This window comes from Capricornis sumatraensis, chromosome 15 (genome assembly GCF_032405125.1).
Source record: "Capricornis sumatraensis isolate serow.1 chromosome 15, serow.2, whole genome shotgun sequence".
Lineage (NCBI taxonomy): Eukaryota > Metazoa > Chordata > Mammalia > Artiodactyla > Bovidae > Capricornis > Capricornis sumatraensis.
This window is the reverse complement of record NC_091083.1, coordinates 26,521,517-26,665,695: the sequence shown is the minus strand read 5'-3', so window position 1 is coordinate 26,665,695 and position 144,179 is coordinate 26,521,517. Positions and strand designations below refer to the sequence as shown.

The 144,179-nt window shown below is 39.5% G+C and overlaps 4 protein-coding genes across 4 annotated transcripts; all 4 read right to left on the bottom strand.

The window, feature by feature from the left end:
* Positions 1–35,321: 35,321 nt before the first annotated feature.
* SPAG6 (sperm associated antigen 6) lies at positions 35,322–93,629 on the bottom strand. Its single transcript, XM_068987611.1, has 11 exons — positions 93,605–93,629; positions 93,421–93,516; positions 80,543–80,709; positions 77,116–77,299; positions 58,028–58,233; positions 56,980–57,153; positions 53,683–53,835; positions 50,965–51,156; positions 43,986–44,102; positions 40,825–40,970; positions 35,322–35,391 (listed from the first exon to the last, which is right to left on the bottom strand). Exons 1-11 carry the CDS (start codon positions 93,627–93,629, stop codon positions 35,322–35,324), a joined length of 1,530 nt encoding a protein of 509 aa, XP_068843712.1.
* Positions 93,630–107,866: 14,237 nt separating this feature from the next.
* Positions 107,867–117,776, bottom strand: BMI1 (BMI1 proto-oncogene, polycomb ring finger). Its single transcript, XM_068986708.1, has 10 exons — positions 117,612–117,776; positions 112,673–112,803; positions 112,248–112,344; positions 111,582–111,637; positions 111,443–111,493; positions 111,234–111,342; positions 111,108–111,153; positions 110,594–110,692; positions 110,132–110,212; positions 107,867–110,040 (listed from the first exon to the last, which is right to left on the bottom strand). The coding sequence occupies exons 2-10, from the start codon at positions 112,782–112,784 to the stop codon at positions 109,711–109,713; spliced, it is 981 nt and encodes a 326-aa protein (XP_068842809.1). The 5' UTR covers positions 112,785–112,803; positions 117,612–117,776; the 3' UTR covers positions 107,867–109,710.
* Positions 117,120–118,495, bottom strand: LOC138091648 (myristoylated alanine-rich C-kinase substrate-like). Its single transcript, XM_068987563.1, has 3 exons — positions 118,302–118,495; positions 117,700–117,945; positions 117,120–117,603 (listed from the first exon to the last, which is right to left on the bottom strand). Exons 1-3 carry the CDS (start codon positions 118,493–118,495, stop codon positions 117,120–117,122), a joined length of 924 nt encoding a protein of 307 aa, XP_068843664.1.
* Positions 118,496–119,105: 610 nt separating this feature from the next.
* On the bottom strand, positions 119,106–122,919 carry COMMD3 (COMM domain containing 3). Its single transcript, XM_068986709.1, has 8 exons — positions 122,774–122,919; positions 121,377–121,488; positions 121,208–121,271; positions 121,084–121,118; positions 120,661–120,721; positions 120,512–120,568; positions 120,360–120,419; positions 119,106–119,455 (listed from the first exon to the last, which is right to left on the bottom strand). The coding sequence occupies exons 1-8, from the start codon at positions 122,910–122,912 to the stop codon at positions 119,396–119,398; spliced, it is 588 nt and encodes a 195-aa protein (XP_068842810.1). The 5' UTR covers positions 122,913–122,919; the 3' UTR covers positions 119,106–119,395.
* Between the last annotated feature and the right edge of the window lie 21,260 nt (positions 122,920–144,179).

Here is a 144,179-nt window from a genome sequence, read left to right as displayed (position 1 = left end):
CAACCATGGCCACTCACTAGAACTACCCAAAGAATATACATATATTTAATTCCTTGACCAATTAAATTAGAATCTGGAATTGGGGCTGGGCATGGCATGGGGGCATTGCAGCTGAGACCCAGGCATGAGAGTTTAAAAAGGTCTTTAGGCGAATCCACTGTGCAGTCAAGGTTGAGAATCACTGCCCAGAGCCAGAATCCTGACCCCTTTCCCTACTAGCTACAGGCTGCTGCTGCTGCTAGGTCGCTTCAGTCGTGTCCGACTCTGCGACCCCAAAGACGGCAGCCCACCAGGCTCCACTGTCCTTGGGATTCTCCAGGCAAGAACACTGGAGTGGATTGCCATTTCCTTCACCAATGCATGAAAGTGAAAAGTGAAAGTGAAGTCGCTCAGTAATGTCCGACTCTTAGTGACCCCATGGACTGCAGCCAACCAGGATCCTCCATCCATGGGTGCCGTTGCCTTCTCCTACAAATCCTCTCCAGTGGGATTTCCCTGATGATCCAGCAGTTAAGACTTCACATTCTCAATGCAGGGAATCCTGATGCAAATCTCAATGCATTTGATCCCTGGTCAGGGAACTAGATCCCACATGCTGCAACTATAGAACCCACACACCACAACGAAGACTGACGATTCTATGTGCTGCAACTAAGACATGGTGCAGCAAAATAAATAAATATTTTTTAAAAAAACCCTTTCCCTTTCTGTGCCCCATTTTTTCCCTCCAAAATGGAATGACAAGGATGATAGTTTAGTAGTTGCCTTACTGAGTTGTTGGCAGGATTAAATGGTTTAATATACAGAAAACACCTAGAACAGTTCTGTTATGAACTAAACGTTTGCAGCTCCCCTAGAATTTATATGCTGGAGTTCTAACTTCTAATGTGATTATATTAGAAGGGGGGTATTATAAGAGAGTGTGCTTTCTCTCTGTCTGCTCCCCTGCGTATGAGGATACAAGGAGAAGCCAGCCATCTGCACACTAGGAAGTGGCATCTCCCCAGATCTTGATATTGGACTTCTAAGACTCCAGAACTGTGAGAAATAAATGCTTGTTGCTTAAGCCACCCACACTATGGTCTTCTGTTACAGCAGCCCTAACTAACTGAAACATGTTTGCAGTACACACAAATCACTATATAAATGTTAGCTGTTACTGTTGTTCTCATTACTGCCACCACTACTACTGTTACTATTATATGAGGCCCTGAACAAGAAGGAACATGCTAGGGTACTTCTGAAAACACTGGGCTTTAAAAGATATTCCTGAAATGTTGGCTTGGGATCTTGAGATTAAGGGGGACTTCTTTACTCAACAAAATATCCAAGGAGAGGCATGTAAGTGCAAGATCTGGGAAAAATAAATTAGCTTCTGAAAACACATTTGTCTTCAACTTGCAGGAAAGGAAGAGCATTTTGATGAGCTGGATTTGAGAGCTATCTCTGTTTTTGTTTTGTTTTAAATTACTGCAGCATTTGGTTGTTTTTCACTTAACACTATTATTGTGTCGATGTTCATCACATGCAACAGAATACTGTCAGAGTCTGAATTGAAAGCATTACGGAGGGAATTCCCTGGTGGTCCAGTGGCTAAGACTCTGCACTCCTAGTGTAGAAGGCTCAGGTTTGATCCCTGGTCAGGGAACTAGATTGCAGATGCTGCAAGTATGAGTTCTCATGCTGCAATTAAAGATCTCAGATGCCACAGCTAAGACCCAGTGCAGCCAAATAAGTAAATACTGGCATATTTTTAAAAATAATAATAAATAAATAAAGCATTACTGAATCTATACCACATTGTAGTCACAGCTTCCTTTGAGTCCCTGTGAGGTATATTACACTGAAATGAATGTCAAAATATGTATTTGCTTCCCTAGGCCCAGAGTGTCAGGGAGCACTTTTGATATCAGTGTACTGGGGATTTTCAGAAGTTTTATATTATAATTTCACTCTATGCAAGGAGTTTTTTTGATTTCCTGTGTTTTATTTTGTCAGCAAACTGATGAGTTAGGAATTATCAGCTACTGACCTTCGGAAATTGGCTTATTTACTGCTCCATAATAAAGTGGCAGTCAGTTTTATTCTATGGAAGCAGATGATGTAAAAGCAGTTTCAAGCTAGATGAAATTCACATGCTTCTCATTAAATGATTCCTATAAAAGTGCTAGCAAATGGGCTTCTTCCTAAATAGAAAACTATTATTTTACAGAACATTTTTCTAGTAACACATAAACCATGATGATATTTGTACATGATAAATGCTACAAGAGTTCAGAATTTAGTTCACTTCTTGTGAAGAAACAATGTCAGAGTAAACCCACGATTTAAAAGACTTCTTTTAGTAGAGAAGTTTCAAAGAATTCACTGCACAATTTTTTTGGGGGGTGTAAATCATACTGATATATTACCTACATACAGAAAAGTGGACCAATCATAAGTGCACAGCCTGATGAATTTTCACCAACTGTATAAACCTGTGTAACGAGTAACTTTATCAAGAAGCAGAATGTGACCAGCACCCCAGAACCCTGCCCCCCATGCCCAGTACCCTCCCTCACACACCACATAACTATGATCCTGATTTATAAGGCCACAGACTAGTTTATCTTTAAAAAATGTTTTTGTATTTTAATATAAACACCTTACTGTTTCAGAAATGGGATCATAGAGAGTGGATTCTCTTGCACCTGGCTTTTGTCTAACATGAGAGATTCACACATACAGTCGCACATGATTGTAGTTTGTTCCTGTCGTGGCTGTGTAGTATCCCCTTTTATAAATACACCACGATGTACTCAGCCATTCTACTAGAGACTGCCACTCTGTTTCCAGTTTGAGGCTACTGTGAGCAGCGCTGCCATGAGGATTCTAGTACTTGTATACACCCTTCTATTGGGCTACACATCTAGGAATTGAACTGTCAGGCCTTAGAGTAGAGAGTATATGTGTGTTTAGCTTTACTAGGTACTTTCTGTTTTCCAAAGCGGTTGTACTAGTTTACACTCCCACCAGCAGAGTATGATCATTCCAGTTGTCCCACATCCTCACCAATCCTTGATATCATATGTGTGTGTGTGTGCACATGCTCAGTCGTTCAGTCACGTCCAGGTCTTTGGAACTCTTTGGACTGTAGTCTGCCAGGCTCCTTTGTCCATGGGATTCTTCAGGCAAGAACACTGGAGTGGGTGGCCATTTCCTCCTCCAGGGAATCTTCCCAACCCAGAGATTGAACCCACATCTGTGTCTCCTGCATTGCAGGCAGATTCTTTACTCTCTGAGCCATTGGGGAAGCCCATATACCTTTTTCATTTTAGCCATTCTCCCATTGGACGTTTTTTGAAAAAAGTAAAGAACCTTATGAAATATGATATTGAGGAAAGCTAAGTGTGCCTTCATACCAGGCCAGGTCTGTCCATCTGCAGTAGGGGTGAGAAAGGGGCTGCAGAGTATGATGGCAGACCCTGTCGCCACACATTCCATGGTGAAGGGAAAAAGAGAAGACAATGAAGGTGGCCCTAATTCTCACTTAGCATGCTCTGATCCCTGGAACAATCCACAGATATTTGCTGAGCTCCTCCCAGATTGCAGTCTCATCAGAACCCCAGAACCTGCCCTCAAAGAGCCCACGGTAACCTTGATGCTTTGGAAGCATGACTCTGGGCACAGCAAACAGGTCAGGGAGGAACTGAGGCAGGAAGTCCAGACACAGAGGAGCAGGTGCTAGAAACAGTGAGGCAAGTTTTCTAATAGCTTCATCTCCTCAGTTTGGTCCTTTCTTGAAAATGAAGACTCCACCTCAGCTTACTTTTGAGCTTTGTATTCTGAACATTAAATACTGAGTTTCAGCTTAAGAGCTCCTAGGGGGTCTTGGACCAGGCCCCCATTTTTGGGTCTGTCAGTCACCTTCATAGTTTTCTCTACATCTTTCTAGGGCACAGCTCCCCAGGAACTTTGAAAGTGAAAGTCGCTCAGTCGTGTCCGACTCTTTGTGACCCCATGGACTATACAGTTCATGGAATTCTCCAGGCCAGAATACTGGAGTGGGTAGCCTTTCCCTCCTCCAGGGGATCTTCTCAACCCAGGGATCGAACTGAGGTCTTCAGGAACTCTAAATGCTTACAGACTTTTGCCACAAGAGCTCGTTAAACACAGATCCGCTCTCATGACACTGCTGGCCATCCTGCATCACACCTCTGAGAACAGTGCTTGGCTCTGGAGTTCAAGACTTCTAGCTGCAAAATCACAACTCCCTGAACCTTAGTTCCTTCATTTGGTTCTCTAAGGATTACATGAGATAACTTGTGTAAAATGTTTAGTATGGCCCCTGCTAGATAATGGCAAGCAACAAATGGTAGATAATATTATTAGCTACTATTTAACATCTCACTTGCTGTATTTATCCAAAGAGAGATAAAGAAAAAGAGATGGAGATTTATTGTAACTAACCAGCTCACACAATTATAGAGGTTAAAATGTCTGAAGGTGTGCAGTCTGCAAGCTGGACAACCAGGAGAGACCATGGTATAGTTTCAGACTGAGTCCAAGTCCAAACACAGAAGACCAATGTCCCAACTCAAAGACAACCAAAGAGAGAGAAAGTTCTCTCCACTCCCTCCACCTTTGTGTTCTATTCAGTCTTCAATGGAGGATGAGGCCCCCTCATACTGGAAAGGCCATCTGTTTACTCAGTCTACTAATTCAAATGCCAATCCCATCCAGAAACACCTTCACAGACATACCCAGAATGATCTTTAACCAAATATCTGGGCACCCCATGGCCAGTGAAGTTGACACATAAAATTAATCATCACACTTGTCAAAGCACAGGTCAGTTTGAGTCAAGCGTCTCAACTCTGATGAGGCTGCACTGGTACCACAGATAAAGCCACATCAGGGAAATACTCCTCCTTGGCCAAGGCAACTCAGGCAGATACACCCATGGGTTGAGGACGGGAGTTCGAGGAGTGATCTATTGTATTTTTATCTCTGAAAATTCTGTCTTCCAGAACCATCAGGTGTATTGACTTGATCCCAGTGTTCTAGGAATTTTCTTCCACAGTTTGTTAATTTGTCTACTTCTTCTAAACCAAGAATATAGAGTGAAGACCAACAGCATCAACCTTTCTGGTTGATTTGTCTTTTTCCAAATTTAAACCTCAATTTTTCTCAACCTTGATCCTATTCTTTGACATCATTACTTTTCCCACTTCTTCTTTATATAGTTTAAGTCTCCAGATGTATTCTTAAACACTTTTCTTAAGTGGTTATTGTATAATCATGAAGTGAAATGTTAGTTGCTCAGTCATGTCTGACTCTTTGCGACCCCATGGACTGCAGCCTGTCAGGCTCCTCTATCCAAGGGATTCACTGGGCAAGAATACTGGAGTGGATAGCCATGCCCTTCTCCAGGGGATCTTCCCAATCCAGGAATTGAACCCAGGTCTTCTGCATTGCAGGCAGATTCTTTACCATTTAAGCCACAGGGAAGTCCTATTGTATAATTCTACATACTCCCAAAGGTAAGCTTGGAATTTTCCAAGAAGCCCAACTCCTGGCCTAAGGTGGTTACAGCTGGATGTTGACACTTGGATGACTTGCTGAGATTATCTAACAAATATTTATTAATATGGGGATTCCCTGGTGGCTGAGTCAGTAAAGAATCTACCTGCAATGCAGGAGACCTGGGTTGAATTCCTGGGAAGATCCCCTGGAGAAAGGCATGGCTACCCACTCCAGTAATCTTGGTTGGAGAATCCCTTGGATAGAAGAGCCTGGTGGACTGTAGTCCATGGGGTCACAAAGAGTCGGACACGACTGAGCAAATTTCACTTTTGTTTATTAATATTCACTTGGATTAAGGAACCATGAAGGCCCCAAAGACCTGAAAGACTGCTCTTGAGGGGCTCACAACCATGAGGAGAAAATAATTAAACAGGGCACAAGAGCAGAAGAGTAAAACCAGGGTAACCAACACTTGTCTTCCCCAACTGCTTACAGGCTGTGTGAACTTAGACAAGCCTTTTATCTTCTCTGAGCCTTACTTTCCCGATTTGCAAGGTGGAAACAGTAAAACTCTTCTTTATTGCACACTGGGAGGATTAAATGAAACAACATTGGAAAAGCAACCAAGCATGTTAGATGGCATAGCGGACACTCAATAAACATCCCAATCATAGAGTAATACTTGCACACACCTTAAAAATCTCAAGATATGTTTAAAACTGAGGAATATTTTCAATTAATTTAAAAATTGAACTTTCACACATATCATTGCCATGTTAACTAAATACACACTTAATGGCAATCATTAGTTCCAAGGACCAACTGACTAAGTGTTGGTAATTTGCAGGGTGAGAGTTATAGGCCGGGCAGGAAAATAGCCTACCTTCACAGATTACTTTGAGCAAATCTGACCCCAAAAGTCCAAGTTTTGATATGCAATATTTAAGTTTCATAAGATATTTATCATATAAAAACACTGAAGACAATATTATGTTGAAGATACAGGTAATAGAATGTTCTAAGTAACCAATATTGTGCAAACTAATTCAATGAAGTTTTCTTTCTTTCAAAAACTGCCCATGTGAGTATTACCACACCTTGTTTATTCACACCGATAAGCACTCTTGGAAACTCATAGAACTTTGGACTTTGTGGAAGTGAACAAACTTTAAAATCTACTCATTGCTAATGCTGTTGGTAATTGTGCTTAGAAACTGTTTTTCCAAATTTGCTTTGCACCTGAGAACTGTCTGCAATTGGCAATAAATACTATCAATAAAATACTAAAGTTTAGTAGTTGTAGATTCAACTATCAGTTCAGTTGCTCAGTCATGTCCGACTCTTTACAACCCCATGGACTGCAGCACGCCAGGCCTCCCTGTCCATCACCAACTCCTGGAGCTTGTTCATACTCATGTTCATCAAGTTGGTGATGACATACAACCATCTCATCCTCTGCCATTCCCTTCTCCTCCTGCCTTCAATCTTTCCCAGAATCGGGGTCTTTTCCAATGACTCAGTTCTTTGCATCAAGTGGCCAAAGTAGTGGAGTTTCAGCTTCAGTATCAGTCCTTCCAATGAATATTCAGGACTGATTTCCTTTAGGATGGACTGGTTGGATCTCTTTGCAGTCCAAGGGACTCTCAAGAGTCTTCTCCAACACCACAGTTCAAAAGCATCAACTCTTCGGCGTTCACCTTTCTTTATACTCCAACTCTCACATCCATACGTGACTGCTAGAAAAACCATAGCTTTGACTAGACAGACCTTTGTCAGCAAAATGATATCTTTGCTTTTTAATATGCTGTCTAGGTTGGTCATAGCTTTTCTTCAAAGGAGCAAGAGACTTTTAATTTCATGGCTGCAGTCACCATCTGCAGTGATTTTGGAGCCCCCCAAAATAAAATCTGTCACTGTTTCCATTGTTTCCTCATCTATTTGCCATGAAGTAATGGGACCAGATGCTATGATCTTCATTTTTGGAACGCTGAATTTTAAGCCAGCTTTTTCACTCTCCTCTTTTACCTTCATCAAGAGGCTCTTTAGTTCCTCTTTGCTTTCTGCTATAAGGGTGGTATCATCTGCATATCTGAGGTTATTGATATTTCTCTCTGCAATCTTGATTCCAGCTTGTGCGTCATCCAGTCTGTCATTTTGCATGATGTACTCTGCATGTAAGTTAAATAAGCAAGGTGACAATATACAGCCTTGACGTACTCCTTTCCCAATTTAGAACAAGTCTGTTGTTCCATGTCCAGTTCTAACTGTTGCTTCTTGACCTGCATACAGATTTCTCAAGGGGCAGGTAAGGTGGTCTCATAGTCTCATCTCTTTCAGAATTTTCCAGTTTGTTGTGATCCACACAGTCAAAGGCTTTAGTGTAGCCAATGAAACAGACTTGGGAGGCTCAGTGTGTGGCATAAGTCCTCTTGGAGAAGGTCACCATTAGCCCCACCACAGAGCCACCAAGCAGACGACCCACAGACTGGAGAATAATTATACCAAAGAAGTTCTCGCACTGTTGCAAAAATTCTAGGGCTCACCACAGATTCCCCAACCTGGGGATCTGGCAGAGGGACTGAGAACCCCCAAGGAATTTGACTTTGAAGACCAGTGGGATTTGATTACAGAACTTCCACAGGACTGAGGAAATAGACTCTTGGAGGGAACAAACAAAACCTTGTGTGCACCAGGACCCAGGAGAAAGGAACAATGACCCCATAAGCAACTGAGCCAGACTTGACTGTGAGTGTTCAGGAGTCTCTGGCGGAGGCGTGGGTCGACAGTGGCCTGCTGCGCAGTCAAGAGTACTGAATACAGCAGTCCTGGGAGCTGCAGCATGCTGGCATAAGTCCTTTTGGCCTTAGGCCAAACTACTGGCAGGAAACACTGCCCCACCCATCAACAGCAAATTGGATTAAAGATTACTGAGCATGGTCCCATCCCGTCCCATCACTCCATGGGAAATAGATAGGGAAACAGTGGAAACAGTGTCAGACTTTATCTTTTTGGGCTCCAAAATCACTGCAGATGGTGACTGCAGCCATGAAATTAAAAGACGCTTACTCCTTAGAAGGAAAGTTATGAGCAACCTAGATAGCATATTCAAAAGCAGAGACATTACTTTGCCGACTAAGGTCCACCTAGTCAAGGCTATGGTTTTTCCAGTAGTCATGTATGGATGTGAGAGCTGGACTGTGAAGAAGGCTGAGCACCGAAGAATTGATGCTTTTGAACTGTGGTGTTGGAGAAGACTCTTGAGAGTCCCTTGGACTGCAAGGAGATCCAACCAGTCCATTCTGAAGGAGATCAACCCTGGGATTTCTTTGGAAGGAATGATGCTAAAGCTGAAGCTCCAGTACTCTGGCCACCTCATGCAAAGAGCTGACTCATTGGAGAAGACTTTAATGCTGGGAGGGATTGGGGGCAGGAGGAGAAGGGGACGACCGAGGATGAGATGGCTGGATGGCATCACTGACTCAATGGATGTGACTCTGAGTAAACTCCGGGAGTTGGTGATGGACAGGGAGGCCTGGCGTGCTGCGATTCATGGGGTCACAAAGAGTCAGACACGACTGAGCAACTGAACTGAATTAAACTGAACTGAGCATGGTCCCACCCGTCAGAGCAAGACCCAGATTTCCCCACAGCCAGTCCCTCCCATCAGAAAGCTTCCACAAGCCTCTTATCCTAATCCATCAGAGGGCAGACAGAATGAAAACCACAGCACAGAAAGCTAAATAAACTGATCACATGGATCATAGCGTTATCTAACTCAATGAAACTGAGCCATGACATGTAGCACCACCCCAGACAGACGGTCATGCTGGAGAGTTCTGACAAAACATGGTCCACTGGAGAAGGAAATGCAAGCCATTTCAGCATTCTTGCCTTGAGAACCCCATGAACAGTATGAAAAGGCAAAAAGATTCAACTATCCATATGGAAAAAACAGATGTGTTCCTAAAAATTGACTAAGAAAGTGAATTTTTAAAGGGAATCCTCCTACATAGTTGGAATGTAAATTGGTACAGCCACTATGGAAAACAGTATGGAGGTTCCTCAGAAAACTAAAAATAGAATTACCAGATGATCTGGCAATCCTACTCCTGGGCATATATTCAGACAAAACTATAATGCAAAAAGATACATGTAGCATTCTGTTCATAGCAGCACTATTCATAATAGCCAAGAAAAGGAAACAACCTAAACGTCCACCAGCAGGTGCATAAAGAAGATGTGGTACATGTATGATGGAATACTACTCAGTCATAAAAAAGAATGGAACAATGCCATTTGCAGCAACACCTAGAGATTATCTAAGTGAAGAAATTCAGAAAGAGACAAACACCACACAATATCACTTATATGTGGAATCTAATATACCACACAAATGAACTTAGCTACAAAACAGACTCACAGACATTGAGACTTGTGATTGCTAAGGACAAGGGGATGTGGAAGAGTGATAGACTGGGAGTTTGGGGATTAGTAGATGCAAACCATTATATATAGAATGGATAAACAAGGTCTTGCATATAACACAGGGAACTATGTTCATTATTCTGTGATAAACCATACGAAAAGGAATATGAAAAAGATTGTATATATGTATATATATACACATATGTATATATGTATATATACATATGTATATATGTACATATGTATGCATGTATGTATATGTATATATGTGTGTGATGTGTATTGTGTATATACGTATGTAAATACATATATATTATGTATGTAAATCACTTTGCTGTATAGCAGAAAATTAACATAAGATTGTAAATCAACTATACTTGAATAAAATAAATTTTAGAAAAAAGAAAGTGAATTTCTAAATATAAGCTCCCTATTTTCTAATTGGCTTTACCTATTTTTTTTAATAAAGATGTTCCTTTGGAAAATATTCTAGCATAAACATGTAACAAAACATACATGCATACATTAAACAAAATTTTTTTCACATTGAGGTGAGGAGTAATCGTTTCAATTCTGTTGTTTAAAATAGCTATTGTACAGACTTCCCTGGTGGTCCCATGGCTAAGACTCCACACTCCCAATGCAGGGGGCCCACGTTCAATCCCTACTCAGGGAACTAGATTCCATATGCTGCAACTAAAAGAACCTGCATGCCACAACAAAGACTGAAGACCCTGCATGCTGCAACTATGACCCCTTTGCAGCCAAACAAATATATTTTTAAAAATAATTATTGTACTGCGAAGTGTAAATGCAAAACATTCAAGCTTTTAAAAGACTTTTTGTTGCTTTTAAACATTGCAGTAGCAATTTCAGATATACATAAAAATATCTAGAGGATGATTCTTTCTGTGCCCACCTATCACTCAGCCCCAACAACCGTCAACCCCATGGCCAAACCTACTTCATTTACACTGTCATCCACTTCCTCCCTCCCATATTATTTTGAAGCCAATTCCAGACATATACTTTCACTTATAAACATTTCAGGACTCATCTCTTAAAAATAATGATTACTTTCTTTTCAAAGTAAACATAACACAATTATCACATCTAAAATGATTAACAATAAGGCCTTAAAGTCATCAAACGTTCTATGTTCAAATTTCCAAGGTCTCATACATGTCGTAATCTAAAATTTTTTAAAAATCAAAATCCAAGTCAAGTCCATGCTTTGCAATTGTTTGACGGGTCTTCTAAGTCTCTCTCAAATTACCAGTCCTCCTCCAATTCTCTTTTTCCCCCTTGCAATTTATTTTCCAAGAAACTAGGATGTTTGTCCTAATGAGTTTCCTCTCTCAGGATTCTGCTGATATTTCCTGGGGTGGCAGGAAAAGAAATTTTCCTCTCTATTTTCTGTAAATTAGTAGTTGGAAGTTTGATCCACATGTGTGATTTTTAAAAAGTTTTCTTTGGCTTTCCTCCTCTTTTATTCATTTAAGTTTACTGAATACCTACTATGTGTCTGTTACTGATGATTGCTATGGAAACAAAGATGCCTCAGGGATTTAGATGAGTGAAGAAAACAGAATTCTGTATGCAAACAGAATTATAATCAATGTGTTCAGTGTTTAAAAAAAAAATGTAAAAGAGCCGCTAAAGGAATGTCAGAAGGAAGCAACTGGCTTGCCCAAGGGAGGCTTCTTAAGGTGGTGACTTTTGAACTAGGTTTTGAAAGATGAGTAGGAGTTTTCCAGATGAGAACATAGAAATGAAGGGAAGGCAATTTCCAATCCAAGATAGCAGCACATCTGAAAGTAGAAAATTGTATAAGGAAATAAACACAGCTCAGAGATCTATCTGCTAAGGTAGGACTGCTGACAGCAGAGTTCCTGACCTGGATTCAAATACCTTGAACTACCCCTCCCCTATTTCTGCTCTAGGAAAATTAGTCTCTAGAGGAGTCTTTTACAGAATTGGTCATCGCAGCCAGGGAGAGCAGGAGCTGAACATGGAAAAGATTCCAAAAGCAGCAGAAGGAGAGAGAGCTCAGGAGATCTGAGCACTCATGACAAAGCTTGGGCAGCACCCAGCTGGCCTGGCCTGTGCCTGGGACCTTTGACATGCTGAAACTGGCACAATATTTTACACATGTATTCAGAGGCAGCCTTTGGTGAGATGGTCAGGGAAGTACAGTTTATTCTGGTCCCTTTGGCACATTCCTCTCATCTCCTCTCATCTTGCTCCTATCTGCCCTGGCTCCCAATAAGGGCAGAATCTGATTCTGCAATATGAGAAGATGCCTGCAGGAGAAAGAGAACTGGAGGGAAATGTGGGGGAAGGAATATGAAAGAAGCAGAAAGCTAGGGCAGCCCTCTAGGTACAGTGCTCCTGGTTTCTCCCAGGCTGCCCCTCTGAGACTGTGTCAATACCACTCTAATCACTAACAACATCCCCTCCACCCCCGACTGCTGGACTATTTGTCACTTATTTTTAACGTGTCATGATCATTTACTCCTTTGATTCCTCTGCTACGAAGCTCCCATCTCTCCCTTCTCCAACTGGCAAACTCCTCCTCATCTTCAAGGCCAGCTCACTGGCCCTCATCCCTGGATGACCTGCCCTCAACACTGTGCTCTCACAGCACATGTACACATTTTGGCTCCTACTTCTTTCACTCTGTTATGACCACCTGTTGAAGTCCTGTTTCTCCATTTGACTTTTCCAAAATAGGACTGTGTTCCATTCACCTTTAAGCCTTAGGGCCGGGAGTGCTGGCACAGAAAGATATTCAGTGAGCATTTACAATGTGACTACCTGAAAGGATTAACTAGAAAAGCTTGGTCTGCATCCTTTGTGTCACTTCACCTTTCCCCATCCACCACCACCCCCCGGCCCAGTTATAAGAGGGCACTGTAGGTGGTGGTCTAGATATAATATCCTACATGGCTATTGTGGCATTAAGCCCTGAAACTAAGGCCCAATATCAGGTATGTCTTGACATCCAGGGAAAAATTGAGAGACTTCTAATGGCTAACCACAAGTTCCCTTCCCCACTCTGCTCCAAAAGACAAGGTCCCCCAGCCCAACAACCCTCATTAACTGGACCAGGTGCTAATCCCTAAACAGTAGATTTCAGTTCCCTGCCTCCCAGCCCTGAGAATTCAAATAAGCTAGTCACATCCTCTCATGGAAATCAGAGGGCACTTTGCCCTCTTGATACTACAAAAAAGCCTGCTCCCCACCCTATGCACAGCTCCATCCCCAGGTGCAACCTTTATGTGGCCCTGTGTGGTGTCCTCCTGCCCATGGCTGTGAGTGTAGATGACCAATAAACTGCTGTCAATCTCATCTGCCCAGAGTCAGGAGTTGTGTGTCTGGCCATCCCCGTAACTCTAGGGTGAAACTCTCTCTCACCAATGGCATTGAATAGGAGGTGATTAAAACAACCATTGATTCCAGAGGAATAGCTGTGATGGGGGGAAGTAGAAGCCAGGTTGGCAGGGATGTAGAAAACCCAGAAGTCTTGGTTCACCTTCCTCATGAGTTTCCTATCATGCTGGATTCCTGAGCTCTTAAGGTAGTACTGATGATCTGTACACCGTTCCTGTGCTATAAAAAAAGTCCTTACCAAAGTGCGCATAGTAGTAGAAGTAGTGTTAGTCACTCAGTTGTCCAACTCTTTGTGACCTGGACTGTAGCCCACCAGGGTCCTCTGTCCATGGGATTCTCCAGGCAAGAGAATCCATGCCCTCCACCAGGAGATCTTCCTGACCCAGGGACTGAACCCACAGGCAGGTTCTTTACCACTAACACTACCTAGGAAAAAATGTGTGTGGACCTGGGTAAAAGTTTATGAATAACACTACATGTTAGGTAATCCAGATATTTCAAAACATGGCAGCCATGGAGTGAAAGTATAACTTTTCAAAAGGTCTTTGGCTGGGAATGTCTGTCTGGCTTAGACCAAGCTAAGTTTTGTGAGATTGCCGGGTTAGACTCCAAGAGAGCTCGGGGCTGATTTCCTTATATCCCATACTGCTCTGCCCTCTTTAACCCAAATTAACCCAAGGGGAATCCATTCAGGAGCAGAGCACTGCCCAGCTGGGGTAATCCAAACAAGAGTAGATTTCTTTGGCTTGAATTATTTCCATAAATGCATCACTTCCCACCTGGCATTAGTGTTAGGCCAGTAGAGTTATACTGCAACTGGCCTTCAAGTCAGTGAAATAACAAGCTCCTCCCAAACAGCAGCTTTGAGACAGAAACCACAAGTTCAAGATGCAAATTAGCATCCCCTCACTTAATAAGATGCTTACTATATAATAATTCTTATTATACAGTAATAGAAAAATGGGGAAATGACAACAACCTAAAACTAAAATGAAGAAAACTCCAAGCTTCAGGAATCTATCAGAGTGATGTTCTCTCTTTAAAAAGGTTTCCTTGCTGAATTACTCATGTTTAGTGCTATGGTAACTAATTTCAAAAGAGACTTAGTGTTAGCAAAAAGTTCAGATACCCTCCACAGTTCAAGTCTGTAATTCTCTAGGTAATTGCTCAAGATCAGCATGGTGTTGCTCTTTGATGTATCAGCCACAAATAATTTCAGCCCAATGTGTTCTGTCGTCTCTTGTAGATAATTTTTAAAAGGTTCTTTGGCATCCAGAGAAGTTGGATACATCTGACAAATGTCTGAGACACTTTGGATGAGGTTTGAAATCATTTTTTTTCTGAGTAAGGATAGTATATTAAAGGTAGAGAATGAGCTGTACTCATTTTTTCAAATTCCCTACATATGTCCTAACATTTGCATGTTACTATGAGTGGAAACACTATTTTTCACTATTTCAACTTATCTTACTCTATGGAGCACTTCATGAAAGCTAGCAATAACTCTTATGAGCCTGAAAGGTGGATTTATTAATTTAAGTAAAACCTAAGTGAATAATGTTGCTTCTCTAGTTCCACGGCCCTCTTTACTCTTTACCAGCACCCTTGTAGGAAACTCAGAGACAGCACTGTAGACAAAAGTGGCGTGGCATAGCTGCTCTTCTCTTATTTCTTTACACATGGTGTTCGAATCTATGTATAAATATTGCTCCATTCACCTTTATTACAGGTACTGACTTAACAGAGGAGTTATAGGAATTTGTCTACAGTCCCTCAGAACTAGAAAGAGAGCACAGAAATCTGAGCACTGGCGATCCCTGGAAAATTCTAGAATGCAAAGGGACACTGATAGCTCTCATAGTCCATCCTTCACTCCCAGACATGCTTACATCTAAGTGAGTCAGTGAAACCCAGGCTTGGGGCATCCTTTTCCCCAATCTTCTCAGAGGAAGACTGTGGTTAGAAGCCTGGATTGCAATCCTGGTTTTATCACTAACAGAGTATCCTTTGGCAGAAAGGATACAGAAAGTTCCTCTTTCTGGGCCTCACTTTGTCTGTAAAGACACCGGACCAGATGATCTTCAAAGGTTAAGATGGTTCCACAGTTCCTCCTATATCCTACTTTTTTTGGATATACCTCATAGTTATAATAAAATGCATACATTTTGACAAATGTCCCCTGTGTATACTGTTGTTCTAGTCACTAAGTCATGTCCGACTCTTTTGTGACCCCATCGACTGTAGCCCACCAGGCTCTTCTGTCCATGGAATTCGCCAGGCAAGAATACTGGAGTGGGATGCCATTTCCTTCTCCAGGATATCTTCCTTACCCAGGGCTTGAACCCATGTCTCCTACATTGGCAGGTGGGATTCTTTAACACTGAGCCACCTGGGAAGCCCATATACCACCGCAATCAAGGTACAGAATATTTCTATTGTCCCCCAATGTTTGCTCATACTTTTTGGCAATGATATGCTTTTTTCCACCCCCTAGATAAGTTTACCTTTTCCAGAAATTCACACAAATAGAATCACAAATAATATACTCTTTTGTATCTGGCTTCTTTCAAAAAGCAGAACCATATACCCTTTGCAATGTGCCTGGACCATTCTCCCATCAAGAGTAAAATCTAGGGCTTACCTGGTGGTTCAGTGGTAAGGAATCCACATGCCAATGCAGGAGACATGAGCTCAATCCTCTGTCTGGGAGGATCCCACATGCCACAGGGCAAGTAAGCCTGAGGGTCACAAGCCTCAGGCTGTGCTCTAGAGCCTACAAGCTACTGAAGCCCGAATGCCCTAGAGCCTGTGCTCTGCAACAAGAGAAGTCACCGCAATGAGAAGCCCAAGCACTGCAATCAGAGAGCAGCCCCGGCTTCCCATAACTAGAGAAACACCTAGCACAGCCAAAAATAAAGAAAATTATCTTTACAAAAAGAGTGAAATCTATTTTCCGATCCTTTGACTCCATGTTGGCCCTTGGACTTGCTTTGACAAGCAGAATACAGTGAAACTGATGGTACGTAATCCCTTTTACTCCTTGGAAGACAGCCACCAACTAAAAATGCTAGACAACTGAATGATGTGTGACCACATGGAAAGAGAGCGAGGGAACACTTGGAGGCGAACAAAGGTGCCTCACCCAGCTGACAGCACCAAGGCCCGGAAGTACATGAGGTCACTTTGGGTCATCCAGCTGAGGCACCCCTGTCAAGACGACATGGAACAGAGAAGAGGCATCCTCAGTGAGCCCTGCCTGAATTCCTAACCCAAAGAATCATGAGAACATAAAACAGTCTTTGTTTAAGCCACAAAATTTGGAGGTGGCTTATAACACAGCAGTAGTTAACTGAAAAGGTGAGTCTTCTGCCTGTTTTCTTTTAAAGTCCAGTGGGATTTCTTTCAGGCCAAGACTATTAGCTAACTATATAAGTGTTTTACCTTAAATCTCTTCTACTCTCTTACTCCCTTCTTTCTTTTTTCTTTTTAACTGTGGTATATTTGGCATGCAACATTAGTTTCAAGTGTTAATTAAAATGATCCTATATTTGTATATATTGTAGAATGATTCTATATATTGTAGATTCTATATCTGTATTCTATATATTGTAGAATGATCACCACAGTAAGTCTAGTTGACATCCATCACCACACAGTTAGAATTTTTTTCTTTTGATGAGAATTTCTAAGACTTACTCTTTAGCATCTAATAAATACACAATACAGTACTATTAACTATAATCACCATGCTGTACATTGCATCCCCTGACAAATTATTTTATAACTGGAAGTTAGTACCTTTGATCCCCTTAACCCATTTCTTATAAGTCCCATCCTTCACCTCTCGCAGCCATCAGTTTGTTCTCTCCATGAGCTTGGTGTTTGTTTCTTTGTTTTTTAAAAATTCCAAATTATAAGTGAAATCATATGGTATTTGTTTAACTTATTTCACTTAATACATTGCCCTCAAGGTCCATCCATGTTGTGGTCTTACTCCCTTTTCAGACTGTTATTCCCTAAGGTGTCATAAATTGCATCTAACCACACATTAACCCTGTTACTTAGATGGACTTGAAAAATGTAGCATGTTTTTCTTAGATTTCACTTCTACAGGATTAAAAAAAAGTTCAAATTCTTTCCCTCTTCCCTTCAGATCCAGTGGTCTGGCATTTGAATTATAGCATATTCTACAGAAAAGGAGGCAGAGTTTGGGGGCCAACAGCTCTCACTTCAGACCTAATGAGCTGTATGGCTCTGGACAAGTTTGAAAGCTTCCTGCACCTGATTTTCTAAATATAAAGTAGAAAATCTCATGTGCTGCTAGGGAAAAGATAAACTGCAAAAACATATGGAAAAGTTATTCAAGAGCAAAAGTACCTTTCATTTCCATAACTCTGACAGGTCTTCTTGCAGTCTTATTTGTATGCCCTCCATGGGTCAAGTTCTCTGTCACAGGGCCCAACACGCAAGATACATTCACCGATCACCTAGAAGACAAGATAAACACTATTTCTGCCTTAGAGCTTTTTATTGGGAGATGTGAGCAATATATGTGTATTAATATTTTACTTTGCTACTCTCCATAAATATTCTGCGGTGGGCTACTATGACCCGTTATGGTCAGGGAAAATCTAGTGAAGGGAACATTCTAACAGAAAGGTGAAAGCTGCAGTTTACATGAAGAGATGCATTGGCCTGTGGGATACTTAACCATAGGGCTTAAGACTTTTAAAAATCACCTTTAGCAGTAAAAGAATTATGGGAGTCCTATCTCCCTAAACACAAGGCTAAAACAAGAATCAAACTAGCCATAAAATAAAGGTTCAGTTCAGTCGCTCAGTCGTGTCCGACTCTGCGACCCCAAGGACTGCAGCATGCCAGGCCTCCCTGTCCATCACCAACTCCCAGAGCCTACCCAAACTCATGTCCATTGAGTCGGTGATGACATCCAACCGTCTCATCCTCTGTCATCCCCTTCTCTTCCTGCCTTCAATCTTTCCCAGTATCAGGGTCTTTTCAAGTGAGTCAGCTCTTCGCATGAGGTGGCCAAAGTATTGGAGTTTCAGCTTCAACATCAGTCCTTCCAATAAATATTCAGGACTAATTTCCTTTAGGATGGACTGGTTGGATCTCCTTGCAGTCCAAGGGACTCTCAAGAGTCTTCTCCCAACACTACAGTTCAAAAGCATCAATTCTCTGGTGCTCAGCTTCCTTTATAGTCCAACTCTCACATCCATACATGACTACTGGAAAAATCATAGCCTTGACTAGATACACCTTTGTTGGCAAAGGTAAGGAAGATCAAAGTTTCTGATTTGCACCATGAGAGTTACTTAGAAGCTTTGTTTGAAATATGAATCTTTCTGGGTTCCCCCCAACCCCTCTCATTTTTTTCTTGGTGTCCATTTATCCGGGTGTCCTAGGACAGTGGCTCCCAAAGTGTAATCCTAAACCAGCAGCAGCACCATCCTCCGAGAACTTGTCAGAAATGCTAATTCTCTGGTCCCACCCCTAATTTACTGAATCAGAACCTCTGATTGCTAGAACCTAGCAATCTGTATTATAATAAGCCCTTTCAGGTGATTCTGAAGCCCTGAAGTTTGAGAATCACTGCCCTAAACAGATACTTGAGCTGCCCACTGCACTGTTTCTCAAACTACCTTTCATTAGAATCTCCTGAAAGCTTTACAAAAACACCAATGCTGGAACTCTAAATCCACAGATTCTAAGGTCAGGGGTAGGCCCATGAAACCAGTATTTTTTTAAAAGTCCCCCCGGGTGATTCTAATATGCCAACCAAGGTTGAGAATCACTAGCATGTTGGGAAATTCATCTCTAATTCCTAGGTTTGAGCAACTGGGGGTTGGGAGTAGGGCTGGAGGAGGGGAGGGGAGGGAGGACAGAGAGGCTGTCTGCTTCCTCGGTTCAGGCTGAAGGGAATCAGCAGGAATACAGGGATTATTCAGAAGAATGTGTAAGCAAGTTTGAAACATAACATATTTAAATAGGGAAAGGGGAGTGCTGTAGTTAAGCCATAATCTTCAGGGAACATTTGGGCCAGTGAGCAATTTTGGACTGAATGAAAGGGAAAAAATTTAGAGAAAAATGGTGAAAGACTAGGTAGTACAACTAAGAAAATTCCTTCTGCTACTGTGTTGTGCACTAGAATCTTCTTGTACATTTCTCTTCCAAATCTCTAAGCCAACATTCAGTTTATTCCTTTTTTAAAAATCTGGAAAAGGAACACCTCTACTTTAAAAAATTTAATATTGGTACAGTGGCACAGTGGTAAAGAATATGCCTGCCAATGCAAGAGGCAGGAGATACAGGCTTGATCCCTGGGTCAGGAAGATCTCCTAGAACAGCAACTCACTGAAGTATTCTTACCTGGAGAATCCCATGGACAGAGGAGCCCAGCAGGCTACAGTCCAAAGAGTCAGACATGACTGAGCACACATGCATCCTATTCTCCACATAATACTTCATTGTGTTTTCTTGTAAGATTGGTATCCTTAGGCAAAGTCTGGGTGAAGGAAATATTCTCATGGAAGGGTGAAAGCTGACTGAACAGTAATTATCTTCACTTATACAACAGCGAAATGAAGGAAACAGCAAAATCATTTTTAAACTTGCAAAAATTATAGCCATAAACGCACATTTTAGAAATGGATTCTTTTTGGCAAAAAGCTATGTTTTAAAAAGGACTTGATTTTTAAAACGGATTTCATCATGTATTTTTGTATGTTCATATTTTGGATGAAGTGAGGGGCAGAACAAAGATATGTTTTGAAAAAAGTGGTAAAGTAGATGGCAGATGAAAGGTGAAAATAAGAAAAAAAAAGGTAGTAAAAAGATGAAAGGGTCTAGAAGTAGAACAATATAAAATAGGAGAGGAATTTTTTTTTTCACTGCTTTATCTGCAACACCTAGAACAAGGAATAATGTCAATAAATACAGTATATTTGTTGAATGATCTTACATGATACCTCCAGTTCTGCATACCAGAATGAGATGATTACTGGTTCGCTGAGAAATTAATATATGACATCTTAAACTTATTTTTTTGTGAAGGACTTTTCAACCTTTGACAGGTATTATAAACTTTCCTGGCCAAAGTGTGGCCGTTTCCTAAACAAAAGTTTCAAAGAAACAGATGTTTTACAAGGGTAATTCTTTAGAGAAGCTGGCTGTTCACTCTCAAAGCACCCCACTTTCATTTCCTTCAAAATTAATCCATCATTTATGAATCAGCACCCCCTGGGGTCCAATAGGAAAGGGCTTTCAAGTAGTAGAATTTAGCAAACTAATTTTCATGTGAAAACACTCCCTAGATGTGTCTCCAACATGATACATGATACAGAGGGTCCAGCGCAGAAAAGTATTTCTGTGGCTCATTGGTGTCCATCTTGTGTTCTGAATGTCCCAAAGACCCATGTCTTGCTCATCAGACAAGCCGCCCAAACCCCCAGATGGGGCTGAGCATGTGTCTGAGGGGCACATAGGACTATTGAAAAAGGGTTTCAATTTTCTTCAAAGATTTTTAGTGGGTTCACCTCAGAGAATTAATCCCGAGTGAAGTGGAGAGCACCCTAGACGTAAAGCTCATTCTTTTCACTATTCTCCTTTGCAAAATGTGGAGTATCACTGTCTCTTGGCCATTCCTTACCGATCACTGCTCTGAACACTGCTCTGAAATAAAAAGAGCGGGTTTGAGATCAATTTCCCGGTGTCACATGGCTTTCGGTTTTGTGCTTCTCACGATTCCTTTAAAGAATTTGCCATGTGTTTTCCATTCAGTCAGTAAATATTTACGAAGCCCCCAGTACTTCACCAGGCACTGTGCTAGGCGCCAGGCAACCACAGTGAACAAACCTTTCCCTGCTCACTTAGGGTTAGATCAAGTGGGGGAAGAGAAGTCAAACAATAAATATATAGAATATGCAACATCTAGCAGGTGGTAAGAAATGCTACGAAGGGAAACAGGAGATCAGCAATGCTCTCAAAAAACACCCTCCTCCCCTCTTTTGTCACCGAGGCCGTCGTGTAACAAACCAACAGACGCCTTCGCAGCGGACTGGAAGCCCCTTTCTGAGGTTTGGCAGCCTCCACCTTCTCTGATCGGGCAGGTTCTCTGGATATCCACTAAGAAGTCATAGAATAATGGGGTCCCCAAAGAACCTTAAACCCCCTCCTCACGCCTACGTCTGAGGCATCAGCGTGGACTCAGCCAAACAAATCTCAGGGCTGAGTCTGTGTGAGCCTCGCCCACCTCCACGGTTTTCCAATTCAACTCTTTCTGAGGGAGGAAAAGATGTGCTAAAGGTCCGAAGAGAACTCGGCCCCTCAAATTTCGGATTCGCTAAAGGAGATAGAGGGTAGTCCTCTACGACTCAGACGCCAAGACTCCAATTAGAATGAAAACGTCAGGAGAGGAAAAGCAGATTTTCCCGAGTTTAAATGACAAGAAAAACATCGCCAGCGGAGCCCGCAGAGAGCGCCCCGGTGGCCATTCAGTAAGAGCCACTTCGCCACAGCTCTTCTCCCGCAGACAAAGGCTCCTCGTCAGTCCCTCCGCAGCCGCGAAGCACCAAGTTCGGCAAAAGAAAAATAGAGCTGCTGCTTCCCGTCAGGCAGCCAGACAATAGCTGCGACCAGGCCGCGCCTGGCCGGAGGGCACAGCACCGGCATCTTTGTTTCCACCGGGTCCATCAAATCAGGCCTCCGCGGACTACCATAGAGAGGCGGCCGCGGAGGAGGTGAAAGCGACTTGGCCCCACTCTTCTCGCTAGTTCCTCTGCAGCGGCAACGCCGCCGCAGCCAATTGCACGCTCCCCTCACCGACGACTGGCGTCCTCGGGCCCCGCGGGAAGTAGCGCCGTCCGCGCGGAGGGAAACGGCGCGCGGTGAAACGCCCGGTGAAACGCCCGGCAACGTGACGCGTCCGCGGAAACCCGCCTCCTCCGCGCCCTTGCGCGCAGCCAGTCCGCGGCTCCGCCCCTACTCGTGGCCAGAGCAGGCAGCCCTGGAGGCCGGCGGCCCGGGTACGGTAGGATGGAGTACCCTCCATGGCTCTGGCCTCGCGGGCGGCCCGGCAAGGCCTCCGTCCCTGGGCGTTTGTCTGGCCCGCGGCTGTACACGGCCAGACCCACTGTTCCCCTCTCCAGCCGCAGGTGCTGCAGATCGGGCTCCCGCCCGGGGCAAGCGTAATAATCTGCCTAGACGGTGTCGGCCCCGCGCCTCCTTCCCAAGCTCCCCAGCCGGGCGCCCTTAGCCTCGGGTTACTCTGCTGTAAAGCAGGGTAGTTGTGAGGGTTCCAAACGGCGAAAGCAGGTAAAGTACCCGACGTTTAGCACACAGAGGAAGTTCTCCAAAACAGCGAAGCGTAAAAATGCATCCAGTTATCAATACGGGCAGCAACAAGGATGGATCTAAAAAAATAATAATAATTGCTTGGTACAGGTAGGGATAGGGGAGTAAACCTGAAAGACCTCAGTCTGTCCGATTGCGTTTATCTGAAATTCTAGAAGAAGCAAAACTGGTGTGGAAAGCCGTTGCGTGGCGAGAGATGAAAGAGGCGAGAGGATGGGAGGCAGGGGAGCAGGAGGGAACTTTGGGGGCGATGGTACGATTCCACGCCTTGATAGAACTGGATGTTACAGGATGTGTGCAGTTGCCAAAATCTAAGGCTTTGTAGTCTTCAAACGGGAGGGTTTTGTTATATTCAAATTGGGCTTCCCTGGTAGCTCAGCTGGTAAAGAATCCGCCTGCGATTCAGGAGACCCCCGTTCGATTTGGGGGTCGGGAAGATGTCCTGGAGGAGGGATAGGCTACCCACTCCAGTATTCTTGGGCTTCCGTAGTGGCTCAGACGGTAAAGAATCGGATTTAAATTACACCTCAAAAACTCTTGGGAGGGGAAGAGTTAAAGCAGTGGGTAAGCGTAGTGAGGAACATGAGACAGTTTGATGGAAAATAATTACATTTACACAATCTGAGCGCTATCTGTGCGATCTCTGAATTGAGTGGCTCCTCCTCCCCTATGGATCAGTGAACACCAGCACTAAGAATAGCTCAGGTCCTAAAAGGATGCGCTGTGCCAGACCCAGCTTGTGCACCTCCCGGGTCTGCTCAGTTGCACCCCCTCTCTCATCTTAGCCTCTAGCTTAGTGCCGAGGGGCCCTGGCTCCTCCCACCAGCCCCAGACTCGGCGGAAAAAAATAGAAGTTCAGCCTATTCTTGTCTCTGGCAATTGCCTGGACCTGTGAGACAAACTTACAACAGAGGGCAGAGAGCAAGAAATAAGTACCTCTCCTGTTTTCTCCATAGGCAGCAGGTCCCAGTGTGGCTGTCTGGAAGCTGTACTTTCTCCTCAAGTTGTTTTCAGCTTAGTGAAGCACTGCTTTTCATTGCCTTTCCCCTCACCCTTGCTGCCCTGGGGTCTTACCTCCTAATAAAATCTTAGCACTTAAACTTGGCTTGAGGCTCTGCTTTCTAGATAATCCTTTAGCATCCTTTGGGCTTTCAGTCTGTACTTGACTGAACTTTTCACAGCCATAATAGCAAACAACATTAGGATTATTTTTGACTCTGACGTACTCTCCTGTTAGCCCTGAACTGCTTTACAAGGCAGTCGGTTGAAACCAATACTAAATACATAAATTTATGTATACTTGCTTTTGTGTTAGTAGAGATTAAAAAAATTTTTTTTCCACTTACTAGTTCCTAGTGGTGTTTTCTCTCGAGTAAATTCCTAGAGCACAGGCGCTTCTATGTTTTAAACATTTGGAAGCTTAAAAACTTGAGATGCAAATAAGTGCAAAAGGAAAAAACTGCTGTTCAATCATCATCATAAAGCTGTCAGTTGGGAAGGGTGGTCTAATTATATGTTTTTCAGTTCATTCATAAAACTATGTTCTCTCTTTCCTAAAACCTAATTATTAGGGAAGGATATGTTAAACCTATTTACAGCAACGTCTTCTGGTCCAGAATGCTGTGCAAGACTATTTTTTTTCTTTGCACTGCTTTAAATATGGAAGACTTGAGGCCACTGGCTTTGTGGCCTTCTGTTAACTGTAGGTTTGTCAGCCCTTTCTCTTCCCTCCCACTTGGCTTGCTAACCATCTGTAACTTAAGCAACAGTAATTTGAGATGAGACTGGCCAGGGTCAAATGTTAAATAGGACATTTCCACTTTCTTGACCACAAAATCCTCCCTTTCCTGGCCACTTAAACACTGTTACATAATTCTACAAACACGTGGATCTGATGATGATCTACATATGATGGCAAAGGTCACACCTGCAAATCTACCTTTCTATCAGCAAATTTTTTTTTTACTAAAGACATTTTTATTGTGTATAATCTGGTGTTTCATAGCATGTAAAAATTATTTTTAAAAACATGTTCTCTCTTATTTGTATCATTGATTTTTGCAGGGAAAACTTTGTCATCCTATCAAATGAACAATTTCTCATCTTTGCCTTTGAAAAATGTTTTATCTAGGGTTAATTTCAATCACAAGCCATCATGAAGCCAGGCTGTGTTCAAAATGTATTTAAATGCATTTTCACATAAAGAAAAAGCATTTTAAAATATCTTGATTTATAGACATGTGATATTAGAGGACATCCCATTAGGCAAATGTGAGACTTTAACTCCTAGCCCTTGATTCTTTCCAAATACATGAAGGCAGATAACATTCTAGAAAATGTATAGGTTTTATAGATTTTGGCCCTCAGAATAGGTCATAAGCTTGCTGCACTTGTCACTAAACATTTGTAGAATTCTTTAGAGTTCTATAAGACACTGAGTCACATTCTTTTAAACGACATCATCAGGAATAGCAAATCTTTCTCTTTTGAGAGTGTATTTAATTTTTAGAAATACCCCAGAGTCATTTGAAACCAGACCAAGTTTAGGAACATTGATTAGCAGGAGAACAATGAATGTGAAAGAATAAAAATAAGTGAAGTAATACTTAAAAATTAAACTCTGAGAAAAGAATTAAGGAAAGATTGAAGCAGAAATTAATAAATGAAAAAACAAACCACAATTATTGATCAATTCCAAAAGTAAATATTTGGAAAAACTAGGAAGAAAGTAGAGAAATATCTGGCAACTCTAATTAAATAAAGAAAATATAAATAAAATTATAAAGGGGAACAGAGACAATAGATACAGAGAAGTTTGAGTTTTTAAAAAAAATTATCTGAGAATGCTATGTATATAGTTAGCTATATTCCAATACTTTTTTTCAGAAAAAATATGTCACCCAAATTTTATCAGTAAGTTAGAAAATGTAAGTAGATCAAAACCAGAGAAGTCAGAAAAGGCTCATCTTAGAGATTTTATAAGCAAATTCTTGCAAATTTTGAAAGACATATAATTCCCTTTCTGAATATATAAATATATAAAAATGTAATTCATTTTATGAAGCAAATATAACTATAAAACCTATCAAGGGTACAAAAAGAATAGTCAAAAATATAAACTCACATAAGAAATCAAATGCCAGAGTTCCCCCCAGAAACATCAGCAAGTTATTTTCAATGAAACAAGTAATTTTTAATAAGATCAGGAAGATTTTGTCCTAGAAATGCCAGAATATTTTAATAATAGGAAAATATTTGAAATAACAAATCATACATTTAGGCCATATAAGACAAAACCTTATCTCAATAGATGATAAAAATCTAACATCTACACCTCATTAAAACAACTAAATTTTTAGAAATCTCTTAGTAAATATTAAACCAATAGCCAACATCATATCGTTAATAAGATTTTATAAAAATAATGGGGCTTCTCAGGTGGCTCAGTGGTAAAGAACCTGCCTGCCAATGCAGGAAACGCAGGTTCAGTCCCTGGGTTTGGAAGATCCCCTGGAGAAGGAAATGGCAACCAACCAGTATTCTTGCCATAAAAGCATATGACTAAGACTTCCCTGCTGGTCCAGTGGTTAAGCCTCCGAGCTTTAAATACAGGGGAAGCAAGTTGGCACCCCACTCCAGTACTCTTGCCTGGAAAATCTCATGGACGGGGAAGCCTGGTAGGCTGTAGTCCATGGGGTTGCAAACAGTCGGACACGACTGAGTGACTTCACTTTCACTTTTCACTTTCATGCATTGGAGAAGGAAATGGCAACCCACTCCAGTGTTCTTCCCTGGAGAATCCCAGGGATTGGGAAGCCTGATTGGGCTGCCATCTCTGGGGTAGCACAGAGTCAAACATGACTGAAGTGACTTAGCAGCAGCAGCAGTAGGGAACTAAGATCCCACATGCTGCACAAGATAGCCAAAAAAAAAAAAAATGTTTTTAAAGTATGTGACTACTGCCTTTTGAAAAAAAATATTAATAGAATACAGATTATTCAGCACTTGATTTTTTCATTGTATACGGTATCTTGGACATCCTCCCATATCAGCACATAGATGTGCAAAATTTTTTCATAGTTTATTATTTGAATATACATGAATTAAAGAACAGTTTACGTATATGAATGTGCCATTATTTTTCATTCACCTATTGGGAAATATTTTCTAGTTTTCTGCAATTCTATACAGTTACATTAGCATCCTTGCATATCTTTGCCTATTGGTACTGGTGTACTAGGATTAATGCCTAGCAATGTAATTGGTGGATCCATTTCTGAATAGATATTTTCAAATTAGCATCTAAAAAGTCTGGATTAATTTATAATCTTAAATATTTGCCAAAATATTGATAATTGTTGAAGCTAGGTAATGGGCAATGAGAGTTCTTTTTACTATTCAATCTTCTTTGGGGTGTTTTTTCAAATTTCCATATCCAGTGATATGACAGGAGAGGCATTCTCCCTTAAAATCAGGTATAAAGATGCTCACTATCAACTCTATCCTTTAAAGTTATGCCGAAATAATTCTGACAAGAAACAAATAACAGGTAAAATATTGAAGGCAGAAGAAAATTTACCTTTATTTGCGGATGTTTTGCCTAGAAAACTCAAGAGACATGATTAAAAAGCTATTTAAAATGACTATTAAAAACCAGTAACCTTTCCAGATCCAGTAATAACCTGTTGGGAAATATATATTTTTAAAAGATTCTATTAACATATAAATATATTGGCAGCACCTGGAAGGGACTGACTGATGCAAAGAAAGAAACAAACAAGCATGAAAGCAAAAGATGTAAATAGATTGAGAAATCTGATATGCTTCTAGGTAAATGTATCTATTCCTTTATTTGTGACTTTAACCAAATTCCAGTAAGATTGTTTTTTAATGAAAAAAAATTGCTATTTGGAAGAAAAAACAGAATCAAAGCCAGAATACTTTTGAAAAGAAAGAATAATAATAGGAGATTCACTGTACCAGATGTTAATGCAAATTATAAAGCCAAAGTAATTACAGCGATTTTGAATGACTGAGAAAAGCTTGACAAATAGATGAATGTTTCAGAAAAAGTCCTGAAAGAAAATTTAATATGTCCATAAATGAAGCATCACCAATGAGGAGGACATAGAGTATTCAAAACTGGCCAATAATTTAGTCCATTAGATGCTCACTTCATACAATTTACTGAAATACATCCCAAGTGGATTAAAGAGGCAAACATGAAATATTAAAAGAAAATATAAATGAGTCCCTTAAATAAGGAATTTTGAGTGGGAAAAATGCAAAATAATGGAAGATACATAGATGTATCTGCATAAACATTTAGAATATCTGTATGTCAAAAATGAGAGGGACATTTTTGGATGAGATGGTTAGATAGTATCACTAAATGGACATGAATTTGAGGAAACTCTGAGAGACAGTGGAGGACAGAGGAGCCTGGTGTGCTGCAGCCCATGGGGTCCATGGGGTCACAAGGAGTCAGGCATGACTTAGTGACTGAACAACAAGAAGTCAAAAATAACAATAAATAAAAAGTTGAGAAGTAGAAAGATATTTGTCATAAATATAAAATGTAGAGTTAGTATTTGCACCACGGTTCTTAAAAGCCTTTTCAAAGAAAAAATCCCAATACCTTTGGGGCAAAAACAGCATCCTTGTATGATGGGTTATGTCTTATGAATTCAGAGGAAACCACTTTGAAGAAGAGAGTTCATTTGGAAGAATCATTTGTCCCATTTTTAGAATGCAAGGTTTTGCTTTTGATATATTCTGATTTGTTTCCACCTTACTTCATGTGTACAAAGTGATGATATTTGAATTACATGATAATTTTTTTTCCAGTTCTTTTTCAAAAGCAAACCCTAGAATACTGTACTTCCCTGTCTCCTCCTACAGGGTTCACTTGACTTCTCTCATTGCAAATCCAGGGGTAGATATTCTTACTATCTCCATTTTCCAGGTTAGGAAAGATGTATCTCTGTGGCTTTAAGTACAAAAAGGCAGCAAACTGAAGTATCAACATAAACATGTCATTAGAGGAGAAGCTCTGCCCAGTGAACACAATTTGGAGAAAGAGAGGCCTGTCAATCCACAAAGGTGTGTGCTTAGCCAGGATTCTTACATCCTGCCTCATCTTTAGCTCACAGACCACACCCAAAGGATACAGCCCAGCTTTCGGCAGTACCTGAACAAGGACAGGTCCCAGAGGCCCCACTGAAGAGGGGAGGCTGGGAGGAAGTTCACAGATGTCTGCACTTGTGCTAACACCTGCTGGGGGCTCAAAACAGGGACTGTTTTGAGCATGTACTGACTTCATAATACGCATGAATTGTCTCATGTAACCATCAGCAAACAACCCCAGGACTTACGTACTTTTATGATTTCCGTTTTCCACTTAGGAAACTGAGGCACAGAAGAAGTAAGCAGCTTGTTGAAGCTCACACAGCAAGGGAGTGGTTGAAACTGTATCTCAGTCAGGCAGGTGGGGCTGGAGCCCAAGCCCCTAGGCCACAAGTAACCATGTATAAAGCCCTTGTATCCACAGAGCACATCTGACCCTCACAACATGGTAAGAAGGTCAGGAAAGATTCTCCCTGATTTACACTAAGGCAGTGGGAAGCCAGAAATGGGTTACTGGAGTTAAGTCATCTTTTCCTTTTTTTTTAATGATCTGAAAAAAACTGACAGCAGAGCATGGATGGACCTGTGATAAGGAATGACTGGAGGGAAAACAAGACTTACAAAGCTTGGATAAGAGAAAAAAAGTGCCCTGAACTTTAAATAGATGAAACACATGCTGCATGGAGGGGAAGGGAGCTGGGGAACAGGCAAGGGGATGTTACCCTGAGCACTGGAAGAATGAAAATTGTTCTAGCTCAGGAGCCATTGGGCCTGTAGTGATGCTGGATGATAAATGGTGAAAGAAATCATGCCCACAAGCATTCTCATCATGTTGAACTAGTTTACCTTCCTGAAATACTAGCTCCTGGTCCATGTCACTATTTGTCCAAGAATCCTGTTATTAATTTATGTCTCTGTTTATTTACCTGACCTTTGTTTAGACAGCAAGGCTAGGAGTTATGTCCAAACAACCAACAAGAAGCTCCAAGCGAAAGAGGAGTTTCACGTAGTATTAAAATACAATCATGGTAATAAGGTTTATACAAATACTTTCAGAATTTGCTGTCATAGAACTAAAATTGTATTAATTAACCTCTGAACCTGTTGCTTGTTTTTCAATCACCTTAAAAATTCCCCAGTGTCGTGAGTACAAGGGAACCTCACAAGAGTCACCCATGTTCTGATAAACTTATGTCTATAAAAATGATCCATGTTAAATGCACTGGAATTCTATTTTAAAGTAGGAAAATAAAGAATTATTTTGCTGTATGACTGCTGCCCACTCATTTATCTGATTTTGTTCAAGTCTCAAATGATAGGTATCAGAAAATATATATTCTATACTCATTTCAAAATTTTACTAAAATCAATGGGCATCATCAACTGCAAAGAGAATTCCTTTACCTCTATAAATTATAGCATTGACCTCAAGTTGTATGTAATGTTATATCAGTAAGATTTATCATAAGAATATTGCCTAAGTATAAACATTTTCATCAATAAAGTTCTCTCTAAATCCTCTTTCAAAAGTGAGTAAATTTCATGTAGTAAGTCCTTCCTAGCTTCCCTTTTCTGCTCCAAACCCACATTCGTTCCTTCTATAATTCTTGGCCATCAAAATCCTTCAGTGACCTGTAGCCTCCAAACAGGTTTCCAGGATTTGATCTCAAATAGTGTAAAAAAAAATGGGGGGATTGTTCAGACTGAAATATTTGGCTATGCCTCAGGGGAAAAAAATAAAAAGCATTCTTAATCCATGGTTCTGATTTTTTTTTTTTTCCCCTGGTGCTGGCATGAATGAAATATAGGATGACTCATCCAATGAGAATTTGAATGCTGGTAGAAAACTGGACATAAACTCCAGTTGAGTTGAAGGAGAAAGAGATCAGGGACCTGTGGGGAAAATGCAAGATGAGAATGAAAGGAGAGATTCTATGAATACAGGAAAACAAACATAGCCAGGTTTGAACTCTGATATTTAAAGCCTGCTAAAGGCCAGTGACAGATGACACCAGGATGAGAGAAGAGCTGAGGATGAGAAGTTTCTCGGCTGACTGTTAAATAGATGTAGCTCACTGATGAGTGTGCCCATGTGGGATTTTAATTACTCAGACATCTGTTTAGTGAAGTGTATACTAAATAGTGATCAAATACAGAGATCAAATTATGTGGGGAGGAGAGTGGAGATGACATTCATGACTCAGAAAGGAGAGCGATCAGCCAGGAGAAAATCAATCCTGGCTTTACATCTCACCAACAGAGAAGCAATTATTTTAGATGTGGGGCTAGTTAGCTTCCTAGGTCATGAATTTAATTAAATAACCTTCAGAAAACAGAACAAACCACTGTATTTAACTGTCAGTAAGACATGCTACAAATTAATGATCCAAATTCCTCCTCTTCTCTCCTTACAGTTGTCAGTGACAAAACAAGGTAAAAGAAACTAATAGTTGATGTAACAACATGGATGGATTTGGGAAGGAATTATGCTACATGAACTAAGTCAGACAAAGACAAATACTGCATGATCTCACTCGTATGTGGAATATAAAAAATACAGAAATGAATATAATAAAACAGAAACAGACACAGATACCGTGGTTACCAGTGGGAAGAGGAAAAGGGGAAAGGGCAAGTTAGGGGTAGAGAATTAAGAGGCACAAATTACTATGTATAAAAGGGTACATTAAACAGCACAGGGAATACAGCTAGTATTTTATAATAACTTTAAATGCAGTATAAATTATTGAATCACCATGTTGTACACCTGAAGCTATTATAACATTGCAAATCAACTATACAATTAAAAAAATAATTAAACTAAAAGCCAGTTTGATCCTAAAAAAAAAGTCCAAAATGCCTTAACCAATGGGTAAATGCAATAGTTATAATTAAGACGGTCATTTAATCCTTTTAATCTCTGAAATAGAAGAGCTACAAATCTGTTTTTTCTACACAGTGACCTTTGTAGCAAAATAAAACATAGTATACACAAACCTCACCATTTGCTAGCACCTAACTTAATCAAAGTTAGATGACTGGAAAACACAACAAATCTTTCATGCTTTCAAGGTCAGTTTCTAAATTTGACATCTTAGACTGGAGTTGGCCTTACCCAGGAATTTAAGGTCAGGGTTTATGAATCTAAGGAAAGGGTTGGAGATCTGAAAACACAACAGAAAAATCCTTCATTCTTTCAAGGTTAGTTTCTAAACTTGACATCTTGAATTGGAGATGGCCTTATCCAGGAACTTAAGGTCAGAGTTTATGTTAAGCAGGACCTCAAATCAAGTTTAGAAACAAGCAAATCTTTAATCCTGTATTTAAGGGGATAGTTTGAGAGGAAAGGTCAGAAAAACAGATCAACCTCCTGTTGTAAATATGAGGTTGTCATTTGTTTTTACATATTGCATGAAATATGCCTGTTTGGTGTTCAGTGTCTTCTATCTATTTTAATCCCTGTGTCTGGGCAAATGTGTTTATATTAGAAAACTCCATGAGGGCAGGAAATTTAGCTTTTCTTTATCATAAATCATCTGATTTAACTCCACTTATCTAAGAGTGTGGGGCCTGGTGTGCCCAGTTGCTGGCCAAAAAGTATACTCATTGACTGACAGATTGTCCATAAATCACATATTGGTTTGTAAAGAATGGAATAGTTGACAAAATTGTTTTATGCATCAATGCAAGCTATCTTCATAAGCATCTCATGAGTCAGCTGAACAAGTATTATCAGTCTTACTAATTGACAGACATGACTAGAACCCAAATGTTAGTCTCCTTTCAGGCATCACTGATACGTATGCACCTATTTCTGCAACAGGTGACTGAATGAATAAAGTTCAATCAAAAGTAAGATTCAACCACTCTGTTCCCGAAGTCCTAAAAATAAATTGCTGTTCATTTAAGTTAAATGAGATACCCTAAGGACAGGAAAATTTCAGATAAACTTCAGGGGCCAGGGAGGGGAAATAGTAAGACAGGGTTCGCTCAGGCCAGAGGATTGGAATTGACAAAATTCTAACCAGGGGTGAAAATAACAAAGAATAGAGGACAAATGCTATTTTTCTTCTAGTATAAATAGAAAAAAAATTTTTTAATCTCTTAATAGACTTTTCAAAGAATAAAGAAAGCTTCATTTTGCTTTAAGCCAAGAAACATTTCATAGCATACATTTTCCAAATTGCATATGATTACCTTGAAGCACCCATTCAAACTCCATTAAATGTTTTGTTTTCCTTAGTTTAAAACCATTTGGTAAGTATGAAATGATGTAAGAAGTGAAATTTTTCAAACATAAAATATAATAGCAAGAAATACATAAGGAGAATTTCACCATTCCCATAACACTTGCTAGACTGATACAAGGCAAAAAGAAATGGGATTGTCTTGGGTATGATGAAATTTTAAAAGATGCAAACAAAGGTACATATTATTGGAAAATGATGACAGAGAGTAATCTAGAAAATATCAAAAATAAATAGATAGGTTTCTTTTGAGGGAAAAAAAGAGTCCAGTTAGGAAACCTGAAGGCTAACCTGATTGGAAACTATGTCCAAGGGGCTCTCTGGTTATCACTTACTTCCTATTCAGGCCTCCAGGGTAGATCACTGTCAGGAATGTCCCTTTAAAAAAAAAAAAAAAAAAAGACACACATGCCAACTAACCAAGACTCCTGAATCCAATCATATATTCCCCAAGGTTAGAAACACCACTCAGGAAAAATAAAAAGGACAATCGGTTCAGTTCAGTCGCTCAGTCACGACCGACTCTGCAACTCCATGAATCACAGCATGCCAGGCCTCCTGTCCATCACCACCTTCCGGAGTTTACTCAAACTCATGTGCACCAAGTCGGTGATGCCATCCATCTCATCCTCTGTCGTCCCTTTCTCCTGCCCACAATCCCTCCCAGCATCAGGGTCTTTTCCAATGAGTCAACATCTCGCATGAGGTGGCCAAAGTATTGGAGTTTCAGCCTCAGCATCAGTCCTTCCAGTGAACACCCAGGACTGATCTCCTTTAGGATGGATTGGTTGGATCTCCCTGCAGTCCAGGGGACTCTCAAGAGTCTTCTCCAACACCACAGTTCAAACGCATCAATTCTTTGGGTGCTCAGCTTTCTTTACAGTCCAACTCTCACATCCATACATGACCACAGGAAAAACCATAGCCTTGACTAGATGGACATTTGTTGGCAAAGTAATATCTCTGCTTTTTAATATGCTATCTAGGTTGGTCATAACTTTCCTTCCAAGGAGTAAGCGTCTTTTAATTTCATGGCTGCAGTCACCATCTGAAGTGATTTTGGAGCCCAAAAAATAAAGTCTGACACTGTTTCTACTGTTTCCCCATCTATTTCCCATGAAGGGATGGGACCAGATGCCATGATCTTCGTTTTCTGAATGTTGAGCTTTAAGCCAACTTTTCACTCTCCTCTTTTACTTTCATCAAGAGGCTTTTTACTTCCTCTTCACTTTCTGCCATAAGGGTGGTGTCATCTGCATATCTGAGGTTATTATATTTCTCCTGGCAATCTTGATTCCAGCTTGTGCTTCTTCCAGCCCAGTGTTTAATACTAATGCTTTTTTTTATTTAAAATTTTATCACAACTCCCTCTTAACTTCCTTTCAGCTCCATTTGTGAAAACGCATGTAAAGTCTGAGTCGAATGGTATCCTTTTCAAATTTTTCCTTAAATCCCTGAAAATCTCACTTTTGAAACTTGGGAATGTGAAACTAGGACAAGGGAATACTGAGGACCCACTTTACTTGCTTGCTTCAATCGCAGGCCTAGACTAAGAAGAAACCTTTCAATGAAAATGAGAGGGATGTCTGCAATAGTATAATGCTTAATATTGACTTCTACCCTGCCCTGTCCCAGGAAAGGTCAGGAACAGTTTAGGGAAGAATAAGATGAGAGGTAGAAAACTTAGGAGGAAGAGGAAACTTCCTAAATTTTTAGGAAAACCTGCCAGGTTACCCATAGAGTTCATGTGTTCAGATAATGCATTTGTGTAACCAGCACCAGCATCTTCAAATGCCTTGCACTTTGTCATCTGTGTCCTCTTGCAACTACTTCCCTTGGATATCTTTAGACTTTCCAAGACCAGTCTTCCTTGCCTGTGCCCATGAGGAACTGGCAAATTAATTAAGAGTTTCTGAACACTATCTTTCATCTATATCTAGTTAGAAGTGTGTGCATGTGTGGTCTTTAATGGAACAATAATAAATTTGTGAAGACCCTTTATTGTTTTTTTTTTCCTTTATTGTTTTTTTAAATTTGCCTTTCCAACAGATCCTATGCAAAGGATCATGACTAGCTCCTCATACATTCAAACCACTAGTTTTTTAAAGTGCTAACATAAATTTAGAAAATATTATCCAAAAGTATTTCACATTGACTAAATTAGTATGTATTTAGCTCAAATACTTAAAAAGAGCTTTAACAAATATCATTCACAAATACTCTGCTGTCAATTTGAGCATAAAAATGTAACTTTGCTCAGTTAGTAAGTGGTTGATAGCTGTCCACTCTCTGCAGAAGTGTTTCTGAATATCCAGGGGAATAATACCTGAAAAAGAAAATTTTCTATTAGATCTTTGTGAAAAGATTTAGCACAGTAGGCACAAAAGATTCAATGTAAGATGCTTATCTGAAATAATTCTTTGAATGAAATCTCTAATACACCAACCAATTATACTGCAGGAATGCTCTGTGTATGAGGTTAGAAATGATCAAGGAAGAGAATACCAGTTCATAAGACTGTACCAGAAACACAGCAAAACATTTAAGGAGTATCAGTGCAATGGCAAAGAAAGGGTATTTTCAAAGTAGCCAGAGTATTGGATCTTCAGCATCAGTCCTTCCAATGAATATTCAGATTGATTTCCTTACGGCTGACTGGTTTCATCTCCTTGCAGTCCAAGGGACTCTCAAGACTCTTCTCCAACACCAGAGTTCAAAAGCATCAATTCTTCAGTGCTCAGTTTTCTTTATGGTCCAACTCTCACATCCATACATGACTACTGGAAAACCATAGCTTTGACTAGATGGACCTTTGTCAGCAAAGTGATGTCTCTGTTTTTTAATATGCTATCTAGGTTGGTCATAGCTTTTCTTCCAAGGAGAAAGCACCTTTTAATTACATGGCTGCAGTCATCATCTGCAGTGATTTTGGAGCCCAAGAAAATAAAGTCTGACACTGTTTCCATTGTTTCCCCATCTTTTTGCCATGAAGTGATGGGACTGGATGCCATGATCTTCATTTTTTGAATGTTGAGTTTTAAGCCAGCTTTATCACTCTCCTCTTTCACTTTCATCAAGAGGCTCTTTAGCTCCTCTTTGTCTTCTGCTATAACGGTGGTGTCATCTGCATGTCTGAGGCTATTGATATTTCTCTCAGCAGTCTTGATTACAGCTTGTACTTCATCCAGCCCAGGATTTCGCATGATGTACTCTGTATATAAGTTAATAAGCAGGGTGACAATGTACAGCCTTGATGCTCTCCTTTCCCAATTTGAAATCAGTCTGTTGTTCTATGTACAGCTCTAACTGCTGCTCCTTGACCTGCATACAGATTTCTCAGGAGGCACATGGATCACAGCCTTGTCTAACTCAATGAAACTATGTGCCATGCCATGTAGGGTCACCCAAGACAGACAGGTCATGGTGGAGAGTTCTGACAAAACGTGGTCTACTAGAGAAGGGAATGGCAAAGCACTTACTATTCTTGTCTTGAGAACCCCACGAACAGTATGAAAAGGCAAAAAGATATGACACTGAAAAAGATGAACTCCCCAGGTCAGTAGGTACCCAATATGCTACTGGAGAAGAGTGGTGAAATAACTCCGGAAAGAAGAGATGGCGCCAAAGCAAAAACAACGTCCAGTTGTGGATGTGACTGGTGGTGGAAGTAAAGTTCAATGCTGTAAGGAACAATACTGCATAGGAACTGGAAAGTTAGGTCCATGAATCAAGGTAAATTGGAAGTGGTCAAACAGGAGATGGCTGTTTTAGGAAACAGTGAACTAAAATGGACCAGAATGGGTGAATTTAATTCAGATGACCCTTATGTCTACTACTGCAGGCAAGAAACCCTTAGATGAAATGGAGTAGCCCTCATAGTCAACAAAAGAGTCCGAAATGCAGTACTTGAGTGCAATCTCCAAAATGACAGATGATCTCTGTTCCTTTCCAAGGCAAACCATTCAGTATCACAGTAATCCAAGTCTATGCTCCAGCCACTAATGCCAAGAAGCTGAAGTTGAAGAGTTCTATGATGACCTACAAGACCTTCTAGAACTAACACCAAAAAAGATGTCCTTTTCATCTTAGGAAACTGGAATACAAAAGTAAGTAGGTCAAGAAATACTTGGAGTACAAAATGAAGCAGGGCAAAGGTTAATAGATGCTGGTCATACGAAACACCCTCTTCTGACAACACAAGAGATGACTCTACCCATGAACAACACCAGATGGTTAATTCCAAAATCAGATTGATTATATTCTTTGCAGCCAAAGATGAAGAAGCTCTATACAGTCAGCAAAAATAAGACCGGGAACTGACTGTGGCTCAGATCATAAACTCCTTATTGCCAAATTCAGACTTAAATTGAAGAAAGTAGAAAAACCACTAGACCATTCACGTATGACCTAAATCAAATCCCTTATGACTATACAGTGGAAGTGACAAATAGATACAAGGGATTAGATCTGATAGACAGAGTGCCTGAAGAACTATGTATAGAGGTTCGTGACATCGTACAGGAGGCGGTGATCAAAAGCATCCCCAAGAAAAAGAAATGCAAAAAGGCAAAATGGTTGTCTGAGGAGGGCTTACAAATAGCTGAGAAAAGAAGAGAAGCTAAAGGCAAAGGAGAAAAGGAAAGATATAACCATCTGAATGCAGACTTCCAAAGAATAGCAAGGAGAGACACAAAAACCTTCCTAAGTGATCAATGCAAAGAAATAGAGGGAAACAATAGAATGGGAAAGACTAGAGATCTCTTCAAAAAAACTAGAGATACCAAGGGAACATTTCATGCAAAGATGGGCCTAATAAAGGACAGAAACGGTATGGACCTAATAGAAGCAGAAGATAATTAAGAAGAGGTGGCAAGAATACACAAAAGAACTATACAAAAAAGATCTTAACGACCCAGATAACCACAATAGTGTGATCACTCACCTGGAGCCAGACATCCTAGAATGCGAAGTCAAGTGAGGGCCTTAGGAAGCATCACTATGAACAAAGCTAGTGGAAGTGATGGAATTCCAGTTGAGCTATCTCATATCCTAAAAGATGATTCTGTGAAAGTGTTGTACTCAATATGCCAGCAAATTTGGAAGACTCAGCAGTGGCCACAGGACTGGAAAAGATCAGTTCTCATTCCAATCCCAAAGAAAGGAAATGCCAACGAATGTTCAAACTACCACACAATTGCATTCATCTCACATGCCAGCAAAGTAATGCTCAAAATTCTCCAAGCCAGGCTTCAATGGTACATCAACTGAGAACTTCCAGATGTTCAAGCTGGATTTAGAAAAGGCAGAGGGACCAGAGATCAAATTGCCAACATACACTGGATCATCAAAAAAGAGAATTCCAGAAAAGCATCTACTTCTGCTTTATTGACTACACCAAAGTCTTTGACTGTGTGGATCACAACAATAAATATATGACACAATAAATGGATAAAAAAAACTAGCAAGTGTAATTTAAAATTTTCTAAAACACTTGGAATAATTAAACCTCCTAAGATGTTTTCTCCAGAGAAAACCTAACCTTCAAGACTTACTTTATCCTCTGTTCATTATCTTTATCTATCCTCAGGTGCTTGACTTAAAAACTCATAATTTATGTTACATTAATTTCTTCCACATTTTTTCAAGTTACTGTGGATAGAAGAGCTGTGTTTCTCAATAGTGTGCTTACAAGCAGTCATGGATAAACATCTACATACATGCATAAATAAAGAGCTACATTAAAGAATATTTCTCCACCAAAGACTTGTGTGAGTGCTCAGTCGCTCAGTTGTGTCCAACTCTTGGCAACCCCACGGACTTTAGCCTGCCAGGCTCCTCTGTCTGCTATACAGCAAAGTGACTCAGTTATACACATATAGATGTTCTTCTTTTTATATTCTTTTCCATTATGGTTTGTCAAAGGACATTGAATATACTTCCCTGTGCTATACAGTAGGACCTTGTTGTTTAAACATCCCATATAATAGTTTATGTCTGCTAATTCCACCTACCAGTCTTTCCCCACTCTTGGCAACCCAAGTCTGTACTCTATGAATGTGAGTCTATTCCTGTTTTATAGATGGGTTCATTTGTGACAGATTTTAGATTCCACATATAAGTGATATCTTATAGTATTTGTCTTTCTGATTTACTTCACTTATTATGATAATCTCTAGTTGCATCCATGTTGCTGCAAACAGCAATATTTCATTCTTTTTTATGGCTGAGTAGAAAAACATCTACTTCTGCTTTATTGACTACACCAAAGCCTTTGACTGTGTGGATCACAACAAACTGTGGAAAATTCTTCAACAGATGGGAATACCAAACCACCTTACTTGCCTCCTGAGAAATCTGTATGCAGGTCAAGGAGCAACAGTTACAACCAGACATAGAACAATGGACTGGTTCCAAATTGGGAAAGGAGTACCTCAAGGCTGTATATTGTCACCCTGCTTATTTAACTTATATGCAGAGTACATCTTGTGAAATGCTAGGTTGGATGAAGCACAAGCTGTAATCAAGACTGCTGAGAGAAATATCAATAGCCTCAGACATGCAGATGACACCACCCTTATAGCAGAAGGCAAAGAGGAACTAAAGAGCTTCTTGATGAAAGTGAAAGAGGAGAGTGATAAAGCTGGCTTAAAACTCAACATTCAAAAAATGAAGATCATGGCATCCAGTCCCATCACTTCATGGCAAACAGATGGGGAGACAATGGAAACAGTGTCAGACTTTATTTTCTTGGGCTCCAAAAGCACTGCAGATGGTGACTGCAGGCATCAAATTAAAAAGGTGCTTTCTCCTTGGAAGAAAAGCTATGAATACCAACCTAGACAACATATTAAAAAACAGAGACATCACTTTGCTGACAAAGGTCCATCTAGTCAAAGCTATGGTTTTCCAGTAGTCATGTATGGATGTGAGAGTTGGACCATAAAGAAAACTGAGCACTGAAGAATTGATGCTTTTGAACTCTGGTGTTGGAGAAGACTCTTGAGAGTCCCTTGGACTACAAGGAGATAAAACGAGTCAATCCTAAGGAAATCAGTCCTGAATATTCATTGGAAGGACTGATGCTGAAGCTGAAACTCCAATACTTTGGCCACCTGATGCAAAGAACTGACTCACTGGAAAAGACCCTGCTGCTGGGAAAGATTGAAGAAAGGAGGAGAAGGGGACGACAGAGGATGGTTGGATGGCATCACCAACTCGATGGACATAAGTTTGAGCAAGCTCCAGAAATTGGTGAGGACAGGGAAGCCTGGCATCCTGCAGTTCATGGGGTTGCAAAGAGTAGGACATGACTGAGTAACTGAACTGAACTGAGTATTCCATCAATATCTCCTTTCTATCTGTAATAGCAGTAATTTGTAATTTGTAATAATAGTCTCATTGATATGAATGTGAGCATAAGGCAGAGAAACAATATGCAGGGAACTATGAAAATCAAACACTTTCTATTAACAGTTGATAATTTACTTTGAACTCTGTTTTGGGGTACTCTTTAGTAAAGCACATATTAAATTAGTACAGAAATGTCTCAAATGACATTTTAGTTTCATTTGGAAAAGTATGTGTCAATCAGAACATCATTTAATTTGAAGGATAAAAGAGATCGAGGGAGAAGCAGAAGTATATTTCAGTCTTCTGTGCTATTTCAAAGTCCACATTTTCACATAGTGGATATAAAAATCTCAATTTGAGAATAGAAAAACAGAATAACATTGACCTTCCCAAAGTCCATTTTTCCTACCTTACTATTTCTTCTGGGTAACAGTTGTTAATGCTGTTGATATATTCTTGAAGGAGAGATCCAGGTTCTGCTTTTATCTCTTGTACCTTTTTAAGTCCACCACTTGTTACAAAAAGTCGTCGAGCTTTGCTATCATGTGGCAGCACCTTGAAAAGTGAAGCACATAAAAGTGTCAGCTTTTCTTTTCCAAGCTGGATTTTTACTCTTGAAAAGCAATAATATATGAGGAAATGAAAAAGAGAATTTATGTCTAATATACCTAGAACATAATGAGCCTAAATTTGCAAATGATTCCAAGAAAAATGCAGCCTTTTTGGAAATGTATCAACTTGGTATGCTGTGGAGATGGAATAAAGCCAATGAACAGAAGCAAAGGTAATACAGATCCAACTTTATAGGTATGATATACAACAGTGGCCGTCCTTCGCTTACAGCCATTCAAGGTCTCTCCAAAGTTAAAGGCAAGATCCTTAACAAGGCGCAGAGGGTCTTCTGTGACTCAGGTCCTAAATACCTCTCCGAAGTCCTTCCATACCAACCTCTACACTAAATTGTGTTTCAATAACCTCAAAGGTTGCATCTGAAGCATGTTTTGCTTTGCCTATGCTGCTTCCTCCTCTTCGAAATCCCTTCTGCCCTCCACACACTTCTCCCATTACTTGGGGGTAACTTCCTTTAAGAAACTTTTCTCTGGGACACCCCTACTCTCTTTCCCAGGCTGAGCTGGGTGCATTTCTTCTCTTAAAGCATTCTGTTAGACCCCTTTCAGTGCACTTGCCACATAATAGTTTAACTATCAGGGACTTCCCTGGTGGTCCAGGGGTTACTAAGACTCCGTACTTCCATTGCAGAGGGCACAGGTTCCATCCCTGATCAGGAAACTAAGATCCCACAAGCTATTAAAAAATAAAATTTTTTAAAGCTTATCATGAAGTCTAGCACATTGAAGTGTTTTCTGATTGTTTCATCCAGTCCCCCAGCTCAATTATAAAGTTCCTTGAAAAAGAACTTGGTCTTAACTATTTTTTGTCTATCCCTTAATGCTTAACATGTAGACATTTAACAAAACTAAAACTACAAAGGGATTTTGCTATTAGAATGATAATACACATCAACTGGACAATAAAAGATGACACTAAGTGTGCATGTTTCTAAAAAATGGAAATGCCTATAGGCTTTAAATATTTTGTTTGGCCTGGAGAGTTTTTATTACCTCCTATCTTTTAAATTAATATCTTTTTATCTTCTGCCTTGCTTTCCTCTCTCTCTTCTAGTGCTCTGGATCCTTAGATTAAGAAAAGGTAAAATTCTACCTGAAGCAAATATTCCTAAAGGCACATTTATAAGAGTATGTGGTATGCAGTATTGTGGTTTTTTTTTTTTTATCTTAGCTAACTTCCACAAATCCCACTGACTTACTTTAAAAGTGACTTATTTTGAACTCAGTTCAGGCTAGTGTTTGTTTTCACAGCAAGTTCAATAAAACTAGAATATCTCACTCCTGGTAGCCTAAAAGATTAGAGTATGAAATGAAACTTTCAGAAATAATGTCAGCTACTCACAAGAGGTGATGACTGTCTGTAGATGATCCACTCGTCCCCTTACACCTTCTTCCCTCTTGGCTGATAAAATTAGCTGGTTGCTTTCTTACTTAGCATCCAGAAAACAAAGGTTGATTTTTTTTATTCTTTTTTTTTTTAATGTATTTATTTGACTGCGCCAGGTCTTAGTTGTAACACATGGGATCTTTGATGCATCATACAGGATCTAATTCCCCAACCATGGACTAAACCTGGGCCCCCTGCACTGGGAGCACAGTGTTAGCCACTGGACCACAGGGAAGCCCACTTATTATTTTCTTAGAAGGAAGAAGACAGAGCACAGGTGTTTGATACACAGAGCTGTATTCTAAGGGGGCTTCAGCAACGTAAAACCTACCATCTAGTAACTATGGTGCTTAAGGGGCAGCAAGATGTTGGAGATCACAGAAATGAGTCAAAGACAGTACGATCTTTCAGAGGAATACCTAAAACTAGACCCATTCAGCTGTAGGGCCCAGCTTAAACATTTTAACAACATACAGTTTTTGTTTATTATTTGTAGAAATATAGTACACAACAGTAGTACCTCCTTCATACAGCCTTATAACTGACGCTTCAAGTGAATTTGGCCCCCATTCATTTTTATTAATTTTTTAAAATCAGCCTTTAGCACTTTTATGTTTTATTTCTCAAAAACAACTTTTTGGGGTTTTGTGGGTTTTCTTTTTTTGAGTGCCTGGGATTAGGCTAAACTCTATACATATAACAACTCATTAATCTTTACAATGACCCTATAAAATAGGTTCTCTTATTAGCCCCAGTCTATGGGTAATTATACTAAGGTTTAGAGAGGTCAAGACGTTGTTAAAGGTATTGCTGCTAGTAGAAACCCAGGCAACCCAGCTCCAGGGCCTGAGCTCACAGCCACACCGAGATACTAATTTCAAAGACCCTATTTTCTTAAATCCAACCTGAACACAACCTGACCACTTCTTGATGACTTAGGGTCCTCCTCCTGGCCATCCACGGCTGTGGGAACACACATACTCTCTCGTGGCCTCAGCTGTCAGGAGTCAGTTCCTCTGGCTGAACCCCATCCAGCAGCTTCACCTTTCCACCTTACTATCTTGAGTCTGCAGTGAGCTAAGAAACGTGACAGCCATGCTGGTTAAAGAGTGGTTACCAAATAAGCCAATACATTCCAAATGATTGTCTGGAAGCATCTCCCGTAAGTGCACGGATTCCGCAAAAAATACTGCGGGGATCTTTGCAGTTGTTTCCAGCTGAGTGAGACTGAGAGTCACCAGGAAAACTACCAAAGGGTTATGAGGTTTTCACGTGTTGACTCTTTTACTCTCCAAGAACATAAAAAAGACAGGACAGAGGCTGTGAGGAAGTATGATGAAGAAGAAACTGTGAATTAGTTATGTGTGAATTTTATTAACTTATGTGAATTTTATTAACCTGTATTACCCTCCCTGTCGATATGATCAGTAAAATCAAATAGTAAAACCCTGCCCCCATCTTACAAAAGAAAACACTGACCCAACAAAAAAATGCAAGTTAATACCTCGTTTTAATTCTCTTTCCCCACTTCCAGGCTAAGAGAGCATGTCTTACCTTACTGAACTGTCCAACCACGTGCTTCAGAATATTGGGAGGAGCATCATACAGAAATGGTTCAAGAGCTGGTAAATAGGTGCATTTTTGTAAGATATTCTTTATGGCTTTCTTACTCTATTGAAATACAAAGCAAAATACACACCAAAGTAAGTAATCAATGAGAGCTTGACAAAAAGTCACATCTTGTGTTCTGGAGTTTGAAAACGAAATGAAGAACTTTATGATGAACTTGAAAGCTGTTGTTGACAAAGTCTACTAATGTGCTAGTGGAGATCACATTCACTGTAACAGACAGCCTTACCCCAATCCTAACAGTTCCAAGTTGGTGACAGACTGTCAAGTTATTAATCAAGAACTCTAATGACAGTAGGAATCCACTGAGCTTTACTATCCTTCATCAAGAAATATACTTGATTTTTGACTATAAACTTCTATATCAGGATGTATATCATTAATCATAATCAGTTGAATTATCCAGCATGAAACAAATATTAGTATATTAGTTAAGATTTTGTTTAGTTGTCAATATCTGGGCTTAAGATTATTTAACAACACTACTGAGATATAATTCACATACCATAAATTCACTCATTTTAAGTGCACGGTTCAATGGATTTTTAGTAAATTTACAGAGTTGGGCAACCATCACCACAATCTAATTTTGGAACATTTTCATCATCCCAAAAAAACCCATGCCCATTTATAGTTATTCCATATTCCCTCCTCCACTTACCCCTACCAACCCCAGACAATTACTAATCTACTTCCTGTCTCTATAAATTTTACTTTTCTGGACCATCCATATAAATGAAATCCTAATATGTTAACTTTTGGTTCTGGCCTCATTTGCTAAGTATAATGTTTTTGAGGTTCATCCATGTTATAGCACATATCAGTGCTTCACTCCTTTCATCGTCAAACAGTATCCCATTACAGGGATTTATCACATTTTGTTTATCCATTCACCAGTTGATGGACATTTGGGTTAATTCCACTTTGGGCTAATATGAATAATGCTGCTATGAAGATTCACATGCAAATTTTTTCACTTGGGAAAATACTGAAGAGTAGAGTTATTGGGTGATAATTGTAAATTTATGTTTAATATTTTGAGAAACTACCAAACTATTTTTCAACATGACTGCAACATTTTACATTCTCACCAGTAGTGCAGGAAGGTTCAATTCTCCGTAGGATAATCAACACTTGTTATTTTCTGTCTTATTAATTATAACCATTCTTGTGGGTGTGAAGTAATATCTCATTATGGTTTTGATCTGTGTTTCTCTAATGATGTTGAGAATCTTTCCATGTGCTGATTGGTCATTTGTCACTGAAATGTCTATTCATTTTTGCCCATTGCTTAGTGAGGTTATGTATCTTCTTATTACTGAGTTGTAAGAGCTCTTTATTTATTTTGAATACAAGTCCTTGCTTGAATATATGATTTGCGAGTAATTTTTCAGTCTGTGGCTTGTCTTTTCATTTTTTCAGTAATGTCTTCTGAGGCATACAAGTTTTTCATTTTGATGGAATCCAATTTATCAGTGTTTTCTTTTATTACTTGTGCTTTAAGTGTCATTTTTAAGAAATCAATGGATATTCCAAGGCTAAAAAGACTTACTCCTATGTTTTCTTCCAAGAGTTTTATAATCTTAATTCTTACATTTAGATCTATCAGTATTATTCATTTTTAGTTAATTCTAGTATATGGTATGAGATAAGGATCCAAATTAATATTTTTGTCTGAAGATATAATAATTGTCCTAGTACCATTTGCTGAAAAGATTATCTTTTAACATTAAATTGCCTTGGTACCTTTGTGAAAAATCAGTTGACGATAAAGGGTCCATTTCAGATTTTTCATTCGATTACTACATTGACATATATACAGTCTTTCTGTAAGCATCTTGTTTGTGTAGCTTTATAGTAAGTTTTGAAATTGGGCAGTGTAAGTCTTTCTTTTTCAAGATTGTTTTGGCAAGTTCAAGTCCTTTGCATTTCTATATGAATCTCAGGATCCGCTTCTCAAGTTTTTTGAGGAAAAAAGACACCTGGGATTTTGACAGGGATTGTATTGAAAATATAGATCAATTTTAACAATATTGAATTGCCATTTTAACAATATCAAACCTTCCAATCTGTGAACATGGAATGTCTCTTCATTTATTCAGATCTTCTTTAATTTTTTTCAGCAATGTTTTATAGTTTTCAGTGTACAAGTCTTACACTTCTTTTGTTAAATTTATCCCTAAATATTTTATTCTTTTGATGCTATTATAAATGAAACTATTTTCTTAATTTCATATTTGAATTACTCACTACTAGAATATGGAAATACAGTTGGTTTTTACATATTTATCTTCTACCCAGAGATTTTGTTGAACTCTTACTAGTTCTAGTATTAGTGAATGTGTTTGTGTGTATTTCTTAGGATTTTCTACATACAAGATCATGATATATGTTGGGTTTAAAATGTATAAGCCTTTAGAAAATATGACTTGTATTTGGTGACTTATGGCTGTGAGTGAAATAAAATTGTTCCTATAATTTTATTCTGTGACTTGTACAGAAATTACGTGGGGTCAACAAATCCTTTTCTTTACCTAGGTCAGAAAATCAAGTCATGTGTTACTTCAAAATCATGAATAAGAGATTATGAATTTTGCTAAATGTCACAGCATTTAGTAGTTAGTGTTTATCTTATAATGTTACATGATGATGTTAGGGAAGGAATCATGAACTATCAGTGCAGGGCAACTTGGGTTTGAGCCTGGTTTTCCTACAAACTAGTATAGCATCTAAAATTCTACATTCATTAATTTTTCTGTCATTTCTAAAAACTGACTCTAGCCACACTGATCAAAGCTCTTGTAGAAACCACAATAAGTGATTAGCAATACTACCCTTTTATCCTATTAATGATACACATAAGAATAGTAATTAGCAAAACAAAATTGTCAATTCTAGACAAACACTTGATGCCACTTTGTTTTTCACAGAAAAAGAAAGGGGTAACCAAAAATTATTCATTGTTGCTTTCATTGTTGAAAATGAACAATCTTTCTTGAAAACTGCTTAAAATGAAAAATGCTTCTTTATTCAAAAGTTAATTTTATTCTGAAAGTATTCTGACCAAAAAGCTATAGTTATTTAAATGAGGGGGTTACACAGGAATAAATCTTCTTGACTCTGTGCTAGGAAAAGTCTTCTCACATATAGCTCCAAAAGCACAGGAGCAAAAAAAAAAAGATAAACTGAATCTCATTAAAGTTTTTTAGAGACTTGTTGTAAACAATACTATCAATAACGTGATAAAACAACCCACAGAATAGGAAAAAATATTTGTAAGTCATACATCTGATAAGGACTTGTATCCAGAAGATGTAAAGAATCCTTAAATTCTCAATAATAGAAACATAAATAGCCCAATTTAAAAATGGGCCAAAGGTGTGATTAGACATTTCTCCAAAGAAGATATACAAATGGCCAATAAGCACAAGAAAAAAAATTTCAGCATCTTTAGCCATCAGGGAAATGCAAATCAAAACCACAACGAGATATGAATTCATACCCACTAGGATGGCTACAATTAAAAACAAAGACAGTAACCAGTGATGGCAATGATATTGAAAATTAGAACCCTCATACATTGCTGGTGGGAATCAAAATGGTATAACTACATTGGAAAACAGTTTGACAGTTCCTCAAAATGTTAAAAAGAGTTATCATATGACCTCGCAAGTCCATTCCTAGGTATATACCCAAGAGAAATGAAAACACACATCCACACAAAAACTTGTACCGTTATGTTCACAGTGGCATTGTTCACGATGGTCAAGGAGTAGAAACAACCCAAGGTCCAAGCAATGAATAGAAAAGCAAAATGTGGTGTATCAATATAATGGAATATTATTTGGTAATTAAAAGGAACAAAATATTGATATATGCTATAACATGGATGAACCCTGAAACTTACACTTAGTGAAAGAAGCCAGGCACAAAAGGCCACATATATTGTATGGTTCTGTTTAAATGAAATGTCCAGAAGAGGCAAATCCTCAAAGACAGATAGTAAAATAATGGTTGCCTGGGGCTAGACAGGGAGGACATGGAGTGACAGCTAATGGGAAAATAAAATGTTCTAAAATTAGACTGTGGCAATGGTAGCACCTGTGAATCTTCACTAAACCACTGAATTATATAGTTTAAAATGGGTAAATTATATGGAATACAAGTTATATTTCAATAAAGCTGCTAAAAACAAAGGGGAACAACCAAGACAATAAGAATGTAATATTTAAATAATTATGTTAGAAATAGTCTTATAACTATTTGAATAGCTTTATAACCATTCAAATACCAAACTAATTCCATCTAATACCTCTGAATCAAAACAAATGAAAATACAACTGCCTGAATATTTTCAAAATATATGTAGGTAAGATGATTATATAAAAGATACATATTTTTTTCAGTTTTCATAAGGCATTTGAAATTACACAGGTACAGGCAGACAGTAAGACTATGTGAAAATGTGCAAGAAATTCCAAGGGGCTGTTCCTGGGCTCTCCTGGATCAGAACCAATTAGAGAATGCTTACAGAAGCTTATATGTCTTTGGGACAAAAGTAACTTCAACATGGCCTTGTAATTTGAAAGCTGCTACAGAATAACAAATGAGAAACACCATTAGACAGTCCCTAAAGTGCTTGGATACTTTCCCTTTTGAGATAGTGTCAAATCAAAGGGTTTGGACTTTTACTCTAAAGCCTTTAAAACAACTGATAGAGTCCAAGAGACCTTGGAGAAGGAAAAAAAGAAAGGAATGATTAAGTCCCTACAATAAGAAAACATTTATATGGATTTAAAGCCTTGGAAAGATTGATGACAGGATAATGATTGATAAATCACTTTTAATTTAATACCCACTATATTTCCTGAAAATAAATATTGTATCAAATAAAGGTAGAAGGAACCTTCTATTAGTAAACCTTAATGTTTTAACAAAACCACCTTTGTTAAACTAATATACAGTAAAAATTACCTGACTTCAAAAAGTAATCAACTGTTTTTACTCCAATGATATTTATACAATATAGCATCATAACATTTATTAAAAATCAAGTTATATAAACTTGGTAGCATGTAAATAGTATATAGCGCTCCCTAAGAGACTATTTGTAAGGGTTTCTCAAACTATAATTACTATCTACTCTGCTATTAATTATTCATGCTGGAGCTGATGTATTCTTTTATTTCCCTGGATCACTAGAGTGAGGGTGGGGAGGACGAGAAGTGAGTAGGAGGGAGAAGGAAAGAGGAGGAAGTAGGGAAGGGGAAGGGGGAGGGAGAAAGAAAGACAATGATGATGATGGGTTTTTGAGGTAAAAAGAGAATGACATTCATAGGTTAAAATTACACATATGTAAATCATCTGTATTTAGACAAGTCAAAACTGGAAATGGAGTTGTGTTTTCTCACCAGAAAGTCAAAGAATCACAGAGTTGTTACACAGGAAAAGACCTAAGCACATTATCAACTTTACCATCTACAATGCTTTGCCAAGGAATAGACTCAACATTGGAGACAAGTAATAGATAACTACTAAATCATTGCTTTGATCTAGAAAGTCTTATAAAAATGGAAATCTTAGAAATCTTAATCTTAGAAATCAACTTCCCTCAATGAGTTTGTAGAGAAAAAATATGTAAACATAATCAAATCAACATAAATTCACTTTTGTAAAATTTATAAATCAAATAAATGACTCACTCGATAGCTTTCAGAGTCCCTCAAACTGTGCAGTTCAAATAGATTTCCTGTCCCATTATACTATCTAAAGTTGTTGTAAAATGTGTTTTCCTATTTGTTACTTTATTGTTTTCCTTCAAATTTAAGAGTAATTTAACTTACTGTTCATTTTATTTTGAATTATTGTCTTTTCTGTGTATTTCCCTCAACTCAAGTTAATTCTGAGAGCTGCTTTCAAGAAGTTAGATGTTTTCCTAATAGGGAGTATGCTGGGAAATGTTTTTCTTTCTTTAAAATTCTAAAATTATTTTTAAAACCCATCCTACTTTATATTCATGTTTAATGAGCCATTTTAGTAACATTTTTTTCAGAAATCTTCATTTTTTTAATACAACATTTAAAAATGTTTAATTTTGGGAATCTTATGGTCATTTTCCTTTCAAGGAACAAATATAAGACATAACTAAAAGATCAGACAGACTTGGAGTTAGGAAAGGTCACTCGTCACTCATGCTTCAGGAATGACTTTGGAGAGGCATTCCTTTTACATTTTTTTAGGCTCAATTTTTAATTTAAAATGGACTAAAGCTCTCTCTGGCCAATTTCACCTCCAAAGTCCTATTATTTAACTCCTATTCCATAAGAAAAGTCAATAGAAATGTAGATGGAAACAATCAGACATTTGTTTTACAAAAAACTTTGTACCCATAGAAAACTTCCTTTAAATTTTATCACTGATTTTTAGAGACAAGGGTAATTCGTTTTCAAACAGTCACCTCAATTCTTCTGATAAACTTATTTCTTGACTCAGAAAAATGATATTGTTGGACTTCCCTGGTGGTCCAGTCAGTGGTTAAGAAACTGCCCTGCAGTGCAGGAGACACAGGTTCCATCCCTGGTCCAGGAAGATAACATATACCTTGGAACAACTAAGCCCATGCACCACAACTAGCGAGCCCATCAGCTGCAGCTGCTGAAGCCCAAGTGCCCTAGAGCCCAGGCACCACAGCTGGGCTTGCCTCCGCCCGCAGCAACTAGAGAAAGTCTGAGAGCAGCAGCAGAGAGCAGCACAGACAAAAATCAGTCAGTCAATCAAGTGTACCCAAAAAAAAAAAAAAGATATTGTCCACAATAAAAATTAAAACATTTAAAATTACACATTATAAGAACGAGTTAAAAATCTAACAAATCTTCATTAAAACGGTGAAGAATTAAGCACTTACTTTCACTTGAAGATCCTCAGAACTTTCGGTTGACATGTACAAAGAGAGCAGGACAGGCAGAGTGTTTGTGACAGCGACGGCCCGTGCGTGCTCAGGAGTGTGTCTCCCAATATGTCCCAAGGCCCAGGCGGCAGCAGCCTTAATATGGTCTTCTGGTTCTTCTGACAAGCAGAGGGACAACTGGGGCACACCCTGCAGTGTGGATCAAAAGAGCAAGAGTTACGAACCTAGAGCAGGATTAAAGGGTCTTCCATGTCTCTCAGACATTAGAAGAATCATTTCAGTCTTGATCCTTTTTCTCCTTTAAACTGTTCAATAAATGAGCACTTCACAGGGGCCGTCATTTTTCAAGTCAATAAAACGACTAGAACTAATTTACCTTAATTATCTGTAACAATCCAACTAAACTAAGTCTCTCTACTAGCGTTTGCTCTCCAAACAGAGGCATTTAACCAAAAAACAGATGCCACAGGCTAGTATTTAGGCAAAGCCAGATACCACTGTGACAAATTAAAAATGCATAGGAGTTTAAAATCATTTGCTTTCCTTCTAAACTAAAAAAGTTAATTTAGAATCTTCTTAAAAATTAACTTTTCACCAAGAGATCCAAAAACAAAATACCTACTATAGACCCAAAATCAAATGAATAATATGAGCAAGAATCCTATTTAAGTAAATTTTAGGTGAAATATATTCACTAAAATCTTTCCTGAAATAATAAATTTCCATTACTTTTGGTCAACATTTACACAATAGTTTTGCCCAATTTAATCTGACTGAATGTCAAAGAAGGGATGAGTACTTTTATCACACTGATGGCATGTGCTTGTATTTTGTACTTCAATTGTAGCTAAATAAAACAGAATTAACTAAAGGGCCTCAAATGCATCACAGCTTATATACCCAAAGAAGAGTCAAACAATCAAATCAAATTATAATTCATTCTGTATAGGCATAACTTTCTAACTTGAGAGTAAACTAAATTATCTAATGCCAATACTAAATTATCACCTTAAATTCAGTACCACAAAAACCACTATCACATGGTCATCCTACCACAAGCAAAGGCCAAATGATCGTCTATAGTTTTTTTCCCTCCACCTTTGTATTTCTTTCTTTCTTTCTTTTTTTTTTTTTTTTAATTTTTTGGCCACACCACTCAGCACGTGGGATCTTAGTTCCTCGACCAGGGATCAAATCCAAATCCCCATGCACTGGAAGCAAGGAGTGTTAAACAATGGACCACCATGGAAGTCCCTAAATTTGGCTATTAAGACCAATTTCCAGAAGAGATCTGCCATATTACTTCTTTGACTTCTTTCTTACAACTAAAAATGTGTGTCAGCCCATACAAACAAAAAAAAAGGTCAGAATCTTTTCTATCTTCAGAATGAGGCAACTTTCCAGAAAGTCCATACATCTGAGACATACCAAGAATGAAGAAGCAGAAGGAAAAGAAGACAGTCCCCCAAATGATGACTTACTAGCCATGGCTGTTATGAACAGCAAATGAGACAAGAAGTGAGACAGTGCTTTGAACGTTAGGAAGTATTTTTTAGATGGGAGGTATTGTCAGTCCTGACAGTACTACACAGAACCAGAAAGAATGATGCAGTGCTGTGTGATCGGCCTCAAACTGCTGCTGCCCCCACCTTGATCTTCAATTAAATGAAAGACAACCAGGTGTGAGAGGCCAGCAGCCCCAGACCAAAGAGGGGGAGCACCTCCTGGACAGTCTGGGGCAGAAACACAGGAAGCAAAAGCAATCGAGGCTTCTTTCCTCGTCCTTCCTATGTGTGGACTTTCTGACAATCCACACAAGAACCGAGAATCAACAATTCCAATAATATCCCCATCGTGACCCTTCAGGAAGCAGCACTACTGCTCTAGTCACTATCAGAGTCTTTGGTAATAGAAGAACAAAAGGAAAAGCTCAGGATAAAGAGGGAGTGAAGTAAAGTATTATCAAGGAATAGGTAGAAAATAAAGATCTGAGGCTCCTTTTTATTCGGAGGATTAGCAAAGGATAAAAAAAAATCCACACTTCTGTTTAACATACAGCCGCGGGTTTTCCATGCCGATAAGAAACCTGCACCCTAGAGGGTTGCCAGAGACACTGGGAGCACACAGCCTTTGAAGCGTGCTTCAGGAGATCAATATTTACTCATTCAACAAATATTTTTTGAGCACCTACTACGAGCCAGGGTTATTCAATCTGGTAGGTTAATACCGAGTTGTAAACTGAGATAAGGCCAAATCCCTCGAGCAAGCAAACAGCAACACTGCTATCCGACATGTGCCCATGCACTCTGAATTGCCCACGTCTAAGAAGACAAATTATCTCCTGGAAGCTAAAGGAGAGAGAGCCTTCCATACAAGATGATACAAATGACCATTGGGTATGTTAGTTGTCTTTAATCAAAGTATGCTTTATATATTTGTAAAGCCAGTCCTTCAAGATACAAAATACACATTACTTAGATACAGATAATACTAATACTCAGAGGTGCTGACATTTGAGTAAAACTTCAAACTTCCTGCCAAGTCAACCTTACTTTAAGCATTGCTCTGGCAAACTTACTAGTAAGCCTGGAAAAAAGCTGGTAATTCTTTGTCTCTGATCAGTTATACTGTACACTCTGTGGGAGAGTATTAATCTCTGGTCTGTCTTAGAGGATCTTGCTGCAAGAATCAGGGGGAAAGGAAGCAAGGACAAACCTTGGAAATGATGACTGCCATTGCCAGGTTCTCAGAATGAGCTGCCACATAGCCGAGCAGCATGATGCCTGGCAGCCTTATGTTCCCTTTGCAGGACCCAATGCAGTCGATCACGGCAGCAACTCCCCCAGCGTTCACTATCAGCTGAGAAAGCTAAGAGAAAAGAGGGAGAGTTACATTATCATGGGCCTAAAGTATGAGATGATTTTTATTTTTTTTTAATTATTATTTTAAAAAAATATTTTGTAGAGGATATTTTGGTTTTATTATTAGCAGTATTAGTTGACTGTGCTGGGTCTTCATTGCAGCATGCAGGACCAACAGCATGTGGGATCTATTTCCCCACCAGGGACTGAACCTCTGTCCCCTGTATTGAAAGGTGGATTCTCAATCACTGGACCACGAGGGAAGTCCAGTATAAGATGACCTTTGAATATTATGTTCAGTTCGGTTCAATTCAGTTCAGTCGCTGAGTCGTGTCCGACTCTTTGCGACCCCATGAACCACAGTACGCCAGGCCTCCCTGTCCATCACCAACTCCTATAGTTCACCCAAATCCATGTCCATTGAGTCGGTGATGCCATCCAACCATCTCATCCTCTGTTGTCCCCTTGTCCTCCTGCCCTCAATCTTTCCCAGCATCAGAGTTTTTTCCAATGAGTCAGCTCTTCGCATCCAGTGGCCAAAGTATTGGAGTTTCAGCTTCAGCATCAATCCTTCCAACGAACACCCAGGACTGATCTCCTTTAAAATGGACTGGTTGGATCTCCTTGCAGTCCAAGGGACTCTCAAGAGTCTTCTCCAACACCACAGTTCAAAAGCATCAATCCTTCGGCACTCAGCTTTCTCTATAGTCCAACTCTCATATCCATATATGACCACTGGAAAAACCATAGCCTTGACTAGATGGACCTTTGTTGACATGGTGATGTCTCTGCTTTTCAATATGCTGTCTAGGTTGGTCATAACTTTCCTTCCATGGAGTAAGCGTCTTTTAATTTCATGGCTGCAGTCACCATCTGAAGTGATTTTGGAACCCAGAAAACATAAAAGTCAGCCACTGTTTCCACTGTTTCCCCATCTATTTCCCATGAAGTGATGGGACCAGATGCCATGATCTTCGTTTATTGAATGTTGAGCTTTAAGCCAACTTTTTCACTCTCCTCTTTCACTTTCATCAAGAGGCTCTTTAGTTCTTCTTCACTTTCTGCCATAAGGATGGTGTCATCTGCATATTTGAGGTTATTGATATTTCTCCCGGCAATCTTAATTCCAGCTTGTGCTTCTCCCAGACCAGCGTTTCTCATGATGTACTCTGCATATAAGTTAAACAACCGGGGTGACAATATACAGCCTTGACGTACTCATTTTCCTATTTGGAGCCAGTCTGTTGTTCCATGTCCAGTTCCAACTGTGGCTTCCTGACCTGCATACAGATTTCTCAAGAGGCAGGTCAGGTGGTTTGGTATTCCCATCTCTTTCAGAATTTTCCACAGTTTATTGTGATCCATACAGTCAAAGGCTTTGGCATAGTCAATAAAGCAGAAGTAGATGCTTTTCTGGAACTCTCTTGCTTTTTCGATGATCCAGCGGATGTTGGCAATTTGATCTCTGGTTCCTCTGCCTTTTCCAAAACCAGCTTGAATATCTGGAAGTTCACGGTTCACATATTGCTGAAGCCTGGCTTGGAGAATTTTAAGCATTACTTTACTAGCGTGTGAGATGAGTGCAATTGTGCGGTAGTTTGAGCATTCTTTGGCATTGCCTTTCTTTGGGATTGAAATGAAAACTGACCTTTTCCAGTCCTGTGGCCACTGCTGAGTTTTCCAAACTTGCTGGCATACTGAGTGCAGCACTTTCACAGCATCATCTTTCAGGATTTGAAACAGCTCAACTGGAATTCCATCACTTCCACTAGCTTTGTTCGTAGTGATGCTTTCTAAGGCCCACTTGACTTCACATTCCAGGATGTCTGATACTATCAAGTTAGCATTGCCAAATTTTAAAATTTCAGACCTAAAAACTGGTGGTTCAGTGGTAAAGAATGCACCTGCCAAGGCAGGGGACTCAGGTTCAATCCTTGGGTCAGCAAAATCCCCTGGAAAAGGAAATGGCAACCCAGTCCAGTATTTTTGCCTGGGAAATCCCATGGACAGAGGATCCTGGCAGGCTACAGTCCATGGGGTCACAAAGAGTCGGACACAACTTAAGGACTAAACAACACAATCTGAAATATCATTGCAAAGTATTATATTTATCAAAGAAATATACAAGGATAACAATCGTGCTATTTCTAATTACAGAATATGCTCACTGTGAGCCTCTCTGCTGTTCAGTTTTTCTTACATGATTTTTATCCTTATCGTAATAGATGTCAAAGTTCCTCACATAAACACTAAACCTAGGGCTAGTTCATAACTCGCTAACTGCTGAAACCGTTCCCCACCCCCTCCACACAATGCGTGAGTATGAAGCAGATTAATCACTCAATACTGAAAGATGAGGTCAAACTTGAAATATTCTAGCCTCATTATCTGTCCTTTGCTAGCAATGATCACTAGCTGTTAGCACTCCAATCTTGAAAAATCTCAAGCAGATAAAGATGTTGGGTGAAATAAAGAATAAATACTGAAGAGTTTGGTGAAATGAAATTGATTCGTGAAAATATGCACAGAAAAAGACCAACTTCAGAATCTACCCAAGTTTGCTTCGTCTCTATTTTTTTCCCATCTAAGACCCCAGAGCAGGAACCACTGTGTATGAGCAGCTGAGCAGGGAGTTGGTGATCTCTCCCAACCTAGAGGGGCACTATCTCTCACTACACCCAGATGACCTAGAGTGACAGGACAACAAAGGTCCACGGTCCCTACAACTTAGAAATGGAAAGCAGACAATGATTAATGATTAAAAATTGAGATTTCAGACTCAAACTCCATTGCTACAACCCAGTGGTTCTCAAGTGGGGGCACTTTTGTCCCTTTGGAGATAGTTGGTTATACATGGGGACATTTTTGATTGTCACAACTTAGGGGAGGGGTGCTACTAGCATCTAGTGGGCAGAGGCCAGAGATGCTGCTGAACATTCACCCTACAGTATACAGATAGCGCGCGCCCCCCCCCCCCCGCCCCACAACAAGGATCATCTCATCCAAAACGTCCATTGTGCTAAGAGTGAGAAACCCTCACAACATGTGACACCACCTGGGGCCCTGTCAACAAATTGATGTTCTGCTTAATAACTAAAACTAACAGCATGTGGTTATATTTTGAAGCTGATTTCTTTTCCCCTTGTTTTACCTCGGGTGTATGTTTTGCAATCTCTCTAATTAAAGTAGAAGCGTTTTTCTTCACGTATTCATCTTTGTCCTTCAGACAGGTAAGTACCACTGGAAAAATCTCTGCTTCGACCACCATTTCTGCCAGATCCACAGAATGTTTCGCAATCTGACTGAGAGCTGAAAGGACCTGACGCTGTTCAACAAAAACCAAACCCAAACGTTACACAGGGTCCACTGTGTAGTTCAGACGTAATTTAAACAGCTTTGTACACATTCAAATTCCTTTATAAAGAGGAAGAAATAATCAAAAATCCAACATAAGCTAAGAGTCTTGAAGTATTCACCTCCTACTCTTATACCTAAATACTCAATTTCTTAAATTTCCTAATTTCCAAGTTGAACATCTTAGTTCACACTATTGACTATTTAAATATTTACTTATTGAGGCTGGTCAAAGAATATGATCTTTGGGTGAATATTATTTCTTAATTATGCACTACTTAAATCATTAGTTTATGATAAGTACAGTAATGTAATACAAACACGATCAAGCAGAACTTTGGGCATGTGGCTGTTATCATTTTAAAGAATTTTACATTGTCTAATTAACATTGACAATCTTAAAATCTTATAGAACATAACTATTATAATATGAAAGTATAATTGGTGACTATTAACTGAAAATTAAATTTTAGAAAGCTCGAAAGACCAATATGGCTATTTTCATAGGAAACATAAATATAATAGTGGGCTAGAAAACCTTTAGGTCCCTTCTAACCCTGAGGTTTAATCGTGACATGATTCCTTACTTTAATTATTAATTCTGATGTTACTTCTAATTTTCAACATTGCATGTACTTTTCCCCAGTCACATCTTGATTGTCCAGTCCTTACAGCATAGTTTCCACATACGAAAGGACCCAAGTACGTAATATACCCAGACCTGTTTTGCATGATAATTTACTAATATCTAAAAATGCATACTATCCATCTGCACACATATCGTTTCCATTTTCTTAGATTATCGGAATCCTGGTTTGTTTGTTTCTCAACTTATTTTTAAATACCTTCAGCTTAGCGTCAGGGTTCAGGATCATCTGGGCTAAGTGAGCAATCACTCCTGCGTCCACCACTGTCTGTGCTAACTCTGGAGAATGCTTCGCGATATCACTGAGGGCTGAAACAGCAATCCTTTTCAAAGCAATTTCTGGCTCCTGGATACAGAGCACTAAAAGAGGAACAGCTCCCGCATCCACCACAGCCTGTGACAGCTCTGTGGGTCCAAGAAAAGTAATTAAGTGAGTATGGGTGACTGACCCTTGTACAAGCCACTTTTCACCCTGACAGATACAGCAAAGCGAAAAGGGGAGGGCGTACTTCACTGTCTCGACATCTGCATTTCAAATCAGCCTTCCTGGTTTCATGAACCATGTGGGCCAATCGCAAGCTGAAAAGAATACAGGTCAATAGATGGACCTCCATTTACATGAACACATTTGAGGTAGATTAGGCTGAAATGGCTTGTTATTCTTTTTTTTTTTTTAAGAGAGTAAGCAGATGTCAGCTGTTTAAGCTCTGACAATTCTGCACTTCTCAATAGGCAAGCATTTTATGCATGGTTTACAATAACAGAGAAAATTAAAGTACCAAAAATTTACCAACCACACTAATTAGGCAGTATTTTGTACTGTTTACATGAGTAAACATTAACATGAATCTCGTGCCAGTAATGTCGATTTTTTAATTCCTTTCATCTTATTGTACTTTTAAAAGATTTTTTAAAACTTTGTACACAAAAGGTGCATTTTTGCTGTACATACAAAAACATTTTAAAAAATGAGAACTATAACCAAACAACAGGATTTAATATATATAAATTTTAACATCAAAGAAACTAATCATAAGCATTTGATATGTCAGAAATAATATCTTTTGAATATACATGTTGATTTACTTGGGTATCCAAGAATAACAGCTATAAAAAAATAACAGTTTTTAAATTACAGAGAATGTGAGGCAAACAGGCAGACCCATATATGTGTAAAAAATGTCTTTTCAGAAGCATAAAATACACTACCTAGTAACAGATCCTACTCTCGTGTTCATGGACTCTCTTACTGAATCACATACACCCATTTCTACAGCCTCTTCCTTTCAAATTATGTTCTCATTTTCTCAGATGTGTAGCAGCTTGACAGTTTATATCTTTTTTGTTATTTAAAAAAAATTTTATTGGAGTATAGTTGCTTTACAATGTTGCATTAGTTTCTGCTGTACAGCAAAGTTAATCAGTTATACATATATATCCCCTCTTTTTTAGATTTCTTTCCCATTTAGGTCACCACACAGCAGAATGTAAATCGGTACAGCCACTATTGAGAACAGTATGGAGAGGGCTCAAAAAAATAAAAACAGAATTATCATATGACCCAGCAATTACACTCCTGGACAATTTATGTCAATAGCCAAATTATCAATTCAGCATATCACTTAGTCTTTAAAGAAGAGTCTTTAATTTTTCAAACAACTGGTAATATCACATTTTCTAAAAGGAAATAATGTTAGAAAATGAAGGTTAGTGTCCAACACTTGTTTTCCTTCAATTATTATAATTATCTGAGAAGTCCCATATTGTATAAATGATTCATTCATTCTTTCATTAAACAAGTATTAATGGAAGGTTATTATGTGCCAGAATCACTCAACGCTGGTGCAAATGATACACTTCTACAAATTAACACTACGCTGATTAGCAAATATGTTTCAATTTAAAAATCCAGTGTGGAATATGAAATACAATGGGAAGTTAAAATGTAATCTCAAGAACCAGAGGCAGATAAGAGGAATATGTTTTTTAAAAAAGAGGTAGGGAGGGGACTCTCTTGGTGGTCCAGTGGTTAAGACTCTGCTTTTACTACAGGGAGCGTGAGTTCAATCCCTGCTCAGGGAAATAAGATTTCACATACTGCACAGTATGCCCAAAAAGTAAAAATAAAAAATAATTTTTTAATTAAAAAAAAAGACAACAGCAGCAACTGACTGGAATATCCACCTCAAATCAATAGAAGACATTCCTCGGAAACCTCTTTGAGATTCTACTGCCATTCCCTGAAGACCAACAATAAAGCAGGTAAAGCAGGTGATCACTCTTTCTTCCCAAGGGAAAAGGGAAGAAAACATAAGGGTGTGATATCATGCAATTTCCATTATACAGGTGTGGTATGGTTGTTGCTGTTGTTCAGTCGCCCCATTGTGTCTGACTCTATGTGACCCCATGGACTGCAGCATGCCAGACCTCCCTGTTGTATGGTAACATCAACTTTATATAGTCATATACAAGGGTGCCTGGAATCTATATATCCAGGTGACCCTTGAACAACACTGGATTTGATCCAGGTGGGTACACTTGTAGGCGGGCTTTTTCAATGATAAACTCTGCGGTACTGCACCATCAGTGGTTGATTGGATTCAGAATCTCAGACATGCAGGAAGTGATAATATGAAGGCTGACTATAAATTATACTCAGATTTTTCACTCCAGGGAGGGTCAGCACCTCTCACTCCCACATCGTTCAAGGTCAACTCTACTGGGCTACATATTTTGAGAAAGCATAAGAATTACTTTATCTATGTATGTATTTTCATTTTTACACACTGTTTCTAAGAGTAAAGAATATACAGTGAACAATTAAAAGTACTATTAATGAAAACAAAGTTCTTTAAAACAAATATTATCATTGTAACTTCCATACATTTTATTCTTTCCTTGAATAATTGAGTACCATTATCCTCCTTTCCCTGAACTCCCCAGTTTTTCTAGCTTGTTATCCATTCCCATCTAAAGCTGTTTTCCATTCTTTCTGAAATAGTGATGCTAAATAATGGGAAGGATGAGGAGGGAACCAAAGAAAGGCTTGCCTGAAGGGAATGAAGCTTCTGGGGACCTGGATGGGGCCTAGAAATCAATGCTGTACTTGAGTTTCATATACTTTACCTCTCCAGTTTACATGGTCCTTCAAAACCTGGCTCTACTCTTAGATGGCACACATTGTTATTAATAAACAATACTGTTCAACCACTTTCATACATATACTGGGTACAAGACATATATACAGGTAAGAGTACATATACACATTACATTAGAATAATGCAAGCCATACTACTGGGTTGGCCAAAAGGTTCATTTGAGTTTTTCCATAAGATAATTATGGATGTTATGGAAAAACCCAAATGAACTTTTTGGCCAATCCAATATATTACACAAACCACAGGCTAACTATTTCATCCTGCCTCTACTGCTCTTTTTTCCCGTGGTGTACCTTTCTTCTCTTCCACACCATTGCTTCCTCTGGTATTTCTGTACCAGTCACAGTTGGCTTCTTGTCAGTCAGGGCATGGGCTTGTGAACCAATCCTGGCAAATGGGACCTGGGTAGAAGTCAGCTGGAAGCATCTGTGACAGATTTTCCTCTGTAATAAACAGAGATACACAGGAGGAAACACCACCTCATCTGTGCTGGACATGGGTACATCTGCCTGCAAATGACATCTGGGGACTCCTACATCCATCTTGCAACTGTAATAGGAGAAATCGCCAATATGCTGAGGATGGCTGAGTACAAAAATAAGAAACATCTGGGTCCCCCGTGACACTGTTCAGCTGCATAACCAACCTTGGAATGGCCCTGACTCTGAATTTTGTGTCATGTGAAATGAAAAACATCCTCAGGCTTAAGCCATGTGTGGTTGATAGTCTGACTTACAGCCCCAGCCATACTGATATGATTCTGTCCTCTCTCAGGCTTGGTGTATGCACATATTTTGCTATTTTTTCTGGTCATTTAGTGTTCATGACATGCTTACTGTGTGCCAGAAACTTGGTTAGTTAGATCTTGCAGAAGCCAAATAGAGTAAAACGTTGTTCTGTCCTGGTGGACTTTGCTAAAGGTGAATGTGTGAACAGACCGCAGTGCAGAGTGGGGCTGGGAGTCAAGGACGTGGAGTGTTTGGAGAAATATACACAGGGTGCAATTTCAGGCAGAGCTTCCCATTTTCCTTCCATCTCCCCTTTTCTTCTTCCCTATACTTTTCTATTCTTAAAAAAAAAAAAGCAGGAATAACTGAAACCCTTACAAAAATCTGGTATACTTAAAAGTTAATACCCAGAGAGGACTTCCCTGGTGGTCCAGTGGCTAAGACTCTGTGCTCCCAACCCAAGGGACCGGGTTCAGTCCCTGGTCAGGGAACTCAATCCCACAAGCTGCAACTAAAAGATCCTGCTTGAGGCAACTAAGACTCAACACAACCAAATAAATAAATACATTTTTAAAAGTTACTCCCCATAGGAGAAATCTCACAGAATTCATTTTAACTCTAATATGGAAATGAGTTTGGGTTGTTTAATTAATTATTACACTTTGGAAATCAAAGACTGATATGTACAGATGTTCATAAAAGTTTTGACCAGGGGAAAAAACAAGCCAAGAAATTTATCTTCAGTGTGGGAAAATATCTTAATCTCCTTGTAAATTTTAAATGAATCTTCAAAAAGTGAATTTTTAACAATTATATCTTCTTTTATGCAAGAACATGTGACATAATCATATACTGTTAGGTAACCAGCAGGATTAGAAGTAGTTATGTCAAAAAAAAAAACAAAAAACAACAACAACAGAGAAAAAAGGTTTCCTGTTATACCAACACATTAACAGGATTTCAGTGGGGTTTCTGGCACTATTGGTGATATATTTTCTTCTCTATTTGCCAAATTTTCTTCAATGTAATTATTTTTAAAAAATAAAAGAAATATGAACATGTCTTTGACTATACACATAGCTACTGCTAGGGCTAACTATACTAACATTATTATTATAAAGGAAAAAGAAATATAAATACTTTAGCTTACTTCTCAATATGGAAAAAAATTTCTTATTTTTAAAAATGGTGGGAATGTATATCTCCTTTAAACAAATTAGGAAAGAGTGCATAATTATTCTTTGAAAAATTACAAATATATTCTAGAAATACTATTCACTTTTTCACACTTTCCTTCTTGTCTTATTCATGCCTTTGTTACAGTTAAAATATTACATTTTTAAAATGCTAATTGTTATTCAATTTAAACAGTTTTTTAGGCTTCAAATTGTCAGTGGAAATAAAGCTATCCAATAGCACCTTTCTTATTCATAAATAATAATTAAAGCCATTGATTGCATGCATGTAGACAACTGATATATAGTCCTCAAATCTGACGGTCAGCTATTTTCAGCCAAGGAATAATTAGTTCTCTTCGGCCTCCTCAATACCTCATTGCTGAGTGAAGGAAATGAGGCAGCCATCTCTATGGAACTGTGACAAGCTCAGTATGACTTTAGATTTAATTTTTTGAACAAAAAGAGACACAGATAAAAGGGGGGACATTTGAGATCAACAACATTCATAAGATTACTAGTATCTAAAGCTGGATGAATCAAATATTATAAATGACTTTATGCTAACTAGACAGGAACAACACAGACAGGAAAGTCCATCAGTGTATAATAGGTACAGGTAAAACCAGGTGCATCAGGCAAAAGTGATTTTGCTTTATCAGTGCTCATCATGGCCTTAGGGCTTCTCTGGCGGCTCAGTGGTAAAGAATTCGCCTGCCAAGGCAGGAGCTGTAGGTTCAATCCCTGGGTTGGGAAGATCCCCTGGAGAAGGAAACAGCAACCCACTCCAGTATTCTTGCCTGGGAAAACCCATGGACAGAGGAGTCTGGTAGGCTACAGTCCATGGGGTCACAAAAGAGTTGGACACGATTAAACAACCACCATGGCCTTCATCCCTCTTAACTGTTACAGAACTTGGTTTGGTTACATCAGCAGTGGTAAAGACAGGGCCCAGGCAAGTAATTAAATTAAGTGAAGCCAGAGGAACAATAACCGAGTGGCGAGCATAGTAAACCGGAAAAACACATACACCAGATACAAGGAGTACCAACTACTCGGCTTCTTCAGCCCAGCGCTGCCGCGTGGGAATGCAGACCTAACTGCGGTCAGATCCTTGGATTTTTCCAGAGAAGCCAGACATATGATTGCCTTGTTTTTAAGTTTTGGAAACTTTAAAAAACAAAACAAAACAAAAAAACCACTGTGTAAGACAACATGCATGCGTGCGTGCTAAATCACTTCAGTCGTGTCTGACTCTTTTGCGACCTCCATGGACTGTAGCCCGCCAGGCTCCTCTATCCATGGGATTCTCCAGGCAAGAATACTGGAGTGGATTGTCATGCCCCGCCCCAGGAGATCTTCCCAACACAGGGATCGAATCCACTTCTCTTATGTCTCCTGCATTGGCAGATGGGTTCTTTCCCACTAGTGCCACCTGGGAAGCCCCTTAAAACAACACAGTGCGGGCCAAATAAAGTATGTTCATCATTTTACAATCTTAGGCTTAAAACCTTCTGAAATGAGCTGTGGGGACTTTCTGGATGTGAAAAAGGTGTAGTTCTCTCTACTTTTGATTCTTGAAGACATGTTGTGGAGTCATAAAGGAAGAACCATTATTGTGGTTATATAAGAAAATTCAGAGGTGAATTCCAAGAAACTGACAAAAACCTAAAAACTGGCTTATAAAAAAAGGATTAATCTAAACATATATTATGATACTCAGCTAATTTTCCTGCTCACAATGGCAATGTAGGAGGGAAGAATTTGAGCAAAATTAAGTGATCCATTATGAGAACTCACAAAAAGGACTCAAAATGAAGAGGTTCTCCAAAAAGAAAAAAGAAAGGAAAAAATATGTATATACATTTAGCACACTAATTCAAAAGTAATTAGGCAACTCATACACCTCAGGGACTCTAATTTCTTTTAACTTTATTGCTATATATTTTTCCAAACACTGCTTGTAACTCACTATTTTTAAACCCAACAAAAAGTTTTGTTTTACAGTATTTGCTTCATTAAAAATAAAATTATGAATCATTATTTCTTTGCATTTAGTTTGCCCTATTTATCGGTTTAAAAGATAGGCTGGTTTTGCATCTGGCTGTAAAACACATAACTGTATTACTTCAAAACCTTTTTGAAATAAAGCAGGTTAAAAAAAGATTTAAGATTTGGCTACAACTTATGATGTTAATCTTACATTATCAAGCCATTCAACCAAGTTTTTCATGATTTGGTGAAATCACAGTCAAAACAAATACGAGTTGCAATCACCAGAGTTGGTTATATGCTGACCACTGGTGGCTCAGACTGTAAAGAATGACTGCAGTGCAGGAGCCCTGGGTTCAGTCCCTGGGTTGGGAAGATCCACTGGAGGAGGGCATAGCAACCCACTCCAGTAGAGGAACCTGATGGGCTACAATCCGTGGCGTTGCAGAGTCAGACGTGACTGAGCAACTAAGCACAGCACAGCATACTCCAGTTTGACTTTAGAAATGTCAAATCCAAAGTAGAAGAATTTGTCTAGTTTTTGGTCTAACCCATTGTTTACAATGGGTTGTTACCTACTGCTATGTAACATCACACCAAACTCAGCTGCTTAAAACAGGAAGCATGTATAGTCTTATTGTTTCTATAGGTCAGGAATCTGGGAGCAGCTCAGCTGGAGGTTCCAGCGGTGACCTCTCATGAGGTTGCAATCAAGCCATTAGCTAGGGCTGCAGGTATCGCAGGCTTGACTGGGTCTACAGCATCTTTTCCCAGCACAGCAATGGGAATGTTGGAAGAAGGCATCAGTTCCTCCCTGTTTCTGGGTCTTTCCATAGGCTGCTCCCAATGAGGCTTCCCCAAGAGTGAGAGATCCAAAGGAGAGAACCCAAGACAAAAGCTGTAGTCTTTCATAATCTAAGCTCAGAAGGCACATACCATCACTTCTGCTATATATCTTTGGTGCAACGTGGAAGCAGATTACACAGGGATGTGAAGAGGAGGAGGCAGACATGGAAGCCAGCTAGCAAGAAACCTTTATCTACACCAATACATCTGAGAGAGGCAACATTCTCCTGTAGTTTACAGTTAACTAGAGCTATAATTCTGAGCTGAGAAGTCAACATCTCCAATTGCAGGTGGGAGTGTGAAAAAGTAGAAGGAATTTGCATATTATTATGAAAAAAATCAAATCTATGATTTTTATTTATCCCCCACCCTCACAAATGCCATTTTTCCTGCTCATCATTTCCATACCATTTCTCTCCACCCAATCTTCAGAACCATCCATCTAACCCTTACACATGGGTTGAGTGTTTGAGAGATTAAAGGTTAATGTACATCCATCCATACATAAATACATACATATGCTTTGAAGGTTAAATAATTCTAGCTCCTTTAAAAAGTCAAGTGAGTCAAATAAGCCATTGATCTGGAGTTAATGGGGCCTTAGTAAAAAATTACAATCAGCTGGAAAGATGGCCCACTTATACAAGGCTCAAGCATAAAAAAAAAGTTTCAAAATACAGAAAGGAAAAGTCAAGAAATGGAGATGAGAGAAAAGAGAAGGTGGGAAAAAACAGACTTTGGTATGGCCTTGGAAGATAATAAGTAGCATAAGATATAAAGCAATTTTTTAAACCCCAATTTTAGTGACTTTCAGTTTCATACTTATAACTACTCAACAGCTGAGACTAGGCTGAATGAAAGAAGGCAGACCTACAGAGAGCGTCTGGAGGGCTCTTGGGATGAAACAATAAATTACTTGGAATCAGCTTTTTATAAAATATGCTTTTTGTATCTAGAAATGTTTCCATTCATTTCCACTTGCTTTAGGGACATCCCTGGCAATCCAGGTTAAGTTTAAGACTCCGTGTTTCCAACACAGGGGATGTGGATTCAATCCCTGGTCAGGGAACTAAAATTCCACATGCCGTGTGGCACAGCACCCCCCACAAAAAAAAACACCCAAACAAAAAATACATTTCCACTTGCTTTATATAATATTGCAACCACAATTGTAGTTTCACTCTACCTACAATCTGCAAAAACAAAACAAAACAATCTTAAGTGGATTTTAAGATGTTTAAAAAGATTTTATTAAACTTTGAACCTTCAAACTTCACTGGCATTTGTTATTTGCTTCAGGCCCCTAGGAGCTCAGGCTAACAGAGGAGGCTAAACAGTAAAGGGTCAGCTGTGCCCTAGCGGAATTCTCTATGAGAAAACACAAAGGAGAGAGGAAACAGAAACGAAATACTGGATGGTTAGAAAGTGTACAGGACGTTTTCATACAAAGGCTCCCTCGCCAGTAGTTCTTGGTATGACTCCTTCTGAGTGGTTCCTTGAAGTTACCCTTGGGCCTCCACTGTCCACTTTTATTCCTGAGGATGAGCTGCCCCAACAGTGTTAATAATTGCATAATATCCCACTGAGCAAATATGCTATAGTTTACTTAACCATCCCCCCAACTCAGGACACTTAACTGTTTTGTGGGTTTGGGGTTTTGCATTATTAAGTACAGTGCTTTAAGATTATGTAGCCGGCCAGGCTCCTCTGTCCATGGGATTCTCCAGGCAAGAATACTGGAGTGGGTTACCATTTCCTTCTCCAGGGGATCTTCCCGACCCAGAGATCAAATCTGGGTCTCAAGCATTGGAGGCAGACGCTCTAACCTCTGAGCCACCAGGGAAGCCCATTTAAGCACTGCTACATACCAACTGATCCAAACTCAGCGACTTAAAGCATCATTTTCTCTCTCACACTTTCTGTGGGTCAGAAATCCATGAGCAGTCTAGCTGGGTGGTTCAGGCTTGAAATTTCTCATGAAATTGCTGCTACACTGTCTGTGGGGGCTGCAGTCATCTCTGAAGGCACAATTGGGGTAGTATGTGCTTCCAAGCTCACCCGCATAGTTCTAGAAAGCTCCATTTCTTGCTGGCTGTCAAAGACCTTACAACACAGGCCTTTCCTTGGGTTACCTGAGGGTCCTCATGTCATAGCAGTGGCTTCCCTCCAGGCAAGTGATGAGAGACCCCCAAAACAGAATCATTGTAAAGGCTTGTAAAGCTGGTCACCCATGCTCAGAAGCGGCAGACCATTGTTTCTGCTGCAGTCTAGTGGTAACACAGATCAATCCTGGTGTGATATGGGAGGGACTGTACCAGAGTGAGAATGCCAGAATGTGGGATATTTGAGGGGATTCTTGGAGTCTAGCTACCATGGGTCCTATATTCATACATACATATTCCACACATTAGACAAACATACACATTCGTATGTGTGTGCATGCATGTGTGTATTTACTTAAGACAGATGCTCTGAGGAGGTGGTCCTGAGAAGAATGGTGGCTTTTTAAAATTAATTATTTTAACTGGAGGATAATTATTATATAATATTGTGATGGTTTTTGCCATACATAACATGAACAGGCCATAGGTATACATGTGTCCCCCCAATCCTGAATGCCCCCTCCCACCTCCCTTCCCACCCTATCCCTCTAGGTTGTCCAGAGCACAGGCTTCAGCTGCCCTGCTTCAGAGGTTCTTGATATTTTTAGATTAAGCCACAGAAACTGCTGTTTTTGTTAAGTCAAGACCAATCAAATATAGGTAATCTCATATAGGTCAAGGTAATAAGCACTGCAATACTGTTTTCCAAAGGGGATTATCAATATGGGGCCCCACTGACAATGTGCAAGTCTGATAGTTTGGCCACTTATAAAGTATATTTCAGCCCTTACATTAGTAAGTGGTTGCTTGAAGTTGACTCATCATTTATTTCTCTCCAAATAGTATATTTAGTTCCATATTCCTTAACTTACTACATATCACCATTCAGCTATACTGATTAATTTCAGCATATTAAGTGACTGTTTGAGGCCACACCATCACCACTTCATTGCCTTTTAACGGAAAAACACATAGCACAGCACAGGAATTCTAAGTCAGTACTGTCAGATGGGAACATGAGCCATATATTTAAAATTTTCTAGTAGACACACTTAAAAAGTAAAAAGAAATAGTTGAGATTAATTTTAATCATGGGATAGAGACAGAGATGTAGAGAACAGATTTGTGGACATGGGCGGGGTTGGGGGGAAGGAGCGCGTGGGACTAATTGAGAGTGTAGCATTGACATATATACACTATCATGTGTGAAACAGATAGCTAGTGGGAAGCTGCTGTATAGAACAGGAAGCTCAGCTTGGTGTCTGTGATGACCTAGAGGGGTGGGATGGGGGGGTGATGGGAGGGAGACTCAAGAGGTAGGGGATATATGCATTGTTTTTGTTGTATAGTTGCTAAGTCCTATTCAACTCTTTGCAATCCCACGGAGTATAGCCGACCAGGCTTCTCTGTCCATGGGATTTCCCAGGCAATAATACTGCAGTGGGTTGCTATTTCCTTTTCCAGGGGATCTTCCTGACCCAGGGATCAAATCTGCATCTCCTGCATTGGCAGGAAGATTCTTTACCACCAAGACACCTGGGAAGCCTGCATATAAGTATACTTATAGCTGATTCACATTGTTGTACAGCAGAAACTAATAAAACATTGTAAAGCAGTTATCCTCTAATTTAAAAATAAATTTAAAATAAAATTTTTAAATAATCACATTGTTTAACACATATCCAAAATACTATAATTTCAACATGTAATCAATATTTAAAAGTTTTAATGAGATACTTTACACTTTTTTCTTCACATCAAGTCTTGGATATCCAGTGTATATTTTGCACTTACAGCCTGTCTCAATTTAGCTGCTAAATTTTTATTGGAAATGCTCGATCTACAGTATTTAGATTCCAAAAAGTTTACAGTTGAAAAAGTAGATTCACATATGAATGTTGTTCCAGTCATGCCTAAAATTTTCCTAATTACCAGGAACTTGTTGTTTATCCATTCCATATACATTAGCTTATATCTCCTAACCCCAAATTCCCACTCCATCCCTTTCCCAACCTTCTCCCTCTTAGCAACCATAAGTCTGTTCTCCTTGTCCCTGAGTCTGTTTCTATTCCATAGATAGGTGAATTTATCTATTTCATAGACAGGTGTTTTGCCTATGATCTAAGAGTTTCATTTGTGTCATATTTTAGATTCCACATATAAGTGATATTCTATGGTAGTTGTCTTTCTTTTTCTAACTTACTTCACTTAATAATCTCTAGGTCCATCATGTTATTGCAAATGGCATTATTTCATTCATTTTTATGGCTGAGTAGTATTCCATTATATACATGTACTGCATCTTCTTTATCAATTCATCTGTCAATGGACATTTGTTTCCATGTCTTGGCTATTGTGAATAATGCTGCTGTGAATGGAGGGGTACATGTATCATTCTGAATTAGAGTTCTGTCTGGATATATGTCCAGGAAGGGAATTGCTGGATCAGTCAGCAACTCTATTTTTAGCTTTCTGAGGAACCTCCATACTGTTTCCCATAGTGGCTGTACCAAATTACATTCATACCAGCAGTATAGGAGGGTTCCCTCTTCTCCATACCCTCTCAAGCATTTTGTTATTTGTGACTTTTTGATAATTGCCATTCTGACTGATGTGAGGTAGTACCTCATTGTCATTTTGACTTGCATTTCTCTAAAAATTAGTGATATTGAGCATCTTTTTTATGTGTCTATTAGACAGTTGTATTTCTTCTCTGCAGAAAGAAGACATTGAGGTCTTCTGCCCATGTTTTGATTGGTTGTTTCTGCTGTTGTTGAGTTATAGCTGTATGAGCTGTTTGTATGTTTTGGAAATTAAGCCCTTGTGAGTCACATTGTTTGCAAATATTTTCTTCCATTCTGTAAGTTGTCTTTTCATTTGGTCTGTGGTTTCCTTTGCTGTGCGAAAGCCTGTAAGTTTGATTAGGTCCCATTTGTTTGTTTTTGCTTTTATTTCTATTTGCCTCGGGAGACTGAGTGAAGAAAACATTGGTGCAAGTTCTATTAGAGCATGTTTGCCTATGATCTCTTCTAGGAGTTTCATGGTGTCATGTCTTAATGTTTGTCTTTAAGCCATTTTGAGTTTATTTTTGTGTATGGTGAGAGGGTATATTCTAACTTCACTGATTTACATGTGGTTGTCCCAACTTTCCTAACACCATTTGCTGAAGAGACTTTTTCTCATTGTATATCCTTGCCTCCTTTGTCAAAGATTAATAGATTGTAGGTGTGTGTGTTTATCATTATCAATGTCACTTTTTCCTTTTATATCTATGCCCAACAGAGTTCAGAAGTTATCTGGATATAACAAAATTTTTAAAAACAAAGTAAAGATTCCCCTTTCTAGCACAGTAAAAAAAACATAACTCACAATTTGTCTTTCACTTGAGCCAAAGTAAAATCACCCAATGTATTATTCATATTCTTAAGATAATATTGTACCTTTTTGTTCAATATTTGGTCAGCTCTCTGGAAGACTTCTATGCTCACTGTTTCAATTCTTCCATCTTAGATTATAAAATCTTAGAGGTGAGATGTTAGCCAACTTATTTTACCTTGTACAGTAACAAAAGACATGGTAACATACACATAAATGCCTCAAATACTTTTTGATAATTACAGTGATGATGATGATGGAGATAAAGAAATTACTTGCTAGCCTTTATATAAAGTTGTAGTTCTCAGTGACTTGGGGATCTGAGATTACAGAATTATATTTTATTGTTCCATATTCTGAATTCCAAAAAAAATGCAAAGAAAGCTTAGAAGATTTTATTAATCAAAAGTCTGTACTTTAAAAATCACAAGAAATAAAAGTACAGAAAAACTCACATATAATTTTTTACCAGCATACAAACTAACCCTAAAAGAGACTAACAAATTAGGTTACCACTGAGTACAAGTTACAATTAAAAATGTTATTTTAGGGCTTCCCTTATGGCTCAATGGTGAAGAATCCACTTGCCAAAGCAGGAGACACGGGTTCAATCCCTGGTACAGGAAGATCCCACATGCTGCCAAGCAACTAAGCTTGTGCATCACAACTATTGAGCCTGTGCTCTGGAGTCTAGGAGCTGCAACTGCTGAAGCTTGTGCTCCACAACGAGAGAAACCACCACAATGAGACACCCACACACTGCAGCTGCTGCTGCTGCTAAGTCGCTTCAGTCATGTCCGACTCTGTGCGACCCCAGAGATGGCAGCCCACCAGGCTCCCCCGTCCCTGGGATTCTCCAGGCAAGAACACTGGAGTGGGTTGCCATTTCCTTCTCCAATGCATGAAAGTGAAAAGTCAAAGTGAAGTCACTCAGTCATGTCTGACTCTTCACGACCCCATGGACTGCAGCCTACTAGGCTCCTCCCTCCATGGGATTTTCCAGGCAAGAGAACTGGAGTGGGGTGCCATTGCCTTCTCCACACACTGCAGCTAGAGAATAGCTTCTGCTCTCCACAACTAGGGAAAAGCCCATGCTACAATAAAGATCCAGCATAGCCAAAAATAAAGTAAATAATAAATAAATAAATAAATTTATTTTTTTTAATGTTACTTTAACACATTTGGTGTCTATGCCCAAAAAACATAGAAGAGACATTTATTTTCACTTTCATCTTTTTCTACCAACACCTAAATAAGGAGAAAAGTATTGGTAGAAATAAATGTTAGTATCAAAATTGGTATAATATATAATACATATAATCTCATATACATCATTTTCCTCTATGCTTATGTGTTCCTCAACCCCTCCAAGATAAAGTAAGTTATAAAAGGATGGCACAGAAACCAACTTATTATCTACAGGTATCACTAAAGTCTTTAAGGCTTTTAACAGAGAATTGCCATCCTTTTGTCCCCTTCTTCCCCTCCTTCCTTACTCTAATACCTACGGTACAGAATTCCTAATTATCTCAGATATTTGCAACTAACATGTAGATTTAAAAAAAATTAATTACTGCAACCTAAGCCTGTTCCACACGATATAGACTACTGGTATTTATATATGGGTGGCATGAGTGGCACAAGAAGAATATATGTAAAAACTCTGATTTTTAAAATTATTTTTTCTTTTTATCATTTCATCATTCTAAATGACACAGAAAAGAATCAGGCCATCCAGCTCTGTCTGGATTCTTCCCTTACATTATCTACTTGGTGAACAAGACACAGTCGACTCACTGTTTCTGTGGAATCCTAATCAGCTGAGCCCGCTAAGCACTGCTCATCTGGGGCTGCAGCCATCCCCTCTCCTGACCACTACCAAGCAGGGAGGGAAGTCTCTCTTTTGATTTAGGTCCTAAGGAGATAAATCAGGTCCCTGAGAGATAGCATAGTCACACATGTGGAACCAGTCATTGGGAATTAAGAACAGAAGTATCTGGCGAGACTTGCAGATACTGCAAGGAGCTTAAGAAGAAGAGTGATGAGCTTTCATACACTTGCCTTTCTCACATTATAAAAAGGAAGAATCTCTGAAGGCTTCTGAGTAATGGCCAAACAGCTCTGCCATAAACTGCCGTCTGACCAGAATAAATCCTTTAACCTCTCTATTGCAGTTTCCTCATCTGTAATAGGGTGATTGTGTTAATAATTAAAGTGTTTTTAGGACACTTAATCCAACCTATTCCACTTTGCCAGGACTGAAAACTTGCCAAGGTTTACTCAGAGACAGCAAAGGTTTATAGGAAACAAAGTTTACAAGAGACAGTGTTTTTAGCTAAAGCTCCTAAACAAACACTTAAAACTTCATTCTTGTTAGCCGAAACATGGAAGAGCATTCCTCCAAAACACCTACATGGTTTTTTTTTTTTCCTCAGGCTGCCGCCAGGCCACTGCTCCCACCTCAGTCCCCTAGTGCTGTGACGGCTGCCACACACTCCACCCAGGTCACCGGCAGCACTTCTCCACGGAGCTTCTGTGTCACCCACTGGTGCAAGGCTAGAGCCAGGCCGCCAGGCAGAGTGGGGAGGAAGGAAGGCCTGGGCCCTCCCAGTGGGAGCACAAAGGCAGCAGAGCCCACCTTTCCTCTGGCCTCACCCCTTGTAGTTCCAAAAGCAAGACGAGTTCTTGAAAATAATGGGAGATTGGACACTAGTTAGGTAAATACGCAACCAGAATAATTCTGCTGAGGGGGAGACTGTAGCACATTAGAGGAAGAGCGACAATCAGTCTGAGCCTTTCTTAAGGAACCCAAAACAGAAGGAGGTAGTTTATTTTTCTTCAAAGAGGTGTGTATTCAGTAACTGGTGACTCTATCACGGAAATTTAATGAGACGATTTGTAACTCTGAGCAAATCGTCTCATTAAATTTCCATGATAGAGTCTACGACCACCATTTCTGGTGGTTAGCCTCCATCAGAGGTCATCTGTACAATGCCTTAAAATCTATAGGTACAAGTAGCTTTTAGAAATTGTATTTTTCAAATAAGGAAACATCAGATGATGCCCACTGATTTCCTCTTCTAATAATTGTGTGTTTACTTTATTTTTGTTTCCTACACGCAAAACGTTTTCTTTCTATTGCCCTTAAAGGTCATTTCTTTTGTATCTCCTTTAAGGTTTATATTTCTTAAACTACCTAATCAAACAATTTACCACTAATTCCCAGAAGAAAATGCTGAATGAAGCCCTTCCATCTCAATATATTCCATTTTTAGGAGATCATCAAGAAAGAAATCAGGTCATTTGAAGGTAAATCTTCTCTTTTCACTGATATTCAGGATGTGAATTATGACTTACTGCTTACTAGATAACAATTCCCTTTCCTTCTGAGAAATCTATTCAGTAATCCCTTCTGGGAGCTTCTGGGTCCCAAGCCCCTAATGACTGTGAAATATTGAAATTACACTGGGAATTCCATGTGGGAGCCAGATTATAGCAAGAAATTGGAATGGAATCCCTTAGAAAGAGCCTATTTATAAACTATAATCATTTAGCCTCAGATTCAACAAAAGGGAGATATGTAAAGGTTATCTATGGGCACCTGCCTGACAGAGTATCTGCACAGTTGTCCTCAAAGTTCTTTTGCATCACCCTTTAAAATACTCATGTTACAATCTGTAAAGTCCTCTGACATTAAAAAAAAAAAAAGACTAAATATACTCATGTAGTTTCCCCATGATAACCAGCTTCTAATTTAAAACACTGCCTTAGTTTTCCTAATCAACATGTATTAAGCAATAGTCCTAAGGTGAACCTACTTGGAAAACCAAAATTCAGATATTAAGGAAATAATTTTATTGTACCAATTCTGAATCATTCTAAGCATGACAAATAGTTTTCTCTCTTGATTTATTTTTACATCATTTTATTGTCTCCAGCAGTGTCATCATTTAAAAACCAAATTAAACATAACTATGGGACAGCCACTTCCTGTTTCTGTTTTGAATTTCTTCTTCAATACTCTTTCAAGAAGTACACAGTCAAACTGTATGGTACAGGGTTAACATATGGCTTTGGAGTCAGACAGATTTAGATTTCAATTTTGGCTCAACCATTAACGTAACTTCAGGCATCCTCTACATTCCACTCTCCTCCTCTGTTTAACAGGGAGAGTAATACCTGCCCTAAGTATATCTGCAGCCAAAATGAGATAATATCCTGATGCATACTGCACAGAGCCAGGCACATAGTAATTACTCAATAAACAGTAGTCATTATTTTATACATGCATGCACATTGAAAAATCTAGAAAATGAATTTAAAATATTCTTCATTCTATAACCCTAGTAACACAAACATGTACTCGCTTGTAATTTATATCCATGTAAGATTTTATTTTCTTTTTATATCATTATGGCTCAGCTGGTAAAGAATCTGTCTGCAAGGCAGCAGACCTGGGTTTGATTCCTGGGGTGGTAAGATACCCTGGAGAAGGGAAAGGCTAGCCACTCCAGTATCCTGGCCTGGAGAATTCCATGGACTGTACAGTCCATGGGGTCACAAAGAGTGGGACACAACTGAGTGACTTTCACACATACACATAATTGTAATATATAATTTTCTAATTTTTCACATTATAATCACTTTTTCATGTTATCATGCAGGATTCATAACTGTTGAATGAGATTCCATTAAGTAAACTTCTATAATTTAACCCCTAAATTTCTACCAAATATTTGAGGGGCTTTGATGTTACAAATTTGCATAAATGCAGCTTCTTCATTCTGTGGGATTCTATCCTTAGGATGAATTCTCAAAGCAGGCTTTCTATAGTAACCATAAACTCTTTTATGGCTTAAATTTGCATGGCTTTCTACAAGTTCATACAATTTCTAGTGCCTTTGTCAATAGAAACATCATCGTGCCCTCTTAAATCTTCAGTTTTAATAATATTAAATGTATTGAATATTTACCATGTCCTGGCCTATCTCATCAATCTCACAACAAATGTGGAAGTAGTACAACCTTTCTTACAGATGAGGAAGTTAAGTTGCAGACAGTTTAAAAGCCATGTCCAAGGTAACACAGCAACTAAAGACTGGAACTTGGACTCAAACTCAGATTCTAGCTAAGGCCACAGTACTCTCACACTTGGGTTTTTTTCTGCTTTACTTTCACTGATGTTTTATTATGCAGTTCTTGGATTACTAGCAAAGTTTTCATTTTTACATGTTTAAAAAACTGTTATTCTCTTATTGTGTTATTTGCATATTATTTAGCAACTTCTGTAAAGTGGTGGGGGCAATTTTGTTCACTGTGTCCTTTTTACCAATCAAGTGTTTCGGCACAACCTTCACACAAGAGGCCCAGGTCCCTTCTTGATGGCCTCACTGAGCTCAGTTTGTAAGAAAAGGCATTCCTTCTCTTTCTCCATCTTCCTGCCAATCTTGGGCTGAATACAAATATATTCTAGAAAGCTACCATGCCCACATCTTTTCAACATTATTCACTCATACAACATGGCTCTCGGCTACCTTGGAACACCCTACCATAAGTGAGAGTGAAGACCCAATGTCCCCTGGAGAGTAACAAACTAATAATTTTGTAACAGAACCAATTTACCAAGGTCTTTAAATCAATCAATATCTCATTCTCCCCATGTTCCCCTGCTTCACACTCTGTCTTCAAATGTCTCTTTTGCTAACTAAGATAAAGACTGACATGTATAGGGTTTTGTTTTGTTTTTTATGAATTTGTGATCCAAACAATTTGGCCTTCATTCAAAACTTATCTCCCATAATGTATAGACACATCATTAAGACCTCATATCTATGGTTTATTAGTAAGCAAAACCAGGTTTACCTAATTAATGTAAACTTTAATAATCCTATTTTATAATAAGGGTCATTACCTGCATTATGTCTTGCAATATAGCCAAGTGCCCAGGCTGCAGCCTCTTTGACTCCAGGGTCAAAATCTTCCAAGCAAATTACCAGTGTGTCCAGTGCTCCACAATCAACTATTGCCTGAGCTAGTTGGGGAGAATGTTTACCAACTGCTCGTAACACAAAGGCAGCTGCTTTCTTGTAAAAACGCTACAAGGGTAAATAGACAAAACTCAATGTGAATCAAGCTAAAAGTTAAAATAGACCACAACAAACATAAAAAAATGACACTGATATTTAAAATAAAAAAAAAGCTCTGCAGTTTTTTAAATACAAAAGATGAAAAACATCCTGCAAAATCATTTTGATTTTTTGAGGCTTCCCCATTGCTTTTGTTCATTAACTGAACTGAAACGGTGTACATCTTTAATTTCATTTCAAATGTTTTACTCTGAAACATGCATTTGGAAACTGCATAAATTAAAATGTAAGCATTGTATTTCCTACAGATTCATAAAATAATGGGAGTTTATGTTTGTGCATTACAGTGAAAGGTATTGTTTGTCCTGTGGGAACTCCTAGATTGTTAGCACGTGCAACTAAACTGTCACCTGACAAATTCATTTCCTTTACTTGCCCTCAGTCTCTAAGCATGACCTCAACTAACCTTTCTGGTGTCCCGTGTTATCCTGAAATAACAACTATGCTCTGAGGTGCACTTAGCAATCATCAGATAAAGTTTCTATTTCTTCACAGTGTATACAAAAAAAGCAACTAGGTGACTACAGCAACTGTTTTGAAAGCATTCTATTTACATAGGCTAAAATACTAAAAATCAATAAAAAATTATATGAGAGAGAAAATACAAAAGTTATATTTTAACAGACTGTACCTTAAAATTAGGATATGTTGAAAAGACAAGGAATCTACTGTTAGTAACAATGTTTTGATTTGATATATTTCTTTAGTTTCTTAAATATCAACATATATAGACATTAAAATATCTGTTACAAAGTCTAATTTTACAAGTCCATAACCAAATATCTACTAAATCATTACAAAAATTAGAAGAGTTTTAAAGTAGCTTTCCATAGATTATTTTCTCATGATTGTGGAAAAATAATAGTGATACATTTCTTGTCATTACCATAAGCTGATTTGAGTGTTTACTGCAGAATTTTCAAATTCACACTTTACTGAGCACCAATAGTTAGCATTAACTACAGTGCCCACTCTTCTACAGCGCATACTCTTCTATCTCACTCCCCCTTCCTCTTAACTTCTGCTTCTCCAAATCTGTAACTCTCTTCTCTCCCGGAATGCCTCACCAAAAGAACTGCCAGAAAAGAAGAGAAGAGAAAGAAGAAAGGATGGAAGCAAGGAACAAAAGAAAACCTGGAGGGAAAAGGGAGGAAAAACCAAACCAGAGGACTTTGTACGCATAGAGAAGAGATTAAATCTCATGTGAGAAATGGGTTAAAGGCCTGGAAGGGGAAGGAGACAGAAGCCTGTGAAGATGCTTCCCATTCTCACTTTCTCCTCACATGTGCCCTGTCGCTTTAACTAATGGCCACTCATTCACACTTAGAAAACCTTAGAGAACCTTCTATGTGAGATATCAAACACAGACCTTGCCCTCAGAGGAGCTAAGAGTCCAAGCATTTGATGATAGAAAGAACGCCTACAAGAAAAATACAATTTCTTTAACTCCTCCTAGAGATAAAAGTCATTAGCAAATGACTCTCCAATCTTGAAACAAAAAAAAAGGCACATTTTAAAGCAATTAGAATTTTATTTAATTTTGTAAAAAAAAAAAAAAATTGGCCATTTTAAAGTGTACAATTCAGTGACATTTACCGCGTTCACAATGTTGTGCAACCATACCTATCCAGTTCCAGAATATTTTCATTCCTCCAACAAGAAATCCCCTACATTAAGTAGCCACTTCTCACTCCCCTCTTTCCCCAGCTCCTGGCAATCATTAATCTGTGTCCATCTCTATGGATTTGCATTTTCTGGATACTTCATATAAATGGAATCATACGATATGTAGCCTTGTCTGGTTTCTTCCTCTTAATATAAATTTTTCAAGGTTCATCCATGTCATAGAATGTACCAGTACTTCACTCCTTTTTATAACTGATAATACTCCATTGTATGGATATATAACATTTACTTTATCTAGTCATTCTTTTGGCTATTGTAAATAATGCTGCTATGAACATTTGTGTTCAGGTTTTGCTTGAACACCTGTTTTCAATTCCTTTGGAAATATAACCAGGACTAGAACTGCTGGGTCATATAGTAATTATGTTTATCTTACTGAGGAACTGCCAAATTGTTTTCCATAGCAGCTGTGCCACTGTACACAACTTCTCCACATCTTCAATAACACTTGCTATTTTCCTTTTTTTTTCTTTCTTTTATTTGTTATGGCCATCCTGGTAGGTAGAATGCTGGCTCTTCACAGTTTTGATTTTCATCTCCTAATGACTAATGCCATTGAGTACTTTTTCATCTTGGTTCTTAGTACATTTTCTTTGGATAAATGTCTGTGTGAGTCTTTCGTCCGTTTTTTGATTGAATTGTTTGTCCTCTGGTTACACATGTGTAAGAAAGATAATTTAATCTTAAAGACATGTCAAGAAAGATACATCCCTAGGTTATGATAAATCAGCAGGATGGAACAAATAGGCAAAGACCCTACCTAGAGGAAGATCCTTAACTATTGTTAGGAACATAAAGGGAATCAGACAGGATGGGGAAAAAATGGAAGCACTCTTAGATGACCTTTAAAAGGCTTGACATGCTTGCATGCTTGGCAAAAAATGCTTTGTCAAACCTTCCCTTACATGCATTCTCCTTGCTTTCAAATGCTTCTCTTCCTCCTTGCTTCAAAGCTATCTCTTCCATTGCCTATTAACTAGATTCAGACAGTAAAGAATCTGCCTTCAACCCAGGAGACCTGGTTTCGATCCCTGGGTTGGGAAGATCCCCTAGAGGAGGAAATGGCAACCCACTCCAGTATTCTTGCCTGGAGAATCCCATGGACAGAGAAGCCTGGCAGGCTACAGTCCATGAGGTCGCAAAGAGTAGGACTGAGCGAATAACACAACACTACTGTATGTAACTTATCTGCCCAGGGTGCCATACATCTTTCAAAGACTGATCCTATAACTTGAATAAGACCATATATAAAAGTACTGCTGTGTGTATAATTCCATTAAAAACTTTAATATGTTTTCTCCTATACTAACAGTAATGCAGAAAAGCTGTCTATTAGCCCCAAAGCAAAACACCCTAAAGGTATTATTGTGTGTAGTTCAAAGAATTGAAGGTTGTATTAATATCCTAATAATTCTATGCCTACACACTTGCAATTGTACCCAAACTATCAATTTTTTTAAAATCCAAAACAAAAATCATATAACTGTGGTTTTAAAAAATTCTTACATTCTGTTCTGCCAGTGAATAAACAAGCTGTGGAAGAATATCACCCTTCACGACTGCTTCTGCCAGGTCATCATTATAATTAGCCAGTCTCCCCAGAGCCAAAGCAGCAGTCTGTTGAATTGTTGGGACCACATCCAGAAGAAGAGGCCTCAGCAAAGCCATTACGCCTAAGTTACAAGAAATAAGAAATCAGCAAATTTTAAATTAAAAAGCAAACATACCATTCAGCATATATGCAGATAGGAAAATACAAAAGGAAATATCATTAAAAACAAGCAAACAAAAATCATCCACTAAAACCTAATAGGATATTAAGCAGCAGCCAACTGGACAAGGTATAGAATAATATAACCTGCAATTATCAAAGCAGCAGCCTAGCATGGAACTAAGAACGGCTTTAGAGAACCAGCGTTTAAATCCCTGATTTGGCAAACTCTAGCCATGTGATGTCACGAGGAATGCAGAGAGAGGCTATAAAGCACACAGAGGCTAGAAAGCCTTCCTAGCAGGGTTATGGGGGTTGGGGAGTGGAGGGGAAGGTATTGAGGAGCTGTGTTCCTCTGCCCTCAACCCCATGTGCCCCCCCCCCCACCCCCGCCTCCCCACAACAGCCTTTGCAAACCCTATCTCTTTCAGGGCTCAGTTCAGTTCTTTCCTCTCAAGTCTTCTGGTGTTTTTTTCTCTGATTACAACCAACTTAGAGTCTATTACAGAAATTTTATGAGGATCTATTTCAGGGCCAGGTGAGTTAGAAGGGCCATTTGACTAGGGCTTCCCATTCATAAAGGCCTGTAAATTCAGATTTCTGACATTGTCTTTGAATAAATAAATTCTTTAAGATAAGGAAGTATGTCACATTACTAGCTCTCATTAATATTCATTCCAGGGTTGAATACAAGGAATACCATCATCACAGCACAATAATAAAAGTAGCTTATATATTATTTTGTGTTAAGAACTTATTTTCTGTATCAATTCACTGAATTCTCATAACAAACGTATGAAGTAGGTCCTATTATCATGTCTGTTTTACAGATGTGGAAATGAAGGCTGAGAAAAATTAGGGAAATCACACAGCTAAAATGCAGGAGCAAGGTTACAAATTCAGACATTCTTTATTCATACTTACTAAAGAATACGTAAAACTGGATGGAAATAATATGGAAAATTGAGGAGGTGGGGTAAATTATTTCATTTAGATCATTTTATTCAATATTCCAACTCTACATTAACTCTGCTGTGCTGTGTGCTCAGTTGTGTCCAACGCTTTGTGACCCCATGGACTGTAGACCTCCAGGTCCATGGAATTTTCCAGGCAAGAATACCAGAGTGGGTTGCCATTTCCTACTCCAGGGGATTTTCTTTAGAATGGGCAGGCAAATTCTTTACCCCTGTGCCATCTTGGAAGCAACCCCTTAATTAAGGTGTTATAGTCTAATACTACAAAAAAAGGTGATGACAGAGTTCAAACTAGAACAAAGTGCCCCTTGACTTTTAAACTTAATTTACAGTGGGCTGTTCAACGTGCATGCTATTACATCTTTTGTTAAAAAATACCACTGTGACCTATAAAAGCAGATACATATTACCAATATTCTTTTGTAATGTTATATCCAGAAACACGTGAAATAGAAATAAAAGGAAAACACAACAACCTTTAGAATTAGACCAAAATAAGATAAACAGTACTATCAAATAACATAAACAGAGAATAAGGATGCTTATCACAGAAACATTTAATGATGTGACCTCTGGCTTTTCTCGGTTCCCAGTTTTCTTCGGTGATCCTTTTTCTGTCTAATTTGACTTGGTTAGATCCTTTTACAGAAGGCCACTGCTGCAAGTTTGCATCCTGCTCGGGCTGGTTAATTTTGCAGGCACACAGCCCCCCTTCTCAGGCCTAGGCCACAGCTCATGTTAAACAATTCAGCACGTCCATGTCCTTAAGTGTTGCTTATATTATTCTCTATACTTTTTACAGAGATAATTTCTGAAGTATCTCACAACAAACAGTTCAATGTGCAAAATAAGGTATTAGAATGACTACCAAACGTTAACATGATTCCTTCTAGAAAGCTGGATCTAAAACCAACCATTTGTTGATCTCTTCTTTGTGGTTGCTTATTACTTGATTCAAGTTTTTTAACAGTAATATAATTCAGTGGCATGAAACACATTTACAATGGTGTGTAATCATTACCAGTATCTAGGAACTGTTAAACCACTTTCCACTACACTGAGCCTACATAATTTTAAACTCCCACCAGCAAAGTATAAGGGTTTAAATTTCTCCCCATCCTCACCAATGCTTGCATTTTATTTTTTTTAGAATAACCCGTCCTAGTAGCTATGAAGTGGTGTCTCCTTGTGGATTCATTTTTATTTCCCTCTCACTAATGATGGTGAATGTATTTATTGAACATTTGTGCATCTTCTTTGTTGAAGTGCCTATTTAAGTCCTTTGCCCATTTTTTAATTGAGTTGGGGTTTTTTGTTTTGTTCTTGAGTATAACTTGATTTTTTAATAATGAACATGTACCATTTTAAGTAAAGCAGGTCAAAACTCTAAAAAAGAAAAGCTAAATTTCTTAAGATATATTTAAAGTTTCATAATAAGTATATTAATGAGGCAAAAAATATAAAGTGAAAATATGCTTAGAATAGTTTTAAAAGAATGATAAACTTGTTTTATGCTATTTTTTCCTGATGATTCTGGTATTCTCTTTTTTCTTCACTTGATAGAACTGTCTTTTGAAATATATATAGAAAATTAATCCATATTGGGTTATTAACCTAAAAGTTTTAATTAAATCTCAAAAACTCTGAAAGTTCTATTATAAAGTTCTATTACAACTTTCATAAAAAGTGGTGGGAGAAATTATAGAATAGCCTCAATCAACCTTTCCCTTATTTCCTTTTAATACAACATACATCTATCACTTGAATTTTGCCCGCCAATTGCATATATAAGCCAGAGGAAAAAAGGTCAAACATTTCTAAAGACAAAATAATTTATTCTCATATTACGTGTGTAATTTATATACCAAACTTTATCAAAATTTTATCAAATTCATGTTATGAATTTGAAGAATGAATGAATCTATCTGAGTTTATACTTCTTATGCTTCCCAGGTAGCTCAGCTGGGAAAGAATCCGTCTGAAATTCATGAGACCCTGGTTCAACCCCCAGATTAGGAAGATCCCCTGGAGGAGGGCATGGCAACCCACTCCCATTTTCTTGCCTAGAGAATCCCCATGGACATAGCAGCCTGGCGGGCTACAGTCCATGGGGGTCTCGAAGAGTTGTACATGAGTGAGCAACTAAGCACAATAAGCACAATTACATTATTATCTATTATTAGTTACTATATTTAGCTAGTATACCACAAGTCTCCCAGTGTTGGATATCTTCAGTTTGCTGTTTTAGCAATAAGATGTTCTACCCCCAAAAATATATTTCACTTGTCCACATACTCAAAGGAATTTTGCTGCTTTATATATTTTCTCCTCCCTTTTTCTACTTCATTTGGCCCAGCAAAAATCAGGTCAATAAAATGACACATGAGTCCTTTCGTTTCTATTCCTATATTCAATACCAAAGTTAGGCTTTCGTGCAGATGCTCTGTCATATGCGCTTGTTCAGACAATGAGAATTTTAAAAAATTTGTAAAAGCTAAAGTTTCCATTTAAAATATCTGAATGAGGTCATTTTTACTAGAGAAAATATTGCCCAAATTTCTAGTCCTTGAATTGCCTCTTAGTGCTTCATAGTCTTCAATCTCCAGGAACATGTTTTTATCTCCTACACAGGCTAAGTATACTTTGTTATTCTAATTTCAGGTTTGTCCTAAAAATATAGATAATGCTACAAGAGGAACTGAGGAAAGGAAGGAAGGGAGGGAGGGAGCGAGGGGAGGAGGAAAGAGAGGAGCATATATAACGTAAAAGAAATATTTCCTTACCTGACTGTCCATTAGGAATCCATGGTGATTAATCCTGGGTGAGTGAATGCATGAAAATATAGAGTCCATAGGTTACAGCAGTCTGAATAACTGCTATAATATCTAATAAGACAAGGTCCTCAGTGAGCAGCTAATGAACTCACTGGGGTCTCCACTGAAGGAACCAACAAGTACTATCTAATATTATACCTAATAGTAAAAGTAATTCATATATTATACTCTGATATCTATAAGACAATTTTGTCTTCCCTATATAAATTCATTAAATGGTGTGAAAATGTTTATGAAATTTAACCTATAGTCTAAATCTTTACAATCTTCCCCACCTCCAACTTTATAGCTTTGAGTTTCTTTTCTGTGTTTCTTGTTCCAGTGCCATACTGGAGACACTGCTTCTATTAATAATACTTACATTGTTATCTAGTTTTACAAAAATAAAAACCTCATGGATCCTGCCCACAATTATTCATTCAAAAAATAGATCAAGGCTTACCAAGTGGCAAGAAATAGGGACCTCACAGATGAGTAAAGGCAGCTCATGCTCTCAAAAAAGTATTGGAAGAAATTATACAGTAGCCTCAACCAACATTTCCCTTAATTCCTTTTAAAGTCCATGGGGTCACTAAGAGTAGGACACGACTGAGCGACTTCACTTTCCCTTTTCACTTTCATGCATGGAGAAGGAAATGGCAACCCACTCCAATGTTCTTGCCTGGAGAATCCCAGGGACAGGGGAGCCTGGTGGGCTGCCGTCTCTGGGGTCGCACAGAGTCGGACACGACTGAAGCGACTTAGCAGCAGCAGCAGCAGGCCTATCACTTGAATTTTGCTGGCCAATTGGATCTATAAGCCAGGGAAAAAAAGGTCAGACATTTCTAAAGACAAAAAAAATAACTCAGTCTCATATTACATGTGTATAATTTCTATACACATTACTTCAATTTGAGGTGCTTTATAAACACAGCTCAACTTTGTTCTATTGAAAGCAAGTCTCTACAAACCAGGCCTTTGGATTCACTGAAGTCACAGTAAAGATTTCTGGCTGCCCTGGTGACTTATCTTCTTTGTTTTTTCTTTTTTAAATTGTAGTAAAATATACCTAATATTAAATTGACCATTTTAACCACTTTAAGTGCATAATTCAGTGGCATTAAGCACAGTTGTAATGTTGTGCCACCATCACCACTATCATTTCCAGAACCTATTCATCATTCCTAACAGACACTGTATACCAATTAAACCAGAACTCCCCATATCCACCACTCTCAGCCTGTGGTAGTTTCTACTCTATTTTCTGTATCCGTGATTTTGCCTATTATAGATACTTCATATAAATGGAATCATACAATATTGTCTTCTTTTGTCTGGCTTCTTTCACTTAGCAAAATGTTTTTAAGGTTTGTCCATATTGTAGCACATATCACAATTTCATTACTTTTTAAGACTGAGTAATAGTGGTAAAGAATCTGCCTGCCAAAAAACAAAAAAACAGGAAAAAAAAGATCTGCCTGCCTCCTTATTAACATTGGTTCGCTCTCTGGATCAGGAAGATCCCCTAGAGAAGGAAACGGCAACCCACTCCAGTATTATTGCCTTGGAAATCCCATGGATAGAAGGAGCCTGGTAGGCTACAGTCCAGGGGTTGCAGAAGAGTCGGAAACAACTTAGTGACTAAACAACAACAATATTCCATTGTGTGTACATGCATTTTGTTTGTCTATTCATGTGTTAATGAACACTTGGGTCGTTTCCACCTTCAGGTTTGTGAATAATGCTGCTGTAAACATGGATGTTCAGATATCCATTTGAGTCCCTGCTTTCAATTCTTCTGAGCAAATAATGAGTCTGTTGTTTTCTCTTTTACATATATACCTACTACACCCATCTGCCTGGAGAAGACTGGAATGTTGGAATGAGGCTAGTACAGGGAAAAGAGAAGACATTGCTAAAAGGACTGCCTGCTCCCAGAGGTTTCATTGGTAATATCTGAAAAGGAAACTTTTGAAAGGCAATCAGTTCAAAAATCTATCTTCACATGTATACCTGTGGCTGAATCTTGTCAATGTGTGGCAAAAACCATCACAATATTGTAAAGTAATCAAAATAAATAAATTAATTTTTAAAAATCTATCTTCAGATGAAATTTTTGGTTTTACTCATACTCTGCCTACATTGTTTTGAGATAGTTCACTCTAAAAGATATGGATACAAAGATAATAATTAACAGCAATGGAGTGGAGAGGGGGGCTGGGTGTTTTGTTTTGTTTTTAAATCAGAAACATAGTTTAGGTAATAGTTTCTACAACTGAACTCTGGGCATAAAACTTGAGTTTCGTGGCAGCAAAAGTAAAAAGAGAACCATTCTGTGAAATAAAAGGAAGCAGGAACAATTTTTCTCCTGAAATCACAGGGCTAGCTTAGAACATAATATTTAGATAAATAGTAAAAGATCAATTGAATGAAAGAGTATAACTTGGGGACTTCCCTGGTGGTCTAGTCTGTCAAGATTTCACCTTCCACTGCAGGTCATGGAGGTTTGATCCCTGTCTTGGAAGCTAAGATCCCACCTGCCTCAGAGCCAAAAAACATAAAATAGAAACAACATTGTAATAAATTCAATAAAGACTTTAAAAATGGTCCATATAAAAAAATCTTTTAAAATAATTTTATATTTTAAAAATAACAGCAACATGCACAATGTCTTCAATGATAGATTTTAAAAGTCATGGGAAAGTCTAAGTAGCTATTTTTAAACAAGCCCTCAAAAAAAAAAAGAGGGAATATTATTAGACTAAATCTACAAAGACAGTTCCATGGAAAACTAATGTAATCTAGCATTTGTATACAATTAAATAGTGATTCTAACACGACAGTGAGATAAAACTTAAACTATGTAGAAAAGTGAACAGAGATCATTTCCTTTGGAAACACAGGCACACATACTCAAGCATAAATATCACTAGTTTTCACCTAGATTTTTAACAGAACTTGATTAAAAAATAAATTCTAAATTGAGCCGCCCTTATGAGCCTGGGGTGTCTGGTAAAACCAATACTTCACTTTGAAAATTAGGTAAGTCTGACTTGTGTTCAGATAGGCCAACTACAAAGCAAGGACAATTTTTTTCTCAAGGTACGGCCCTGGATTTCTCCTAGGACCAGTACATCTACTTAACAGAAATCCCAAAGTTTTGCTCCTCATGAACGTGGAAGAAAAGTGCTTCACAAAAAGTATGATTAAATAAAGAACAAAAGAAAGTGCTAAGCATTCGCTCACATCAATCAACCAACAAATATCAAGGACCTCCTTCTTCACTGAGCTTTACTTGACATGTTCTCAAAAAGCCCAGGAGGGCAGGCGGTCAGTCAGAGGGCAGCTGGCCTCTCTGGGTGAGGTCTCCCGGGTGCTCTTCTTGACGATGGCAGGTGTCAGTCCGACAACTCTCTCAAGTACTCTCTCTTGGTGCTCAACTTCCCAGGGATTAGACACTTTCTCTGGGTAATTTGAAAGAGCCTCTGGTTTGATAAGGCTTTCATTAGAAGTTAAGAGGAAGCCAAAAGGTCTTCTAGAACTCTGAGCCCAGTTTAAGTGCTAAATACAACTCCCATTTCCTCAAATCTCCGGGTATTTATCAATTAAAGTTACTCTTTGGCATGTGGGCCTCCACTCAAGGCCCCACAGTGGTCCTCGAGGTGACCTCAAAAGTCATTACACACAATTACTGAACAGTCATTGGTACCCAAAGGCCTGAACAGATGACGTATTTTAAAAGTTAACCCTGAGTGGAAATTCCCTGGCAGTCCAGTGGTTAGGCCTCCACACAGTCACTGCCGATGACGAAGATTCAGTCCCTGGTCTGGGAATTAGGATCCCACAAGCCACGTGGCTCAGCCAAAAAAAAAAGTTATCACTGAGGTTTATTTGAAACTCTTAGAACACCTATGAATGGTTTCCTGATATCTCAGGTAACACAGGAAGAGCACAAAGTCAGCTAGCAATATGGAAACAGGTCCTAGTCCCAGTTCAGCAACTAACTCACTCAGAGATGAGGGCAATTATCCAGCCTTCTTTGAGATTTAACCACAGTGAAGACGATACCTACTCTATTCACCTGAGCTGTTATAAGAATCTAATCTAAGAGATACAAAAACACTTAGAAAAATAATTACTCCTTCCTTCATTCTCTTTAAACATGCTGAACATCTGCTCTATGCTAAGCATTATGTTAAGCATAGAACTTACAGTTAGTAGAGAAAGGAAAAATTAAACTATTACAATTGTGATAAGGACTATGAAAGAGAAATGTTACAATCAGGGAAACATAAGAGACAACTCACTGAAAGGGCTCGAGGAAGATCTCCCTGAGGAATCAACATCTAAATAGAGCTATAAGGAATGAGTAGGAATTAATTGGGCAAAAAAGTATAGGAAAAGGTGCTAGTCTGAGGAGCAAAGGCCTTGAAAAAACATTCAAATGTGAAGTGCTTTTAGAAAACACTGAAATAACTTTTCAAAGCCATTTAATCTGGGACATTAAAATTTAACCCACACAATGTGCCATTTCAAGAACCTACTCTTTCAGCTTCATGTACTGCTTGGATTTTTTTTTTTTTTTTAATCATCCAGCTTTTCCTAGGAAAACAGTGAAATCCTAGTCCTGGTTGTATTATTTTCTACTTATGTAACAATGCTTAGATATCAAAACAGGAAATGTCCACATAGGAACAATGATTTGGGACACACAATAAAACTCTGAAAAATCTTGTTTATAGGACATACTAGGTGCATACAAGTTCAGAACTTTTATAGTTCCCTGGAATATTTTCCACTTAAGTATATGTAAAAAGAAAAAAGAAAAAACCTCTATCACTATCCTTAAAAAAAAAAAACCTCTATCTCTATCCTTAAAAATAGAAAAACACTCCCCCGTCACTAAAAAAAAGTGCAGTAATTATCATACATTCAGAACTATAAGATTCCTTTTATACTGGAAAAACATCAAATTTAAAGAGCATAACTCATTAAGTTTTTTGAAGTTGCTTTATTAATTATTTTTTCAGTTCTAAATTCCTTTAGAAAAGTAGTTTTTGTAGGAGAATCATGCTTCATGTACCTCCCAGGATGTGTTTTCAATACATCATAAATGCTTGCCACAGGCTTTCCCTTCTCATGGAAACCAAAGTGCTAGATCATTAATCTGAAGATTTTCACCCTGTGCCAGACACATGTAATTTAAAAGCATTTTATGTCTACATGCATTACTTATTTTCTTGAATTATGAACCAAATAAATTGACTCAATTTGTAAATTTGCTTCATACAGGTGCATATTTAAAGTGTTAGGCAAACTTTTCTATTCCTACTCTTTTGAAAATATGCATAATTTTTGATTTGCCATGTTTACCATTTGGGTATAGGTTATAAGCAAAATATTACGAAGTATTATCTTAAACTTTACCCCTACTTTTCTTATATAAATAGCTGCTTCAGAAAAAGTTTATTTAACATAGCTTAGCAGTTTAAAAATCAAGTTCTTGGGGCTTTTATTAGCTTATTCTAAAAGACCTTCTAAACAACCAAAGAGTGGCCTGGCACTCCAGTATACCATAAAACATCTTTCTTATATTTTATAATTAAACAACCACTTCCAAATGCTGAAATTCTACAATTGGTACAAGTTCAGTTCAGTTCAGTTCAGTTCAGTAGCTCAGTCGTGTCCGACTCTTTGCAACCCCATGAATCACAGCACGCCAGGCCTCCCTGTCCATCACCAAGTTACTATGTATTATCTCTAGCACTGCAGTCAAGTATTACTAATTATTCAAAGAGGGGAAGTATTCAAATTCATTTTTAAATACCTGTAAGATTTAATGGCTCAGACATATAGGGTTTGAGGCTGCATAATGAGATTTTATAACAAACTTTTTAATGTTTTCATGTATGTTCTTTTGATTTAGAAAGAACAAAATCTCAATGAGGAAAAAAAATCCAGGTTATAGACACACTGTACACACTTTTTCTAGTAAGTCAAACCTATTTTTGTCCAAATACTCTGAAGAAGATATCTTGCAACACTGTGTTTTAAAATTACTTTGGACATAATTAATAAAGCAAATTATCTCATTGACACATCAAAAACACAATGAAAAAGATCAGAGATTTTTTAAATGAGATAAAACTTCATCGATAATTTTCACCTTTAAGGTTCCCTTCATAGTCAATGAATTTAAAAATTCTTAACAAGTGAACCAGTAATTTATCATGATGTCTATATGGAAACTTTTTTCCCATTATTTTGGACCCATGATACATGTTTATTTAAACAGTTTATTAAGGGAGAAAAGTGAGAAAACAAAACTCTCCCAGGTATAAAGACAGTATATCAAAGTCAGGAATAAAATGTACTAGTATCTTATGTTACCAAAATGAATACACTTGACTGGAAAAAAATTGATCAAAATATGTAATTTATGTACACATACTGTGGCTCATTCAGACACATCTTAAATCCATAGTGATTTTTGAAAAGGAAACCACTTAAATGCTTAATTGACTAATAAGAGCAGTTTTCATAACAAAGGTTACAAGGTTTTTTAATATTAAAAGGATAAATCTATTGGAATATTCAATATCTGTCTCTATTTAAAGTTATTAAAGGGGTGCTTAAGTTGAATTTAAATAACATGAAGTATGTTAAAATAAGTTCCTTAGGGGAAAGAAAAATCTTACCATTCCATCCTAGACATCCTGGACACTCCTAGAAATACTGTTTAGCCAACTGTCTGGAGATCTCAAGGTCCAGTCAAGCTGATATAAAATTAACCATCTCAGGCTCTCACCAAGTGGAGATAATTTCAAACGTTATGCTATATCACGTTTGTATTCCATTCTTCTCTAAGTCAGACTGTAAGTGAAATAGCCACTATAAGGTGGCTATTTAAGAATGTCATATCTAAGTCACTTATACTTTGGTGATGACTTAGCCTGCTTGTATTGATTAAATTCCATTATATATTCTACAGTGTATACTTAGGGGAAGAGATAATCTGTCACTCTTACATTAAACATGATATTCTGTATCTTAATAGTTATCTGTACAATCTATATTTCAGCTATCAAATTTCTAAAATAATGTCAATCATTTTCCCTTTTTAAGAAATCACATTTTTGTTTAGCTGTATATATACTGTCCAAAAAATCAAATACTCGTAAATAGCAAGAGTAGGACTGGAAGGAAAACAATCCCTCAAAAAAGTGCCTTCAAAAAATGTAACAGGCTCTAATAAAGTTAACATAGTCAGTGTAAATGAAACACTGTATGTCCCAGCACTGTGCTGGATACTTTGAGAATATATGCGCATGCACACAAGCACACACATACACATGCAGAAGAAAGGAAATGAATCCATGTGAAACGACTGTAGAACAAAAGATTATCAGCTTTGAAAATTTCAAATGGAGAAGGGATGAGTGGTTGCCCAAAGTTAGGGAAAAGAGGGAGGTAGGTGTGATTATAAAAAGGCATGACAAGAGATCCTGTGGTGATAATCTCTGACTATAATGGTGATGGATACACACAGTATAAAATTATATAGACCTAAACACACACATACACACACTAGTACAAAGAAAACTAGGGAAAATTAAAAAAAAAAAACATGATGGATTGTTATCAATGTCAATATCCTGGATCACACTACAGTGTTGAGGCACCTGAATTCTCTGTATTGTTTCTTACCACTGCATGTGAATGTACACTTACCTCAAAATTAATAGCTTTTTAAAGTGATTATAAAATACACCTTCCCTATTCTAACTACACTCCTTCCCATCCCCCAATAAAAGCATACAATGAATAAGCACAGAATCCCTCCCAGTGGCAATAAAATTTCCACCTAGCATAGTACTAATTCCCCTCAAAGAAACCCAGAGTAAATAGTGTGTCTAAAATTCTTGCCCTGGAAATATGTTAATTCTCTTCTAATTCCATGTTAATTTAAATGAGTTTTAAAGATCATAACCCATAAATTGAAGGTTTCTGATGACACAGCAGCAAAAAATGCTACCTTCAGGTAGTGGTGGAATCATCCTTAATCAGACACAGAGGACTGAGAGAGAGAGAGAGAGAGAGAGAGAAGGGACCACCATTATGTGAAAAGGTAAGGAGAAAATCACACACACAGAACACACACATTCCTCCTCTGCCTGTAGAATCTACATAAGTTCGGATCAAGACGTGGGATAAGAGCACCACTAGAGATTTCTCAAAGGTAGGTCTCTGCCTACTTGGAATCTCTTGGAAAAGTATTCAAGCATATCTTTGCTCTTTCACCAACACAAGGCGAGAAATAACGTATCAACCGCTCTGGAATTCCTTTGGTGTGAGAAAGTCAAGTCGAAGGTGATCAAACGCAGGGCATCCGAAGAATGGGGCTGATTAGGGTAGGTTCACGTTCACATAACATGACTTCCAGGCAATTTGTACGGTCTTGACTTTCAATCTGACACTTTCCTAGTTGCGATAAAGATGGAAATAGGAATGCCTGGCCTCTCTCATATCCATCCGGAAACCTGACCCGCAAAGAGCCGCGAAAGAGACGGAACACTTCTACCACCTCCGCGGGGGACTGGGGGAATTTAGGGACGCCATCCTCCGTCCCCACCCCTCAGCTCCCTGACAGCCCAGCCAGCAGGGGAGCGGGGAGACGGGGACTTGAGGCGAGGCCAGGGGACACTGGGCGACGAAGGGCCTGGGAATACGCGGTGAAGGGCGAGGCTGAGAGGAGGGCCTGGGGCAACCAGGAATGGAGATTTGGGGAGAGAACGGGGCTGCAAGGGAGGCAGGACCCGGTTGACGCACGACGGGCGAGGCGAGGCCAGGGGTGCGGAGCGACGCGGGTGCAGGCTGAGGGCTCACCCGCGTTCTGCAGCGTCTCGATGTTTTGGGGTCTGGTCGCCAGCTCCGCCACCATCTGGACGAACTGGGTCCGGGCTTTCTGGTACTGCTCGAACACTGCGGGGAGAGACACAGGCTGGAGAGCGCCTCGCGCGGCCCGCGGGCTCCGCCGTCCTCCCTCTCCCGTCGGGGCGCCGGCGCCTACCTTGCAGCACCTGCCTCTGACTCATGGCGCCGGCGTCTCTGCGCCCGTCACCGGCTCCTCAGTGCCTGACTCGACAGCGCCAGGCCAGCGAGTCTATGGAGCGGGCAACCGCGGCTACAGCTCGGCCTCCGACGGCAGCGACTCTCTCTGTGTACCCGCGTCTCCCGGGCAACCGACCGGAACCGGAACGCGGCCGTCTCGCGGCAACCGCAGTCCCCAGCGTGACGTCACGGCGCGGTGCCTGGGCGCCCGACGCGGTCGGCGGCCTCAGGTGGGGAACTCCGCCTGCGCGGCTCCCCGGACTCGCGGCGCTCTCCCGGCAGCCGCGGGAGCCGTGCGCCGTCGAGGGTCACACCTTCTGGGCACAGGCGTCCTCCAGGAGGTCAGAGAACTTCACAAACCGAACCCAGACTTGACTGCAGCGGGGCGGGAGGGAGCCTCACCAGCCAAGGGAACTCGAGCCTAGTGCGGCGAGACAAGCAAACTGCCGCGGTGGAGTCTCCTGGGATTCGACAGTCGAGAGAAATCTCACATATAACACTGTGTTATCTGATAAATACATTACTGTCAGTGCTGCCTTCAAGTCAAATATTTTCCCCTTTAGTCCAGCTTTTATATACTGGTCATTTCAGGTTTGAGGATTCTTAGAGGGTCAGGATACCTCGCTTCATACACCTAATTATAATGTATTGAAAGCATGTTAATTAACAGTCCTAAAGATTCAATGAGAAAAGCAGACAAGGAAACAATATCATAAACGTCTTATCTTCCACGACTTTTCCAAATTACGACCAAATTTGCTGCTTCCTTATTTTTATGAGATTAAAAAATTTTTTTGTTTTTGTCTTTTAAATGTAGACTTCATTTGTTGCTGAAGGACATTTCCAAAAGAAAAGGAGAGAGAATCTTTACCTGGAAAGTCTTGATTCAAACTATCATAATCAGACTTCTCTAGTTGACATAACTTTCTCACCCAGTTTCTTTTAACAAAAGTTAGGTAGTCTATCACTGGTTTCTAGCTGGTCTGAAAACTGTATACCAAATGTTTCAGTGACAGGTGTCAACTTTAAATGTTCCTCCATCAGAAACTACAATTTCGCCAGATGTCAAGGGGATAGTCACAGCTGCTGCTGAGTAGTGCCAAGACAGGAAACCTCTTGATGTCTCTTCTTTAATAGAAGGAAACATGCAAATTTAGCTGGTTCTCATATTTGGGATAAGTCCTATATAATAATCTTTGAAATCTCACTCTGACTTGAGCTTTCTGATGAAGTCTTGGTGTTTTCTGAAGCCCCAAACAGTTGTGGAATGGACCAGCAATCAGAAAGAAGAATAAGTATGTTCAGTGGGATCCCTGCTACCCCCAGAACAGGTGCATGTCTTTTGCTTCGAAGTTCAGAAGCCAGTAATACCCAGAACCCCTTTACTTAACCCTGAGATATCAAGTCTAACAGTGATTCTCATGTTTCCCTAAGGAAACAGGTCTTTTAAAATTAAAGTTTTGGTGTGTACTAATTTAGAGATGGGAGGGGGACAGATTGGACAAATAATTAAAATGGCAAACAAACCTTCACTGTAATTTTATTTTCAGTTCCTGGTTGCATTATGAAAAAAAAATCCCCTTAAAACTAAAAGGTTCTATGTTTGGTTTCAGTCCTTTAGCAATTCGAACTCCTAAGCGACTACAGCTGCCATTTTAAGGAATTGTTTTTACTGTGTATTTTCCACTTTAAAAGCGTTGAGGTAAGAGCCCAATAGTGAAAAAAAAGTCTAAACCTGTAAACATGACAGTCTACTTATGGAACACCTCAAAGTTTGAAAACTTAAGTTAAATGGAATATAAATTATTTTTAACTATAGATTCTGAGTATTTGTCATTAACAGTGTCTGTGTTGTTTCTGATAAAACTGTATTGTTCCTGATAAAACACAATATAGAATTCTTACTTTATATCTGAAATTGGACAAACTAAAGAAGCTAGATCTTTGCTCTTTATTCTAGCTTTCTTTTTAGAAGTCTTTAAAATTAAACGGAGAAATGTAACATAGATTAATCATAAAACTGAAAAGAATTGTTAGTAATTCAAATGTAAAATATGGCAAAAGTGGAAGATTACTTTTACTGACAGAAGTATAATTTCTGACCCACTTTTGAACTTACTAACTTTAAAATAAAATACCATTGTTTTACAGTGTTAATTGTATGCCCCAAGATGACATACACACCTCTAACAGTTAAGTAGTGAGAAAGAAAACTATTCAAAGGGATATTTCGATCTTTAAAAAAGAAAAGGTGCTATTAAGATTACTCTTCTAAAAGTAACAGGTGACTTTAAATACAGATCTACAATGTACTTGACACAGTAAACTATATGTTTGATTGAGAATGAAACATATTATCTGAATTAACTTGCAAAAATGTTTCCATGAAAGATTTGTGTGGAAAACTTTGACCCTTTTTGTATAAAGCTAATCACATGTAATTTCCAAATCATTTTTGCATGTAGTTTCTCTTTTTATTAAAATGAGATTCAAAAAAGACAACATTCTAAAGCCAGTTTAAAAATCCTGTTGTTCCTCTTTAAAAATCTGCTTTGGGGATTCAGAAAAACCCATTATCATGGGAATATATTCTACACATGCCTAGAAGAAATTTTACTAATTTTAACAGACATGTTCTTTTCTTAGTTTCTAGATGAATTTTAAAAGTTAAACTTTATATATACTAATTAGATGTTAATTTGATATAATATCCACATTTTGTAAACTGCTTCTAGATAAATCAAGTGTACATATATATATTTCCCTCCCAAGCCAAAAACATTAAATATCAGTGTGTGCCACACACTACAGATAACAGAATGTACCTGTCTTCTAGGACATGAAATCTAGTGGGAAATAAAGACATCTGAAGAAAGTTTAATTCATTAAACAAGCATATACTGCAGCCTGCCTCGTTTTAGGACTATAATTGCACTCAGTGCTGTAAGTGCTTTGGAAACAAAGAAGAGGGATTTAGGGTGACATAGGGGAAGAGGTGAGAATATCTAAAATATCACTTTAATAAAAGGTGTCTTGTTTTTAAGAAAAATTAGCTGACTTTTAGGTATGAAATCTCCTTTCCTCCTTCCCAACCCAGAAATTAAAAACACAATGGCAGTACTTAATATGCATTCATTTGGCAACTGCATGTAATTTTTCAAGTTATAAGAATACAACAATCATTTTGCCACGTAAAATCTAAAAATAACTCCATATATACATACTTGAATGAAAAATAAAGGTATTACATACCCCATAACCAAGTTAGTTTTCTCAAAATATTATCTGTAATTTTGAAAGCAAACATATGACATCTTAAATGTTGCTCTGCTCCTCTTTTGAGAAAAAACCTCAGGAGTTTACGTTTGGATTTCAGCAGACCAACCAGTTGTGCCATCAAGTTGGTCAGCAAAAGCAGAAGAGACTCGGACACTTCCATCCAAGATGGGAAGATTAACATTTCTATGAAGGTGTTGCGCTGGTGTCTTGTTTCCTATCATTTGCTTTCGAAGCCTTAAGGCAACTCCTTATATTTTAAACTTTCAAGTTTTCACGTTTCTTTGTATTAAGGCCAATAAAATGTTTAAATGTTTGACAGATTTTGCTGGCCCCAAAGTTCTAAAGATATGCCTGTAATGGCTTCCTTTTCTAGTAATTCAGTGGATGCTGAGATTGAACTCAGCTTTTCCACTACCAAAGTAAACATCATTAGGAGGAAATTCCATACACGAATAAGTTCACCTCCAAAATCACCATATAGCACAAAGTGATGAAATTGATGACTCTTAATAAATCTGAAATACAGCGTAGCACTTTCAAAGGCAATGAGACACCGCACAAAAGACAAATCATTGCTGCTTGATGTGTGTGTGTGTTATGTGAATATCTTCTTTTTAAAGACTTATGTGGGTTTTCCTTTAAGACTGTACCCAAGCCGGGCACCACCAGATACCCTCTAGGCGCCTTTCCTTATCGTCTGTCGGCCACTCCTCAGCATTCCCCAGACCCCCTACCCCTTTAAAATCTTGGTCTTGTTGGACTCACTCAAGCAAGGTCGGTACTATTCCTTTTCCATCTTTTTATTAGTACAGGACGCCACAGATAAAAGATGGAAGATGCCACAAAGGAAAAAAAAAAAAAAAACACCCTGGAGCCTCACCAAGACCCCGTCTGGGCCAAGACCCAGGAGACGCAGCTCACGCATCCCTCAGGTGCGGTCCGGTCAGGCCCAGGGAAGGTTCTGGACCGACGCCGCAAGGCTGGGCGCTGGCGGGTGTCCGCGCGCAATGGGCGCGGGGTGCCCGGCTCGACGGCGCTGGCCCTGGCAGGCGACTGCGTTCAGTGTGGACAGTGGGGTGTCGGGGCCCCAGGGGAAGAGATGACGGCGATGGTCCACAGATGTCCTCGGCCTTTCCTTTAGGTCAAAGTTTCTCAAACTCCCAACGGGCATCTCCGCGGACTCCGCGCGATTCTAAACCGGGGAGGGGGCGCGTGAATCGGTTGGGGTCAGGCCGTCGTCTGAATCAGAAACCCGCGAGGGCCCTGCCGTGGGTTGCTGGGATGGGCCGAAAACGGGGTGTGGGGGCGGCTGGGCCGGGAGAACCGTTGCGTGGAAAGGGCGGGGGCGCCCGGCCCCAGGGCTCGAGTGCGAAACGCCGCGCAGGCTCCGCACCGGCGGCGCCCCTTCCGCGGGGCCTACGGGGGCGAGCTAGCGGGCAGGTCCCCTGTTCCGACTGACTCGTGGCCCCGCAGGCCGGTGGCCTGGGGAGGGATCCGGAGGGAGAAGGGCCGTAGATGCCGCCGCCGGCGTCTGCTGGGGGCGGGTTGCAAGATGAAGGCCCGAGTCCTTTCGCTTTGCTTCCCCGGGCCAGGCATCCAGCAAGCACCGCAGCGCTGCGCGGGCTCTCGCGGAGGGGTCCCGGCCAGAGCCTCCCCACGGCGCGGCTGACCCGTGGGCCCCGGAGTGGTGCGGCCAACTCGCAGGGGCTAGCCCGGTGCGGGCGGAGGCTGGAACCCCGGGAGCAGAGGCCCCGCAGCGCTGCGCAGCCAGAAAAGCTCTCGGTGGCCGCTCAGGTCGGCCCTGCTTCCCCTTGACCTTCTCCTGCCGGGACTTAAAAAAGAGAGCCCGGTTGGCTGGAGAGGTGGGGATCCGACTCTCTTTGCCCCGAGTGGAGTGTGGGAATCCTGCACCGCCCTAAATCGGCCAGCTTCCTACACCCCGCGGCGCGGGCCGGATCCCGAAGGCGGGGTGAAGAGCCCAAAGCTTACTTTAAAAAAAAAAAAAAGAGCGTCTTACCGCGCATGTGCAAGCCTTTAAAAAAATTTTTGACGTCATTTCGCTACATCAAATCCCAAGCCAAAATTTCCTGCTCATTGATTACTCAGAAAAATAACTGTATGCTCTGCTTCCTAGGAAATAGTGCAAAAGTACAAAGAGAAGGTGTTCAAGGTTTCTGCTTTCACAAAAATAGCACAGGCTGTCTATCCACCCTGTTCTTCGGTTCTCCCCACATATTATCAGAGCCGAGAGGTAGCTCCGCTAAAATGTAGGCTAGACTTGGAAGTCTCAGTGGCACAGCTTCCCATTTTTTAAGTGGAAATACTTGCGCTATGATTTGCATCCTCCTTAGTCCAAGCAAGCTATGCAACTCCTGCCATCTTTTTTAAAAATATACATTTCAGAGGCAACACCTGAATATGGCTGAAGCTGAATTACTTTACCTCCTATTTCAGTGTTACCTCATATTTATTTTTTAAAGCGAAGAATAAAGGTTCTTATATGGACAACATAAGAAAAAATTAATGACTACCTATATAAAGAAAATGGTAATGCTTTTCCCCTTAGTAAGACAGGAAATGAATTGTAAAGAAAGACTTTTTATTCAAGAAGTGATTTCCACCACCACCCCCCCCCGTGAAATAATAATAATTGCCTATCATTTTGATTTTAAGTGAAGGGTGAAGGTCTTGGAAGTTTACAAAGTTTGTAATGTCCGTGTATTTATGGTCAAATTCCAAAGAATCAAATTTACTAAGACACTTTTGCCTTAAACAATGCTTTACAATACTAAGGACACCAAATGGAGACAAATTAAGATGGAGACTTCTTGTAGCACAACTGGATTAAAAAAAACACTGATTTTTTTTTAAAAAAGTGATGCTTATGCATTTGCTTTAACTGTATGGCAAACATTTAACAGTGGTACCAATTGATATCAATTTTCTTTCTTGGAAAGGGTACTCAGAACCCATTGCAGATCATCATAATAGAATTGGTTGCACTAAGGTCTGTCTTTAAGTTTAGAGAGCCTATACAAATTGTGTGTATTGAAGTTCATGAAAAAGCATTTCCTTAAGCCTATTTTAAAGGTTGCCTGTATTATTCTGTTGTAAACTTACTTTATTCTAATGAATTTCCTTAGAATTTCCTTTTGGAGAAGTGTTCTCCAAAGTGATCATTTTAATTGGTGACTAACTTGAGGAGAATGATTATTTGGTAAAAGGGAGTGGGGTCCCTTGGATCTGGTAGCCTCTTTCTCATTAGAAAATGATGGGACAGTTTAAAGAGAACCCAAATGAAAATATTTTAAGATAACTGTCATGAGGCATATTTAGAAAGAAACAGCTGGAAAACACATTTTCCCAAGCTTACTCTAACTTCTTCAGTTACACTAGAAAACAAACTGTAATAAATCATGTTCAAAGGGAAAGCACTCTCCTAAGTTAATTACTGATAACATTAATTTTCTGATTCAGGAACAGCTAGATGTTTTCTAAACATCACTCAATTTTCCCAGTACCATTTTATACTTAAGTATTTTGGATGAGTGTTTATTGAACTTAGGAGTTTTGTTCAGAAGGCTGAAGAGGAGTCAAAAATTGCATGGTAGGATTCTATAGAAATGTAACCAATTCCAATAAAAAGTCCTCTGTACAGAAGTACATTATGGAAATGACGTGGTTGTCAGACCTAATTGCTTGGCTTTTGAGTCCTCAGAAGAAATTCTACAGCCTTAGGGGGTGTAGACTCAAAAGCAGCAGCATTTCTGGTTTCAGTTTAAATAAAACAATGAAATCCATCATTATTCAAGTCAATAGCGATAATTCACATGAATATGAATGCACTTTGATCTTATCCTTCAATTCTTTGAAAGACACAGTCATAATGAAAAAAGGAGATAATCTCTTTAACTTGGTCCAAAGCAAGTTGTTGGAGCTTTTCTTTCTTGAAAGACCGTAGAAAGGAACTTTTCACTAAAGCCTTGCTTTCCTATTTTTCAGGTGGTGGTGGGGGTGTTTGGGCAAGCTACAGGTCATTATGTTGCCTCTAGGAATCAAGTAGTGTTAACTTTCTTTGAAGTAAACTGTCTGATATCATAAACTTGACATTTTCTGAAGCTTAAAGGTGAACCTCTGACAACATACCTAAGAGGCATTTTAGGAGATTTGAGTTTACCATTAGGTATGATTAAAACATATTAACTATTTTCAGTACGTTTTAAAGATTAAGTTAAATAGGCTATTTCACTGTGCATTGTCTTAATAGATTTGCAGTATCCAATACTAGCCCCTTAAGAGTTCCTGATGAACTGTGAAGACAGTTAATGCCATGCCTGTCCCATATGAAAGTCACTTTAAAATATCCTCTTATGCCTATTTAACCAATTTCCAGACACCTTTGGTGGGAAAATAGCAAAGTTACAAGTTCTTGTCATTCTTAGAATTCTGGAAATATCTGTCAGATATTTTTTAATACAATCACCACATTTGAAATATAATTAAGTAAAAAATATGCATGAGTGAGGATATCTGATTAGTACCACTAGCTTGGAAAATGTTCACCTTTTCATTGGAAAATGTTCACTTTTTCACTGAGTCCATGAAAGGCATCCAAGCTTTATAGTAGCTGTTAGTTAAGTTTTATTTCTCATAAGCGTTGTTGAACTTCAGGAATCCTCTGGAAATTCAGTAAATATTTGTTGAGTTATGTTAAAAGGACCCCGGAGCATGCAAAGATAAACAGGATAGGTGCTTGTCCTCAAGGAGCTTTAAACTTAATTTCAGCACATCTGTGACTTACATTAAATGTCAATCTAGGAAGAACACTCCAACTTAATGGCTTTTGAAAACTGGGACATTTGGTAAGAACGATGAAATTTGGCAACGCACCTGTTTCCTGGGTTATCCTACTAGCTTAATCAAGAGATTGTGCTGGATACTCTGAAGATATTTCTTCAATAAAAACCTCTTTAAAACATTAACAAGAGTTCTTTAAAAAGTAAATCAATGTCCTAGAGCCACAGATATTAGAAAAGGCAGAAAGATTCCTAAGGGTTAATGTCAATTATTTTCTTTAAGCATCAGACCACTCAGTCCTCATTACCAAGGCTGGTGTGGTTCATCAAATGAAATGAAGGAGAAAAAAAGTGCTCCATCCACTTCTGTAAAAGACAAGTATATGGAGGTAATGTTGGAAAGTTATATTATGAATTTCATGCAAAATATTCGTGGTAGACAAAGAAGAGGGAAGACGGTACGGTTTGCCTGTGGCTCTAACCCAGAGGGAAGCCATCGCTACCAAGACCAAACACAACCCTTAGCTCTTTGTGTCGATGTTACTAAAAAGGGAGTGGGCGTCTTGTCTTGACTTCTTTCTTTACCACTATCCTTACTGATGATGTCGAGAAAAGCTTCTTAATGGACTGGCCACTGACAAAGAATTTCGGCTCAAGTTGGAGAAAAGGGCACCTGGGGCTGGGACGAAGCCGAGCGCCAGGATCCCGGGGGCTCAGGTGCCGGCTCAGCACCGCGCTGCAGTGTGCTCGGAGCCTATTTGTCTATTGTCTGCGTGGGGGCAGGGCCGAGCCGGGGGAGCTTGCTTTCGAGCGGAGCTGTGGGTCCCGGAGGATGAGGACCCCGGGGCGGGGGCGGGAGATGTCAGCGAGGGCAACCCCCAGGGTTCTGAATGCTAGACACCGAGATGTACGAGGCGGCGGCGGCTGTACTGGCGGCTGCAGCCTTGGCTGCAAATCGCCGTCGTGTGGTTGCTACTGGCAACCGAGCCTCTGCCGAGCGCGCAGCCCCGCAGCCCCTGGAAGGAAGGTGGCAAGGGGAAGCGGCGGCGCCGCGGCCGTGCCGGCTCCGCATCTCGCGGGGATCGGGTTCCCTCCAGCGCCCCGCCATCCCTTCGGGCTGTGACGGTCGTAGGGCTCCCCTAAGGGGCTCTTGGGTCGGGGGTGTCTCTGCCTCGGGAGCGTCAAATCACTGGTGTCCTCCGCGAATGCAACATGGCAGCTCTGGCTCGAAGACTGGGGGCTCTTCCAGTCGGCCGGGGTGGGCGGGGGCCGCGGACTTCCCAGGGCGCCCGCCGGCTCCCTTCCGTCCTCGGAGTCCGCACTGCCGGTGCCCCCCGCCTGCCAGCTGGACCCAGCCAAGGGCAACCGCGCGCGGACTCGCCTCGCGCTCGCCCCTCGGCCCTTTGTTCTCCACTCGATAGGCACCTCGCGCTTCGGAGGCTTTTTATGGTGACCCTCGAAGACAGGGTGACCCAGGGTGACGCCCGCCGAGATCCTGAGACTCCCGAGAGGTGTTTACCTCCCCCGGGTCTCCGTAGGGCGCCGGGCCGAGCTGCAATCGCGAGTCCGGGAGGCTAACCCGACACTTAGGGAGGAGCCGCCTCTCGTCGGGTGCGTCCCTTCCCGCCAGGCCTGGCCCGCCTTTCTCTTCCTTGCTTCCGAGAGGTGTGAGGCGGAGAGCCCAGACCTGGGATGCGGTCCCTGCAAAAAAGACAATGCCCATCACCGCCCCGCCAAGGAAATGAGATTCTCCTCGGGGGAGAAAGCTTCGGGCTCGCAATCTCGGGGAAAACGGGGAGGAAAACACTCGTTAGTCCTACGCTGGGCGCCACCCCTCATCACACTAGCTCTTGGGCGTTCGTGGAGGCCAGTGGAGCCGGAGGAAAGGTCCCCGCCCGGGATCGAGGGAGAGCGGAGCCGCCGCGCCCTCCACCAGAGGTGGGGGAGGGAAGGGGATCCCTGGAGACTGGCGGGGGGCTGGAGGTGGGCAGGGGAAATTTGCATCTTTAAGAACTGCGGTTCCGAAACTACCGTGCCACGTAGACCAGCCAGTTGTGAAGTTAAGCACAACGTGCTACAGAAATACCGAAATCCGCCACCAAATGGCGGCCCCTGCAGTCTGCGCCGATAAAGAGGACTCGCCGGGTGTCGCCCATTTTAGGCCGCTTTCACTTCTCTGCAGTTACCCATACCCCTCTCCCCAAGCCGTCCCTCTCTCTCCCGGTTTTTGGGCGCACGTGGGAGTCCTGGGCCAGAAAAGCGTTTCTGCCCCCAGGGAATCAGGCAGGCGCGGACTCTGCAGGAAACCGCTGCGTCCTGGTGAGGCGACGTCCCAACCTCCGACCGCCCGATCCTCTGCCCCGCCGGGGTTTCCTGGCCTCCGGACCTTCCAGTTTTGCCCTGGCCGGAGACCTAGGCGTTGCCTTTGGGTCCCGAAGTGTGGTCCTTCGCCCAGATCTTGAGATTCCTGTCGCGCGGCCACTCACTTCCTCGACACTATCACCTGGTCAAGTTTCCTTCCCAGGGTATTAAAGCCCGTTCCACCTATTAGACAAGTTCGGCCTGTTAAGAGGGTTAAGGACTCTCTCCCATCGGTCTTTCCAGTCCATGAAGCTCAGCCTTTAGGAACCCCCAGGATGGCAGTTTTATATTGATTAATAATTTGGCTTACAATTTTTTTCCAACAAAACCCCAAACTCCAAGGACACCTTTTATTGAAGGGGCAAGAGAATAGGGATTGAAGCAGCCACAGGGAGAGGGGCAAAGCGAGACAATGATCTGGAATGGCCCCCGTAAGGATGCGCTTTTGAGGGCTTTGCACGCGAAGCCGCCGCCTCCTGGGGACGTAGGACAGGGGGCCAGTTGCCGCGCCTCGGTATCCCGCTCGGTGGAAAAGCTTCGGCCGGACGGGGGCCGCCTTGTGAGGTCGCATGCACCCGGCTGTCGCCGCAGCTCGCCACGGGGTCCGGACTTGGAGAAAGGACTTCGTTTCCCCTTCTCCCCAGCCTGCCAGGGCCTGAGAATCTAGCTTTCAAAATTGGCGGGAGCGGAGTCCGCCGAGCTGCGGGCGGCGCGAGGCGAGCGGCGCACGCGCAAAATGGCCTCCCGGTGCCCCGCGGCCTGGGCTCGCGAGCCGAGCAGGGCCGAACCCCACGGCGTGTTCCCAGGCGGAGGGCTGGGCTGCAGCTCTCTGCAGTCCTCAGAGTGCTGCTAGTTAAAAAATAAAGCGGGCAGAAGGGTCGTTTCCTCTTTAACCCGTCCTTTCGGTGAATGCTCCCTAATTGGGAAGGCAGGTCATTTACCGGGAAAGGAAGGTCATTTTCTCCAGGCGGGCGTCCTGTGCCCTTTCCACACGATACCTGAACAGAAGAATCCTTTTTCTTTCCTTTTCTTTCTTTTTTAAAGCAGTTGCTCTTTCCAGCCTAATTACCCTCGCCCCCGCTTTATGTTCCAAGCCGCGCCGTGCGCTCCTCTCTTCGGCTTTCTTTGAATATTTCCACTCTTGGGGGCACTTAGACCTAAGACTGGAGCCCCTAGATCGACATCGCCGACTCCAGTCACCTCTATATCCGTATCTGTAATTTTCTCATTCCGCCCATCCCAATTTTCTACGCGTCTCGGGAGTACCCTGGTCCGCAGCCTTCCGAGGGTCAGTTGAGTTCCAGCTAACTTAGGACAGGGTTGGAGAGCGCCGAATCCGCACCGAATTTGAAATCAGGTTCACTTTGAAGTTTGGAGTTAATGACGACCTAACAGAGCAAGAAGTAACTTTTTTTAAATCATTGAAATGTAGCTGAGTCTGAGGGAACATCATTTGCTATTTTGAGGAAGTCCCTTCTAATAGCCTCAGGAAAGGATATTTTAAGACAAGAGTCAGAAGAATGGAAGTAATTTAACTCGTTCATTGGAAGTTGTATTGAGTGCTTACTATTCCTCTAGAGGGTTAAATGAGACTTCGCGTGAGTTTTCCACATGTTCTGGAACTTCTTGAGAAAACTGCCAACGATCCTGGAATAGCCTTTCCAGTGATAAATGACTTTTGATGTCGTCGACTTGATGAAGACATAAAGTTGGTGGTGAAGTCTTCATGTGAGACCTCTAGAAATTGCACACTCAGAAAAAGAAACTGGTGCAAATAAAGGAAATCCGTTTCAAGAACCAAAAGAAGAAAAAAACGTTAAAAAAAATTAACTGCGGAAACAGGAAACACTCGACTGTGTAAACATTTTCGGAGACTTTCATAATCAAAACTGGGCGATCTTGAGATTTTTAAGGCGATGGAAAGGCTTCGCGGGGTATTTCCCACGTCTGATCTACTGGGAGGTTCTATTATGTGATACTTTCTCTTCCTTGTAAAGGACCCATCTATCTGAATTTTGTGGTCCCAGTTTATTTTGGATGAATCAGGATTTTTTTTAAAGCAACCTTAGAAATAATCACCTGTTGTACTGTTCATTTTATACTTGAAGAACCATCCTCAAGAAATGACTTCATCTAACCCAAGAGCCTTACCTTGGAGCTGCGTTCTGGGCTCTTTACATCTTACAAGACTTAAACTTTTTTTTTTTCCTCTTAATGGCCCCTTAAAATGTCATTTCATCAAGACCTTTTGTTTTGGATAACACGGGAGGAAAATTGTATGGAGGAAACAATCATTGTATTTCAAAGTAACATGGAGCCTCCATTTCTTGGAGCACTAAACTAAAGCAGAATTTCCAACTGTCATTCCAGGGCAATGGAATACCCAGAAGAAAAAGATGTATTTTTAAAACTTTTAAAGTATAAAGAGAAATGGACAAAAATAACACTTCCTTCACCTCAGGGTTCTAAAGGAGAGTAGATTCAATGTGCAGTTTCTAAAATTAAAATCCTATCTCCTCTAAAGGTTAGTGAACATAAGCTATTTTTTAAAAAAAAAACAAACATTTTCATTTCTCCTTGGCCAGTGCAAGTAGAATTTCACATGGGATCTTTTTATGTTCCTATTAATTTTTCATACCAAAACTTTTTAATAGGCCTATACAGTGAGTGTACCAAAAGACCACAAGTTAACTGCAACTCTAATACTGGGAAAAGAATAAGAGGAAAGGATGAAGGAAAAGCCCTAATAGCTTACTCTGCCGGTTGCATTGTACCTCCAGAGGTCCTAACATTTGCACATACGAATGTGGAAACGAAGCACTATGGGTTGGTAGGTGAAGTCAACTGAAGGGCAACGTTTTTTTTTCAACTCAAAGCAATTAACGGCCGGCAATTTTGAAAGCAAAAAGTACTTGTAAAGGGGTATGCACGTGTAAAGCAAGATAGATCACTATTTACACAACAGGAACCAGCCTCATTCTTTTTTTGCATTTAAGCTAAAATCTGTGAAATCAATTTAGGTGTTTTCTGTGGAATATTTTTAGCTCTAACTTTGTGGTATAGAATCCCAGAATACTTTTCAGAACCAACAGCCAAACTTACAGCCTACTTTTCATGTTTCCTGCATTGACTACTAAGAGTTAGAAAGCTAGCAGCTATGGGTTTTTTTAAGGTTGAAATTTAAAGTGGTAGTTTAGCAAAAGTTTTAAAGCCTAATTGTCAAGTATGATGGCTGGTTACAGAGAATAAAAAACCTTGTAATCTTTCTTCTATTTAAAGACAAATTTTAGCTGAAATAGCCTTTAAAGCTTAAGCAATTTTCACATTGACTGGGGGAAAATTCCTCTTTCAGACAAAATAAATGGACATGGTTTCAAGGATGAGAAAATAGTGTTAGGTGAGCTATAAATGCAGTATCTGATATTTTATTAAGTAAATTCAAAAATAAATCCATAAAAAGTTGAGACATAAACTCTTTTGAGTTCTGTGTTGGTCCTACAACTTGGTTTTGTGTTAAGTCAAATGACAGTCCACTAGCACTTGAAGTTTTTAGCCTTTGAAAATATTTTTTCATTTTTTATATTCATGGTCATATCCAAAGTAAAAACATCACTTGAAACTTTCATTAACTTTTTTTCTTGTCTTAGATAACATCATGAAACACTTGAAAAACCTAGAAAAATAAGTTAAATTCACCAAAATTGGCAAACATGAGTAACTTTTACTTCAAAGATTATAAAGTAAATAAACAGATACATCTTTCCATTGGGCTTTCAAGCAATTATACAACAAAGCATGTACTCTCAGCAACATCACTAAGACAGCAATGGATGTTCTTTAGCCTTTACCTGGTGTAATCCACAACAGGGTTTCCAAAACTTCTGCACATTGTGCTTTTCATATCAAATTTTTATTAAAGCCTTAGCAATTTTCTAAATGAATATCCTTTTTATTGGATTTTTTCCGATTACAAATGAAATTTAAATTTACATCTATAATTAGAAACAACACTTACAATGGGACTGTACAAATTTAGGTCAAAATAAAAATATATGTATTTGTGGTTTCATAAAACTTTACTGTATCTTTAAAGAAAGCAGAAGTAACAGCAATATACGTAAAAGTAATGATTTAATGACTATAAGCAAGACAGAGCAATAGAATTGTGCTTCTTTTGCAGACAGGGGACAGTGAAATGTTTAGCTACAATTTTCCCATACAAACATGAAACAATATTCATAGAGAATAAACACCCTCACAAATAACTGATGGGTGATGAACACACACCAAGTTCGACCAAAGCAAAACACAATCTGAAAATTTGGGGGGACATATTCATATTTTAAATTCAACATGCTCACTCTATTTCAAAACTACCTGTAGAAGCTCACAATAAATTGCTTCTATTTCCAGACGTTACAGAGAGGGTATATTCCACTGTTTATAATTGTAAAAGCAATTCTTAAATTTGAGATTTCCACTATGCCACATATTAAAATAATTTGATAAAAATTTTCTTTCTCCAGCAACCTGGCTTATTTAAAAATCGCTTAGAATTACAGTGATCAATATACATGTTAAAAACACATTAATTACCATCGTAAGCAACAGGAAATGACGACAGCATTTCCAAATCCCTTAGTGAAAAGTTTTCCTTTAATGCAGCAATTAAATTTAAAAGTAAAAGGTATTACTAGAGAAAAATCCATATGACAATAATGCCAATTGCTTCCAATGGAACAGAAGTTAGAATTAGATATCCATGTTAAAAATATTCTATGCTGATAAGGCTCAAACGTAGGTATCTGCAAAGGTCGAACCAGTTGGGAGAATTTTAACAACCATCTCTGAATGCATGAAACACAATATTTTCTTTATAGTATTTATAAATATATCATACAATACTGTTTCCTGTTATGTCATATACCAATATGGCATTGTACAACAAGCATAATGCCATCTGATTCTTACAAAAGCGAATCATTTAAACAAGTCAGTAAAATAAACGGTAGTACCCGCTTTTAGGCATACGGATTGTAAAACTGAAGTTACTTTCCTTTGATCGGTTTTGCGTAGCAACAGAGAAGTAAAAAATCGAACAGGAATCAAAATGGCTAAATATGCGAGAAATTGTTATTCACAGTGACATGGCTACATAGAATGCATTATTCTATGCATATTCTTTCCATTTGTTGAATTTCAAGATAAAAAGCACTTGTTTTCTACAGGTTCACAAAACAGCATAATAACAAGAACAATCAAGGAGGATGTAATGGAGGTTTTGTTAGTTGAGATTAACAAACTACGGCCCAATGTTTATATCCACTGCAGAAGATTTTCAAATCCAAACAATGGTGACAGAAACCATTTCACATCGGTCCTAACACAGAAAAACATCTTGCCTGCTTTCTCTGAAACTAATTCTTTCGAGAAATGATCTTTCTTTTCCATTAACGTCCATATGAATATCACATCTAGTCCATCTTTCATAGTCAAATTTAACTTCACTACAAAAGAAAGCAAATTGGACGACAGTCACATGTATTAGCATCTATAAAGCTGTAATGGCATGAAGATATCTATATAAATCAAGGGTTTAAAATTTTTTTTCCCTCAACAGTCTCAGGTATCAACCAGATGAAGTTGCTGACGACCCATTTACTGATGATTTTCGAGGTCTATTGGCAAACGAAGATTGGTGGTTACCGCTGGGGCTGCTGCTGGTTCCATTCATAGTACTGGAAATGTGAGGAAACTGAGGATGAGGAGACTGGACTGGAGTGCTGGGACTGGGCAAACAGGAAGAGGTGGAGGGGATACCTCCTGCTGGGCTGTTGGCCTTGTCACTCCCAGAGTCACTTTCCAGTTCTCCAGTGTTTGTCAGTCCATCTCTCTGATGACTGATCTTCATTCTTTTACAAGTAGGTCGAACTCTGTATTTCAAAGGAAGTGGGCCATTCTACAAAGTTAAGAGGGGGGGAAAAAAAAATCAGTCTTAGATCTTAATGTACAGCTTACCAAAATAATCTATGAGCATCAGGTATGCTTACCCTTCTCCAGGTATAAATGTAGGCAATATCCATTAGTGTATAGTAATCTTTTAAAGGTTCCTCTTCATACATGACATCAATCTGTTGATAAACAACACTTCAATTAAGCATCACAAACAATTATGGTGAATATAGATTTTCTGATCATCTAAATATAATCCAAAAATGATTAAAAAAACCAAAAACACTTTTAGAAAACACTTTCTCCAAACATTTGGACAAAGCAAGAATCCCTCTTGGAACTTCAAATGAGGAAAAACTTCTTGAAATCATTAAGGGATTTGCTTTCATAGCATAAAACAGGATCCATACCAAACATTTAAAGAGCTAGTTTCAAATAAAGTACCAAGTTTAAAAAAAAAAAAAGTTGCTTTTTTGGGTTTAGAATGCAAAAAGAAAAAGGTCACTGAATTTTTTAAAAAAGCATTTACATCAAATGCATGAAAACCATAAAGTAGATACCTGGAAAGTATTAGGTATATCCATTTTACTTCTGAGAAACTTTCTTAGGTGCATTACAGTCATTGCTGCTGGGCATCGTAAATATCTTTTATCATTCACCTAAAAGCATATTTAAGAAAAGTTAATTTTTAAAATTCCCAACTTTTTTTTTCTAAGTCAATTAGATAGATGTCTGAGTATGATAAAAGGTACTAACACCAAAGCTGAGATTAGACTGTTATCAACTATAGTCTGAATGTGCAATTATTATAAATACTAGATGAACAGATTCCTTCAGTATATCAAAGTATTAAATATTACTGAAAATATTTTGTAAGCATAATAATCATATATAAATTCCATCTATTAACTATCAGATATAGATCAACTCTAAAACATCAAATATGATGATTTTCTTCTATGATGATTTTCTTCTATTTGATAGCATCATCCGACCCTAGGATATTCGAAAGGGGAACATACACTCTCATAAAGTTGAGAATCTAAACAATGTGTTTTTGTCCATGGAACATACCTCCTCTTTAGATTTCTCTTTGTCCTTGTTTATTTTCCGATCCAATCTAAAAAACAAATAATTTATTAAGCAAACAATGTATCTAATAAATATATTAGCATAAAACATATTTCCTAAAGAATTTACCTGTTCTGGTCAAAGAATTCAATGGATAAACTTATTATCTCATCATCAGTTATAATTCTCTTATCTTCGTCAGCAACTTCTCCTCTATCTTCATTAGAGCCGTTGGCAGCTATAAAGACATTTTAAAATTCAACTTTTAACAACTAAACATTTAAATGAAATATTACATACATAGAAGCATGGAACTCTACTTATTCCAAAGAGTTTACCATCAGCTGAAGGATGAGCGGCATAAAAATCCCTTCTTCTCTTCATTTCATCTAAAGAGAATAAAAAGACAAATATTTGGTATAGCAGGTAAAACTGGTAAATACTTTTAAAATGTTTATTTTTAAGCAAGTTACTCACTTTTGAAAAGCCCTGGAACTAATTTGTATACAATATCTTGAAGAGTTTTATCTGACCTGAGAGAATAAATTAGAAAATAAATTTTCAATATAGCAAAAACTATAATGTTCATACATTGCAACACATTCTTTGTTTTCTTTGTGTTATAGTATTTAACTTGATTGTGACACTGTCTATAACTACATCAACATAATTATGGGGATAAAAGTTCTTTATGTGGTAGCACTGTCTTAAATTAGTATAAGAATATTTCATTTTATATTCACTAATACATTCTTCACATTTCACTAAGTGTGCTTTTCAAATGACCAAACTAGCTAATATGAAAGAGAATAAAGAAGAGAGAATGGAAGCAGTTTAAACACATTCACTCTTGCCTGACACAAGGTCAATAAAGCAATGCAAAAATGGAAAACGAATTCGATTTCTAAAAGATGGTTAAAAAAACTCAAAATCTGTTTAGTCATCATTAAAATGGCCAAGAAATGAAGGGGGCTACCCTGTACAAAACATGTATATCAGATGGGGACTGAAGGGTAAATTTTGTGTGAAGAAATAAACAATAAATTCAACAATTTATTGAATATTTATGTATAGATTTATAATTTATTAAGTACTACAATTCCAATAAAAATTACAAACAATGATTTTTAAACATTTTATTACCTTATATTCAGTAGTGGTCTGGTTTTGTGAACTTGGACATCACAGATAGGACAATACTTGCTGGTCTCCAGGTAACGCACAATACACGTTTTACAGACTAGAAGTAAAAACATACATTTTTTACAGTTCAGGAATTAGATGCTAAACAATAAAATCAGTGTCAGAAAGAGGGAACTAGTAGTAACAAAATGCTAACTGCCAAAAGGTATTTATAATTAAACAAACTCAGTTGATAGCCTGAGAATACTTACACAATAATATTTTATTATACGCATTAACAAAAAAGTCATTAAATACAAGAGAAGAAAACAACTTCTTCACTTTGCACCAACATTCTTAAGGAGAGCCAGAATTGTTAGTTTTCAAATTTCAGGACAAGATGTTAAATATGCACGACATAAAAAGGTCTAAAACTTGGTACTCACAGGAATGTAGACATTCTATTATGGTTGTGGCATCAATGAAGTACCCTCCACAAAGCACACACATTAGGTGGGGATTTAGCTCAGTGATCTTGATTCTGGTTGTTCGATGCATTTCTGCTTGATAAAAGATCCTGCAAGACAAAGTAATACTGGCTATAATTCACAGAAAGAGAATCGAGATTATCTCCAACTCCCAGGAACCATACGCTCTGAAATGTTGGAGTTCATAAAATGCATTTTTAACACTGTACAGCAGGATTGTCCCAACGTCTTCTACATAAGGAATTCACAGATCAGACCTCGATCAATTCTACTGAAAAGGTGAAAAAGAATCCAAGAAAAGTAATATCTGGTCCCTCAGGTCATTCCAGGAGGGAGAAGAAAAGGTCTGAGGTGGGGGCTGGGAGCTGAGAGTATTCGGGTCGCTTTCTTCCATTTGTCTTCCAGCCCAGCAGCTCCACGGCTGCTGCAGACGCCACACACTCCCCGCAGATATTTACCAACCGCGAGGGGTTGTTCCAGGACTCCAAATTTATCGTAAAACTTCCTTATGGCTCTTTGATCGAAAATCCTGGAGCATGCCCCCGCTTCCCAAGGGTTCCGGTTGTTTTAGGCGGTTCCAGCCACCAGAACCTGGCACGTTTTGACGTGATACAAAGGGAAAGCAAATTCTGCTCTATCTGCATCCCTGGCATTTCCGGAGCTGGGTGCTCGGGCCGCAGGAGAAGCACCTCGAGTCGGCCTTGGGCTGGGGCCTGAGCGCGCGGACGCCCGGGGGCCGGGATGCGAGGGGCGGATCCGGCGGCGCCCGGGGCTCCGTCTCGCTCCGGATTCGGAACTTGCCTCTGTCGGGGTTTCCATAGCAACTTACACTTACACTTGGCATCCGGCCACCGCTGCAACTCCGCGCGCGGAGCCGGGCCGAGCCCGGAGCTTCGGCGGGCGTGCGGGGCTGCCGGGCGGCGGCGGCGGCGGCGGGCACGGGGGAGGGGCCGGCACGGCGCGGGGGGCGGGGCCGGCGCGGGGGCGGGGTGGGGTGCGGGCGCGAGGCGCGGGGGTGGGGCGGCCCCACGAGGCCCCTTAACGCTGGGGAGCAGGATCCCCAGCTGGGCGACCCGGTAGGCAGCCTGGGGGACCTTGGAGCGTGAAGTGGTAAGGGAAAATGCAAAACCGCACTCTCGGCCATTTCGGACATTCTTGGGGGCCTGTTTCCATGTGGACTCGGGCGCGAAGAGCTTCTTTCAGATCTTGACTCGGTCTCTCCAATTAGCAATCACTAGGTCAAAATTTTCACGAAGGAATCTTTTGAGAATTGCCAACTGTGCACTTAGCCCGAAACCATCAGGGCTCAAATTGCAGAGATGTTTATTGAAATAAACCTCTTTAATGCTTTCTTCCCTAGTAGGAAGTTCTTCTGCAGATTAGACGAGCGATAGAAAGTCTTGGAAAGGCTGAAAACTGAAATCTGTTTTACCGCAGAGGAGGCGAGTACAAAGCCTTGTGTTTTACCTGAACTATGCTGGATGGAGACAAGAAAAACTACTTGAATCGACGAAGGTGACAATAAGTTAAAGAACCATGTGACCAGCCCATACCCAACGCTAAATCAACACCTTGTCATCAGCCCTGAGCATCCATAGGAGAAAAACCAGCCTAACCTCCAAGCAAACCTCCACACAATGAAATGACATTCCCAACAGATATCATATATTATAGAAAAGTCACGGGGGAGGGGGCGGCGGGGGGAACTGTCAGCAACAATACACCAGTGGACAATAAGGGAAGTCAATTACTTCGTGCAGCATGCTCGAAAAATGCATTTCTTACTCCCACTTCATTCATTTCAGAATCTGAAATAAGACTAAGCTTCCAGATTTCTCTGAAGCACATTCTCAAAGCTGCCTTGAATAGAAATCTAGGAACTGGTGAAACTTGAAGATGCATCTGAGGTTTTAATTCTCAGGGAATTTCAATGCAGAAGAGGGAAAAACTACTCAACACAGCTCAATGGCTGAAATTAAAAGCTTTGGAGTACTAAGGGGCGGGGGGGAATGGTAAAAATAAAACAAAGCCTCTTTTATGAAAAGTGACCACAGTTGGCAACCAGTGACTTCAACCAGAAAACATCATGTGTGACTCCTCAGTTATCTTCGGAAGATTTGTTTAGAGGAATATTGTCAACATATTGTTACTATAAATCTAAGTGGGGTTATAGAGGAGTTGTGGATGGAGCAGTGTCCCTAAAGAGTAGCAATATTTAATTCTATTGTACTTGGTGATTAAAGACAAGCCTTCTTGGTTCTGAAAGAAAACTCTCCTTGTGAAACACCAGGACCTTTCCAAGATATACAGTTAGCAAGGTGATACTTCTGTCTCCATGTGAAAGCACATCATGCTAATGCCACAGAACCCTGAAGTTCAGGAAGGGGCATTAATAAAAACAGCTGCCTTAATTTTTCCTCTATATAAAACCAACACCAGACAAACACAAATATTAAGACAGAAAACAGTCAGATTTAAGTCTCACGTACTTGACCAAAACCCTTTCAAATTCATCTTAAGTCTTAATTCACACAACTCCTTTACTTCAATTCAGAAGAATTTGGCCACAACCCTATAACCATTTATAGTGCTAGTAAGTATCACTTTGTTACTTGTGTAAGAATCAGTTCTTTATCTTTTTATACCACTTGAAGGCACTGGCAGCCTAATAAAGACTTCCAAAACATCTGACATGTTTGATAAGAGTTTCAGAAACAATCTCTTGCACCTTAGAAAGGAAAACCTTCTAGGTTCCACCACAGAAACTGCCAGTTAAGCAAGCAAAAAGGCACCAAACATACTATGGAAAAATACTCAATAGTTAAAACTTGCCATTATAACATACTTAGTTGGGGCAGTCAGTTTAGTTGGGGCAGTCAGTTTAGTTGGAGGCCTAACACCAGTCATGTCAAAATGAAGGAAAACAGAAGCAAGTTCTTATGTTAACAATCAGCTTGACTATTGCAGTCTAAGAAATGCAAATGAACTCCATAACCCCAGTTGGGGCTCCCAGCCCAATACAAGTATGGGTAAAGTTGGGGTTAACCTGACTCCTAGGGAGAATTTCACCTTTTAGGGGCACTGAATGCACATCCAAAAACTTAATGGTAGAGCATTAATGGACTTAAGTACAACTAAATGCTCAATTTTCTTACAGAAGCGTGTGTGTGTGTATACAAACACACACATGCATACACAGCGGCTTAATGGCTTTAAAGATACTGTTACTAGGTGTAAGCTTATACAGGGAGGTTATTTCAAACCTGCACTTTGGTGCAGATGTATGGAAATTAACTTAATTATTTAAAAATTTATAAATTTGCTCATAAAATCAACCTCAAAGGAATTCTACTTTAAAAAAACTCAAATGTTAATATAGTCTTAAGTTAGCATATGCTGTTAACAATTGGCATCCTTAAGTTTCTAGATTATAGTGTGGCTTATGTTTCCAGAACATGGGGGTTAAGGTTCCTATAAAACATAAGTTGAAGTACACATAACATTCTAGGCATCACCAACCTGCATTTGTATTTGAATAAATATGCCCAGGATTTTGCCTACTTTCTGGGAAGGGATTAATACACGCTTCTATTTCAGATACTGAACCGTGACCACTAAGCCCACTAAATCCTTTTATTGCAATTGGGAATGATCAAAGTCTCTATACCTGTTTACTTCCAATTATTAACTGTAAATCTCTAGGAAAATGATCGTGCTACATGGCTGTCAAACCCAAAAGACTGCATAAACATATGCCATCAACTTTTTAGTGCTCCTTTCTCCAAAGCATCTCTTCACCACATGACCTATGCTGACATTTAGTAAAACCTATAAAACGTTGTAGACTTAAGTCATGGTTCTAAGTGCATCCCATACTAGAGGTGGAAAAAAGAGAAACAAACAAACACACACAAAACTGTAGTCTCTGAGACGGGGGGGAAAAGAAAAAGGAAAAAGAGGAAACCTCTTGCAAGACTAACGTCCACTCACCATCATTACTCCAAAAAAAGCTCCAAATTTGAAATGCCCACTTCCCATTGAGCACCTCCCAAGTAATATTTGCAGAACTTATCCGAGACTCTCAACAAATAACACCTTGAAAACTTTACCATTTTAAACACAAACGCAGGAGACCTTGGAAACAACTGGGAACCGCCATCTTACAAGCCATCTAAATTCACCCAAGTGTCCCTCCAACTTAAGTTAATAACATTTTTGTTCGGGCTCCTTTCAGCCTAACATCCACCTTGGCGGGATCGCGGCCCCCCAAGCAACCCGTCCCTATAAAATGGGGGCGTTCTCTGGCTGTTTAAACCCCTCCAAAGCCCTTTCTTCGGGAGAGGAGGGAAGCCACTTGACCCAAGCAGCTCCCGATTTCAGGCACCCGTCCCCGTTTCATCAAAATCTACCTCTCAACAAAGGGCGCCGTGGCCGGGAGAGCCGCAGAGGCTGCAAATAGAAGTATTCTTCTCGGGGGCCATGTGCGTCGCGAGGGTGTAGAGGGGCGATCGGGGGAGAAAGGAACTAAAACGTGGGGCCGCGCGCGGCGCGTCCGGGCTGGAGCGGGCGGCGGCTGGAGCGGCGCCGAGGCCGGCTGGCGGCGGCGGCGCGGCGCGGGCTGCGGGTCGGTCCCGGCGCCGCGGGAGTCGGCGGGCGGCGGCGGGCGCGCGCTCGCGGGCGCGGGCGGCGCGCGGGGCCGGGCGGCGCGCGGGGCCGGCGGGCGGCGGCGGGCGGCGGAGCGGGGTTCGGCGCCCACGCTGTCAGCGCCCTCCCGGCCGGCGCGGGCGAGGCGCGGTGGGGGGGGGGCCGTTCCCCGTCCACCCGCGGCCGGCCTGAGTCCAGCGCGGCCCCCGCCGCCCCCAGGCCCCGTCCCGGAGGCGCCTCGCCTCCTACGTACCCGGAAAAAGCAGCCGGCGAGAGGCGATCGAAGCGGGCGGAAAAGACAATGAAAGTTAAAAGTCGTTCAGCAGAAAATGAATGTGAGCCAAGCGGCCATCTTGAAGCGAGCTGCAGACGCCGCTGTCAATGGGCAACGAGCGCAGCCGAGAGGAGCGGCGGCCGCCGCGCTCGGCTCATGCTGCCTCCCGAGCCCGGCCTCCTCCTCCTCCTCCTCCGCCTCGGCCTCCTCCTCCTCCGCGGCCTCCTCCTCCTCCTCCTTGGCCTCCAACGCCTCCTCCTCCTGGGCCTCCTCCTCCTCCTCGGCCGCCGCCGCCGCCTCCTCCCGCTCCGCACTCGGGGGAGGGAGCGCGCGGAGGGGGCGCGATCAGTATTATTCTGCGGGGCTGGGAGGTGTTTCTAATCCGGATCGGGGCTCCCTCGCCAACATCCCCATTGTCTCGCCCCGATCTCTGCCTTTAATACTACGATTATTATTTCATAGTTGCCGTTGTGGGGGAGGAGGGCGGGTGGGGGGCGCCGTGTGTGTGCGTGCGGAGAGGCGGGGGGAGGGGAGGAAGGCTGAGGACGGGGGAGGGGAGGGTGGAAAAAAAAAAATGCACCGCTGAAGGCAGAGTGGAAACTGACACCGGCTCCAAAATGGCTCAGAGTCCGCCCGCCCCCTCCCCCCGCCGCCCCCCCACCGGGTCACGTGCTCCCCTCATTCCTTAAGGGCGGCCTGGGAATTAGTGTCGGTGTAGTCGGGCCCGCGGCCGCCCCCTCCCCTCGGAGTAGCGCGACCCGGCCCCCTCCTCCTCCTCGCTCGGCGCGGCGGCGGTGCTGGCGCGGCTGCGGAGACATTTCTCCACAGCGCCACACGCGCCACCCTGCTCTCGGCGCGGGCATCGCTCCGGCCCCGCACGCAGCTCAGCCCACCCCAACCCCCGTTATTTCTTTCTTTCCGTGGTCCGTCTCCGCCCGCGGCACACATGTCCGCGAGGAGACCGCCGGCCGACAGCCCCCGCTCGGCCCCACGGGCTGCGGCCCAGACTCCGGCGCCGCGTCGCGGAACCTGCGCCCGAGTTGGGCTCGCGGAAACAACAGCGCCCGCCCCAGTCTTCCCGCGGCCGCGCCGGCCCCCTTTCCCGCCCGCCAGTGGCCGAGGCGGGGCGCGCGCGGGCAGCCGCTCGCTCCGGGCAGGGGCTCTGCGCGGGGCCGGCCCTGCAGGGCCTCGGGAGCCCCGCGGGCGAGGGTCGGGCAGCGGGCGAGCCTTCGGGCGCAGTTAACGGAACGGACGGGCTCCCGCCGCTGGGCGACCGCGCCCGCTCCCCACGTCCCGAAGCTGGGGTCTTCAAGCAACCCCGGAGATGGCATCCTTTTCAGTGTGTTTAACTTTAATCCTGAGGAGAGGAGATCGTTAAAAGTTAACGCCAATCGTGTCTATGTCTTCAAAGTAATAATTAACAAACTCAAATCCAGACAAACTCTCACCACTCTTTTTGTGGGAACAACTTATTTATTCAGAATGTAATACTGTCTACTTCCTTTTGGAAGACGTGGAAAAGATCAAATGGGATCAAATGTACGGATAATACTAAAAATTCAAATACTTAGGCAGAAATTCCCTCTTAACCCTTCCACAGGTATAAAAAAATTAAGTGTCAAAACTTATGAGGGACAGAAATCCAAAAGAAAAAAATCTGTTCTGAAAAGGAAGACATCCAACTCGCAGAAATGATAGTTCAGCGGACGGCAAGACGTTCCTGGTCTTCCACTAGATCCGGGCAGATCGTTAACTTTCCCAAGTTACAACTGACTTGCTCTTTCCAGGCTTTTCGAAGCATCTTTAAGTTTTCCTACTAAGTCCTGAAAGATGTATATCATGGCTCGTTTTTAGGATAAAACGCACGAAAGAAGTATCCAAGCTTGAGAAAGATGTAAGAAAAAAGTCGGGAGACACTTTCTAAACAATTTAAAATTCAAGATTTTAAACCTTTGACAAACCACTATCAAAGTAAAATTTTCCTCTAAAGTATCTCATCTTCAAAATGCTTGCCCTCAGATGTGAAATACAGTTTCTGACTAAATCTTCTGAACACGAAAGGTTTACCAAAATTAAATTTCTCAAGTTATCTAACAAGGATAATGCTATATTCACATCTTTTGAAAGTTTAAAGTTCAATTAATGGTTACATTAAAACGACTCTGCAGGAGATTCCTTTGGAAAAAATTCCATCAAAATTTCAAGAGATGTTCTTCATTTTTTTAAATGCTAAGAAATAAATTCGTTGTCATGTCTATTAATCAATGTAATTTTGAATGTCCCCAGTGACTTACACAGGCAATATAAACAGTTTCAGAGTTTTTGTAACTTGCCCCTTTATAAAAAGTCATTTAAAACCACTGTTTAAAAATCATGTTTTGAAAGTTTAATTAAATTTCTGAAAGCAAAGAGGACATTTTTCAAAGCCAAGCTTTCTTTTCCTTTGTCTTACTGGCTCAAACACATCACAAATAGAATTTACACTCAACACTACAAGTTTTATTTTAATTGAAGGGAACAGCAAACCAGACCAGTTCTCTATTAACATCTTAATTTCAAAAGCCTATTTTAAAATATTGCTTTTGAAGCCCCCTTCCCAACAATTCCTTAACCAACCTTCATTATCTACTGACAGATGGTTAATTTTCTTTTGAACTTTCCATGGGCATAATTTGCAATTAAAAATCTGTAAGAAGATAGGCATATTCACAGATCCTAATACTGTACCTGTAATTGTTCCATGTTGCAACTAAAACTAATCTCTGGGTGGGATCGGGAGTCAGTGTTCTAGGGAAGAAAAAAGTGCTGTTTTATTTAAATCAAGGAAATTGAAAATTTCATTATACATAAATTTTTAGACAGGGCTTCTGTATAAATACCTCTACATTTAAGGTCACCAAATATGCAGGTCTGTACATCTTATCAAGTTGATTGGTCTAAAACAACACAACACAGAGATTTCAGTCTTTAGCTCTTTTTTTTTTTAAAGTTCCCTAAATTACCCTAGAGAATATCTGTTAAACTTTACCTTTATCTGATATTCCAACCGCCAAGAAACATCAGTTATATGTGGGAGAGATCTGCCTATACTGAAAGATATAATGATAATTTTGTACATAATAGCTACAGAAAAACTTTCAGTATTTGTTCTTTACCAACAATGGTGTCTACCACCTCCTGCACCACACACACACAATTTTAATCCATTCTGAAATTAAAACAGTTAAACTTTATTTCAAGTTCTGAATAGTAAAAGAGCATTTAAAAAATTATCTCAATAAACTTTATCTTTAAAAACATTAGCTTAACTTCAATTGTTTCACTTGCCCTTTGGCCCCTTTTCTTTTGGTCTAGATCCCCGTTTTTTGTCCTATTTTGTTTCACACCAGCACTCTCCATTCATACCTGCAAGTGAAAAGTGGCTCAGCTTGACACCTTATACAGTACCTACCTTCCCAGTAGGATTTCTAGGGAATTCCTATTATTCTGGTAGGAAAAAAAGAAAAAGAAAACATGTCTTTGCAAACAGAGTAGAAGGAAAATAGTAATTGTTAAGTTTAAAAAATTTAAGTAACCTGATATTCCGTCCAAAACAATTCTATTCTCTCGCTGTCAAATTTACAGTCTTCTAGATAAGTGCTAAAAAAAAAAAAAAGCCAAAGTTTAGTCTCCATTTTAAAAACTGAAATTTGAATCATAAAGGCACTATTTTAAAACAAATGGATATTTAAATAAATCCTGTACCTTAGAGTTGATTTGTCAGCTCTTTGCTTTCCAGCCTCCAGTATGTAAGTTGCAGCTGCTGCATGACAATGTTTTAAAACCACTGGGTCAATATGTTTCAAGTCTGGGTGATCTATAATAAAAGTAATTGCCAATGATGCCTGTGATAAATTCTTTATAGTCCTGTTTCTAAAAAGGTATTTTCATTTGGTGAAGAACTCTAACAAGATAACAAGAATTCAACTATAAGGACTAGAAATTTTACGTAAATGAGATGAGCAATATGGTCAATGGCATAACAATGAAGAGCACACATCAATAATCCTGCTGTTACCTGGTCAAATTACCTTCATTTTATTTTACCTTAATACTTAAAAAAAAAAGTCCTATTGTAAAATATACAGTGGTCATTCTAAAGCTGGATGGAGTAAGTTGAGAGGAAAATAAGATAAATATTTACATGGTGTAAATTTAAGAATTAATAAACTTTCCTTCTAAAGATTAATTTTAGTGTAGGTAACTGGTTCCACGGACTTTAATACATGGAGGTGGAGGAGAAGGAAAGAGTTCAAAATATTTTCAAGCTTCGATAGTCTTTTTTTTTTTGGAGATTAACCCAGGTGGTGGTTACTATTTTCGTTTAAAGAACTTCCACTTTCATACTTTTTGTACACATGTTTAGCTCGTGAATCTATAGGAAAAAAAACACAAAAATTTGAATTGTTGAGATATTTATAATTAAGAAAATCATTTAAAAGCGATCTATCTTTAAATATGCCTCCATCCATACTGACACCGCACTCCGCAGTGACCGGACCATTTAAAACAGACTTGCTTCCTGATAACTGATGCGGAACAGAACATTATATACCACATTTTTAAGAGTCTGGGCGTGGAACCTGTGCAAAACATGTTGAACTAGAGTGTTGGACTGATCAGAGGAACTTGAGGTATTCTCTAAGCTGGAAAATGTCAACACTATTTGACCGAGTAATTACTCTGGAAGCAGACCCTTTAAAACCTTCGCCAGCCTAGTACTGAAAGCTTGAATCGCAGGGAGCTGCCCTGATGAAGTCCAAGTGTCAAACAGTCTGCCCAAGACCAGGGTGAAAACCTGAGATGTTTAGGCCACAAACAAGACTTGAACACCGGCTTTACAAAAGAACAAAGAGCCTGAGAGGGGAAAATCAGACCAGGAAAGTGTAGCTTGCGGTGTGCAGGTGCCAAGTGAGGAGAGAACAATGATCTGGGTCCGCTGTGGGTTCTAGCAGAACCACATCCCCACACTCCGTCCGGAGCGAAGGGCAAAGCCCGAAGACTTCCTCTTCCCGGGGCTTTCCCCTTCTCGCTCGGTCTCGCTCCTCTTCTCCGAGCGCCCCTCCACCCAGGCCGATCCAGCTCAGAGCCGAGCGGCTTACCTAACACGGCCTCGTCCGCCTGGGCGTCCAGCAGACTCTGGAAAGCCGCCCGGAGGAGAAGCGTGAAGGTGTTGGAGTCGAAGGAGCCGGGATCGGCCAGCATCTGGAAGCCTTTCTGCACAAACTCCGAGAGCTCCATTGTGAGCGCGCCGTGACCTTCGACACGCGCACCACGTGACACGCGCCGCGCGCTCAGCTGATGCGGCCGCGCGCGCACGCGGCTGGGGCGGCGGCGGGGGCGGCGGCGGCGGCGGCGGCGGGGGCGGCGGCGGCGGCGGCGGCGCGGGCTGCGGGCCTCCCCGCCCGGGGCCTCCCCGGCGGCCTCCCCGCCCGCGTCCCGGCCCGCGTCCCCGGCCGCCCGCCAGCCGCCGCCGCTTCCGTCTCGTCCTTCCTTCTGTTCCTGCCGCCGCCGCGCCTGAGCGCGAGGGGCGGCCCGAGCGCTTTGTGGACGCGCTCGGCGCTCACCTAGGACTGTCACCGGCTCCTGCGGGGCCCGCGGGAGCGCTCCCGAAAGACTCCGCGGGTGGTGGTGACGGTGTCGGGATCCCGGTCCCCACCGGCCCCGAGAGCTACTCCTTCCCCGCGCCCCGCTCAGCGCGAAAGCTGCGGGAAGCTCCAGTCTAAGGCAACTGGTTGGTTTTTGGTTTTGAGCTTTTTTTTTAACTCAACTGCTTAACCCCCAGCACTGCCCTTTTGTGAATGAGACTGTAGACGTCTAATTATAATTCTTGCTTATTTTTCCTTTTTCATTGTCATTTCTGGAATACGGCAATTGATTCCTTTCTGCGTGGGGGGGGTGGGGGTGGGTGAGTGTAAACACGTATACATTCATATAGTGCGCGCGTGTAAGTTCTGTATTTCGACAACTGAGAATAGTACCTTATTTACGAACACATTGGACAAAATGATAAAACATAGTAAGATGCAGCTGCAAATAAACACCTTTCCAAAAGAAACTGATACAAATTTTATGCTACTGTGCTCACATCTATGGGTCCTGTTTTAATTAGTCAAGCAGTCCTCAAATATTTATATCAGAGTTATCTTAGTACAATACAGTTAAGGATGGCAAAATCTGTATTAGAAGTGAATGCCCATAATTTTGAAACTTCAAATATTGTATAAAGTAACTTCCCCCTTTATAGTTCTACGAAGTTGAAGAACAAGAATGATTCTTTAAAAAAAAAAAAGCACACCAAAGTAGGTTATGAGTTTTTTTGATCAAAAGAATTTAAAATTCTTTTGGGTAGACAGGAGGGATAAGGAAGGAGGAAGATGTTTTAGTCTTCAGGAGGCATAGTTTGAAACAGACTTAGCATGAAACACTTTCAAAGGCATAATTTAGGTGCTTATTTGGAAAACAAGTTCCTAATGAATACAGTCAACATTTAACCTTGCACCAATGGATAAAAAGCACCTGATTTCACAACAGAACGCAAATAGAATAATTTAGCATCAGTGAAGATTGAGTAACTACTCAGTTCTCCTTTGAAGCATTGAAAGGCATGTGAACTAGCTTTCCACTTTGGTCAGCCTATAGGAACAGTGAAGAATTTAAAAGTCTCCCTTGAGTCTTTATGAAACAAACACCTATTAATCATGTTCATCTTTCCTTCCAATCTCTCTTTTCTTTCTAAACTCCCTGTTTCTCATCAGTAGTAAAAAATCAGTTGAAAAATGTCAAGATATCTGATTTGCATAAGGAATATTTTACAGGGCAGAGTTGTGTAAAAGTTAAACAGTATTAACAACACCCAAGCTCATTATGTTTGTTACACAAATATTTTATAACCTTGTGTAACATTGATTGTTAATACTCTAAAAGAATTTGAGTTGATAACTGTAATCATAATTTGATGTCAAAAAAGGCAGTAATGCTGAGCATAGATTTTTTCAATGCTATTTTAAAAGAGGAAAGTAAATACAATTAAATGTGAGTTTCTGAGCATAAAAAATGGGAAATTCACAAGAATTGTTTCTGTAATAACTGTCACATTAGTCTCTTGTGTATATGTAAGCCCTTTCTTTTTTACAAGGCATTTGTCCTCCTCTGCCTGTATGTATTTCTGTGTTAGGCCTAAGTGATGGGTCCATTTCCAGCTCACACCAAAACTTTCACTATAATGTTTTCTGATACTAGAAAAATTTTTCTCCTGTAGCTACATTTATTTCAACTCCCTTTGAAGGAGGCACAGGATTAAGTATTTGTTTGTAGATCATACATGTGTATCTTTAACAAGGAAGCCATTGAAATACATTGAAGTATAATCATTAAAAGGCATGATTACATAGATGTAGGTTCTCTTCATTGTGGTAATAAAATCAGTATATTCTATATTATTAGAAAAACTATATATGAACATGTTCTGAAAGTGTGTGTGGGGGGGGACTATTTACAATTTTTACTTTGATCACTGAAAATGGCATTGGAGCTTTCACTAGACTTAAAAAATTCTACAGCCTTAAAGCCAATAGATTAAATTTGCCCTGAAAGAGCCTTTTAAAATAACAATTATATGCAGCTGAAAATTGCAAAATAGATGTTCAAAGATCATGTTAATAATGTATTTTTCCTTTTACACAGCAAATATTAAGATAGACAATGCTGATAAATTTGGGTTTCTTTTTGAGGCTCTACAAAGAATTAGAAAGTATCATTTTAAATAATGTTTTAGAATGTTTTAAAATACATTGTATCCTTTGTGCTGGTTAGTTAATTTTTTTTTTTTAGAAGCCAATTTAATGTTGGCCTCTGTACCATGAGTACAATTTAAAAATGCTGGGGCGTTTATAGGATCTGTGTGGTCAGCTTTTCCCAGAGGCCTCCTTGGTATATTTGTTAGATGCAGAAAACAATTTCTAGTATTTAATTTTTAGATTGTATAAGTACTTTTGCTTTTGTGCAGAGAAAACTGAAGGAAAGTATTCCGTTAGATGAAAGAGTTCCTTGAACATCCACAGGGAGAAAAAAAAGCCAGTATACTTAAATCCTCATGCATCCAAAGGTTTTTATTGGCATACATACTGTGTTCTAATGGGGCTCTATTTTATCCCTACCCATGGAATATCTGCTCATTTTCCAGAAAGAAGGATGTTAAAAATACTTAAATATTACAAAAACACAAGAAACCATCTTCTGTCTCTACCCCCTCATATGGATTATTTGATGGTTAGTGATCTTAAAGCCTTGAGATAAATATTAATAAAAACAATTTATTATTTTAAAGTTATTTTAGCCACAAATGGACATTTGGGAGGAGTGATTAATTGAGATGCAAATAGTATATGAAAGTGTAAGTCAAAATTATTTCAGTCAAGTTTATAAAATCTACACACATTCTTTTATTAAATATCTTAACTTGGCAAGGTGTAGATTGGGTCTTGGAATTTAAATGATCAAGTTTTTGCACATTTATGAGAGCAGAGTTCAGTGATTTCAAATTTAGTCTTGTGGCACATGTCAAAAGACCACATTGAGCATTCAGAGGGGACAAGAAAGCTTTAATTTTCAAATTAAATATTTAATCCAGTGTCTAAGAATTTATAAATGATCATTGCTACAATAATTAATATAGGCAAATACAACCTTTTCCTTCCCTTACATCATATAGCCTGTCCTGTATTTGAGGACTGGAGCATCAAACTCAAATTCCTTTCAATGGAGCTTGTGCCTTAGTATCTGAGGGCAAGTGAAATGCTAGTCACATTAAAGAAATTGGAACCATAGGAATGAAATCAGTGCTACAGCATTCTCTAAAATGCTTATAAAATTCATGCTTATGGTTTTGTACAAATATTTTGAATTTTCTCCCCCAAACTGTAATTCAAAACATTTAGACTAGTTAGTACAATTTCTATTTAATAATTTAATCATTTAGTGGTATTTTAAAATTTTCACTTTTTAGATAATTGCCTCAGGAAAATATCAAACTTTAAAATGTGATATAACAGTAATCAAAATTAAATATTTCAAATCTAAATTGTGATGGGTTACATGATCATACTACTAAGAAACTGAGTTTCCTAAATAGATTAGTATCAGAGTATTTCTTTTGATATTAAGAAATTATGATTTTGTTAAACTTCGGAAATAGGAAAGTCTATAGTCAAGATATTGTTTAAAAAGGGAAATAGTCTTGACTTTCTAAAGTAGAATTTGGGACTTATCTTTGAGTGTCCTGCCTTGATTTTGTTAGCTTCTTGAGTCAGAATGAGGTAATTCTATAATATTAAAGGAATGTATATAATAATCAAATGATAATTCTTAATGTTAAATCGTTGTATCTTAACAGTCTATAAGTTTCAAAGGATTTTCTGCATATTGGAAAAGTCATGTCTACTCTTCAGGGCTTCTGTTAGGAAGTTTAATCTCTTATTTTGAAGCCAAGCAACTAAAGTCGCATGGGAATATCTGACTCTCACTGACTAAAATCATGAAATCTTCAGCTAAGAAGAAATGGGGAATGGGTTTTTAAAAGGAAATGAAAATTTTAAAATGCTGTTTGGCAAGGGATGCAGACAAAATTTAATTTAAAGGTAAGGAAATAAGAAACAAGGAAGGCAATCATAGTTCACAGTGTATTTCATGAGAAAAGAGCAGGTTGAATTATGTGTCTTAGAATTTCTGTGCACAGACAGATAAAAACTATTTACTTTTAAATTCAGTAAGTGATTGAAATGATGACAAAGTATCTTTTTGTGTGGGTTATAATAAGCAAGTTTACTCCTTGTCACATAATTTATATTTACTTCACTAGTGAAGTGATATGAAAATTAGAAGCTGGCCAATCATCCAATAAGCTCTGTCAAATAGTTTAGATAATAAACAATTTCCCCCTCAGCAGCAGGTTGGTTTTATTCCCAACTTCAGTTATAAAAATCACCACTTGGATTTCCTACTTCATTCATCTGGTATCAGCCAGAATGACCCATGAGTTAGCTAGAGTTGAATGAAAGTGAAGCATGGGCATGTTGAAACAAGTTTACTTTGATGAATATGTCTGATTAATTCTTCCATATACATACAGACTGTCCTTTAAATTGTTAGTGTACTTTTAAAGAGAGAGGGAGAGAGAGATTGAATATTTCTTAAAAGAAGGAAGGGAAGAAGAAAGGAAAAAAGGGAGGGAGGGAGGAAATTTTTTTCCCTTGAAGAGAAGAAATGGCACAGAAAACTTATTTACTCTTTTTTTCTCTGACACAGTACATTATAGCAAGATTCTCTTAGCTCCACTGAATTCAACTAAGTCTCACAGTCATGTTCAAAATGGAACAAAAGATCTGTCATGTCCAGAACCTAACCAGTTTTAAGATGGCTTATACTTACTCTAGAACAACAGAAAATATCTAACAGATTCCCTTCCTTTCTGGTCCTGGTTTTGGAATCTCTGTTCTAACACTATTTTCTCAGACCTCAGAAACTGAAGTTTTGACCAGATCAATGAATTCCAGCAACAACAGAAAAGGAACAAATGGACTTACTCAAAGGAATATTATTGTGTAAAGCCAGTATTTTTGAAAAGTTTGTATTTTGAGATCATGCTTTTTGTATATTAAAACTTGAAATTTAAGTAATACACAAAAATTATACTTATTTTGTTTAAAGGAGTATCATTTAAAAAAAGAGGAAACAATAAATAAAAGAAGTACTTTGTAGACTATATTCAGGTAACAATCATCTGTACTGCTTATAAAATGAAAGATCTGACCATCTTTTATCAGATGAATTATTTCAGAAGTTATGTGTATAATATAAGAATGTGTGATCCGAATTAAATACATTGCAGACACAATAACAAAATATGCTTTTAACTCATTTAAAATAAACACTTAAACCAAAATAATGTTAAGAGAGATTACTTTGTAAAAAAAAGTCTTGAGTGAAAGAGTTTTAATAGTTTGAAAGATATATGCTATTTTAAATAATACTGGATAAGAATTTAATATTTTAATTGTTTTTTTGAATGGTATTTTCAAGAGAATACATATTTTTATTTCCCTTGTCAAAATAAAATATAGACTTGAAACAAGTTTATAAGAAGTTCAGTCTAAAAATATTTTTTAAAATTCTTAGAATAATTGTGTTCAGTTCTCTCACATTTTTTGCATATATTACATATTCTGAAGCTTTGTTTTATTCATTTATTTTTAATTAAAGTATAATTGACTTATACTATTATACCAGTTTCAGATGTACAGCATAGTGATTTGATATTTTTATACATTATAAAATGATCATCTTGGTAAGTCATTACCATCTGTCCCCATACAAAGTTATCACAATATTTATTACTGTATTCTCTATAATATATATTACATCCTGATAATTCATTTATTTTATAACTGGAAGTTGTACTTCTTACTCTCTCTCACCAATTTCATTCATCCCTGTTCAGCCTCTTTCTTTGCCTCTGGTAAGAAAATACTTTAAAGAGTTGATACATAACTGATTTTTACACCATAGTAAATGCTCAGAAAGTAATTTATAGACTGTTGTGAAAACAAGTACCTATGAAATAGGTGAAAATTTCCATTTCTTTCTCCCTAAACATTTGATTACTAAGGCTAAAACATAACCACAGTTGTCCTAACTCTTTCAAGTGTTATTTTCAAAATTACATTTCTTTGTGTAAGCGTTCTAACCTGTGTTTTATGGAAACTTTCCATAAATGGGGAGCAAGATTTATAAAGTCATTTTAATGTCATAAAATATCAAGAAAATAATGAGTGGCAACAGGGTAAAAGGGAGAATTGTATTAGTACAGTCAATTCAGTCCATGTTATTAGAAACTTGGATTTGAGTTACTAGTATCTGGGTAATTACTCAACATTTTATTTTGTGCTAAAGTAAATAGGACTGGATCATTTGGAGCAACGGCTTTCTAAATCAAAATTAATCAGATAATTGGCAAGTTTTATTTGACTTACAGTGTTCTATAAATTATAGACCAAGAAATGAGGAGAAATTTGGCAAAGAATAATAATGTCGATGGAAATACATGGACAAAGGAGGCCTAAGGAAACTTGGAATTTTCATATGCTTTTCTTAAAATCTGAAGGTGATAGAAGATTTTTAATGAGGCCCAACTACAATATACAGGTGAGTAGTGATGGACAGTGGGTTAACAAAACTTGTTTTTGTTAAAATATTAATAGAATGAAAATATTTGTGAATTGAAATAAAGAATTTTTTATAAGACCAATGGTATCAATAAGGAGATGCACAATTTGTTTTATAAATTTCTGTATAAAGAACATAGAGAGTATTCACTCTACAAAGGACTCTTTCTTTAACAGTGTATGTGGAAATATTGATTTTACATATGCCAATTATAATAGAAGGAAAATAATATTTTACTATGCATATTATAATTTTGAGGTTTGCCTTAAATTACTTTTATAACAGGGTGGATATTAATAAAAATTTAAAATGCAGAGAGTTGTGAGACATTTTCACCAATGATTAATGTGTTTTTAGAAACCTAAAAGCATTTTCAAACTAATACTTTTTAATTCATTTATATTTCATTTTGGTTATTCTGTTTCTAAAAGTTGCTATGATCAATATTCAACTGTTTGTAGAAACTATGACATTCTATGGTGACTAATCTTCAAGGTGAGTCATAATGATAGTCTCTCATATTAAAATCAAGAGTGACTGTAGGAAAATAGTCATTTTGCAAGCAAACATCCTGTCAAGTAATGGCCAAGGTAGCAGGGAGCCTATGTCATAAAGTAACAGACTTAAACCTTTACTTATGCCTTAATTATCTGTCTGTTGATATAAATGGTATAAAGACAAGTTAATTGTGTTTGTTTTAAACTTTTTCTCTTAGCTTCCCTTTATTTTATTAAAGTTTTAGAAAACTGTGTAAACAGAAAGACTTGGTTACAATTCCCAAAATGATAAAGGGGGAAAAAGAAAAAAAACCTTTACATTAAACTCTTAACACAATCTCCTGCATAGCTTTACATTATGCAAAAAATTTAAGTGATCACTTGATCATTCCAGCTAAATACAATAATCAAAGAGTAGATAATGCTGCTCTGTGTAATAATATTGCACCATTCTTTGAATGAAAAAAAAATTGTTACTCTTTTTTTCTTTCCTTCAGGATGTCTGAATAATTAGATGCATAACATTTTGGAAATGTAATAGTTTAAATGGCAAATTTAGGATTAGAATTTATCCATGATTTCATGTTGAATGCCAATTTTTCAAATAATATACTTGATTAGGATAGTAAGATTTATTGAAAAGGAATATTAAAAAAAATCTTTTGTGGAGTACTTATGCAGAGATATATTCTGGATAAATAGGGAGATTTTCATAACTCTGCTTTAAAAGTTTATTTTTATCTTAATTGTAAGGATCACTATAAGGTTATATAAATAAGTTACAATGCCTTCTTAAAGTATACTGAAGCTCATGGAATTTAAACCTTTACCTTTTTTACTTTTTAAATTTTTTACTTTGCTCTCCTTTTATAAGAAGAGTTCTTTTATTAGACAAGTACCTGGTACATAACAGATAGTAAAGAATATTTATTGAATGAATGAAGGCAGTATAGAGCATGGAGTCAGAGGAAATTGGGTTCAGATCCCTCTCCCACCTTCTAGTTCTATGACCTTGGACTTACACTCAAAGTCTCATTTTTCTCAAATGTATAATGGAAGGAATAATGGCATCTCTTTCATATGGCTCTTGAAAAGAGTTCAGAGCCTAAGTATGTGCAAAGCATTCAGAGCCCAGCCTTACCATGTGTTCCATGCATGCAATTATAACCCAATATTGTAGTTCTGTAATTCTGAATTTTGTTTTCACTGGCACAGATATTTTTTCCATGCAGATTTACAGCTGTTGCGCACATGATATAACCATTTGAGGACCCCAAGCACGTAAGCCCCTACTTAGAAAATTAAATAAAAACCTTCTGGGCTGCCTACCGCTTCTTTACAGTGAATCTGAGAGAGCTCTTTTAATAGCAACAGTCAAGATACCCGCAAAGACCTTGATGACAATAATTATCTTACCCTTCATTTCTTGGCTTCCCAGGAATCTCAGAATCCAGGCCAGCGTCCATTATGGTCAGCCAGCCTCTAAACATCTCCCTCTTAAGAAGGCTTCATGGGGCCTTCCTTCTCTTTGCTCTGATTCTTACCCTAGTTTTTCTTGATCCATTTATTTCCTTTGTTAGCAACTCACTAGAAAATGTCCGGGAGCAAAGTCAAGACAGCTTCATGTTTTCCTCTGGAACACCTCTCATTTATTTTTATTTTAACTGTAAGGATCACTATAAAGTTATATATGTTACACTGCCTTCTCATAGTATATTGAAGTTTATAGGATCTAAACCTTGATTGTTGTTACGGCAACTGTCAGGGAGTTACTGTTTCATCCTCTAGTTAGAGTAACCCATGACTTGTGGTCCTTTGGCTCTGCTTGCACTATCTTTACATAAGCCACATGCTTCCTAAGGCATTGAGAAGATAAAGTAAATTTAAAACAATAAGAAAAAAAGAACCCTTGCCTACCATGGAATGGAGGACACACAGTTTGGAATATGGAGGTTTGAACTCTACAACTCCGAGGTTTGTGTGTGTGTGAGACGCTCAGTCATCTCCAACTCTTTGCGACCCCGTGGACTGTAGCCTGTCAGGCTCCTCTGACCTTGGGGATTCTCCAGGCAAGAATACTGGTGTGGGTTGCCATGCCCTTCTTTAGGCGATATTCCCAAACCAGGGATTGAATCCAGGTCTCACACAATGCAGGCAGATTCTTTACCATTTGAGCTACTCAGGACTCCAAGGTATTGAACAATTTAATGAGTTTTAGCAAATGTACACAGTCATGAAACCAAACCATACTCAATAAGCAGAACATTGGCATAATCCCAACAATTTCCTATCTTCCCCTTTGCAGTCATTATACTTGCCTCACCCTTGATTCCAGGCAAACATTGATTTACTTTGTCTCATTATAGTTTCATCTTCTTTTGGCTTTTCTTTTGGTTATATCTTTGCAGACAAAGATGGAGAAGCTCTATATAGTCAGCAAAAACAAGACCGGGAGTTGAATGTGGCTCAGATCATGAACTCCTTATTGCCAAATTCAAACTTATATTGAAGAAAGTAGGGAAAACCACTAGACCATTCAGGTATGACCTAAATCAAATCCCTTATGATTATACAGTGGAAGTGAGAAATAGATTTAAGGGAGTAGATTGAGTAGACAGAGTTCTTGATGAACTATGGATGGAGGTTTGTGACATTGTACAGGAGACAGAGATCAAGACCATCCCCATGGAAAAGAAAGGCAAAAAAGCAAAATGGCTGGCTGAGGAGGCCTTATAAATAGTTGTTAAAAGAAGGGAAGTGAAAAACAAAGGAGAAAAGGAAAGATATACATCTGAATGCAGAGTTCCAAAGAATAGCAAGGAGAGATAAGAAAGCCTTCCTCAGCGATCAATGCAAAGAAATAGAGGAAAACAACAGAATGAGAAAGACTAGAGATCTCTTCAAGAAAATTAGAGATACCAAGGGAACATTTCATGCAAAGATGGGCTTGATAAAGGACAGAAATGGTATGGACCTAACAGAAGCAGAAGATATTAAGAAGAGGTGGCAAGAATACACAGAAGAACTGTACAAAAAAAGATCTTCATGACCCAGATAATCATGATGGTGTGATCACTCACCTAGAGTCAGACATCCTGGAATGCAAAGTCAAGTGGGCCTTAGAAAGCATCATTACGAACAAAGCTTGTGGAGGTGATGGAATTCCAGTTGAGCTATTTCAAATCCTGAAAGATGATACTGTGAAAGTGCTGCACTCAATATGCCAGCAAATTTGGAAAACTCAGCAGTGGCCACAGGAGTGGAAAAGGTCAGTCTTCATTCCAATCCCAAAGAAAGGCAATGCCAAAGAATGCTCAAACTACCACACAGTTGCACTCATCTCACACGCTAGTAAAGTAATGCTCAAAATTCTCCAAGCCAAGCTTCAGCAATATGTGAACCGTGAACTTCCAGATGTTCAAGCTGGTTTTAGAAAAGGCAGAGGAACCAGAGATCAAATTGCCAATGTCCACTGGATCATCGAAAAAGCAAGAGAATTCCAGAAAAGCATCTCTGCTTTTTTGACTATGCCAAAGCCTTTGACTGTGTGGATCACAATAAACTGTGGAAAATTCTGAAAGAGATGAGAATACCAGACCATCTGACCTGCCTTTTGAGAAACCTATATGCAGATCAGGAAGCAACAGTTAGAACTGGACATGGAACAACAGACTGGTTCCAAATAGGAAAAGGAGTATGTCAAGGCTGTATATTGTCACCTTGCTTATTTAACATCATGAGAAACGCTGGGTTGGAAGAAGCACAAGCTGGAATCAAGATTGCCGGGAGAAATATCAATAACCTCAGATATACAGATGACACCACCCTTATGGCAGAAAGTGAAGAGGAACTCAAAAGCCTCTTGATGAAAGTGAAAGAGGAGAGTGAAAAAGTTGGCTTAAAGCTCAACATTCAGAAAACGAAGATCATGGCATCTGGTCCCATCACTTCATAGCAAATAGATGGGGCAACAGTGGAAACAGTGTCAGACTTTATTTTGGGGGGTTCCAAAATCACTGCAGATGGTGACTGCAGCCATGAATTTAAAAGACGCTTACTGCTTGGAAGGAAAGTTATGACCAACCTTGATAGCATATTCAAAAGCAGAGACATTACGTTGCCAACCAAGGTCCATCTAGTCAAGGCTATGGCTTTTCCTGTGGTCATGTATGGATGTGAGTTGGACTGTGAAGAAAGCTGAGTGCCGAAGAATTGATACTTTTGAACTGTGGTGTTGGAGAAGATTCTTGAGAGTCTCTTCGACTGCAAGGAGATCCAACCAGTCCATCCTAAAGAAGACCAGTCTTGGGTGTTCATTGGAAGGACTGATGCTGAAGCTAAAACTCCAATACTTTGGCCACCTCATGTGAAGAGTTGACTCATTGGAAAAAACCCTGATGCTGGGAGGGATTGGGGCCAGGAGGAGAAGGGGACGACAGAGGATGAGATGACTGAATGGCATCACCGACTCGATGCACATGAGTTTGAGTGAACTCCAGGAACTGGCAATGGACAGGAAGGCCTGGTGTGCTGCGATTCATGGGGTCGCAAAGAGTCAGATACGACTGAGCGCCTGAACTGAACTGATAATATTTTTGGATGCACCTATGTTGATGTATGTATCAATAGTTCTTTCCTTCTTATTGTCAAATTATATTCTGTTGTATAGATATACCACATTTTGTTTATTCAGTCACCAACTGGTGGACATTTAGATTGTTTCTAGTTTTCTCTGATTATAAATAAAGCCTCTATTGAGATTTGTGGGCTAATTTTGGATAGATATATGCTTTATTTCTCTGAAATAAATACCAAGGTGTGGGACTTGATATGAGTATGTTTAAGTTTACACTGATTGATTTTTACATTTTTGAAACCAAGTTGGATTTGTGGTATAAATTCATCAAGACCTATTTGGTCTTGATGTATTATCCCTTTTATATATTGCTGAGTATGATTTGCTAATATTTGTTGAGGGTTTTTTGTGTATGTTCATGAGACGTACTGGTCTTTAGTTTTCTTTTTTCTAATAGTTATTCTCCTTTTGATATTAGGGTAATGCTGACTTCCTTCCTCTTTTATTTCCTGGAAAAGTTTGTGTAGAATTAGTATTATTTTTTCCATAAATATTTAGTAGAGTTCACCAGGGAAGCCATCTGGGCCTCCAGTTACCTTTGTTTTAAGGTCTCTCGCTATACATTTATTTTTCAAAGGGATATAATACTACTCAGCTTATCTATTTTGTGTGTGTGAGAAAATTTCCACTTGTCTGTTCATTTTCTTCATATTGTTCTTCAAAGATCAAAAGATTTGACATTAATTATAGTACTTAATGGACTCCCTTGGTGGCTCAGATGGTAGTCTGCCTGCAGTGAAGGAGATCCAGGTTCAGTCCCTGGGTTTGGAAGATCCCCTGGAGAAGGGAATGTTTACCCACTCCAGTATTCTTGCCTGGTGAATCCCACAGACAGAGGAGCCTGGCAGGCCATATAGTCCATGGGATCTCAAAGAATTGGGCATGACTGAGTGACTAACACTTTCACTGTTTCATAAGACAATAGACAAGAGCAAGCAACTGTAAGTCCTTAATCAGCACAGAACAATGAGACATCAGGACGCTGAGTAGGATTCAGACAGGATCCAAGAAAGAAACTCAGGTTAAGGGGACTGTCTAGCAGATACGAGTCAGGAAGAGGTAGTGGCAGTGAAAACAAGGAAGAAAGGAGCACTCGAAAGTCACTTTAAAGAAAGAACTGACAGCACTTAGTCATGTCTGGAAGTAGGTAAAGAGGGAGAGGGACACTCGGAAATGAACCCAAGATTCTATCTGAAGGGATGAGAAGGTCAAAAGTACAGACAGACATGACTTGATGGGAAGGGTAGCCCTTTTAGAGTTAAGATAATGCTTCATCTAGGGGCACACTGAGTGTGAAGTGAGTTGCTGTGGGAACTGACACCAAAATTAGTATGAGAAGTAGGACAGTAGAAAAGATTTTTGGATTAGTGAGGTCAGGGTTCCTCTAAAGGAATAGAGAATCAGAGAGTGTTGCCATAGACAATATTAGATGCTCAGTTAAATGAGAATTAAAAAAAAAACAACACTTTTCTATGTATTTATTTACTTGGCTGTGCCCAGGTCTTAGTTGTGGCACATGGGATCTTTAGTTGTGGCATGCAAATTCTTATTTTTGGTCAGCTGTGCCATGTGGATGGGCTTCCCTGGTAGCTCAGCTGGTAAAGAATCTGCTTGCAATGCAGGAGATCCCAGTTCAATTCCTGAGTCAGGAAGATCCCCTGGAGAAGGGGAAAATCTCATTGCAGTATTCTTGGGCTTCTGTAGTAGCTTAGATGGTAAAGAATCTGCCTGCAATGCGGGAGACCTGGGTTTGATCCCTGGGCTGTGGAATCTAGTTCCCAGATCATGGATGGAACCTGGGCCCCCTGCATTGGGATCATGGAGTCTTAGCCACTAGACCACTATGGAAGTCCCAAATGAGAATTAATAAGGAATGAGTTGGGTTTTTTTTTTAATGTTTGCCATATAAAGCCTCAGAACAACACTTGCAGGTAAGTACCATTATTTCCTTTTTACAAATAAGGAACCTAAAGCTAACAGGGTTTTACTTGAGGTAATATAGTATACTGGTTTGATAATGTTTTAACTAAACTGGAATTATTTTCCCCCAAATTTCTGTACTTGTATTTGTTATTTAGTCAGTAAGTCATGTCTGACTCTTTCTGGACCACATGGACTGTAGCCCTTGGGGCTCCTCTGTCCATGGAATTCTCCAGGCAATGCTGGAGTGGGTTGCCATTTCCTTCTCCAGGGGATCTTCCTGACCTAAGGATCGAACCCACACCTCCTGCATTGGCAGATGGATTCTTTACCACTGAGACACCTGGGAAGTTCTGCACTTGTGTGGTTCCTGTCTAAAGTTGGCTCTGGAGAAGTCTGTATAAGACTTGAAGTGAAGCGGCAACCATCACCCTCAAAGCAAGCTGTTGCCGATGTCTTTGGTGGCTCATCTTTTCGTCTTGAAGCTCAGCAGCTCCCTCAATGCCCATCAGTTTCCTCCTTCAGATGCTCTTGACCCCGGGCAAGAATTAGGTGCAGCAAGAGACACGGTGTGAAGGCAATACGCTGTGCCTGCCTCCCACCACTTGGCGGTCAGCTTTCCTTCCTGACTGCCTGCCTTGCCACTCTGCAGGCGGGTGACTTTGGGGCCATCAGCTGAGGAGTTGGGACTTCAAGAGAGCCCTTCATCAGCTTCCATTCATGTTCCAAGGTTAGCAATTTTATCTGATCCTCCAACTATCCCCCTCCTTCACAGACCTTTGCTATCACATCTTCCCCCACATTTGTGTACTATCTACTCCCTGTAATGAACCCCTTAGTCCATATCAGTCCTAAGAGGTCCTGCCTCCCAGACTGAATGATTAACCAGTTAGGTACACATCAAAAGCAAGTTGCTGAGGAGCTTCTCAAGCCCAGGTCTGTCTGACTCCTTCTCACATTTAAAGGAGCAATTACGATTTTTATGTGGATGAGACTCATTATAAAGCTCGGTTTATTGTTATAGATGGCATAACTGGTTAATTGTTACCATGTTGAAATCAGGTTTCCCAGCAATTTGAACATGTTTTATGTTTCCTAACATTTTTGTTGTTGTTGTTTAACATTTTATTTTATTTTTACTTGTCACATTTGGGCACACCCTTACATGTGTAGGACCTTAGTTCCCTGAACAGAAATCGAACCTGGGCCCCCTGCAGGGGCAGCACAGAGTCCTAACCATTGGACCACCAGGAAAGTCTCCTAACATTTCATTTGAATTACAGCTGTTGTGTATAGGTCACCTCTGGTATTGAATGATAAAATTCTTCAAGGACCACATAAAACTTTCTCCTTATTTTTCAGCAGTTATTTTGCAAGTAGCAGGTACTCAATAAATGCTTGTGACTTTTAATAGAGTAGCTAAATTCCTCAAAAATAGGCACACTAGTACCATGTCAAAATATAAACATGCATTTAGGGACACTGGGTGTATGCAATAAGATGTGGAGGAGATGTTGCCACTAAATCAGGACATATAAAAAGATGAACAGTTCTGAACAGAAATTGAACTACTGTTCAAAGCATTGGAATGTTCTTGTTACAAGCTGAGGCTTAGCTTCAGAATGAAAGAGAGTCCTGCCCTCCCTTTGACATTGTAGTCTCATTGTAGAGAATTTTGTTACATGCTACTGCAAAGATACTGTCCTGTTACAGCTCTCTGGGAAAAATATGTTTTGTTAAATTTCTCTGCTATTTACAAGTAATGGTTATAAACATGACACACTTTTAAGTGTAATTTGTATTAACATTTTCCCATGAGTTAAATTTTAGACAATCAAATTCTAGACAACAAAATAATAAATCAAGCCTCAATTTGTGGTGTTTGCCAATTTCCATGGTGTAAATATTCCCATGATGGTTGATGTCCGAGCTTCCATTGTGATGTCACTGAACATGAAATCAGGAAGAAATGTGCTAGAAATGTAAGGGAGTATATTACTTTGTTTTATAGATAGTTTATTTAATTGTGAGTTTATATTATATAATTTAATATTCAACATTACATTTCATTACTGGCTTACAAAATTCCTGAAACTTTAGCAATTACCTTTTACAAGCAGGGGAACCTGACTCCAGCACACTACTGCTTGGTGGCCGCTCAGCCAGGAAACAGCACTGCTCCACAGAAGCTAGCACTGCACGCAGAATAGCTCATGGTACACAGCGCAGCTGGGCACAGATCCTGTCACTGGGTGGGCACAGGAGGGTCCTGCTGGAACTAGTGTTCATTGTTGGTTGGGGAAACAGCCACCAGCTGGCATCTGTCACCAGAGCAGCACACCCCTTGCGTCTTTTGTGTTGCTGATTCCCAGGACTTTGAACTGGTAGACGCATCTGACTGACAGCTCTCACTTAGTTCAGTTCAGGTCAGTTGCTCAGTCGTGTCCAACTCTATGTGACCTCATGGACTGCAGCACTAAGCTCTCACTTAGGTGAAAAAAAAAAGTGTTTCTCATTTTCGTGTCTCATAAAGTGAGGAGTTCTAGAAATATGGAGAAAGAGTCCAGATAGTTGGTGACAAAAATGAGTGATAAGCATCTGCTCAGTTGTATATTTCACCTGGTTGGCTGTGGGAAAATTGGTTGCTGGTTTGCTGTATCCCATGAGAAAGCACAGCAGTCTATCTAGAACATGTGTCATTATTCCACCATTCTACAAAGGCCAGCTACTTCTGAGTGATGCATAAGTGAATTCCATGGGTACCAGCTCAGTGTCTTGGGCTTCCCTGGTGGCTCAGACAGTAAAGAATCTGCCTGCAATGCAGAAGACCTGAGATCGATCACTGGGTCAGAAAGATCCTCTGGAGAAGGGAACGGCAACCCATTCCGGTATTCTTGCCTAGAGAATTTCCCATAAGTCCAGTTACTTTTGGGTGATGCATAAGTGAATTCCATGTATATCAGCTCACTGTAATACTTCCCTTAAGTTTTTGTTTGAATTAAATTTTTTATAATATGCTGTCTTTTGCAAACATGTATCAGCTTCACTGACTATACAGGTGACTTAAGTGGTGATGTGAAAAGAATCCTGTCTTTGCATCTGATAGGTTTGTTATGAAAATCTTTATCTCTGTGACCCCTCAGGTATGGGGCTTGCTTTTTGGTGACTTGTTGGTATAGGGGGATACACAGGAAATGCTCCAAGGGGTCTGATTGTGGCCCTTCCTACCGTCGTAGCTCTTGCTATTACTACGACGAGTCATTCTTTCAGTCTTTCGCTTCATCTATTCCTTATGCTCTTAGCAACAGATGAGTGAAATCAGAGTCCTACTGTGCCTACAGAGATGAACACAGATCAAAACTTTATTTCTCATTTTTATTTATTCAGTAACTACATCGTAGGTGTCTGTCCTATGAAAGACATCGTTCTGGCTTCTTGGGACACAGCAAGGAACAAAACAGACAAAAAGCCCTGTCTTCCTGGAGCTTATGTTCTAAAAGAAGGTAACAATAAATTAACTAACTAAATAATATAGAACCTTAGACGGCAATAAATTCTATGGAGCAAAACGTCAGTCAAGGAAAGCAGATAGGGAGGTGTTTGTACTTTTAAATAGGATGCTCAGAGAAGGCTGTATTTCTGCTAAGATTAAAGGCAGCAAGGGAATAATCTCTATGCTGTAAACCAGTGTCATTCAGGAATGAATTAGTTCTCAGCCAGTTTCCAATAATACCCCCAAAACATCTAGGTATTTGCCTGTACAACGTACTCTTCCCCTGAACAATGACCTTCAGGTACTGTTGGGGAAATCCAGAAGGAAGATTCACAGTACCTATGTGTGTTGTTGTGATAGGATTTTCCTCCATAGGTCCCCACTCCCTGTTCAGTGCAGATTCTCAGGGTCACTGAACCAACTCAGATTCAGAAATCAGGTGAATGGCTCTGAACCCCCAGTGCCAAGGCTCAGAGCAACTGTCATTCACCAGACTCATTAGTTGTTGATTATTTCATCAAATAGTCCTTTAAGGGGCTGACCATCAGTTTTGGTTCATGGGACTGAATACTGAAATAGCTGCTAACAAAGACTCTTGTGGGCTTCACTCTTTTTACCACTCCCATTCTACTGCCACACACGCCTTGCCCTGGTGACACTGCTGTGGGACCTTGGAACGCCCATTGCGAGGTCACTGGGGATTGAACCATTTCAGCTAACACATCCCCAGGCTACACTGAAGAGCCAGTACAGTGTCTGTGTGCTTGTTCTTCAGTGTTGGCACCCCCTTCACCAAGGAGTGTCTCTGGACCCTCTAAGGGTACACAGTTGGGAGTGGGGGGAGCAGCCTCTCCCTAATGGATCCACTCCAACATTTTATCTCTCTGCTTTTTGTATTGTTTCTTTGACATTATATCAAGAAATTTCTGGCATCTCAACTTTATTCAGCCAGGTTTCAGTCAACCAACTGGGCAAAGCATTAGACCCAATCCTAGCTGCTGGCATTCGCACACCCAATAAATTCAGTCTGACCTAAAATTCTGTCCCTTAGTCTTAGCCTAACATCCTCAGAATCAGTTTCCAAAGTTTACAAATATAAATTAGCATAATTTTACAATTCTTCTGATATGTAGTCATTATCTCTTTTACTGGATTTTGTTATTATCACATATCTCCTCCAAGGCATGCTAGGGTATATATAATACATATTATTATATACTATATGTATTCTATATACTAATATATGCATTTCATATACTGCATATGTAGTTACTTATATATATATTTAGACCCTTCCCTGTGGCACAGTGGTAAAGAATCTGCCTGCCAATGTGTATATATATATATATGTATATAATATGTTTACATAACTAGATATATTTACATAGGTATAAATGTGTGTAGTTATTAATATATATGTAAGTGTACATAGTTGTGTATATATATACACACACATACATGTATAACCACATGTATATGTAACTATATATTGAGATAGAGAGATAGGAGACAGACAATGATGGGTGGTGGAGGTAAGGTATGAGGAAAATATTTCTCACCAGATCAAGTCTTTACAGAGTTTTCAAGCAAGGCAAGCAGAATCTTATCTGCTGTAATTAGCAAGGGAAACTCCATGGGGTTGGAGTTTCAGTATATACTGAGTTTAATCCTCCCATGTATTCATACTCCAGTCCTCAAGTCCTACAATTGCTTATTCAGAGCCTTAACTTGAATATGAGCAATCTGGTGGGGTTGGTACTTCACCTGGTACTGAAATTAGATAACTCACAAGATCTAAGTGGATGTTCAATTTTCAGTAATCTCAGCATTTATTTTGAGGTCTATCAGCCCTGCTACACAATATATAAGAGATTCTTTAAGAATAATCATAGAAAGTCCCTGTTTGAGTCCTTGGTAAAGTCCATTTTCTTTCTTTAAGCTCTCCCATGCCATTGGAAGCACCAATTCTACCCTGCAGTCTTTGAATTCATCGTATCTTTGAATTCTTCAACATCCCATGCTGTATTTTGGGGAAAAGCCCTGGATTTCTCAGTGCCTCATATGAAATATAATAGCACCTCATGCCAGGTGGCCATAGTTAATTGCACTATGTATTACCAAAGTTCCATCCTTCAAAACTGCTTGGTTGTTTACTCCATTCAGCCCCAACCTGGCCAATCACTCTAGTTCCCAGTCACTCTAGTTTTTCTGTCCCCTACCCCCAGAGCACTGCAGAAACACCAACAAATTCATATCTGTCTATCTTTGTGTTAGTCGCTCAGTTGTGTCCTACTCTCTGAGACCCCATGGACTTTAGCCTGCCAGGCTCCTCTGTCCATGGAATTCTCCAGGCAAGAATACTGGAGTAGGTAGCCATTTCCTTCCCCAGGGGATCTTCCTGACCCAAGGATTCAACCTGGGTCTCCCTCATTGCAGGCAGATTTTTCACCGTCTGGACCAATAAGACTCTATGTCATGGCTCTTCTGTTATAACTTTGCACATGCAGCCATGTTGCAAGAAATTGAATCACAAGGGTAAATAATTTTTTATCATTTCTATTTTTGATTTGTAGTGGTTAAGAGCACTGGCTTTGGCTACTAGATCTGTAGTACACTTGTATGGCCTTGGTTAAAGTACTCAGCCTCTTTAAGACTCAGTTTCTTCGTCTGTAAAAATAGGGATAATAATATTTTATCTCATTGTTGGGTGATATTGTCATGAGAATTAAAATTATGACGTTCTCAGTGGCACATATTAAACTCCAAGTTTCTGTTTCTTAAGTGAATCTCATGAGGATTTGGAAAGCACTCAGTTTCATCTGGAAGACATTTACAAATGATCAGAAAATGCCTCAGTCTAATCTCACCCATTATCAACAACACACAATTAACAAGCAACACACAAATGGCATCAGTGCTATGGAGAGTCAGTGTGAAATTCAGAGATCCACTAGAATGCTCCTTATGTGGAGGTACTGTGTCTTGGTTACCACTGTATCTCCACATGCCACCACACCTCACAGAGGGCATGGCTGGAATCAGGCACTAAACAAATGTTCATTGAATAAACAATGTTTCTTTTTATCTTGTCCCCAAATTCTAGATTGTCCCCTTTTTATTTTCAGCTTCCAAAGCCCAATAAACAGCACATTCCCAATCAAAATCCCAGTAAGTTTTCCCTTTTTGCTTTGTAGAAATTGTGAAGCTGATTCTAAAATTAATACGGAAAGGTGAAGGGTGCTGACTACCCAAGGCGATCTTAAAGAACAAGGTTGGAGGACTTTCACTGTCAGATCCTAGGACTTATATTACAAAACTTATAGTTTTAGTTTTGTAATATAAGTCCTAGGAAAATACATTAAGAAAGTGTATTAGGTATTCCTGCACAGACAGACAAACCACCACACAGAACAGGATAAAGAATCCAGAAAAAGACCCATGCATATATGGTTATCTAATTTATGAGCAAAGTAGCACTGCAGGCCAGTAGGGAAAGGATTGGTGCTGGATTGGTTGGATATATAAGGGGAAAAAAATCTTAACCCTTGCTTCACACCTTACACAAAAATTAAGTTCCAGGTAGATTGCTTGTTAAAGGGAAAACTACAGAGCATTTTGAAGAAAGCACAGGAGAAATATTCATGGCATTGGAGTAGGCAAAGATGGCTTAATCACAATACAAATAGGGCTAACCAAAAAATAAGAAATGACAAATAGGACTATATTAAAATTAAGAATTT

Excerpts from the sequence above, each read along its gene's own strand:
- SPAG6 (XM_068987611.1), bottom strand. The coding sequence starts at position 93,629 with ATGAGTCAGAGGCAGGTGCTGCAAG. Across the intron at positions 58,234-77,115 it reads TATTGCAAGACATAATGCAG|AGCTGTCACAGGCTGTGGTG; the intron begins GTAATGACCCTT and ends TTGGACCCACAG. Across the intron at positions 35,392-40,824 it reads TACCCAGAAGAAATAGTAAG|GTATTATTCCCCTGGATATT; the intron begins GTAGGAAAAATG and ends TTTCTTTTTCAG.
- LOC138091648 (XM_068987563.1), bottom strand. The coding sequence starts at position 118,495 with ATGCCCGCGCCGAGAGCAGGGTGGCGCGTGTGGCGCTGTGGAGAAATG. Across the intron at positions 117,946-118,301 it reads TTAAGGAATGAGGGGAGCAC|TGCGGAGCGGGAGGAGGCGG; the intron begins GTGACCCGGTGG and ends CCCTCCCCCGAG. Across the intron at positions 117,604-117,699 it reads CGCTTCAAGATGGCCGCTTG|GAGGCGAGGCGCCTCCGGGA; the intron begins GCTCACATTCAT and ends CCGGGTACGTAG.
- COMMD3 (XM_068986709.1), bottom strand. The coding sequence starts at position 122,912 with ATGGAGCTCTCGGAGTTTGTGCAGAAAGGCTTCCAGATGCTGGCCGAT. Across the intron at positions 121,119-121,207 it reads TGTTTTGGACGGAATATCAG|AATAATAGGAATTCCCTAGA; the intron begins GTTACTTAAATT and ends TTTTCCTACCAG. Across the intron at positions 120,569-120,660 it reads GGTTGGAATATCAGATAAAG|ACCAATCAACTTGATAAGAT; the intron begins GTAAAGTTTAAC and ends GTGTTGTTTTAG.
- BMI1 (XM_068986708.1), bottom strand. The coding sequence starts at position 112,784 with ATGCATCGAACAACCAGAATCAAGATCACTGAGCTAAATCCCCACCTA. Across the intron at positions 110,693-111,107 it reads AAGAGAAATCTAAAGAGGAG|GTGAATGATAAAAGATATTT; the intron begins GTATGTTCCATG and ends ATATGCTTTTAG. Across the intron at positions 110,041-110,131 it reads ACATTTATACCTGGAGAAGG|AATGGCCCACTTCCTTTGAA; the intron begins GTAAGCATACCT and ends TTAACTTTGTAG.